Source organism: Phocoena sinus, chromosome 20, assembly GCF_008692025.1.
Source record: "Phocoena sinus isolate mPhoSin1 chromosome 20, mPhoSin1.pri, whole genome shotgun sequence".
Lineage (NCBI taxonomy): Eukaryota > Metazoa > Chordata > Mammalia > Artiodactyla > Phocoenidae > Phocoena > Phocoena sinus.
In genome coordinates this window covers 46294705-46432638 of record NC_045782.1, presented here as the reverse complement: position 1 = coordinate 46432638, position 137934 = coordinate 46294705, and the positions used below count along the sequence as shown (strand labels likewise).

Below are 137934 nucleotides of genomic sequence, written 5' to 3'. Positions count from 1 at the left end.
GAACTTCCAGCCTCCAGATCTGTGAGAAAACAAACTTCTGTTGTTTAAGCCTCCCAGCCTTCAGTGCTTTGTTATGGTATCCCTAGCAGACAAATATAGCTAGAAAGGCAAGAAGTGCTCAAAAACAAAACAACAACCCACAACAAAGGGGTTCTGTTAAAGGGACACAAAGTAAAAGAGTTCCCAAGGCTAAGGCTGGAATAACTTGAGCAACAAAGTATTAGATTAAAACACAAAGTATAAAAGTAGGTATCCATGAGCCCATACTGATATAAAAACGATTAAATAAATACATGAACGGGGAGAAGAGACAAATCTGTGTGGAAGCATTCCAAGTCATATATATAGATGGCTGTGTTCTCCGGGAGGGAGACCAAACCCCCCCTTAAGTGTGGGCTGCACGTGGGTGACGTCCCTGCAGAGAGAACAGGATGGAAAGGGGAGAGAGAGGAACTCCCCAGCAGTGACACCTGACAGACACACCTCAGCCAGGTGACCAAGGGCACAGCCACAGTGAGGAGTCGTGTTGAGAGCACAGACACTGACAGGATATAATGGGAAGGACACTTTCCCTCTGTGGTCTCCCTCCCCCAAGCCCAGAGTAATAATGAGAAAAAATCAGGCAAACCAGCAGAGGGACAGTCTGCACATCCCTGCCCAGCCCTCCTCCAAACCATTGGGGTCGTTCAAACCAGGAAAGTCTGAGAGACCCTCCCGGCCAAGAGCAGCCGGAGGAGACGTGATGACTAAATGTCATGTGGGGTCCTGGACGGTTCTGGAGCAGCAGGAGGGCATGAGGTTAAAACTGCAGAAACCTGAATAGCGTGGACCTTAGTTAAAAAAAAAAAACAAAAAAAACCCCGTATCAATAGTGGCTCATGAATTGTGAGAAACACATCACAGTCATGTAAGATGTTAACAATAGGTGAAAACTGGTTGTGGGGTATATGGGAACTCTGTACTATTTTCACAGCTTTTCTATAAGCATACATGTGTACTAAAATAAAAAGTTTAGGGAGTTCCCTGGTGGCCTAGTGGTTAGGATTCCAGTCTTTCACTGCTGTGGCCTGATCCTGCAAGCCACACAGTGTGGCCACATAAAAGAAGTTTATTTAAAAGTTAAAAAAAAAAAAAAAGGTATTTGCTGTAGGCTCCTGATTGTTACCATAGCAAGTTAAAGATCTTCCCCATTATTCCTAGCTTGCTAATAATTGTAGTAAGAATTAGTATTTAAATCTATTATCTCGAGATTAAAAAAATACATGCACACATAACACATCTGAAGGGCCGCCTATGGGGTCAGGCAAATGAGAGCAGAGAATGAATGAGTAAAATATAAATAGATGAAAGAAGAGAGGGCCTTGCACTGAGGAAACACTATCATATTCCATGACCTGAGGTATGTGATGAACTTGACCCTCAGAGGAAGAAGGAAACTGGCTGTGAAATTGGAAGGCTAGCCTGCAAGCTGCAGAGCCTCCTTTACTTTCTGGTGAGCTTGGTGAGGCCTCCCAGCCTCAGTTTACTCTGCTGTGAAGGGGGGCAGGGATGGGAGGCACCAGCCACAGTCCCCACCAGCAGGGACTTCCAGGTGAAAGGAAGGGTCACTGAGCTGCAGAGAGACCAATGTTGCATGGCAAAATTGTGGGAAATGGTCAAAAACAACAACAAAATTGAAACGTGATTTAAGAAGCACACAACCAGGACTATTTTTAAATATAGGGAGAACTAGAAAATATGGAAGGAGGGTCATTGCAATAAAAATATATTCATGAAAGACCTTTAGGGCCTGTGAGACCTGAAATCACCCGCACTAACTGTTCCTCTCCATGAGCCCCTGTATCTTCTATGCAGGGTGTACCAGGGATAGCCCCAGAGGACCCATGCAGAGCCAGGGATTGGCTTGATGTCTGCCTGCTTCTTTGGAGTTCCATTTTCTTGGAAACCATACTCTGTGGAAGTATGTCCTATGGGCAGGGCCTCTCCAGTCAGTGCCTTGGTCCCCCTCCTCAGGTGAGGGTGCTTGAATACTCCCCCCTTTGGGGGCCAAATTTAGCAAACAAAAATACAAGACACCCAGTTAAACTTGTACTTCAGATGAACAAGGAATTAATTCTTTAGTATGTGCAATATAGGTAAATCTATATGGACCAAAACTAGATGAGTGGTTACCTAGGGCTGGAGGGACTGGGACGGAAAATGACTGCTAGACGGGTACAGGGTTTCCATCTGGGGTGATGTAAATGGAAATTCGATAGAGGGGACGATTGCACAACTCTGAACATACTGACAACTACTGAACCTCGCACTTTAAATAAGTGAATTTTACCGTAAGTGTACTCAATAAAGGCCCGGCATTTAATCCGGAGCCCCCTGTGCTCCTTCCAGCGGCGCGTCCTTCTCACGTTGTGGGGACTCCAGCGCGGTGGGCCTGCGGAAGAGGCCTGACGTCCACACCGCCTGTTTATGGGCGGGTCCCCTGGGCCAGGCTTTCGGAGCTGGCGAGTCAGGACCTCAGAACCACATGTGACCAAGACGAAGACCCCGCTCCGGTCCCGACCCCGGGAGACTCATCCCACGTCGCCCTTCTGGGAGATGCAGCAGGAGGCCCCGTCGTCCAAGCGGTCGCCTCTCGCGTCTCGGCAGCTCTCTAAGGTCGCCGGCGACCCTCTCCAAGCGCCCCCAACAGCCGTAGCCACACATAACTGCTCTGCAACCGCCAGGGGGCCGAGCTGAAAGAACGAGGACTGCTCCGTCTTAAAGAGACATCCTTGGACTCTGATTGGTCACTTAGGATCATGTGCCCACCCCTGGCCCAATCATAGAGGCCACGGCTCGTTGTACTGTGATTGGTCGGGCCCGGTCATGTGCCGGGGAGGCGGTGTTGGGCTGTGGCTGGTAGTCGCGTCTACGACGCCGGGAGGGCCAGGCCGGCGGGACCGTTAGGGGGACGGGGGTTACGGGGCTGGGGTCTCGGGGGCGGGGTTCCCAGCAGTTTCCGGAGACTTAGTCCTGCAGGGCAGCTCCGACCGCTCGAAGCACAGCCCCCCGGGCCCCTCTCCCCAGGCAAAGTGCTCGTCCAGGGTGGACATCCCAAAGATGAGACCGTTGCCTCACGCCAACCTGCACTTCAGGGTTTTGTTCAATGGATAATTTGAAACTCAGCAAAGTCTATTTTCCAGTGAACACCACCCAAATTCTGCCATTAGCATTTATATCCAGCAGTCCGTCTACTGTTAGGCATATAAACGTGTTAAAAGCACGTAAAACATAATAGCATACAAACGTTGGAGGGAACCCTTTAAAGCAAGAAAATGCTAAATATCTTGAGGAGAGTGAAGGGGAGAAGCACACAAATAGATAGATGCAAGTTACTGGAAATGCTCTAGTTTTGGTGCTGGAGGTAGATTTGCAAGTGCTCGTTATGTTATTAAACCATTATAGTAAAAACTATATAATATTATTAGATTGCAAATATAAGCACAATTCCCCCCACATACTGCAGCGCGCATACCATTAACATGTAGTATTTGTTTATAGATTTTTAACGTTAAATTTACAATGAAGTACATAAATCCTAATCATACGTTTGCTGAGCTTTGGCAAATACACACCACTGTGTGAGCCAAGATGCTATCCAGAGACAAACACAACATGCCCATCACTCCCAGAAAGTTCCCTCCGGCCTTTCCCATTCCATGTCCTCCCCTACTGTGCAGAGGCACCCATGATTCTGATTTTTTCCACCGCAGTTTTGCCTGTTCAAAGAATCATATAAACGAAGCACAGAGTACACACTCTTGTGTAAGGCTCCTTCACTTAGCATAATGTTTTTGAGATCCATCCATGTCGTTTCGTGCATTGATCATTTGTCATTTTGATTGCTGAGTAGTGCCCCATTGTAAACATCCTGTTGATGGACACTTGGGCTGGCTCCAGTTTTTGGCTATTGTGAATAAAGCTGCTGCAAACATTCTTTTTGCAGTCTTCTCATGGACATATGTTTCTATTTCTCTGGGAAGATACCCAGGACTGGGTCAAAGGATAGGAGTTTGTTTATTTTCACCAGAAGTTGACAGATCTTCTTCCATCCTGGCTTTCAATTTGCACGCCACTAACAGGGTTCCAATTTCTCTACATCCTCATCAGCACTTTTAAAAAAACTGTAGCCATTCTAATAGATCTGAAATGGTATCTCAGTGTGTTTTTTTTTGTTGTTGTTGTTTTAAATATTTATTTAGCTTTGGCTGCATTGGGTCTTCGTTGCTGTGCGCGGGCTTTCTCTAGTTGCAGCGAGTGGGGGCTACTCTTTGTTGCGGTGTGCAGGCTTCTCATTGCGGTGGCTTCTGTTGTTGCGGAGCACGGGCTCTAGGCGTGCGGGCTCTAGTAGTTGTGGTATGAGGGCTCAGTAGTTGTGGCGCACGGGCTTAGTTGCTCCGTGGCATGTGGGATCTCCCCAGACTAGGGCTCAAACCCGTGTTCCCTGCATTGGCAAGAGGATTTTTAACCACTGCACCACCAGGGAAGCCCCTCAGTGTGGTTTTAATTTGCATTGTTCTGATGATGAATGACACTACGCACTTTTTTCTTCTTTTGAGAAGAACAAATCTTTTGTCCATTTATTTTAAAAAATTGGGTTGTTTAACTTTAAAAAATTTGTTTTCCAACAGTGGCATTTTATTAGAAATGTACTATCACAGGTAACTTCCAGGAGGGCATTTAAAAGGGATTATTATACAGAAAAGGAATTTTCAAACACCCCTCCCTGTGTTTAGCCCCCTGTTTAAGATAGCAAAAGTGTAGTTCATGGGACCACTTAAACTTCTGTGTTGCAAAAGAGGACTTTCAGGCCTCTGGTAATTCTGGGCAGGCACACCTCATTCTGCCAGCTTCAGTCACATTGCAGGGAGGGTATTTGATAACTGAAGAGTCACAAGGTTAGTGTACATTTTATTTAACTTTCTATCATGTAGGCAGTTAAATTGTTACATCTGAAAAAGCACATATTCCAATTTCTGCCTGTGATATAATACATTAACTTACATCTGGGCACTTTTGTTTTGTGTCCTTGAGTTAATGGCAGCTCCCAATTTACTTTCTTGGGCTGGTTGGCTCTCTTCCTCAAGGTGCAATGGAAATAAACCCCAAACCATGGACTTGATTCCATAAAAGATAATTGTATTCATGTCCACTCTTTGGCTGGCCCTTTTTCAAATGTGGTCAAAAAAGCAAAAGTGAGATAGGATGGAGTTTTCCAAGTGGGTTGTTTGACTTTGTATTTGGAGCAGTGGGAATTCTTTATATAGTCTGGAGACCAGTCTTTGTCAGGTATTAGTTTTGCAAATATTTTCTCCCATCCTCTGGATTGTTGATTGTCTTAGCAGTGTCTTTTCAAGAACAGACATTTCGAATTTCAATGAAGTCGAATTTCTCTATCTATTTTCTTAGAACTAAGAAGTCCTTGCCTGTCCCTAGGTCAGAAGACATTTTCCTTTGTTTTCCTCTAAGACTTCACGGCTTCAGCTTTCACATTTAAATCTACGGGGCACTGTAAATTACTTTTCGTACATGATGTAACGTAGGATTCATTTTTGCCACGTGGGTGTCTGGTTATTAGAGCATCATTTGTTGAAAAGACTTTCCTTTGTTGAGTTGCTTTGGCAACTTTGTAAAAAGATGGCATATAAAGTGCGTAGTTGACTTGTGCCTCTCTCGGAGAAAGCAGGGTTGGCGCACACCCTCGGTGGGGGTTTGGCATTGGGCCGTGCAAGGAGCCCCTTCACCCCAGGACTGACTCCGGGGCTCAGGCCCACCAAGGCGGGGCTGCGCCGAGGCCCGGCACCCCTGGGGCTTCGCATTCAGACGAAGACATGGAGGGCCGCCGGCCGGGGGTCTCCCTCCGCCCAGGTATCCTTAGCTGCCAGGGTCGCTGTCCACCTGAGGCCGCGCTGACAAACCCGGCCGGAGGATCTGGCCTGGTCCCTAGCCGGCCTCCTGGCCCTCCCGCGATCCTCAGGGGTCCCCGAGGCGCGGAGCGGAAGCCCTCAGCTCAGCAGGCTCCCCCACTTCAGGGGCACCCCCAGAACCCTCCGGTCCGGAGTGGCCCTGGCACTTGGCCCTCCCCACCGCCTCCGTCCCCTGAGCATCCGCAGGTGGGCGGGTGTTGGGCTCCGAGCCTGCGCCCCTCCCCCTCCCTCTCCCGCCCCCACCCTTCCCTTCCCGTACTCTTCCCTGCCTTGCCCCTTCCCCCTCCCCGCGTCTAGCGACCCCCGTCTCCCCTTCCTGCACCCTCTCCCTGCCCCTCCAGGCCGCGCCCCGACGGACCGCTGCTGCACCTTCCCGGACCGGGGCCAGCTTCGGTCTCGGTTGCCTCTTAAGCACCCCAGGTAGTGGGCAGTTCTAACTCTTGTGAGACTTTAATTTTTACAGGTCTTCAAAGCACAAAGGGAACACAAGGTTACTTTTGTTTCTAAATAGAGCAAAGCGCCTCCTGGCTTGCACTTAACCACTGTGGCCCACTGATCCCTGTCTTGTTTTTCCGGTATCTTGAGACATTTTGCTACTTCATCATTCTAGGAATGTTACCCAACCAAACTTGGGTCCGCTGGTAGGCTCCCAGTAAAGACAACCTACTGACACCCGGTGGTGAAGGAAAGTGCAGCATTTATTGTCAAGCGCCATACAAGGAGTCTGGGACAGCTAGTGCTGAAAGAGCCCGAACTCCCAGTGGGCTTCAGGGAAGCCTTTTTAGAGGCCAGGTGAGGGAGGGGAGTCCCAGGGTGTGTGATCAGCTCATGCACAGTTCTCTGATTGGTTGATGGTGAGGTAACAGGGTGGTGTCACAGGCGTTAACAGTATCCTTAGGCTCCAGGGGTCCTGGGGCTCATGGTCAGCAAGTAGTTAACGTCGGCCTTTTGGTGGGGGATTTAGCATCTGTAAGACTACTCTGGAAATGTGTGCCAGATACTGTTATCTAGGTACTTCAGAGAGGAGCTAAAGCAGAGGATATGGGAGAAGGCACCATAGGGTCCTGCTTGGTTACAGGAATTATTTCGTCATGACTCATCAACTATTACCAACTATGCCCACAATGACTAAACTAGTAAGAAAACGGAAGAATGATGGCATCACCTGGAAGGATGACGCTGCTTCTTCAGTTTCCCACGGGGCCTCAGAAGTATCAGCCTCTTTCTGCAGACACCACTCTGTGGCTGCAGTTTGCTCTACTTAACACAGCGGAGGGTCTCCGGAATCTCCCATTTGCTGCCCTCAGTGCAAAGAGAAGAAACAGGGGAAGCAAGCGCATCAGAAGATGAAAAGGAGCAGAGCAGTCCTGGGCCCCAGCGATGGTGGGAGGAATGGTCATCAGGTGACCACATCCCAGTATTTTGCCACCAGCACCTGGACCATCTCACATGACTGAAAGGACCCAGGACAGTACTGTTTCATCTTCAGTGATGTCTGTGCCTTTAAAAAAAAAAAAAAAAAAATTTATTTATTTTGGCTGCGCTGGGTCTTAGCTGTGGCACGCAGGGACTTCATTGTGGCGTGTGAACTCTTAGTTGAGGCATGCATGCGGGATCTAGTTCCCCAACCAGGGATCAAACCTGAGCCACCTGCATTGGAAGTGCAGTCTTTCCCACCGGACTGCCAGGGAAGTTCTGATGTCTGTGCTTTAAAACCGCTTGATAAAAGTACAAAGAGGTTTTCTATGTTTAAATTCCTATTAAAATTTCTAAAAAAGAATTTTATTATCCTTTTATTTTTACTTTTGTGAATTATCTGTGTTGACTAAAAAATTATTCACAACCTAAAAGTTGAGAGTTATGTTTTATTCTATGGGAATTTTTAGGACTTCAAACCCGGAGGCAGCATCTCAAGTAACCCTGAGAGAATTGCTCCGAAGAGGCAAGGAGGGCAGCCAGGTTATATAGAAGTTTTGCAACCAAGGGCAGGTAGTAGGAACAAAAGATTACTATTAATTAAAGAAAACTAGATACCTCAAGTTTAGGAATTTAGCGCTTTTCTATGTATGGGAAGATGCAAGAGTCTGGGCTCACTGAAATCATTTCTTTGATATGCATCTTAGCTATGGGGGCCAGTATCCTGTGTTTTCACAACGTGGGTTTCCTTAGGCCTCACCGGCTAACGTTGGAGGGCTGCAACTGCTGACTGTGACATCCTTTGTTTACTGATATGACAGGTAATATTCCATTTATTATTTGTAATCTGAATTAAAATACAAAAAGTAAAAGGGGACCGTTCTCTATTTCCTGTCATACTGGGGTGAGGACTGCCCTCAGCTCCCAGGGCTGTGCTGGGTGGGTGGAATCCCAGCCCTGCAGGCCCTTTCCCTCTGGGACCATGGGGTGGGAAATGGAGGTGGGGGACGGGAGGATGAGAGAGTGGTGAGAAGGACGGAGAGGAGGTGTTTGCCTGAAAAAGCTGAGAGGGGTGAGGTTGGGGGGAAGAGTCCAGGGCTGGGGTGGGGGGGCATCATAGAAGGGGGACCAGGTGCACGTGTGTAGCAGGTGTATGTGGGGGAGGAGCACACTGTGCGTTTTTGTTTGGGGGCAGACTGGGCAGGCGTCCCTGGGCCTGAGACCGTTCCAGGAACCAGCATGTGTGCTGGGATGTGGGGCTCCTGCCTCTATGAGAGCTTCCCTTCCTATATTTCCAGTGTGTTCTGAATCATCATCCCAGGCTGCTTATTTTGACAAGTAGCTTCCCATGAAATACCTGACTCAGCGGATCTGTGTTCGTGAGCCAGGCCAGCATCCACCAGGAAGGTGGGGTGGGGAGCGTCTCTGAGTGTGCCCCAGCTGTTATCCCCAGATAACAGGGCACTGTGCACCCCCCAGGGCAGGGAGCAGTGTGTAGACTGGTCTGGGGGCAGGAGTGAAGGGCGTGGAATGAGAGGTACCTTTGAGGCCCTGTGAGCGTGGCAGAGGCTCCTGGATGCTGGTCAAAGTGGTGGAAAAAGATCTGATTCTGTAACTCTTCCAGTAGGGAAGGAGCTGAGCTCCATTCCAGATCTGTGCAGAGATGATGGGATGTTTTAAAGGGAAAATGAGGAAGTAGGGAGGGGGATGGCTCAGTAGAGTCAGAGAAGTGGAAAATTGCAAAAGTGGGAAGGGGCTTGGTCCCTGTGAAGCCTATCTGGGCTTCCTAACTGGTGCTTATCAGAGCTAGACTCCTGCCCTCCCACAGACGCTGGGAGATGGGGCTCTGTCTTAAGGTGTTGGCCAGAGGCCCCCTCCACGGTCAGCTGAGGAGGAGAGGTCAAAGGCAAGGGTCTGGTGCCCTGGAGCAGGATGTCTGGGAAGGAACAGTGAAAAGCCCATTCTACAGAATACCTGCTGCAGTCACCGTGGGGAAAGGTCTTTATTTCACTCATGAATGTGATGGGCCTAGAGGTCTGGGAGTTGGCACTGAAAGAGAGAGGCCTCCCCACGCTGTTGTAAGACCCTTGACATTGTGACAGGCCTTAGCTCAGGACTTCACAATTATAGAAGTTTTCATGCCTAGACCCGTCCCCAGGGCAAGGAAGCCCTGGGCAACCTCAGACCCTTTCAACTTCGGGGACATTAAAATCCCCAAATGCCATTCAAGGAACCAAGCTGAGGGCAAAAGCTGAGGGGTGGTTCAGAGGAGCAGATGCTCCAGGAGGAGGCAGTTAGAGGTTTAGAGGAAAGGAGGGGCCCAAAGGGCAGGCTGGCAGAAGGGCAGGTAGAGGTCAAGGGGGCAGGAACAGCTGGATTCCATGAGAGCAGCCTCTAGCCTGGATGAAGTAGGTGTCCTGGGAAGGAAGCAGACACCCCTCATCGTGGAGCCAAACACACCTTGCCGGTCCCTCCTTTCAGGCTGGTCTGGGGGCCACCAGTCGGCAAAGCTGCAGTCACAAATTGTGGCGCCGTCCCTGAGCCTGGAGCCCGGAGCCCAGTCCAGGCTGGGCTCGGGCCCCTGCAGAGATTTTGGTGAAACGAACAAACAGTGTTGCCCATGCCCCACACCTCCAGACCTCGACATCGGCTGCGGTTGGGGTGAGGGGTGAGGTGCCCTCCACCTGGCTGGCTGCGTCCTCACGCCTCTCCTGGTAGGCGGTGGTGGCCACATGTCCTGTGCTGACGGCCACGGGTCTCGGCTGCTGGGAGCTGTGGTCCCCCTTGCCTGTTTTTCTTGCTGAGTTCATCTCTGTAAACAAAATGTCGAGTGTGAGGGGTCTGATCTGCACAGCATTGCCAACCCTGTATTACAGATTTCTGAGACTTGCCAAGTCTCAGGTGAAACTTGATAGCTGCCCTTTGCTTTTCTTTAATTGTGGGTGAGCGTCTTCATGTGCGTCTACGTCAGCTGTTACCTTGTTTGCGGCCTGCCTGCTCCTTCCTCTCGTTCTTACCCATTTCCGGAGAGCTCTTTCCCACGAAGAAAATTGGCTCCGTGCCCTCTGTCCCTCTAGCTCCCCAAATCATTGACTTGGGGTGTGAACCCTGCTGGTCCGGATAACCCCAGCCTTTCAGGTTGATTGTTAAAGTTCCTAAACCCTAGACTCCCAAGCCATCAGGAACATTGTGGGGATGCTCATTTCTTGGGGACAGGGGGACAGTCTGGTGAGAACAGACTGGTTCGTGACCAGTGCCTAGCCCACTAGGGAAGTCGTCTTGAGGCTGGGGGGGCTCCATCTCTTGTCAAAGGCCCCTGCCACCTCTGGGTCTCAGTTTCCCCATCTGTCAATGAGGAGCTGAACTCTAGGAACTTGGTGCTCCCTTCCAGGTCTGGTGTGTCAAGCCAGGAACACTAGCTGGGCTGGCTCCCTGCCCTGTCCCCGTCCTGCCGCCAGAGGGCAGGAGGCTCTGCTCTCTGCATCGCTCTGAGGGGTGGCAGCTGACGGTGCTTGGACCCAGATCGGTTAGGGCTCCACGGGCTCCACAGTGCCCACAGGGGCTGGGGACCCCGCTTAGAACCTGCCTGACCACCATGCTGTGCCAGGCTGGGTGCTAGGACATCATCTGGGAGCTCGTCACCTGCAGGCAGTAAAGGCCCTTGAAGGCAGCCAGGGGCCAGCTCTGAGGATTCCAGCAGACAGCAAAGAGGGTGGGTCACAGGCAGGCCAGGGGCCGGTGAAGGTGTGGGTGTGTGTGCAGGATGTACCATGGACACAGCAGCTCCTCAGGGCCCCACTCCTTGCTCAGACCCTGCCTTTGGCTCCAGAGGAAGTGGATGGAGAAGCCTTAGGTCTCACAGAACCAGCAAGGGGTTCTGGGGGCAATGGGAGGATAGCCAGCTGAGATGATGGGAAGGGAGGGGCCAGGACATGCAGGCCCAGCTGGACCTCCCAGCTACAGGCACACAGAATGGACTGGGTGGGGCCATCAGGGTTCGGCTCAGACACCAGGGGGCAGAAATGGGGAATCTTGGGGACAGATCTGAGCTCAGAGCAGGCTCTCTGGGTGAAGAGGGAGGAGGTGACAGCAGCAGGGAACCAGAAGAGAAATGGACGAGTTGGGAGGGGCAGTGCAAGCTGGCGGGTCTTGGAGCCCTGGCGCTGGAACGGACAAAGGGGTCCAGGCAGGGGTCCAGCATACTTGAAGTCGACCTGGGAGACATACAATGTCCTGGGAGGGGATGAGAGAGGCAGCCCCCCTTCTAAGTGGCCCGGCTACAGACAAGAATATGTGACCGACCATGTCACAAGAGAGCCCTCCCAAGCTCAGTGACCAGGACCAGATGTTCTTTCTGATGATGCTGATGAGGTCCGAGTGAGGGGCATCAGTGAGTCGCCAGGACACCATGGCTAGAGGATCATAGGAACACAGCCAATTTTGGGGGGCTGACCACTGTTCTCCAGCCCTGTAGCTTGGCAAGTGACAGCCCCTTGGCAGGGACCCAAGGAGATGGGAGACTGGGCAGGGGATCTTCCCAGCCTCTGCCTGGTCTCCCAGGAGACCCCCCACCTCTGGTGTGTGAAGACCAAAGCCTCAAGCCCAGGTGAAGAGAGACCCACTTGGGCAGAAGGTGTGTGTGTGGGGGGAAGGCAGGTAGAAGACTCTGAGGTCAAGGTAGTCGTTCTCTGGACGTGCTGAGAATAGCCTGGAACTTCTTGCTATGATGACCAGACTGCAGCCATGAAAGAAGCTGCTCCAACTTGAGCAGTACTGAATCTATGGCTAGCACAATTCCAAGAACTGGCCTCAAGAGAATGGGATTCATATTATTGCTCATAATAATCTATATCTTTGAGGGTATCAAAATACTTATAGCTTGCTCTGCCCATATATGTAAGCGGGCAATTAAAATGATCAGTAAGGAGATACTACAGGCCCACGTTGACATCTTCCACTCTAAGAATATAGTGCCTTATACCAGCACGAAGAAGTTACGGAAGACGAACCTTCACCCATGATCTCATAGAAATGGAATGATGCTTGACGGTGGGGAATTGAAAGCAGCTCTTTTGCCCCTTTCCTGTTTGCCCATTTCTGTTCCCCTCCAACCTTAAAAGAACCTAATTATAGGAACGAGATCACTAGGCAATTTAATCAAACTCCTGACTTATGCTCTCCTGAATGCACACCATGGCTTGCCTAATCTGTTGATTTGTTTCCTAGATAAAAAGAATGAAGAATTGAGCAGTTAGGGACTTCCCTGGTGGTCCAGTGGTAAAGAATCTGCCTTACAATGCAGGAGGCATGGGTTCTATCCCTGGTCAGGGAACTAAGATACCACATGCCGTGGGGCAACTAAGCCTGTGCGCCACAACTGCTGAGCTCATGTGTCTCGACTGGAGAGTCCGTGTGCCACAAACTATAGAGCCCATGCACCCTGGAGCCTCCCTGCCATAACTAGAGAGGAGCCCGTGCGCCGCAGCGAAATATCCCACATGCCTCAACAAAGATCCCACGTGCCACGACTAAGACCCAATGCAGCCAAAAATAAAATAAAATAAATAAATAAATCTTAAGCGGGGGAAAAAAAGAATTGAGCAGTTAAAAAATGACTAGCTCTCTACCTGCAACAGTCCCCTTAGCTATCCTATAAGCAGACCACGCAGGCAGGATAATGTCTGAAGCGTGCACACGATGGAGGATGATGCAGAACCCAACATCCTCCCTCAATGGTTCACTGAGATTCTTTCCCTTTTTTCCCCTTTAAAAACTGTCATGGCTGAGCAGAATCTTCAGAGTTGGTCTTGGGACATGAATCCACTTCTCCCCAGATTGCTGGCTTTTGTGATTAACGCAACTTTCCTTTCTATTGATACTTGCCTCTTGAATTATTGGCTTTTGAGCTGCGAGCAGCTGAACCTGCGTTCGGTAATAACCTGAAGGGAGCCCTCCTTCCTGGGCCATCCATCAGGGTGGGGGCTGAGGTGGGGGCCATCACCCACCCTGGCTTGGTTTTGTCCCCGGGGGGTGGGGCAGGGCATGGCCTTGTGAGGACTGAATGCCTGAAGCCCAGGGCTTGAATCTGAGAGAGGCAGATGCCATGCATGTGTCGGGGGCCAGGTCCAAGGAACTGTGGGAGCTCCAGGCTGAGGAGACAGGCCACCTGCTCATGGCTGTCCATCCCCAGAGAGACCAGGGAGGCTCAGGAGGCCCTGAACACCATCCACTAGAGGGCAGAATGGTCAGTCTGCAAAGGGATGACATCCCTCAGCCAGAGGACTGAGAAGGGGGAGGAGGAAGAGGGGAGGGGGAGGGGACCCAAGAGGGGGAGGGGGAGAGGGGGACTGGGAAGGGTAGGAGGCAGAGGGGAGGGCAGGAGGGTGGAAGGAGCCTCCAGGAGCTGGGGACAGGTGGGGAGGGCTGGCCAAGGGCTCCAGAGGAGGTGGGAGCAGTGCCCAGCTTGGGGGGGGGCCTGGACCCACCAGGACTGTGGCTGCCCCGGTGGCTGGGTGGGGGCAGGGGTTCAGGGCAAGGTGCACAAGCATCCTTGGCCCATGTTGGGGCTGTGGGTTTTCATTTGCCAAGGTGATGATGGGGGGACATTTTATTAGCTGCTGGTTCCCTGGTTTAGGTATGAAAGACCATTGCCTGGATACAGGCACCACTTGTGCTATTGCCCTTGTGGGTGTTGGGGGCTGGGGAGGATGGGGGGCTGCAGGACTGAGCAGGGCTGGGGGCGGATGTGAGGCCGGCGGGGGAGCGAGAATTTGGTGGGGGGCACCGCAGGCCTCGCCTCTCCTTCCTGCACCCAGACAGCAGCTCCCGTCGCGGCAACCACAGCCTCTGCTAGCCAGGCTGACAGGTGCCTGTGAGCAGACTGACATTTCTGTGGCTGCTCACCTCTGCGCCTGTGGGGGAGGTTCTCCTCGTGTTTACCCTTCCCCCTCGCCCAGGCCTGCAGACCTGAGAGTCCTCCATAGGGGCAGTGAGGGCAGCAGATAGACTCATCTACAGCCCTGACCCTCGGCGTGGTGTCAGGCTGAGGCCCTCCCCTGGTGTCCCCACGCTGGCACCATGGAGCATTGCCGCCCTCCCCTGCCCCTGGCTCCCCACATCCCCCTCGTGCAGTATTTCTCACCAGCACCAAGGTGCCTCTTTCCAGATCTCTCTCCTGCCACCTAGGAGTGCTGGCTCCTTGGGGGAAGGGCCCCTAGTTTGTTTACCGCTGTACCCACAGCACCTAGACCTGTGCTTTGCGCAGAATGGCCACTCGGTCAGTATTTGTTGGATGGACATAGAAGTTGTTCATTTAGAAGAACAAGAACTGCCCCTGGCTCCACCTTTGGACCCCAACCTGGTTGGGGACAACGGACATCACATGGACATCTATAGGGCACAGCCGGCGTGTTCTTCAGGGGCTGAGCACCCACTGCCCCTTAATTGGGTGTCCCCTACTTGGGGAGCCAAGAGCTGACCCCACTGCAATGTGGTGTATGGCAGGGCTGGAGAGTTCCTCAGTGGGGGAGGGGCTTGGGGTGGCCTCAGGCCCGATGGTCCAAGAGGCCCACAGAAGACCCTCAGGGAAGCTTCAGGATGTGGGGCTGAGTCGGGTCTGCAACCTGGGATTGGTGCTGCCCCTCAAGTACCTGGGCCCCATCTCGCCTGCTGTACAGAAATGACCACCCACTCTGTGGCATCTAGAAGCTGTGTGTAGGTGGCTTGAGCTGGAGCTCAGGGTGGACGTATCTCCCAGAACCACCCTGGCTGGTGGGCCCAGGCGGGTTTGCTATGTGGTTCTGACACCCAGGCCTCAGCCTCTCCCAAGGCCTGGAGGGTCAGGTGTGATGTAAAACTTGGTAAAGGTGTGTAACCACGGTGGTTCAGACCCCTGTCTCCTTCCAGTGTGCTTGTGTGTCAGGTGGCCTCAGGCTGGCCCAGAGCATCTCTGGGGCCTGGCTAAGAGGAAGTTGGGCTGGGGATACATTTAGTTGGTTAGTGGGTCTACTTATGGGTGTGCAGTGGCTGCAAGATCTATGAAGATTTTGCTATGTATCTGGGAGAGGGATGGTGCACTGAGGGTGAATGGTACTCCCCAAAATTCATGTCCACCCAGGACCTGTGAATGGGACCTTATTTGGAGACAGGGTCTTTGCAGATGTAGTCAAGTTAAAAGGAGACCATCCTGAATGGCCTTAATCCCGTTATGACTGGTGTCCTTATAAGAAGAGAGAAATTTGGATACAGGGAGAAGGCCATGTGGTAATGATCTTGGAGAGGCAGCAGTGAGAGGTGGCTTGAAGCGAGATCTTAGTTCCCTGCCCAGGAATTGAACCTGGATAACCTGTATGAAAACCCTAGCCACCATACCACCAGGGGCTAGAGGCTAAGAAGCAAAACTCCCCTGGCCCTTGCCCCCATTGAGAGAATGCATTTCTCAAGGAGGCAAAAACTATAAAAACAGGTACAAAGTTTACTATTAAAGACAGTACAACAAGTGGGAAAGCACCCAGAGAAGCAGTTTGTTTAGTTAAGACAGAAGCAAGGCAGAGATACACACGCAGAGAAAAAGGGTGTGGGCACCTCCCCTAATGAAGGGAGCACAGTAAAGAGGCGGTTAAATCATTTATACAGGGCAGTTCTTCCCGGGCTTTGTTTACCTTTGACCAATCATCTGGTTGCCTTTTCCACACCTGACGCCCTAGGATTCTCCCCAACATAAGTGTGCAACATTTTTCCAAGATGGATTCCAGACCAGAGGCCTATGGGGGGCCTTGGCATCACCTATTCTGGGGTGCTGCCCCCTCCTTTTTGACCCCAAGGAGCCTTTCTGCACATATGCAATGTCTCCCTTGCCCCAAGGATGGGAAATATATGACCTCTTGATCTTTTACTTAAACAGGGTTTAGCCCCTCTCTGTTCCTGCCGTGACTTTGATATTAAACTGTTGTGGCTTATTTACCCTGTTTCTGCTGTTACTTCTATTTTTTTTTTTTTTTTTGCGGTACACGGACCTCTCACTGTCGTGGCCTCTTCTGTTGCGGAGCACAGGCTCCGGACGCGCAGGCTTAGTGGCCATGGCTCACGGGCCCAGCCGCTCCGCAGCATGTGGGATCTTCCCGGACTGAGGCACGAACCCATATCCCCTGCATCGGCAGGTGGACTCTCAACCACTGCACCACCAGGGAAGCCCCCATGGTGCCCTTTTAATGTCTGCTGCATGTGCAAACCGTAATCGATATAGCGGTTCTCTTATTTGGACATTTAGGTAATTTCTCAGCTGTTGATTTTTGTATTGAAAGCAACACTGCCATGGATATCACTGCAATCTTGTTTCTATGCCCAAAGATCATTTCCCAAAGATATAATTCCAGCTAAAACGAACATCATTCGCTAATGACACTTTAATCTTTGCAAACCCCGTGGATGAAGGGTTATCTCATCTCAGTTGGTGGGCAGCATGGTCTGCGGTTTCTTGGCCCTGAGTCCAGGAGGACACAGCCACGGTTCACATCCACTCTGGGCACGCCTGTTTCCCCAAGGTCGGTTCCCCAAGGTCCCATCACACCCCAACATGAGCGCACACCGGGAGTGGCCCTCTATTAAGACCCCCAGACCACTGCTGCTAGCTCCCCTTCCTCCATCCCACGTCACCCCATGGTGGAGGCTAGTGAGGCCAGGAGGACTCTGGTTGATTTGCTCCTTCTCCAGCCTGAACAGGGGCTGGAGTGAGTGTGTGTCCCCTTGCCCCTCCCTCCTTCCTGAAAGTCTCACACATAGTCCCTTAGGCTGTCAAAGTCCTTGGAGACTCTAGGGAGGGTGTCAGGCAAGCCTCCCCTCCTTGACTCTAAGCTGGCTGAGAAATAGATACTGGAGTTGGAAAGGGGAGAAGAGAAGCCCTTTATTTCTGGCAAGCCTGGGCTGGGGTCAGCGCTCAGTCCCCAGCCTCCGCAGCACCCCACCCCCCGCAGCTGCCCGCTGCCCCAGGCCCAAGTCCCTCCTTCAGAGCAGCCTCTTCTGCCATGGAAGGGTCAGGGCAGCAGGACGACAGAAAAGCTTCCTTCCCGGTGGCTCCAAGGTGCCAGGAGCAGCCTCAAGCGTGGGAGACAGGCAAGGAGGGCTGCCTGGAGGAGGCAGCAGGAGCCTGACTGCTGTGGGGAGCTGCCTGTGTGTCCACGCTGGGTTGGATGGTCTGCCCAGTGCTCTGATAGACAGAGGGAGGCTGGGGTCCTGCCAGGCTCACTGGTAGTGGTTGGGGATGGACATGGTGTTACAGCGGTTGTGGGACATGTCCTCGTAGACCACGCACACCGAGTTCTTTTCCTTTGCACAGCAAAGTTTCTGGATCTGAAAGAAAGCCTGTCATCTACCACTGGGGGCAGCTCCCTCAGGGGCACCCTCTATCTTCAAGGCACCTCCCTTCAGGAAGCTTTTAGATTTGGGGGACTGCATGAACCCTTTTTAGGAGGGTCCTCGGCCAGACCCTCAGTTCTCCAGAGCTTCCCAGGCCTGGGCAAGGGTGGGCGAGGCAGGGCCATTGGGCAGCGGCAGGGAGGTGGAGGTGGAAGTGACCTTGCTCCCTGGCCTTGGACAGGGAGGGGTCTGGCTGTTGCAGGGGACATGGGATTGGAGGCGCTAGGTGAAGGTGGGGGCAAAAGCTGATGGACCAGGGACAAGTTGACCACTTCCTGGCCCCTGTCTCTGTTGCCCCCTCCCCTCCTGCCTCCAGCCCATGATCGCACATGGATTTCACACACCCACAGGCCTGACACTCGCATATGCACACCCATGCACGCGTGCGCACACGCGTGCACACTCTCACAGTCACGCGCGGCATCCCCATGCTCTCCGAAAGGGTCTCTCTGGACCCTCCTCTCACTCTCCCGTAAACGTCTGACCAGGACGTGTCTTCCTGGCCCCACACCCGTCCTCGCTGGGGGCTCCAGTTCTTGGGTTTCCTCCCACCTTGGACCTTGCCGTCCAAACCCTCTGAGCTCCAGGAGACCCTGACGGAGGGAGTGGGTGGGTGCTGAGGTTTCCCATGTGGCCAACTCCCTGGGGCTTAACCACTCTCCTTCCCTCCCTTCTCTCTGAGAGAAGCGGGCTTATAGGGACGCAGATGACATCTGAGGGTCCACACTGACCTGTGTCCTTCTCAGCACACACACTGCTCCCAGCCCTAGTCCGACGAGGAAGAAGCCCATAGCCAGGGCCGTGGGGAGGGCAAAGTGTATCAGCTGAGTCTCCTGGCACGTGTTCACTGTTTGGGGCAGTTTTTCTGGGAAGAAGGAACAGAGACAGGCATTTGGCAGGTAGGTGAGGGAGTCCACGAGGGCCTCTGGGGTTCAGGGCAAGGGCGGGGCTTTGGAGTGTGTGTGCATGTGGGAATCCAGGAGGCTTCCTGGAGGAGGTGGGCTCATGGTAACTCAAGCAAGGGTAGAGGGAAGATCCTCAGACAGGGGGCAGACGGAGCCTGGGCTGGCCAGCAGGCAGGTGGAGTGGTCCCTGGGGTGGCACACTCCTTACCTGTCACCACGACCAACGTCCCAGGGCCCCAGACCTCGTCATTTGTGATGGCCTGGCAGGCATAGTCACCGGTGTCGGCCAGCTGCAGGTGGTGCATGCTGATGGTCAGGTTGTACTGCAGCCCTGAGAAGGTGATGCGGCCCTGGAACCGCTGGTCCACGGTGGGCTCCTTCCCGTTTTCATAGTAAATCACGTTGTTGCAGTTCGGCCACCTTTGCTTCAGGTAGAGGCCAAGCAGGGGCCCCCGGCTGGAGCAGGTGATGTTGACAGAGTCCCCCTCTAAAGCGATCATGTAGGTGGGGGACTGCCACACCTCTGCAAGGAGGACCTGCCACTGTCACCACCAGCCTGGCCAGAGGGGCAGGGACCCACCTCTCTGCCGGGGATGGTGGCAGGGCAGAGGTGCCCTGGGTAAGCCCGCTGGGTTTTTTCTGTTTTTATTTTATTTTGTTTTTGTTTTTGAATTTAAAGAAGGCTTTAATTTCTTTTTTTTTTTTTTTTTTTTTTTGGCCACACCACATGGCATACAGAGTCTTAGTTCCACTGCAGGGGGCAGGATCGAACCCCTGCCCCCTGCAGTGGAAGCGTGGATTCTTAATCACTGGACCACCAAGGAAGTCCTGGACAGCCGGCTGTTGTCAAGGACGAGGCAAGTTTCGGAAGCCTTGAAGCAGCTCATGGCGCCAGCATCCTGGGCTATACTCAAGTTCCAAAGGGGCCCCAGGGGGCTGGGCAGCCTGTGACCTCTCCCCATCCTGAGGGTCGGGGGAAGTCAGAGCTGGGGCCTCTCCCTTCCAAAGCGGCAGGCCGTCCGCTGAGACCTCCAACCACTCTCCCAGGCTCTACACCTTCTCCCTCTCTTACATGACAGTTCCCGAGAGAGCTGGGGGCACTGTCCTGTCTCCCTGTCTCTTTCCAATGCCTACTGCCTCAGTTTCTCCACCATTTCCAGGCACCTGAAGCCAGTGGCTCCATGGGGTGGGCATATCCTGGCTTGTCTGTGGGACACCCAGAAAGTTCCCTCATCTGCCCAGCAAGGCCCAGCAGGACCCACTTCTAGGTGCAAACATAATCCAAATACCAGCTCTCCACAAACTAAATTCTGCAGCTGTTTTTGAGAGAGAGAACACAAGAATTTCACCTGCCGGGTCCCCCATCCCACCTTGTGGAACTAATCTCTCCTTCTTACTGCAGAACTTCACGCAAAAGGTAAACCAAAGGACAATGTTCTCTCAGGACAAAGGCAGCCTTGCTGGTTGTAGGAGGGAAAGTCCCCAGACATTCAGGTAAAGAGAAAGAAGAGATTCAACCATAGTGATTCTGCACCCAGATATCAGCATCTTGGTGCCCATTGTTTTTTGTCTAAGTGTCCAAAGCTGGACCTTACCCTCTGGAGGGGCTAACAAGGCTTCAAGGGAAGGTCACACTCAGCATCCCTGGGAAGGGGGAGCACCCCCTTCCCAGAAGGAGAGTCCGAGGCGGGGAGGGGAGGGCTGCAAGGGTGGCTGGGTGGGAGCGCTGAGCCCGCTGATGGGTGCAGTGGGGGACGGGGGGACGGATGGTTGGGAAGTGCTTACCTTGGGCAGCCAGGTTGCAGGGGAGCACGAGGAGCATGGGGAGCAGCTGGAGCCCCAGGAGCCCAGCCATGCTCACTGCAGTGGGGGAAGAACAGGGCCCCGCTTACAGGGCTGTCGAGACTTCCTGTCTGCAGCACCCAACTGTGTGCCACCACCTCACAGACTGCCACTTCCAGGGGCAGTCGGGGCAGGATGGAGCAGGAGGTAGGCAGGGGGACAGCACACAGTGACTGTAGGTTGGGCACTCCAGGAGGGCTTCCTGGAGGCGGTGCCTTGAGTGAGGGGAGGCGCTGTGGGCGAGGCTAGGAGGGACGGCCCTCATCCCCCCCCGCCCCCCCCGCCTCTAAACTGCTGAGTGCCCCCAGGTAGACCCATGGTCCTGGTCCTCTGCCCCTGCTTCACAACAGGGAGAGGAGAAAGGAGGGTGAGGCAGGGTCAGGCCCAGGAGAAAGATAAGGGGGTCCCCACGTGGGGACCTGATTTATGCCCAGAAACTTGAAGCATTATGTCAGTCACATCTGCAGCGTGGAGGCTTGGTGTGGCTGTAGGGACCGGGCCAGGGCATGTGCCCAAGGCTACGGCTGCCCTGGTGGCTTGCGATTCTGCTTCCTGTGGGTGCGGGGGCTGGAGGCATCTCAGCTGGACTAGCATCCTGTGTTGGTGCACCAGGCCCTGGAGATCAGCCCTCAGGGCAGAGGGAGACCCATGCCTGGCCCCTGACCCCGAGGACACGGAGGCAGCCTCTAGGCAACCAGGAGGTCATTTTTCTGTGGTCCACGGGCCAGATGGCCAAACCTCAAGTGTTGGGCCCAAAGCCACACGTGCAAGTACACAGGTGTGTGCACATGGCTCACATGTGGTCTGAAAGCCTTAAGCTGTTTCCTCCCTGGAAGCCCCCTCCACTGGCCAGATGCTCCTGTCTGTTGATGGCTCAGGGTCCTAAGTGGGGTTTGGGGGTGGGGCAGATTAAGTCCGCTGGGCTGACCCACAGACTCCCCTTGCACGAGGGGTATCTATTTCGGGGACAGAATCTTGCCAAAGGCCCCTAGGAACCTAGCAGGTTGTTTGCAGGAGGTCATGAAAGCATAGGGCTTGGCAAAACAAGACCCTTCCTAATCTCATTCTGCCTTTGTTTATCACCAACACTCACTGGGCACCCGTACGTGCCAGTGCCTGCCAAGAGCAGAGGGCAAAATGGACAAGAGGCCTGTGGCCTGGAGCTGACCTCCAGGGATGGACAAGCAGACCTACAGCAGGACACACAACCTGTGTCGGGAGAGGGGGGCCAAACCTCAAGGGGTCATAGGAGTAGAGGACTGAGGAGATGAGGGAGGGTCATGTGGTGCCTGGGAACAGCATTCCAAGCAGAAGGATCAGTAGGTGTATGACCCCTGAGGCCAGAACGTGCCTGGTGTGTCTGAGGGTCTGCAAGAGGGCCAGTGTGGCTACAGAGGGGGAAGGGGAATCAGGAGGAAGGGCTTCTAGGGTATTGCAAGGACTCAGAACTAAACTTCCTATAGAGAAATCCTTGAAAATACAGACAAGCAACAAGTAGAAAATGAAAATTAGTCAAAGACCCAGATGCAGTATTTCCTTCTAGGTTTCCTGCCTTGGGTGTGCAGGGGCTGAATGACTTACGTGAGCCCTTCCCACCATAATACCAATGTTAAAATAACCTTTGAATTACTTCAAATGCATCAACACTTTTTGTCTGTTTCAGGCAAAACGGAACAGATTTCTATGGCCCCCAAAGCATGGAGGTCCCAGGTGCCGTGCACACTGTGTCCCATGGGCTTGGCCCTGTGGTGGCACAAACCCAGTATTTCTCGTGTGAACCTTACTTTAACCTGAGAGATGCAAATGCAGCCCATTCTAGACCTGGACTCTGGGCGCCAGCAAAGCTGCTCTGGGGTCATCACCCTCCTGGGAGGCCACGGTCGTCAGGCACCGCGCAGGGTCTCCAGTTTTGGATTCTTCATGGTGAGTGAGGACTCCCAGATGTCCGGTCATTTGGATGCCTTGGGACTTTTTAGTTTTTAAGACTCAAAGCAGCTTGTTTCAGATTTTTATTTTCTCCACTTAAAAATGTGTTTCTCAGCTCATTTGATGGTTTGCTATTTGGTTTAGTTTATTCATCTTGAGGGTTAGCAATACGGATGTTTCGCAAAGCACTGAATGCAGTACTTCTAGAAAAACCTTCTTTTATCACCTTATATGTACCTTTTAAGAATACACTAGGGCTTCCCTGGTGGCGCAGTGGTTGGGAGTCTGCCTGCCGATGCAGGGGACGCGGGTTCGTGCCCCGGTCCGGGAGGATCCCACGTGCCGCGGAGCGGCTGGATCCGTGAGCCATGGCTGCTGAGCCTGCGTGTCCGGAGCCTGTGCTCTGCAAGGGAGAGGCCACGGCAGTGAGAGGCCCGCGTACCGCAAAAAAAAAGAATACACTAAACGCACCACCAAACCAGCTCTACAACATATACTAAAGGAACTTCTCTAGGCAGAAAAGAAAAAGCCACAACTAGAAATAAGAAAATTATGAAACGGGAAAGGTCACCAGTGAAGGCAAACACACAGTAAAGGTAGCAAACCACCCACACACAAATATGATATCAAGACCAGTCATCACGAGAGGAGGAGAGAACAAATGCACGATGTTTGAAATGCATTTGAAATTAAGAGATCAGCAACTTAAAACAATCATGCATATGTATAGACTGCTATATCAAAACCTCATGGTAACCACAAGCCAAAAATCTATAATAGATATACACACAAAAAAGAAAAAGGAATTCAGACACAACACTAAAGACAGTCATCAAATCATGAGAAGAGAACGAAAGAGGAAAGGAAGAAAAAAGACCTACCCCCCGCCGCCAAAAAAGAACACACTCAGTGGAGTTACACAGTTTTGATCATGAAGACATCTGGCATAAATGGGTTTGGGACCTAGAAGAGCCAGCAGGTGGGGCAGATGTGGGGGAGGGGAGCCCTAGGGCTAGAGGAGACCAGGGGGTTGGACACAGGTCCCCAGCAGCCACCTGTCCCACTTCCCTTCCAGAGGGGCTGCTCTACCCCCTGGTGGTGGAGGAGGGGCCCACATGCCATCTCAGGCCCCTGATCCCCGCATCCTGGCGCCACAACTGCTGGCAGGAGGGTCCCCAAAACTTGTCCTTGTTCATAGTCCAAAGACAGGAGGGTGTCCACGATCAACACAGGACCCCAGACTGGGGTGTCTCCGAGGTGACAGCAGCATGGGCCTCCTGCCCCAGGGGGGCAGGCCTGGATGGAGCAGAGGAGGGGGAGGGTCCTGCTGGGTCAAGTGCTTTGGAACTTGAGACTTTTGCACTTTGGGCCACAGGAGCTGCTGAAGAGCCCTCCCTGGCTTGCGTGTCAGCGAGAGGCCAGGATGCTGCCAGGCTTCCTTGTCCTTGGCCTGCCCCTCCCCTCACTTTCCCTTTGTGTAGTGCAGTGCGTGGTACACAGAACTCCCCACTCTGGCTCAGAGACTCCTTATCTGTGGAGAGAGGGAGGGAGGGATGAGAGCCATCGGCAGACACCTGTGCTTACCGGCACACCTGAGGACACACCAACTGCCCACACATCGTAGGTCTCCTGGAAGGAGCAGGAAGTCCAGCTCCCCCCATGCCATCCTCCAGGGTGTCCTGGGGACAGTGGGGACCTGGTGGTCTGGCTGGGAGTGCGGCATCTGTGTTCTGGGCCTGGAACTGCCACAGTGGGCTGGGGTCCTCTGGGGGAGGGGTACCAGCTCTCTGGGACCCTGCACGCTCCCCACTCTCCCACTAGCCCCAGTGGGTGCAAGGCTATGGGGCCAAGTGTCCATGCTGAGTCTCAGAAGACCCCGTCCAAGACCCCCTGCCCGGCCCACAGACCAGGCACAGAGGCCCATACCTGCTGGAGCTTGGAGAACTTCAGGGAGCCAGACCTTCTGCATCAGGTCAGCATGCAGACCAGCAGGACGGAGAGGGCGACCAGGGCGAGGATGGGGAGGACCACCTGGGCCTGGCTCCTGTCTTCAGGGTCAGGCCTGAGACTGGGAAGCAACATCTCCGGGCCTGTGGGGAGTGGGCTGGACCTCCATCTTTCGTTCACTGGTGCAGGCTAGGCTGGGGGTGCCTGCCTTGGGGGCACCCTCGAGGGGGACATCACCTCCAGCCAGGAAGCCCATAGGTGGGAGAGTGGCAGGGAGATGGGGTGCATGGGATGGGCAGGGTGCCAGGCACAGAGGGTGGGGGTGTCTGATGGGGGGAGACCCCAGGGGGCTTCCTTGAGGCTCCCCTCCTGTACCCCAGGATGAAGATAGAAATACCTACCCCAGGAAGGTGTGAAGAGTGTGTCTTGGGGCTCTGCCAAAGAGAGATCCCAGGTAGGTTGGTGGGGACCTGCCCAGGGCCAGCCCTTATGCAGCCCCTCCACCCCAGGTATCAGATGAGCTCTGGATACAGGAGTCCATGAGGGCCTCACTGGCTTCCCCTCCCAGGGCCCGGCTAGGCTGGGGGTGCCGTTCTTAGCCCCTCCCACTGTACCTGGTTGGGGGCGAAGCTGAACCCCTGCTCCCTGTCCCCAGAGCTCGGGGTGACCGTGACTACACTACAACCAAGTGTGGGGGGATGACACTGAGGGGTGGTGACTTGGGGAGTTTTGCAGCAAAGGAAGTGGGGGGCAGGAGGTTTTTAGGGAGGGAAGGGACCAGCTCCCTGCGCAGACAGGGGATGGTGCCCAGGGCATGCGTGCACGGGCTGCCCTGGGGAGAAGCTCGGAGGGGTCACAGATGTGGGGTGGGTGGAGCAGATGGAAGCCCTCTTTAGGCCCCATCCCTGTGGCTCTGGGCACCTCAGCTGGGCAGGAATTGCTCCTCCCTGGTTGCTGCCCCTCCCAAACAGGCAAGCACCTGGGGGTCAAGGTGCTCCTCCCCTCACCTGAGACGTTCAGGGTGGTGGTTTTGAAGTTTCTCTGGAGCCCGACAAGACTCCACCTGTACTGCCCTGCCTGGGTGTCCTGGGCTTTTTCAATCACCAGGTGCGCCTCGCCCCCTTGAACCCAGAGCTGCCATCCATCCTGACGGAAGTTTCCTGGGGCCTTTACACTGAAGATGAGCTGCCAGCTCTCCCCGTGGTAGGTTCGCAGGGAGATGTTGATGTGGGAGAAGAGGTTGGTGATGCTACAGGCCATCACGGCTGGCTTGCCCCTGAACACAGAAACCACGTCCTCGGTGCAGCTGGGGCTGTCCCAGTCTGTGTGGGGATACAGTCCAACACATGGGTCACGGCTGGGCCTCAGGACTTCCACTGATTGCCCTCCCTGGGGTCACTGACGCTACCTGGGGCCTGGGCCCTCCTGGCCTGACCTAGGTCTCTCCTTCCACCCCTGTCTCACCCCCGGGGGGGCCCCCCTAGCAGAGTGGGACCACGAAGTTTACCTCTACTCTGAGCATTCCCAGAGGTGGCCAAGAGCAGGAGGGGCCAGAGCATCCTGGGAGTGGGGAGGGGAGATGCCGAGGTCAACATGGCCGGCAGGATGGGGAGCAGGCCTCAGGGGTCCCTCGTCTTCCTTAGTGGTTTTTGGGATACTCCCTGGAGGAAGAAAAGCCAATGAGTCAGAGCCCCCCTGGCCTCCTTCAGAAGCCGGTGGGAGCGGCCACAGCCTGGCCAGGGCAGGTGGGGGTCCCCAAGCTCCCCTCTGACCACTGTGCCTCGACCCTTCTCTGTACCTTTATGATGTGTGCAGTGGGGCCACTGTCAGACAGATGAGAAACATGGATGAGACAGGAAACAAGTCCCTGGGAGACAACCCCATTTACATCGCAGGGGTTACCCTTCAATTTTATATAAAACATACAAAACTGCCTGAGCCGTGTGTCCTGTAGAGACGGGTCGTGACACACAGAATCTCGTGTAGCCGCTTGAACCTGACACCAACCTAAGACCACCTTGGAAGCCCCCAGCCCCTCTCCCGCTCTTGCATTCCACAGCTGGGCATTTGGGGACATTTGGCCCGCTTGCCAGATTTATTAACAAAAAGAGTCTTCCTGTGGAACTTGTGAGTTCTGATCTGGAAAACTGAACTTTCACTGCGTCTGAAACAAGTGTCCATCTCAGGCTTCAGCCTCCAGTAAAAGTGACATTTATCCTGATTACTTTAAGCTATTTAAACTATTGACCCTTTGATTAAAATAATAATAATAGACTTTTTGGTTTTGTGTTTGAGCAGCTTTAGGCTTACACAGAAATTGGGCAGGAAGTGCAGACAATTCCCACATCCTCCATTGCTGGCATCTCCAGTCAGTGGGGCGTTCATTACATCTGATGAGCCTATAGTGGCATCTCCAGTCAGTGGGGCGTTCATTACATCTGATGAGCCTATAGTGGTTTGTTCTCACTGACTGAAGTCTACGCTTTCCATCAGGGTTCACTCTTGGTGTTGGACATTTAATGGGTTTGGACAAATGTATAATTACATGCATCCACCTTTAGGTACCACACAGAGTAGTTTCGCTGTCCTAAACATCCTCTGTGCTCCATCTATCCGTCCCTCCTTCCCCCCAACTCTTGGCAACCACTGATCTTTTTACTGTGTCCAGTTTTGCCTTTCCCAGAACGTCATAGAGTTGGGACCCTTCCATTTTGAATTCAGCCTTTCTGATTTTTTTCCACTTTGGGGGGAATTGGGCAGAAGGGCCAGGAGCAAAGGGAACTGTGAACGCAACCGCTTCCAGGAGCTTGGGGCCGTCGGTGAACAGGCTCGGTCCTGACCTCAGGAGGCTCTGGGCCAAGCAAGGAGAATGACATTGGGAGGGACAATCTCAGTCCCCCCAACACACACACTGTGGCCACATCGCACCCCCATTCCAAGCACTGCATGTGTGGAAACTCGTCAAATCCACGGGACTTTGACCAGGTGGGGCCTGTGGTCCTCCCTGTTGTCCCATCTCCCCATTCCGCCCCAACCCTCACTGGGGTCCTGCCTCAGAGCGGAGCTGACAGCTGACTGCCTGTAGTCTTGCCTCCTCTACCTGCCTTGCCCCTGGGACTCCTGTTGGACCAGCAGGTCCTGGCCAGTGTACTGGTGGCCCTGGGAGTTCCTGGTGGGAGTGGGACAGGGTGCCAGCCCTGCTGATCTGGGGGCCTCGGAGCAGCAGGAGAAGGAGGCCCACTCTACCCTGGAAGGAAAATGGCGATATCCAGCTTTTGAAATAAATATCTAATTTGAGTCAGGAAGGGTTTCAAGAACGTAAAATACAAACCAACGCATGCTCTCCTGTCCTCCTCCTGAATGGCTGGGTCTGCAGGGGCTCTGGGTTGGCGGCCACACTCTTGGGGAGGGCAGGGGTGGACCCTAGCATGGTTGCACCCATGGGCGCAGGGCTGGTCCCAGCCAGCTCACCCTCCAGGGGGATGGACCAGGCAGAGCAGACAGACAGATGGCCAGGCTGATGGATGGGTGGTGCTTTCTTTCTCACTCAATCCACATGGGATTCTGGAGTCCCGGGGTAGGGTGTGTACAAGGTATGGTGTACCGGTGACAACGCATCCCCCTGCCCTTAGGTGCCTTGGTGCTCTGGTCTCTCGTAGATGGTGCTGACCCTGGGTGCATCCTGGATGAGACCCCATGGCAAACCCAGAATGGACTCTCCGTGGTATGTGCCTATTCTCCTAAGGACAGGGACCCTGAATCTCCCTGAGGTTTGATTAATCGCTGCATGTGCCCAGGCATCTGACGACAGTGCTAGCAGCACTGCTCCTAAACTTCATAAATCAGAGGCAGTTGCTCTACCCTGGATGCCAGTTTTCCATCTATGCATGGATGCCCGTTTAATCGAAGAGCACACGTGGCCCAGAGCTGCGTTACTGTGATTCCTGGTGTGTGTCTTCCCACCACTGGTCCAGTTCATTCATTCATTCACTCGCAATAATCAGCACCCATGAGTCCACCTCCCACATCAGGCTCTGGCTGACCTTGCCCCTAACCTGCACCCACCAGGCGGCCCTGCTGGCCCAGCCACTGCCTCCCCCTCCCAACCCTCCACATCACTCTCTTGCTTTTTTATGCATTGTTTTTCGCCTTTGCATTCCTAAAAAATAGAGAAGCTTTCTTTTAGCTGTCTTTAATAGTATGATAGGCTACTGGCCAGTTTCCGCTGGGGAGCCTCCTTTTGCCATCCTTCCAGGCTTAGCTGGTAGACCCGGTTGCCAGGAGGCAGTGGCAGGTCCTGAGGCAGCGGAGGTGTAGGCCACCCTGGAAGCTGAGTCGCCAGGCCCCACCAGGTGTGGTCCCTTCCAGCGGTTCTGAGCTTCGTGGGGTCGGGGTCGGGTTCCAGAGTGGTCAGTGGGCCAGAGTCTGAACTCGTGTGACCGGTGCTGCTGTATCCCGGCTTCCTTTGTTTGACTTTCTAAACTTGTTTCTATTCCTAATTCACCATCAGAAGGACAGCCTTCTTTTCTCATATATGTACCATATCTGTAGCTGAGGAAGAAAGCAGCACTGAAAGATGTCAACTGAGAGACACGTATTCTTGTACACACACACGCGAGTAATTTTACATATGTGGAATCATATTAGACGAGCTTCATCAGAGATGCCCACTGCCCGTCCTCTCTCCTTTCTCCCTTCATACTGTATGTAGTGGGGTGAATGGTGACTCCCAAAACACATGTCCATCCAGAACCTGTGAAGGTGGCCTCCCTTGGAAATAGGGCCTTTGCAGCTATAATTAAAGATGAGGTCCGGGACTACAGGGGGCAGACCGGCTCATCCTGTTTTTGGCCCTTTGGGTTTCTGCATTGCCACTGCCTTTGCAAACCCTTTGCCCATTTTCCTGGGATTGTCTGTCTTCTCCTTACAGGTTTATAAGACTTTCACGCCTTACAGAAACAAACCACCATCCACGGCAAGTGCCTCCCCATCATCATTTCTCCCCTGATTGTTTCTGGAATAAAGACTCCACATGTTTATGTCGTCCTGTCTGTCTTTTCCTTGATAGTTTCAAGATTTCGTTTTAAAGTGGTTTTTGTTTGTTTAAAGTATCTTTTTAAAAAGGCCTCCCAGGACTTCCCTGGTGGCACAGTGGTTAAGAATCCACCTGCCGGGCTTCCCTGGTGGCGCAGTGGTTGGGAGTCCACCTACCGATGCAGGGGACGCGTGTTCGTGCCCCGGTCCAGGAGGATCCCACATGACGCGGAGTGGCTGGGCTCGTGGGCCGTGGCCGCTGAGCCTGCGCATCCGGAGCCTGTGCTCCGCAGCGGAAGGGGCCGCAGCAGTGAGAGGCCTGCGTACTGCAAAAAAAAAAAAAAAAAAAAGAATCCACCTGCCAATGCAGGGGACACAGGTTTGAGCCCTGGTCCAGGAAGATCCCACATGCTGCGGAGCAACTAAGCCCGTGCACCACAACTACTGAGCCCATGCTCTAGAGCCTGTGCTCTGCAACAAGAGAAGCCACCATGATGAGAAGCCCGCACACCGCAATGAAGAGTAGACCCCGCTCGCCGCAACTAGTGAAAGCCCACGTGCGCAGCAATGAAGACCCAACGCAGCCAAAAATAAAATAAATAAATTTAAAAGAAAATAAAAATAAAATGGCCTCCCAGACCGTTGAGAATCCATCATGGCCAAATTTTGTCTATTTTTATGTTCAAATCTTAAATCCACCTCAAGGTCTTTTTGCGAGTGGCATGTGACAGGGTCTAATTTTGCTTCCTTGCAGGAGGGCAAGTGGTGCCCGAGGCACTGAAGAGTGAAGCACCCTGTCCCCTCTGGCCGAGGGACCCCCACCAAGCGGGGCCACTCAGAGCCTGCCAAGCCATGCGGTCCAAGCCGCTGTTGTCCATCGTGTGTTTTCACCCCTGGGATGGCAGGCTCTCTCTACTGCTGTTTATCTTTCCTTGGACTTTTGTGTTCCATGAGAACATTAACATAATTTTAATCATTTATTTTTTTTTAGAACCAAGTGGAGAGGGGCCTTTGTCCCGATCCTGCCCGAACCTGCTCAGCATAACACAAAAGAGGCTGAGATTTCACAGTTGGACACAATCCAGTGGCTACCTTTCTGATTTTATTGCCAGTCAGCAATTGCCAGGATGGGTATAAATAGCTCATCACCATTACATGTTGCTGAGAGCCTTATGTGATAGAAGGTTCTAGAAAGAGGTTTTGCAACTTTCTCTGCTGGGGCGTTTCCTGGCACCTCAGATAAGATCTGCTCAGTCCTTTTCTTGAGTATTTTTGCAAAACAAGTTTTCTTAAATTGGAATACACAAAATGGTGCCGAGCAACACATGGGGCCCAAAGGCATCCTTGCTGGTGGTACACAGTGACGCCTGGCCCCCTGGCCAGAGCCCTCAGGGCTACCTGGAGGGAGACCCCTGCACAGGTGTGTCCTACCCCGAGCCTGGCTGAGCAGACAGGAAACTCATCTTGTGTGGTCATCTCTGGCCACTGGCCCTCCCTAGAGGAAGCCTTGGGCAGGACCCCCAGCATTTCCAGTCTCCTCAAGGTCTCCCCCCGACCCCTGCTGCTCTGCTGCCTCCACCAACCTCAGAAAGTCTTTGGTCCCCACACTTCCCCGGCCATCCGACGTGGGTCTGGGTGCCCCATCGACGGGGAGGCAGGCCAAGTCTCCCCAGGCAGGAGATGCGGGAGGACACGCTCCCAGGGAGGCTTGCCCGCTGACCCCCAAGGCTGGAGCAGGCAGGTGTCCTCACGGCCACGTGAAGGATTCACCCCCAGGGGACCAAAACATAAAACGCCACCTAAGCCCATGCTCTGGGAGCCTGGCCCTTCAGGGGCATGAGTGGTGGAGCCCCCTGCTGGTGGCCTGGCGTATCCACCGAATGCTCAGTGCACAGACTTGACACCCGGAGTCCTCTGAACGCGAATTTATTTCTACCACGTTCCTTCTGTGCAACCTCGAGACTTAGCAGGCGTGTTCTTTCTGGGAGGGAGATACCCAGGGGTCTGTAGTATCCAGAAGGAAACCCTCCCCTTCAAAACCTTTCCTCATCACATGTTTTCCTGACTGTTGTCCGGCGTTTATCTTTCGATAAATTTAAGAGTCGTGTTGCAAGTTCCAAGTACACTTTCTGGGATGTTGATTGAGAATAAATGAATGGGTGGGTTAGTTCACAATCCTGGACCGTGCAGGGCCTCAACAGCCGGGAGAAACTGCCTCCTCTTCAGAGGCTTCCTTGATCCTACTCCCACTCCCTGCGAGGCCCACCCCTCTACGTGCAAGTAAGCACACAGGGCACACACACACACACACTGCTGCGGGGAGGGCCCCTCAGCGCCTCCCACTTGCTCTGCATACAGTAGGTGCTCAATCCCTGCACACCTGCTCAGCCTCCCCTGCAGGGCTGCTCCCATGAAGGGTGCAGTTAGTCCCCCATGGTGGGCCCTGGGCAGTGACCTCAGCTGAGCTGGGAGGGTAAAGGTCAGCCTTTGTTCGCACCTGGATCAGGTGACATGGAGAGGGGGTGACCTCAGCAAAAGTGTGTTTACATAACAGAGGCTGACCTGCCTGGCTGGACTTTGGGAGGGAGCATGTATGTTACCAAGTAAAAGGAAAGCAAAAGGAAGCAGCAGGCTGAGGTCCAGAGGCTGGCTGGGAGGACAACGGGGGACCTCCAGCAATGAGGACGTGGCCCTCTGAGAGAGGTGTGCGGGGGTTCCCCGAGCCTGAGTCAGGTCTGCCAGGCCACCCTTTGCTCTCAGTATTGGTATGTCCTACTTCACCTGCCTGCCAGGGAAACACCCTAGTGCGGCCAGCCCACGAGTCTCTGGATCCCACCAGCCTCCCGCCCCAACCTCTGTGGTTTTCCCCACACTACATACCGCAGTATCCTAACAATTATTTTATTTATTTTTTTATACGTCTTCATTGGTGTATAATTGCTTCACAATGCTGTGCTAGTTTCTGTTGTATAACAAAGTGAATCAGCCATAAGCATACATACATCCCCATATCCCCTCCCCCTTGAGCCTCCTTCCCACCTTCCCTATCCCACCCCTCTAGGTGGTCACAAAGCACCAAGCCGATCTCCCCGTGCTATGCGGCTGCTTCCCACTAGCTAACTATTTTACATTTGGTAGTGTATATATGTCGATGCCACTCTTACTTCACCCCAGCTTCCCCTTTCCCCACCCCCCGTGTCCTCAAGTCCATTCTCTATGTCTGTGTCTTTGTTCCTGCTCTGCCACTAGGTTCATCAGTACCATTTTTTTTACATTGACTCATCTTTTAAACATTAGTATCTATCTTAGCCTCACCTTAAGAAACACCCATCTGTAGTCATTAGATGTGCTATTTATAGGTATGTTGTCACACACAATGAAATGACCAGAAGACTATTAAACCAGGAAGTGTCACAGACCTCCTACCACCACCTGGTGTCCTCCTGAGGGGGAATGACCTGTGTACAGGTGACCCCTGGCCATGCTCTGTCATGTTGTCTGAGGGAAGCCAGAGGCTGCTGAAGGTGTGGGCTCCCAGACAGGCCCTGGCTGGGACTCCAGGCTCCTTTTCCCCTGCCCAAAGCCTCCAGTCTCCTCTGAGCCTTCCTCAGGCCATGCGGGGGGCTCTGTCCTCACACACAGGAAACCTCTCAGTCAAACCTCATGTGCTCCCTGAGGTTCTCCTCACCAGGAAAGCCCCTGGATGGTTCCAGAATCCAGATAAGAAAACACCTGGGTCGCACCCATCTCTGCCCCCAAAGCACAGCCACCTTGGGCCTGGCTCCTCACCATCAGAGGATACAGCCTAAGAGCTGGGCAGACCTCCAGCTCGGGGCAGACCCCCAAAACTGTGGACAAGTCTTAACTCAACTGAACAAGATCTATAAAATGGAAAACTATAAATCTATAAAACTTCCACCTTATAGAGCACAGAAGGGCTGTCTGCAAAGAGCTATACTGGAGATGGAGGAGCTGGACTGGGCATGGAGGGAGACCCCCATGTCCTCAGGGACGTTCTGCTGCCTCGATCTGTCTGGGGCTCCACTGCTGTCTTATTTTTAAACCTAGGTATATTCTATGCAACATTTGTGACATACGTGTATTTCAAAGCGATTCATTATCTGAAATTCAGATGGGTTTTTAAGTTTGGCAGCTCCACTCCTGTGCTTGAGTCTCCCCTCTTTTCTCCAATGCTGCAAAGGACAGACAAATGGGAGAGAGGGAGGCCAGGGCACAACAGGGAAAGCGAGGGGTGAGAAGGCAGAGGCTCAGGTGTGGTACAGGAAAACTGCATGCATGGGGCAAGGACTGGAGGGGCCCCAAGACTTCTGGGATTGGGAAAAGCGAGGCAACAATTCAGATTTCTCTCAAATCATGGACACAGGTGCTGGCATCTGCACATATCAAGATGGGGCAACACAGCTGGGATTTGTGCAGTCACTTGGGAGCTGTTCACATTTGGGAGTCAGTGAAACACCTTGGGAAGTGCATGCCATTGCCAGCACCTTGTCCTGCCACAGGATCTTGGGGAAACTGAGGCAGCAGGTTTGTGGAATCAAGGGTGTCGGCTGGCCAGGTGCACAGGGGTCCTCAGTCAGCGGGGATCTCCATTCCCACAGCACCTGAGAGCAGCTGGAACAGCTTTCCCGCCTACCGCAGAGGCTCCGGTAACACCCACTTGTATGTACGTGGATGTTTACATGGGAAGGTGAGCGCAATGCTGCCCCGGCCGGCTTTGCACCAACACTGTGGAGGGAGGCGACCAACCACCTCCAGGAGATAGCGGAAAAGGCGCAGAGCCCCAATCCTGGCTCAGACGGAGGAAATGCCCCAGTCCAGGGTGCCACTGCCCATGTCCTGTCCCTGCTGCAGTGGCCTGGAGGGAATCCCCACTGGGCATGAAAGTCCTCCAGGCCTAGGGGCCAAGCCTGAAAACCCTTCCCGCCTCAGCCTCGGCACATGCCTTCCCTTCTGCCTTTCTGCCTGGCTCCTTCTCACTCTCGTTCACAAGGTATTTCCTGGGGACTTCCCTGGTGCTCCAGTAGGTAAGACTCTGTGCTCCCACTGCAGGGGACCTGGGTTCTATCTCTGGTTGGGGAACTAGAACCCACATGCATGCCGCAACTAAGGATCCTGCATGCCGCAACTAAAGACACGGTGTGAGCCAAAAATAAATAATAAACAAATCAATATTTTAAATAAACAAACAAATACATTTGGATATCCCATAAGACTTTATAAAATAATAATTAAATAAAACCACAAGGCACTTCCTCTGAGAACCCTCCTCCCCCAGCACCTGCTGGTCGTACCCTCCTGGGACCTCGGCGCCTCCCCACCACCTTCACTATCACTATCACTAGGTTCCTGGGGATGAAGGCCTCCCAGGGGCTCTGGCACCACAGGCGTGGAAAGTGGTTTTCAAACTGCAGCTCATTAATCAGTTGTGGGTGGTGAATTGCATTTAGTGATTGCTGCTGCAGTTAAACCAGAAAGGAAGGGAAGCGTGGAAAGGGGCAGTCGAGCACCCCACGCCACCTTAGGGGAAGCCTCTGGGGGGTTTCATTCTGTTTTACGAGTGTTTGTGAGTGAATGAGCTGAGCGTGAGAGTCCACGAGTGTGCGTGTGCGCCCCTGGGAGTGCACACAAGTGTGAATGTGTGCACGAAAGTGAGTGTGTGTGCGCGAGTGGGAGAGCCGCCGTGCTGGGCCCGGACGTGAATGTGTTTCGCCACAGACGTGGTCGGGGGCAGGAGGGTCTCTGTCCGGATGGGTGGACGCCTGGGAGCCCGAGATGCCACCTCTCTGCCCCTCCAAGAGCCGAACCTGGGGACGCCCTGCAGAGACGCAGTTCCCCACCTCGACGCGAAGTCCCTGTCCCCTCCCTCGGCGTGCAACCTGCGCCCCCGGTCGCTGGCTCGCGGACCCCGGCCCGGCGCTCTGGGAGCATCTCTGTGGCAAGAGGCGGCAGGCGTGAGCGAAGATAGGGAGCTCCGCGCCCCGCCGTCTTCATCCCAGCGCGTGCCTGAGTGCACCAAGCTGTCCGACACCCGGAGCCCCGCCCCCGCCCCTCTGGGCCTCCCCTCCCGGCCCGCGAGCCCGTCACCTGAGTCCAGGATCCCGGTGCGCCCGGCTCCTCCACGTCCGCACTGCAGCTCGTCAGTGCGCTGTGGGCCGGATAAAACTGAGCGATCCCGGGGCGGAGCCAGGCTGGGAGGCGGCGGGAAGGAGGATCCAGGATCCGCTTGAGGTTGGGCACCCAGGTCCTATATTCAGGAAGGAAACCCAAGTAATGGGAAGTCACTCGAGTTTCAGGAACTGCCCTGAAACTCAACGGGAAAAGTTGATGATTTTCTTGGTAATGATTTCCTACACTGCATTAGATGATCATTCTAAAGATAACAGCAGGTGGTTGTTTTCCTGGAGAGCCAATCCCTGGAGTTCTCCATCCTCAAGCTTCCTCAGAACAGATGCTTCTTTGGGGAGCTGGGTGGGTTCACTGCCCTTCGTGGATCAGGGGACCTGCTGGTCCCCTCCTGTGTGCACCACCCGCACACACAGGCTCGCACCCGAGGGGCAGGGCGCTGCCTATTGAGACTCCTCAGAGCCTGATTCCAACTTGTCAGAAATGCAAGTTGGGTCCACTTGGAAGTAGGACTGGGGGTGCAGACAGGGATAAGGAACCACAATAAATAGGCGCAGTGGCAAAGAGTTAAAAGGTTAGACTGCCCTTTATTAGCCCTTAAGCAGAAGGAGCTCCTCCTCCCAGCTCCCTCCACACTGAGGGTCATACCCAGGGTGGGCGTGGAGACACATCATGGGCAAACGAAGGTGACCTAGGGGGCGTACCTGTGTGAAATCGTTCCCAGAGGGTGGAGGCTGATAGGTGCTGACCTTGGAGAAACATTGGAAGCTAGGGGTTCATTACAGGAGTTTGTACGTTTCTCATGTACAGATGGTTTTGGTGCTTATTATGAAAATCACTAAGCTAAAAGTTTCTCTTTGAGACTCTGAAAGTGGGGAATAAGGGCAATATGTGAGCGTTACATGGGTGGGGAAGGGCGGACGTGTTTGAGTCATTCTTTGTTCACTCTAGGCTCCATTTTTCAAATTGCTGGAGGGAAGCAGGTGTTGTGGACTTGAATCCAGAGTCCTTGGTCCATGTCCAGCTTTGCCAGCTTTCGGGGGCTCGTCAGCAAGGCCCAGCTTTACTGCAGACCAGGAGGCAGCTGCTGACCCTTCATTCACTCGTTGTCACTCCCCACTGACCAACCTGCTTAAACTCACCAAGCTTCATCTTCCTTGTGACAGAGGGGCAGGTGTAAAGATGCAGCTGCAGGCAGTCTGTGTCCTGTGAACTTACACCTGGGGCAGCGGAGTCATGAGTCAATGGCTATGAGAAATAAGGGTGCGTGTGCAGGGCTGTGTCAGGGGATGGGGGCAGGAGAAGGGGTTTGTCTCTATCCAGAGTGGGACATCCCTCATCAGACCTGAGCTTCCAAAAGCCCCCCGGAAGGCAGGGGTGGGGTGGAGGCAGCGAGTCTGGAGGTGCTTGCAGTGGTTCCATGGGGGTGGGGAAGGCTCGGAGGTGTATGGAGAAGGGAGAGCCCACAGATATTGGTGGTTTGGAGGTGGGGTGAGGAAGCCTGGAAGTCCCCAGTGCCAGTTGGGTGGCACGTGGACTGCCCCCTTCCACTAGAACCCAAGGTGACCTGCTGGCAGGGTTGAGTAAGGGGCAAAGACGTGTTTCTAGGCCACCAGGGGAGAGGTCCCACAGGCTGTGGACCCATGGGTGGGAAAGTCCTTGTCAGGCAGGCAGTGAGAGGTGCCGGAGTAGGTGATGCCCTGCTTTCCTGAAAAGAGAGGAGGATGCAGAGCTGAGTTCTGGGGGACCCTTGAATTTTGTGGGTGGCAGAGGAGGGGCCCAGACTGGACAGGACAGAACATTCCAGCTGTCCCACAGGTGGAGCATCTCGGCCTTCAAGGATGTCAGAGGGCAAAAGGACCACCTCTTCAGCTGGACTTGGGCCTGAAGGTTGACCAACAACCTGGCATCTGAGCTAGGCAGAACAGGACAAAGTCCTGGATGTGCCAAAGGAGTAACCTTTGTCTAGCGGGCAGATAAACCTCAAAGCCAGTCGTTCTCACGGGAAGGTGGCACCAAGGTCTGTGTGAAATTCAGCCCCCCCACAGAGGGGCACCGAGATTGGGGTCCCCAGCCCCATCCCGAGGGCCAACGAGGCACTAGAGAAAGGCCTCACAAATAACCTGGCCTGGGGACCAAAGTGCCACATGCCATCCCCTTGCCCATCATGCCCACCTGGGTTGGAAGGACCTCCCAAGTCAGTCCTTCCTTCCCCTCCCATCCAGCCCTGCCTAGGGTCTCTCAGCTCAACAGGGGGTGTTGGGCAGGGGCTGTTCGAGCAGGGGGGAAGAAGGGTCCTACACACTGAGGGGCCTTGAGCATCAGCTGAGGGCTTAGTCTCGTCCCTGTGAAATGAGATCCACTGGAGCTTTGATGAACATGGGTGTCCTGATAAAGCATGGGTGTCCTGATAAAGCATTTACACTTTTGAAATGAAACTAGTTTGTTTGTATTGAAAGTAAACCAGTCATATGTCATAAGAAGATAAGCTAAAACAAACTGTGCTGTATCTCGCTGGGACTCCTGTTTACTTCCCAGAGGTAACACTTGTGTACACTTCCTCATATAACTTTCTAGAAGTTTTCTGTGTCTGTACAAACACACATGCTTGTTGTCCAAGGTGTGCATCTTTCACGTTTTTAGACAATCCTGGGACCCCGTCTTTGGAGGGCACTGGGCTCCCTCATTGTCTTCCCTTCTCTTCTCTCAGAAGTTTCACACTAGAATCTCAGCCTCTGCTTAAAGGTGGAGTTCCATTTTCCCTCAGTTCTAGGAATTCGTAGATTTCAGTTCTGATTTCCTATCTGACTAAAAAAAAACCATTCAGCAGCAGGTTCTTCATATCCCAGAAATGCTATGATGTTTATCTTTTTGTTGCCAATTTGTAACTTCGTTCTAACTTCAGTCCTCATTCTCTGGGCTCCCTCACTTTGACACCTTGCCATTTTGTGCCTCAGTTGACACACACACACACACACACGCACACACACACACACACGCACACACACACAAACACACGTCGTTATAAATGCCTCGGGGTCCTTGAGACATCCTTGTATCCTCTGTGGTCCCTCCCGTCAAGGTGATCGGTGGGGTAGTACAGGTCTTTTATATACTTGTCGAATTTTATCATCTTGAGCTGATTTGTCAATGATTGGGAGAGGTGGGTTGGAATCGCTCCAGTTTCCCTTAGAGGCACATACTTCTATAGGGACATTAAATTTTGAATGCCATGATAAATCTGAAGAAATAGCAAGAATCTTGGATTTCCATTCTCATATCATTTGCACCTAAGCGTGTGAGAGTCATTTTCATCTGTTTCCCTCTTACCATTAGAATTTTATAGAATCAAAGAGTTCAGCTGCTTCCGTTCTCCTTCTGTCCTGACTGGTCTTTATCCACATCCAGTCACAGCCCCATCATCCTTTCTGCCTCCAGCTGCCACCAATTAGAGGTCTGACCTCAAAGGATACCTTCCCCCAACAGGCCTTTTGCCTTTTCCAGTCTCCAGGCAGCACAAGCTTCGGGGGCTTCCTGGGGGGATAACATATTGCAGATTGCGCCTCCTTACGCAGGGCTTGCCACGTGTCACACTGCAGGGACATGCCCAGTGCATGGCCACACTCTCCACGACATCGCCCCGGACTTCTACCATCTGAAATTAAGGTGTTTCTCTGCTGAGGACATTGTTGTTAGCTCCTCCTCACTAAAATGGAGCCTGCAGAGCAAGAAATGGCACGGTTTTTTTTACCCCCTGAATTCCTCAACCCAGGACAGGCCCTTGGCAGGCATCTGTCCCACGGGTGGGCGGGTGGGCTGTCAGTCCCAGCAGCAGGAGTCCCAGTGGGCTCCAGAATCCAGCTGCACTATGTCACTGCAGCTGGACCTCCATGTAGGGGGAGACACGCCCAGCCCTCCATACCAAGTTGACCTGCCAGACTCAGATTTGGGGCTGAAAGTTCTGTGTTTTACCAGAATGAGGTAAATGATATCGTCAAACGATACTAACAGGCCATGTCTTATAGCAGGAACTTGGGCTGCAGGGTTTCCAGGGAAGGGCCGCCGTGGACACAGTGGGGCCACTGCGGGAGTTGATGCTACGATCCCAGCTAGGAAGAGGGCACGTGCGGGAGGGGAATGCTCGTGGGAGACTCAACATCCCGGGCAGAAGCGGGAAATCCGTTTTAATCTTCCTTCTCTCTTCTGCTGCTGCTTCTCACAGCAAATGTGCATTTCGAGTCTCTGTGGCACCAACCATCTGTAACTGGATGAATTCATTTTCTTCTCAAGGGTTGTAGGAATGCCCTTTAGAAACATGGATGGTTTGTGCAGAGATTTCATTTTGGGAACATCTGGGCAGCAGAACCCTCTTCATATCTGACACTGAAGGGAGATTTTTTTTAATCATTGTTTTAAGGTTGTTCTGTCAGGTGTGGGGCATGAAAAAGGCCAGAACAAGAGGGAAAGGAGGTGTGTGCTCCGAGAGCCTGGCTTTTCTCAGCCCCTTGGGAAGATGCTTGTGACAAGCTGTCCCAGAACTCGGAGCAGAGGGTGGCCTTGAGCCTCCACTTCTGACTCACATGAGCTTCTAGTTCGGCCCCGTACAAGAAGTCGGCTTCTGAGAGCCAGGGCACTTCCCACGTGTCCTGAGAGGAGAGATGTTTCCAGAGTTCCAGAGCTAGGCAGGAACAACTGAGAGCACAGGATGGCTGAGCAACATCCCCCCAAATGTCCACTAATCCTGGGACCTGTGAGTACGTCACCGCACACAGCAGAGGCTTTGCAGGTATGGTTAAGTTAGGGACCTTGACATGCGGTGGGGGTGGGGGTGGCGTGGACGCCAGTAGGACCAATGGCATCACCAGCATCCTTACAAGGGGAGGGGCAGGGGGGCAGAGTCAGAGAGAGAAGGCATGAGGACGGAAGAAGGGGTCACAGATAACGCTGCGCTGCTGACCTGGAGACGGAAGAAGGGGCCGTGAGCCAAGAAGTATGGCTCCTCTAGAAGCTGGGACAGGGGAGGGAGGGCTTCTCCCCTGGAGCCTCTAGAAAGAACCAGCCCTGGACCCACTGAAGACATCAGACCTACAGACTCTAAGAGAAGAAATTGTGTGGCTTTAAGCCACTGAGTTGTGGCAGCCACCACAAACTCACAGGATGAACGTGCTTCTGCCTGGATTGTTCTGGGGGGCTCTGGAGTGGGGGACATTGAGATGTCCCATGTCCAATGTGCTCCCTGAGGTCAAGGCAGCCATGTCGAGGGTGGCGTCCAGAGCAGGGATGGGTGCCTCCCAGCAGAGTGTGACCAGAGCTAGGCTGAGTGGCTGGTCACTGCATGTGGGGACATGGGCAACAGGTGATGATCACTTGCTGGGGGATGTTCACCCTGAATCTGGCTCTTCTCACGGCTGCTGCAGCTGCTGGAGCCTCCCCTGCCTGGAAGCAACCGTGGCAACAGCACGGCTGATGGATGTGTGTACAGCCGCTCAAGGTCTGAGTGCCTGTGGAGGCTGTGGCACGGGGGAGCTACAGACACTCACAAGGGTTGACATGAAAGAACCTGAGGGTGGTTCCAGGGGCTCCGGAGTCATCCCCACAAGGGCTCTGGGCAGCAGAAGACCCTGGGAAGGAGGTCCAGCCCTGCCATGGTCTCACGGGACAGCACTCACCCTGCCATCCTATCCATTCACCGAGCGCCAGCCCCTGGCTGGAGTCTGGAGGTGTGAGGGTCCACAGTCCATGGCAGCCTAACAGGCAGGTGCTGGAGGGCGGCTGGGGGAGGTGAGCAGTGGGGAGAGCCGTGCTCAGGACTCCAGCCAGGAGGGGCTGGTCTAGACCCCACCACCACACACAAAGCACTTCCAAGGGCTTTCAGTGGCTTCCAGAGGTGTGGTCATAGCACATATTTATTCTAGAAAATTAGGTGAATATGGAAATCTATGAAGAAAATTCAATAACTCACAATACCACCACCCAGAGGTAATCATGCTGATATCGTGTTTCCATTCTTTATACGCTTGCAGACATGTGATACCCAACATGTGTGCACAGGGCACAGACGTGCCCAGACGCATGGCACTTATGTGTCCACACGGGCAGGAATCCACCTGCACGTATCACACCTGACATTTGCACATGTGGCCGCAGATTTTTTTCTTCTACAAAATCAAGGCAATACTATGTACACACATAGGGACTTCCCTGGTCGTCCAGTGGTTAAGACTTCGCCTTCCAATGCAGGGGGTGTGGGTTCGATCCCTGGTTGGGGAGCTAAGATCCCACATGCCCCTCGGCCAAAAAAAACAAAACATAAAAACAGGAGCGATATTGTCACAAGTTCAATAAAGACCTTAAAAATAGACCACATTTAAAAAATAATATGTATACAACTTACAACCTGCTCTTTTCTTTTCACTGGACAGATGCTGATCACTTCACAGTAGATCTTCTTTGAAGCTTGTTGTCTGTGGCTGTGTGTGTTCCATGGTGTGGCCGTATCCTGTGCATTCCTACCCGTGGACACTGATATTGTTTCCCAATTTCCACTCCTCACGTCGTTCCAAAATGGACCTCCAGTTTTGCAGTTTTAAACTTATTCCTGTAAATATCAGCATCTTTGCTGACCCCTCGCGGGAAGGGGCTGCAATCTTCCTGTCGTGCAGGATCATTCCCTTCCGTCTCTCTCATGATGTTCATTATTGTCTTCGTCCTTGGCCACTGCCTTTGGTTTCTGAAGAGACCTGCGGGGAGAATCCACGGGTCTGAGGCTCCCCAGGCTGTCCTAAGTTCTAGATCGTTCCTTCCGTGGACCCACCCGAGCATTCTGAAGGGTGCGTGGATGTTGGGAAGCCTGTGCCCATGTCTCCATGACACGGAGAACAAGTCGCTGTCCCTCCCAGCTCGGGAACCGCTCCAGAAGCCTTGCCGGCCCCCAGTGTGGGAAACTGCTCCCAGCACCTCGCTCATGTCGTCCTGGCACTGTGCCGGCCGTTTGTTCGGGCCTGTCTTTGGACAATGGTGCGTCCTGCGAGGACAAGCGCTCAGCACAGGGCAGGGGCAGTTGGAGCCTGTTGAACAGATGTGTGGATGGATCAATGAAAAACCAATGACCAGAATTTTACAGATGTAAAAATAAAAACAAATAATCTAAAAAATGACATTTAAAAATCTAGTCCTCATAAAGAGAGATCTTAGTTAATCATGTCTGAATTCACTGAAGAAAAACTGATTGAAATATTGAGGATATTGTTTCTCTTGAGTAACCCTGACTCTGTCGTCAGGAATGATAAGATTTTTATAACAAAACATATTTAAATTTTTATTGAATTCACACGCAAGTTTAATCATTTTCATCTAAGAAGTGATTATTCTTTGAAGAAGTTATAATATTAAAGCACTGGGTTTAATATATGAACACATGATTAACCTTTTTACAATTTTGAAAAAAAAAAAATCAAGGACCAGATCCACAGGAAGCGAGACTGTCCTCTAATCCTCCGTGCTGATCTGTAGTGGATCCGGAGTGGATCCCTAATGCCAGGAGTGGGAGGGAATGGGAGGATGGGGGCTGCCCCCGGCAGGTGTCTAAGTGCCTTCACTCCCCTAGGTCACACACACACACACACACACACACACACACACACACACAGCCAGGAGAGCCAAAGTGGGCAGCCCATTCCCACCCAGGCTCAGGGTCCACGAGCCAAGACTGTCACCTTGCATGCTGGAGTCCATGAGAGCTCACGGCTGAGGGTAGTCCCCTCGATGGTGAGCCCCAGTGTCGGGTGGCAGGAGAAGGTTCGACAGGCCCGGGTTCAGATGCCCACTCTTGGCCTCCTTGCTGTGGGGGCATCGCCCCCCAGGCCTCAGCACTGCTCATCTGCTGGAGGGGACAGCTGGGGTCAGGTAAGGGGTTGGGGGCACAGGCTCTGCCCCAGAGATGTCCTGGGTAGAATCAAAGCCTGACAACCCTGGGCATTGAGAAGGGAATGGGGGAATATCTCTCCAAATGATCACGTTTTATGTTCCTCTCTGAATACAAATACAAATGATCACGTTTTATGTTTCCTCTCTGAATACAAATACAGAGACCCGAGTCAAAGTCAGTCCTCTGCTCTGGGTGCTCGGCCCAGAGGTGGTGATAAAGGCACGTATAGAGGACAGATTAATGCTGGGGAGGCAATGGCTTGCCAGGCTCAGCAGACAAGTGAGAAGTCACCAGGAGGGTCACTGCTATTTGTTAGTGTCCCAGCCCTGGGAGGGGCCAGAGAGGGGGCACCTCGTGTCCCTGCAGGTCACAGAATGTCCCTCCACCTCCAAGTCCACAGCTCTTCCAAACCACCCGAGGCAGCCACCTGTCCCTCACAGTCCCTGCCCAGCAGGCGAGGGCCAGGGGCCCCAGAGCTCCAGCCTCTAGCCAGTCACAGCACAGAGCTTTCCTTCCTTAAGACCATGGGAGAGGAAGTGCGCGTCTGCACATGTACATGCGTATGTGTGTACATGTATATAAAGATATAAACATTTGATAGTGTATAGAAAATACTGTGTAATATATAATATATGCAATAACGTACATATATATAAAATAATGTAATCAAGAGGGCGACATCCATCACCTTGTCACTTTTGTTGGTTAGAAGCAACTCACATTTTCCCCTCCAATCATGAGAAGGGCATGACTGCCTGGGGGTCATCTCAGGGTGTCTGCCACATGCTGTGCCATGGGATTTTTCGAACTCCTAAGACAATTTTAACATGCAGCAAAACTGGGGAACCACTGATCCAAGGAACTTTACTGTCATCTAATTCCAGAGTCAGGTGGTCTTCTCCTGCAGACCCAGATGCTGACCAGGAGCCTAGATGCAAACTTGTTCACTTGGGAATACTCGTCAGATGTCCTTGGGGAGATGTGGCAGGTGCAGTTGGATGCACTGGTTGGAAATTTGCAAGGAAGGACTGAATGATGTGATTAATTTAGCAAATTATTTAAAAAGCCATCTACAGGTGTTCCCCACTATCCATCCAAATAGAGCCTACCTATGAAATCTTTCATAAGCCGAAATGGCATAAAGCAATGAAACAATCACCTTTTTTGTAAAAGCAAAAATCCTCTTGGGATTTCTTTTGGCTAGCGAAAACAGGTATTAATGTAGGTCTTTCATAAAAAAGAAGTGGCGTAAAAAGAACTTTTGAAAAGCGAGGGATACCTGTACCTATTCTCTTGTATTACATTCTTTTTTTTTTTTTTTTACAAAAGCAACTTACATTTAAATTAAAAATTAAGCAAAAGAAACAAAAAAATGTGAAAGAATTATATGAAGATATAAGAAACTAACATTGTGGTCTTGGAGAACTGAAGATGTTCTTTACAAAGACCAAAAAAATATTTTCTCGAAAAAGAGATTGATACATTTGACCATACCTACAGACTTTAAACAGAGTGAAAAGGTGAAACACAAAAGTGTAAAATGTGGTTAAAATGTATTTTCAAAAAAGTGAAAGAGGCTTAAAGGCTCATTTAAAGAGGCTTTATTTTAAAAGTGAGAAGAGGGCTTCCCTGGTGGCGCAGTGGTTGAGAGTCCGCCTGCCGATGCAGGGGACACAGGTTCGTGCCCTGGTCTGGGAAGATCCCACATGCCGCGGAGTGGCTGGGCCCGTGAGCCATGGCCGCTGAGCCTGCGCCCCTGGAGCCTGTGCTCCGCAACGGGAGAGGCCGGCGTACCGCAAAAAAACAAAACAAAAAACAAAATAAAAGTGAGACGAGCCAAAGAGACAGAAATGTGCTTAAAATGTAAATAATTGGCAATCGATCGGTTTCTGAAATTCATAAAGAAACTTTAACCAAGAGGTACAAAGAAGGAATCTATTATAATCACAGAAGGCTAGGACCCTTGACCAAGCAGGTCACCCAGGGAACCCAGGGATAGAACAATGACCATAAGAGAGACGCTTGCCCACAGAATTTCAGAAACCTGCAGATTGAAAGATGGATGGAAACAGTCTTCTCAGCCCTCAGAGGAGCAAATATCACGGGCACAATCACCCTGTGGACAGTGTTGGGGAAACTGCCCTGCCCTCCATGGGGGCTGCACAGGCTCTCCGGGGCGGGGCAGGGCGGGGCAGGGCGGGGCAGGGCAGGGCAGGGCAGGGCAGGGCAGGGCAGGGCAGGGCGGGGTGGGGCGGGGCGGGGCGGGGTTGAGGGGGGGGAGGGGTTGAGGGGGGAGGGGAGGAGAGGAATGACTCAGCAGTTTCATTTCCTGGTGGGCTGAGGCTCATGGGAGATATGCAGATGAGCCCAGAGCACCATGGGAAATGACCCTTTATATACCCAGGTGGGCTGTGTCCCCTCCTTTCCCCCCAGGTGCCCACAGGAGGGAGGTGCCAGGCCAGGAGAGAGCCCCTCAGACTGAGGAGAGGGTCTGGGGCCTGTGGGCTGCTGGAGTGTGGGGCTTGGAGGCTGAAGAGTTCACGTGGTCCAGCGTGGCCTCAGGCCAGACGGGCTAGCTCAGGTAGGGGTGGTTCTGTCAGGCTTCTTCAGGTTCTGTCAGGTTCTGTTAGATTTGGTCAGGCTCTGACTGGTTCTGACAGATTCTCTCAGGTTCTGTGAGGATCCCTCAGGTTCCATCAGTTTCTGACAGGTTCAGTAAGGTTCCGTCAAGTTCTTGCAGGTACACTCCGGTTCTGTCAGATTCTCACCGGTTCCCTCAGGTCCAGTCACGTTCTGACAGCTTTCCTTAGGTTCTGACAGATTCTCTCAGGTTCTGACAGGTTCCCTCAGTTTCTGGCAGTTTCTCTCAGGTTCTGTCATGTTCTGACAGGTTTCTTCAGGTTCCCAGGTTCAGTCAGGTTCCAACAGCTTCTCTCAGATTCAGTCAGGTTCTGTCAAATTCAGTCAGATTTGGTCAGGTTCGGTCAGATTTGGTCAGGTTCTGACAGGCTCCCTCAGGTTCTGATAGCTTGCATCAGGTTCCAACAGTTTCCCTCATGTTAAGTCAGGTTCCCTCGGGTTGTGACAGGTTGCCTCGGTTTCCTTCAGTTCCATCAGGCAAGGCGGACTGGGTTTTGGGATCCCTGAGGTGGGAGGGTAGGGAGTCGGATGGGGGAGAGGCTGTGTGGCCCACTGGCCCCAGATCAGCTGAACTGAGCGGAGGCAGAGCGGAAGGGCTGGGTCTGACCCCAAAGGTCCTTGCACCCAGCTCGTCCCTGCGTGACCTGCTCCCGCCTGCCTGCTGGGGGGCCCTAACCTCACTGCTTTCCTTTGCAGTTCCCAGAGGACAGAACACTTGCATCAGCTGAAGATAATTCCAGAAGTTTGTCCCTCCCAACCTCTGCAGGTCCCTGTTGGATTAGGACCCAGTTCATCCCCCACCCCAAATCCCCACACAGGAAACACCTTTGTCCTCCTCCTGATCCTCCCCGTCCTCCTCCTCGTTCTCACGCCCCCTCCTCCCTGCCCCCCAGCACTTCACTGTGCCCCCCACCTGTGGGCCAGACCCCCTAAGATCCCAGCAAGTCCTGTAGGCGGCGTGGCCATGTGCCCCCCAGTCAGCATGCGGTGTGAGGCGGAGGGCTTGTCCTACCTGTACACGTCCTGGATGTATCAGCTTCAACATGGCAGCCAGCTAAGGGTCTGCTTCGCTTGCTTCAAGGCTGCCTTTCTGGACCTCGGACAGTTGCTGGATTTGGAAGACTGGGAAGATGAAGATTGGGACTCTGAGCTGATGGACCACACTGAGGCAGGGTCTGAGCAGGGGTCATCCCCGGGGATGGGACCAAGCTGGGGGCTGGGCCATGGGCAGCTTGCACAGGGTGGGTTTGTGGACTGGGGGTGGGGCACCCTGGCGTCAGGCCTCGTGGGGTCCGAAGAGGAGGGCCTGGACGAGGACTCTGTGCCCACGGAGCTGGAGCCTCAGGATGCCACGCCCCTGGGCCTGGGCGCTGAGGATGCTGACTGGACCCAAAGCCTTCCCTGGAGATTTGGGGGACTCCCTACCTGCTCACACTGGCCAAGCCCTTCTCCATGGCAGGAGTTTTTCAAAGTGGACCTGCCCCCGGCAGGAGCCCATGGTATCGGAGCTGGGCACCACCCGGGCCACGGGCCCTGTTGAGGCCAAGGCCTCGTTACTGGACCTGCAGGTCACCTTTATGGTGGGCTGCTATGATGCCATCTACTTCCGGAAGATGAAGCCAGGATGGGCCCTGAGGACCCCAGACCGGTGTTGGAAACTGCTGCTGGAGCCTGATGAGGTGAGAGTGGTGAGACTCCAAGATGCACCCCAGAAGCACCGGTAGAGGCTAAGCATTCTGGAATCCTCTCCTCCAGGGCAGAATGAAGAGCTGGTCCCTGCGGACTCAGCCCTGCTTAAAAGGGGATTCACCATCCTCTCTTATTCACCCTGGACCAAGAGGGAGGCAGAGGAGGGGGACTCGGCCTCTAGGCCACAGTCCTCCACCCAAGGATGGGATCCCAGCACCAGTGGGCCCAGAGGGCCTGGGGAGAGCCTGGCTGTCATGGGAGCCTCAGCCCTGGGGGAGCTGCCATGTTTCCAGACCCTCAGCCCAGGGCCCCTGAACTGAGGAACTGAGGCCCAAGTGGTCACCATTGTCCTGGCTTCCCCAGGACACCAGAAGCTGGGAAGGACTGACCCCTCCACAACAGCCAGGATTGTTATTAGCAATTAGCATTTAGCAAAAGTTGGAGACTTGGGCTTGGGGAAGAAGAATGGTGAGTGGCCCAGAGACAGAAATGGGACCCACCACAGCCTAAGGGGGAAGCAACACAAATACCAGTATTGGGGAGGGAAGTTTTTACCTGTCAACTGTCATGGAGTTAGGGACATGACACTGACAAGGATGTGCTGGTGTGAACAACTGCTATAGAGTGTGGCGTGGAGAGCAGGGTGCAGTGCCATGCCCCAGCCCTGCCCTGGACTTGTGGAGAGACGTTATGGGTGAGATACTTCCAGGCACACTCAGGAGTCTGGGGTGACAGGACCACCAGACGGTCTCGGGGGCTCCACAGGACCCTGTCAGCAGCACTGCACACTCGTCTGTAGCAGGAGAAGACCTGGTTTCAAATGTTGGCCATTTAATGCATTTGACAGTTTAGTTCCCATTTCTTTGTTTTTTTAATTAAATAATGCAATAAAAGTTTTATATCAAGCCCCTGTGCTGACGATCCTCAACTAGTCCCTGTGGATTGGCCTCATTGTCTCGGTGTCTGGGTGGAGTCACTGTTACATGTTTAAATCCCCTGGGAGCAGGGAACAGAGTGGGGAGCAGCACAGGCCAGATGAGGGTTCTGGTCAGTTTTTCGGCTCATGGTGTTCACAGGTATTTATCACATTATAAAGAACAACACATACACACATGCCTAAAATAAGAAAGGGAATGCTTTGAACTACAGTGAGAGTGTGTCACCAAATAGATTTTAATGAATCTAAATCTGTGCCCTTGATATTAAAACAAAAACAACTCGAGGCAGAACCATGTGCAAAGATTGCTCATAATGTTCATGACACCAGGGGTAGGGGGCAGTATGCACCAGCCTGCCCATTCTCTGCAGACTCACTGGAGAAGGACGCTCTGGAGGTCTTGTCACCAGGGTGCTCTGGGCCAGGAAAAAGCTCTTCATTGGCAGCTTCTCTTTCTTATAAACGAGCAATCTGGAGGTTTCTACAATCCTCCGTTGCGGGTCTCAGCTGGCATAGCCTCCAATGATCCAAGGATGGGCTGTATCCCTTTCAGTGAAAGATGCAGATCTAAGGGTCCACTCTGGGGGTGTGGGGGTGAGGGGGTGCTGCTGTGTTAGGTATTAACAGTAGCAGTGAGATCCTTTCATCGAACTTTGGGGGCAGTCTTTTTCTCTCTTATCTTTCAGAAGTAAGTCTCCAGGTCTTAAATCATGAAGACTTCCGATGCTAATTAGAAGGCATTAATGCAGCAGCCATTCGAAACACTTCATTTCAACACGATCTCATAATTCTGTGGGCATTTATCGACTCGGAATCTGTATTTTAACGTGCACCTGACTCTTCTTCCAAATAAACTCAGCACGGTCTTGCCTTCGTTCCCTCCTCTCTCTGTCCCTCCAGGTTAAACAGTCCGTTTATTCATCACTCCAACAAACCCTTGTTTTGGGCAAACTCTTTTTTTAATGACCCATCTGCTTTGCAGTATTGTGGGATGCGGAGGTAAGGAGAAGGCAGCCCTGCAGCAGGATCCAAGCAAGAGCCCCAGCTCTTTGCCAAGAGGCTACAGCTGGTTCCTCAGCTCTTCTCCTCTGAAAATGGGGGCGGGGGGGAAACATCAACTCACAAGGTTATGGTGAAGACGAAATAAGATCCAATGTATCCTAAAAAAATTAAACATATAATTACCATACGACCCATTGATTCTATTCCTAGCTATATACCCAAATAATTTAAAAACATACACACACATGCTCATAGCAGCATTATTCACAATAGCCAAAAGGTGGAAACAACCCAAAAGTCCATCAACTGACGAACGGGTAAACAGTGATCTAGCCATACAAAGGGGTATTATTCAACCATGAAAAGGAGTGAAGTTCTGATGCTGCAAGGTGGATAAATCTTAAAAACAGTGTGATAAGTAAATGAAGTCTGTCACAAAAGACCATATATTGTATGATTTCATTTATATGAAATGTCCGGAACAGGCAAATCCATAGAAACAGTAGCAGATGAGTGGTTGACAGAGACTGAGGGAAAGGGGGAGGGGGAAATAATTGCTTAATGGATGTAGGGTCTCCTTCTGAGGTAATGAAAATGTTCTGGAACTAGACAGAGGCAATAACTTGCACAATTTTATGAATGCACTACATGCCACTGAATAGTTGATTTTATGTTGCGTGAATTTCACCTCAATTAAAAAAAATCAAATGTAAAAGTTGTAGCACATTGGCCCAGAGTAGGGATAACTGTCCGTTCTCTTTCCAGAGGACCTGTGAAGAACAGCCCCCAGTGTCCTCCCAGCCCCCACCCGCTGGCAATGCCGTTCCAATGCGAATTAATTCACTCTTTCCATTAAAACAGCGGCAGTGGCTTCCCTGGTGGCACAGTGGTTAAGAATCCACCTGCCAGGGCTTCTCTGGTGGCACAGTGGTTGAGAGTCCACCTGCCAATGCAGGGGACACGGGTTCGTGCCCCGGTCCGGGAAGATCCCACATGCCGCAGAGCGGCTGGGCCCGTGAGCCATGGCCGCTGAGCCTGCGCGTCCGGAGCCTGTGCTCCACAACGGGAGAGGCCACAACAGTGAGAGGCCCGCGTACCGCAAAAAAAAAAAAAAAGATATAAAGGAAGAAATATGATCCATAAAAGGAACAGGAAATTGTGAATCAAAATAGCACTAGTCACCATCACCAAAAGAGGAAAACAACCCAAGAGTCCATCACAGATGAAGGGATAAATAAATGTGGTGTGTAAACGACGGAATAGTATTCAGCCTTGAAAAGGAAGGAAGCTCTGACACTTGCTACAACATGGAGGAACCTCTTAGACATCATAGTAAGTGAAAGAAGCCAGACACTAAACAACAAAAACTGTATGATCCCACTCGCAGGAGGTGGGTTCCTGGAGTAGTCAAGTAAAAAATGGAGACAGAAGGAGAATAGTGGTTGTTAGGGCCTGGCGGGGTGGGATGCAGAGTTGTTTAATGGGGACAGTTTCTGTTTGGGTTGATAAAAGGTTTTGGAAGTAGTGACGAGTGCACATTATGAATGTCATTAATGCCACTGGGTCGCGGCCCCGCCTCGGTGTCTCAGAACTCCCCCCCCACTGTGTCCCCACCAGGTGCACGGGAGGGTCCAGGGCTTCACTGACAACCGCTCAGCGCCTGGGAAACTGAGGGGTGGGGTGCAGAGGGCGAAGGGAAGCAGAGACGCCCCGCACAAGGGCTGCAACCTGCCTGGACTCGGCTTCACCCCACGGCCGAGGAGTGACCTGCCCCCTTCCCTACGCGCCCCCCCGCTCCCGCGCCGGCTGCCCTCCCCTCCCCCCGCGCCTCCCCAGCCGCCCCAGCGCATCCCCGCCCCCCCTTCCCGCGCCCCCCCCCCCCCCCCGGGGTTATTAATGCCCAGGCCGGGCGCAGGGCCCCGGCGCATTCCCAGCTGGCGGCCGGGCAGGTGGCGGCGGCGACAGGGGTCTGGGCGCGGAGAGAGGCTCTCCCGGCGGGACCGGCGGGCGGGCTCCCCTCCACCACGCGCCGCTGGGAGCCCGCACGCCCCTCCGCGCTCCCGTCCGGAGCGCTCTTCAACCCTCGGGAAGGTTCCCGGCGACGCGTGGCGGCGAGGAGGACGTCCCGAGCGCGACCCCGGGGCTCGGCGCACAGACCTGATGGTCCGGTGACTGAGGTGGGCATGAGCGCTGAGAGGGTGCGGGGAGGGGGCCGGGACCTGGTGCGCGGGGCGCCCTCCCCGCCGGCCCGCACTGTGCCAGGTAGGATCACAGGGCCACTGAGCCCTCCTCGCGCCTCGGGGAGGGTGTGCAGCGCTTCGGGTGGCGAGCGATGAGGTGCGCGCCGCGGTCTCGGCGAGGGCTTCGAGTCCCTCCCAGGGGCGCCCTCGGCTCGGTTCGCTGCAGCCCCTGGGGCAGGGCTCCGGAACCCGGACCCCCGGGGGGCGTTGGCCGGGGAGGGAGCCTCCGGCCAGTAGGAAGGCCCCCAGCTGTCCTCGCCAGACTCGAGGCTGGGCCGGGTCCCGCGGAGAGGGGTCTGGGGCGGCATCTCTGCACCCAGGTTCCCTTCTGCACGGAGGGCTCAGACCACGTCGGGTGGACGCCCCGAGTTTATCTGTGTTAGTGTGAACGCTGGACCTGTAGAGGGAAAAAACCTGGAGCCAGTATTTTCCCTGGATGTGGGGAGATGGGGCGACAGAGGGGCCTCTCCTCTCAGTTCAAGTATTTCCAGTTTTAGGTCTTTTTTTCTTATGACGGCAATTTTCACACAGCAAGGGTCATAGGCGTGCAACTCCGTTAGTTTTTACACGTGTCTACACCTGTGTAACCACCACCACTTGAGGACACAGCACAAGTCCATCTCTCAGAGTGCTCTCCAGCGCCCCCTACCAGTTGACACCCCGGCAACAGCTATCATAGAGATTTTGCCTGCTCCAGAACTTCAGGTAAATGGAATCACAGTGTACTCTTTGTGTCTGTTTTTTTGTTTTGTTTTGTTTTTCTCAACATAGCATATTTGAGTTTCATCAAGTTGTTGACTGTAGGGTAATTCCATCTTCTTCATCATCTCAGAGCATTTTTATGGAGGGGTCACAGTTTCTTTACCCACACTACTATTCATGGACAGTTGGGTGGTTTCCAGCTCCTGCCTGCTGTGAACATTCTCACTCTTGCTTTTTGTGGACATTTGCACTCATTTCTCTTGGACACAAACCTAAGAGTGGAACTGCTGGATGAGAGGACATGCATGTGTCCAACTTTACTTTTTTTTTTTGATGGTGCCAGATTGTTTTCCACAGGGGCTGCACCATTCTATGGCCCCTCCAGCAGTTCAGGAGTCTGGTTCCTCCACATCCTCCCAGCACTTGGGATCTGCCTTTTTGATTCCAGCCATCCTGGTGAGGGTGCAGAGGTTTTTACCCTAATCTCCTGGATGACTAATGATGTTGAGCATCCTTTCATGTGCTTCTTGGCCATTTGGACATCCTCTTTTGAGAATTTCCTATTCAAATCTTGTCTTTTTTTTTTTTCCAAATGAGTCATTAGTCTTTATTGATTTGTAGTTCTTTCATATATTTTGATTACTAGTTCTTTGTCTGATATATGTCTTCTTTTTTTTTTTTGCGGTACGCGGGCATCTCACTGTTGTGGCCTTTCCCGTTGCGGAGCACAGGCTCCGGACACGCAGGCTCAGCGGCCATGGCTCACGGGCCCAGCCGCTCTGCGGCATGTGGGATCTTCCCGGACCGGGGCACGAACCTGTGTCCCCTGCATCGGCAGGCGGACTCTCAACCACTGTGCTACCAGGGAAGCCCTGATATATGTCTTCTGATAATCTTTTCCTAGTCCATGGTTTACATTTTTTACTCTCTCAGTGAAGTTCTTAATTTTAATGAAATCCACTTGATGGGTCTTTTACTGCAAGTATTTCTTGCTCTTTTTTTTTTTTTTTTGAGAAATCTTTGCCTACCCAAGGTCATGCAGATATTCTCCTTTCTTCCAGAACTTGATTAATTAATTGATTTACTCTGTTACATACAGGTGCTGAGTCCATCTTGAATTATTTTCACGTGTGGTGGGAGGTAGGCATTAAGGCTCATTTTCCCCATGTAGATAAAGAGAGATTACAAGAGCTTTCCCCTCTTTACCAAACATATTTTCCTATTTGAACTTTAAAGTCAGCAGATACTACTCTTGCAATCTGAACAAAATTTTTTTTTTTAAAACATACAGGAGAAATAAATTGGGAGAAAGGACGCAGGGGTCAGCACGGTCACCCTGCCCTTCACAGATGAGGAAGTGAGGAGGCCTAGGGAGGACTCCTGGTTCCATCCACTGCTGACCCCACCCCTGCAGTCTGCCTGCTGCGCTCTGGTTTTCAGAAAAGTCCAGCCAGCCCAGAGGCCTTTGGACTTGCATTGAGGCCCAGGGTGGGGGTGCTGCCGGGGCATGCACGGGGAGCAGCTGGTCTAGGTGGTCCCCCTACATAGCTGGGGAAACGAGGCACAGTGTTAGAGTTTTGAATGAAGAGTCCCCAAGGGGGTGTTGCAGCTGGCGAACCCCATCCCTCTGCAGGCCTCCCTAGCCCAGTGGGAACTGTGTCCTCTCACGGCCTCCTGGGAGTGGGAGGGGGTGCCTGACCTGCATCTTTAATGGGCATCCTCTCCCGCAGGACAAGCTTGTCATCCACAGATGCCCCTTCTCTGCCTAAAGGAGCAGCAGGCCCCAGCCCCAAGCCCAGTGTGAGGCAGCAGAGACGGCGCTGAGTCCAGAGCCGTTGAGCAGGTTCCCTGTGCTGGCTACGACAGGCAGCACCATGCCCGAGCCGCCCGGCGCCCCCAATGCCTCTCTCAACAGCTCGTGGGCCAGCCCAGCGGAGCCCAGCTCCCTGGAGGACCTGGTGGCCACGGGCACCATTGGGGTGGTGCTCTCGGCCATGGGCGTGGTTGGCGTGGTGGGCAACTTGTACACGCTGGCTGTCATGTGCCGCTTCCTGCACACCTCGGCCTCCATGTACGTCTACGTCATCAACCTGGCGCTGGCGGACTTGCTCTACCTGCTCAGCATCCCCTTCATCGTGGCCACCTACGTCACCAAGGCGTGGCACTTCGGCGACGTGGGCTGCCGTGTCCTCTTCAGCCTGGACTTCCTGACCATGCACGCCAGCATCTTCACCCTGACCCTCATGAGCAGTGAGCGCTACACCGCCGTGGTGAGGCCACTGGACATGGTGCAGCGTTCCAAGGGCTACCGCAAGGTCCTGGCGCTGGGCACGTGGCTGCTGGCGCTGTTTCTGGCACTGCCCATGATGCTGGCCATCCGGCTGGTCCGCAGGGGCCACAAGAGCCTCTGCCTGCCGGCCTGGGGCCAGCGCGCCCACCGCACCTACCTGACACTGCTCTTCGGGACCAGCATCGTGGGGCCCGGCGTGGTCATCGGGCTGCTCTACGTCCGCCTGGCCCGGGCCTACTGGCAGTCGCAGCGGGCTTCCTTCACGCAGACACGGCGGCTACCCAACCCCAGGGTGCTCTACCTCATCCTGGGCATCGTGCTGCTCTTCTGGGCCTGCTTCCTGCCCTTCTGGCTGTGGCAGCTCCTCACCCAGTACCGCGGGACCCCGCCGCTCACGCCCCGCTCCGCCCGCATCGTCAACTACCTGACCACCTGCCTCACCTACAGCAACAGTTGCGTAAACCCCTTCCTCTACACGCTGCTCACTAAGAACTACCGCGACTACCGCCAGCGCTCGCTCCAAGGCAGGGGCGCCCACCGGCCCGGGGGTACCCACAGCTTCCCGCAGGCCCGCACTGGCTGCCAGCGCAGCTCAGGCCACTCACTGTCCTCCAGCAGCCAGCAGGCCAGCGAGACCATCGCGCTGTCCCAGGCTGCTCCTAGGGGGCTCTGCACCTGAGCGTCCCCAGCCTCCACGTGGGCGCTGGAGTGGGGGTGGGAGTGGCCCCCAGAGCCCAGGTCACTCCTGGACTCCCGCACTGCCTGCCTCCCTTCCTCAGTCCTCTTCCAGAAAGTTCCCTGCTCTCCCTCCCCCATCACTCACTTCAGCTCCATCAGCCCAGCCACCTTCCTGTAATGCCCCCCTGCCCCGTCCATCTGTGAGGGTCTGTAGGAGGCTCAGGCCCAGGACCAGCTTCTGAAGATGGTGGTGAGTGGAGTCTTCACTGCCCCCAGCAGACGTGAGCGCCTACATGACACGTGGCAGGGCACACACTGGCAGGCGACAGCGTGTAGGCACACAGGCTGCCTGCATGGGACCCTCCTCCTGGCTGGTGCATGGCCCTCTCCCCATCCCTCCCGGCTCCCATGTGGCTCCATCCCTCACAGCTTCAGCACCTGGAACAATAAACTCTGAGCTCTTCGAGCCTTGTCCTGCCGCAGCAGTGTGGGTGGGATGTCAACGGAGGTAGGACCCCTAGGACGTCCCCCCGCACTTGGATGAGCCTGTCCACCTGGCTGGGGAGGAGACACGTCCAGCCATTCAGCCTTCCTGACGCGGTGGGCGGGTGCCATCAGGCCTGAGCTGGGCCCTGGATGTGGGGCCTGAGACCCTGGGGCGGGGCAGGGAGCCATCAGCCTCAACCTGCTCAGGGAGGAGGGGCAGCTGGGGCATCACTCCAGGGCAGGAACTCGGCACCTAAACTGAAACCATGAGCCAGAATTCCTCTCCCTTCAGCAGCTCACCTGCCTCTCCCTCCCCAGACCTGGGGGGGTGTGGGTCAGGTGGGGGGTGGATCATACAACACACGTAGGGGTTTATCTCATGCCTCCTGTGTGCAGCATCCGAGCTGGGCCTCCTGTAGACATCAAGACCACCGGACCCTGCCTGCAGAAAGCCCGCCCACAGGGAGAGATTTTGGACCTCTCCCCACCCCTACCCAACCGTCCAGCGGCCTGTACACTCCACATGTGGCCCCAGCTCACATCCCACAGCTGGGCCTCAGCCTTGGCTGTACATTAGACTCACTACCGGCCAGGCCCTCCTGGACCCCTTTCAAGACCCTGACAGGATCCTAACGTGTGGGCAGGTGGAGATCTACACCTCCCTCCCCGCTGGCCCCTAAGTATGGGGTCCAAGGCCACCAGTGCAACTTGGGACCCCAAATGTTTTTGGAAGTAAACAGCCCAAAGTTTGTACCTTGACCAAGACCCTGGGTCTCTGCTTCCCAAATCCTGATTCCGGGATGTGTTAAGAAGCCCCCAAACTTAGAAAACTGAGACCCCCAGAAATGGCCCTGCAGCCCCCATTCATCTGTATGTGTGAAGGTGCTCTGTGCGCTGTTTCTCGGAGTGATGCTGGCTTCAAACTTAAGACCTGAGTACCCTGGTTAATGCTCCCAGGTGGGCCGGGCGAGCCTCCACCACCAGGCCTGGGACAGCCGCAGGGGCTGTCCTCCCATCTTCTGCTTGGAAGTACCCAGCCTCTGGGCAGCCTCATGAGGACACCCTGAGCGTTTCAGGGTGTTTAAAAGTGTTACACAGGCTCTCATGCCTGTGTACCCACACACACAGCCACAAGGAGACTCCTGCTGGCCTGCTGTGGCTTGGCCGACCTCCCCGGATCCACCACCCACAGCCTCTCCCTCTCCCCTCACCCCGGGCCCCCAGGACCAACCAGTCAGGGACGGGTGATTTATGGAGGCCTAGTCTGGCTCAAGACCCGCAGTTATCAGCCCATCAGGAATGGTGCCCAGCCCTTGGCAAGCTGGACAGCAGAGGGTCCTGGGGTGAGGGGCCAACCGGGGCATGTCTAGAACCGGCTCTAGCAGGTGAGGGCTCCTGTTCAAATGCTACAGCTTTACTGGGGACCGTCTCACACCATAAAACTCACCCGCTTAAAGTGCAAGTCATGATTTTCAGTGACAAGACAGAGCTGTGCAACCATCATCACAATCCAGCCTCAAGACATCTGTCAGGCAGGGAGCTCCAGAGAAACTGACCAATAAGGACAGACATAAATAATGGAAGGTTCTACGAAGGAATTGGTTCAGCGATTAAGGGGCTGGCATGTCTGAGGTCCACCGATGGGGTGGTGGGCTGGGAACTCAGGCAGGAGAAGACGCTGCAGTCTTGGGGTAGAATTCTTTCTTTCCCAGAAAACTCCAGTTTTGCTGGAAGGCCTCCAACCGCATGGAGGAGCCTCACCCACCACATTCCGGGAACAGACGCCCAGCTGCACAGCTTGGGCAGAGCTGAATGTGCCCCGTTGGATGAACACGTGTCGGTTTTGGGCATTTGAGCTGCTGCCACATTTTCTCCAAACGAACAGGGCCGCCGTGGACGCCCGTGTGCGCGTCTGTGTGGAGGCGTTGCTGCTCTGGAACCTCTGGACTGTTCCCGGAGGACTGTACATCTGCCGCTCCTTCCAGCTGCCCTGCGTGAGGGCTCCTGTCCTCATGTCCTCCTGGCCTCTCCGTCCTGCCCACGCTGCCCTCCCTCGGGGCAGGCACTGTTTTATGACGAAAGAGCAGCTGTTCTGGGTAAACTCGGATTAAGAACGGGCAGCTCCGATGGTGACCGTCTCTCAGAGTCACGTGCCTGTGGGGCCAGGGCCATAGGCCTTGCTCAGATGGGCAGGGGCGGGGAGGGCAGTGCTGCCCGCAGGCTGTGGGGGGCAGGGCATCCCCCTTCCCATCCTCATCACCTTGGCCTCCAACGGGAGTGAGTGCAGGCTTCCTCACCTCCAGTTCTGTCCCAGCCACCTGGGGCTTCCCCACCTGGCAACATGTACTGAGGGAGGGGCAGCCAGCAGGGCCCCTCGAGAGAAAGGGACATCCTCACAGCCATGTTCATTATGGATCGTCTTGCTTCTATAGGTCATCAGAACCCTTTCGGCCAGCTTCCCCTGTCCCCAGAAAGGCACTGACCAGGTCACCACCACCCCCTGTGACCTGGGGAAGGCACCGACCAGGTCTTCCGTCCCCTGTCTCCAGGAAGGCACTGACCAGGCGTGTCCACAGGTCTGGCTGCTCTCACATCCTGCTGGGAGGCTGGGGCTGCTCCGCATGCCGACTCTTTTCCAACAGTTCAAAGGCAGGGAGGAGGGCTCAGAACCCGGGGTTCACTCTGCAGATTCCCTCATGGTGTCCGACGCTTAAGGCCACAGGGCTTTGCTGGAGATCTGGCAGTGTGGACGCCGTGGGGGGGCAGGTCATCGGGAACAGAGCCAGGGAAGCCCCGGGTGGATGTTCACCCCCGGGCGCTGGGGCCCTTTGACCTTAACTCCCACACTCCCCAACCACAGTTGGAGCCTGAGATGCTCTTGGGCCTGTGGTGAGGGGCCTGGTCCTGCAGGGCCCCCCTGGGGTGGGCACAGGTGCTGTCGGCACCAGCGTGGGCTGCTCCGCAGCCTGCATCCCGTCCCTTCCCTGCCTGCCCCAGAATCTCAGGCCCCCACAGGTGCCAGTGTGGGCGTGGGCCTCTGCCTGGGCGTCCTTCTCCCATTGTCAGGGCCCCCAGTCCCCCAACAGCCTGCACTGGACGCCCTGGATGATAGCATCTGCTCATCCTGAGCAGGGGACCACCAGAGCTGTGCACAGAGCTACTTTACACATAACCAGGGAGGGAGGGGGACACTGGCCACCACTCGAGAAAATCGTGACAGTGTCCCTGTCCACTCTGCAAGCATCAGATCCAGACCAAGCTCCTGAAACCTGGAGGCCTCACCTGGGGCTACTGCCTTCCTGGCCTGAGGAGCCAGTCGGGGGAGTGGAGAAGGGAGGAGGAAGGAGAAAAGGGGAGGGATGGGGGGAGAAAGGAGGGGGAGGGGTGGGAAATGACGGGAGGACCAGGGAGAGCAGCCGGCACTCCTGCTACAGCCCTGGATGCCAGGAGCTGAGTGCGCCTTCTGTCTGAGTCCAGCCCTGGCCTCCAGGGCAGTGGTGGCCATTAGTGGGGACGGGAGGGCTGTCGGCTGTCTGACGGATGAGCACTTGGGCTGAGGGTCACTCAGGGTGATGGACGAGGTCTCGACATTTCAATGCCATCCACCCAACACCCAGACTTGCAGGTGAAGAGGCAAAATGCCAAGGCCAGGCTCAGCCCACGGTGCTCCTTACGGCTTTCTTTTGAGGCACTGTTGCCCTCACTTCAGTCCCGACCACTGCCCCAGGGCCACCCCCACTCTGCACTGGGGGAACGAATTTCTTTTCATAGACGGCTACCGGGATCCCTTTGTGAGACACTGTGCTCAGATGGAAGGTTTTGTGAATTTGGACTTGGTTCCGGCGGGGGGGGCTCCCTTGAAGCTGGGTTAATGGAGTGCGGGCTGGGCAGGGAGGCCTTTGCTGGGGGTGGTGCGTGAAGCTCCTCTGGAAGACCTTGGGCACAGAGCCATGGGGACTGGGTGCCCAGCTGCATCGGGAGGGAGCCGTGTGCCAGGCCTGGGGCATGTCCCCGGCCCCACCCCCACCCCCTGCACCCTCTTCCCTGAGTTTCTCCAGCCCACTCCCTTCGGTTCCTATAGCAAAAACAAGGAGTGGGGACAGGGGTCATGCAGGCTGTGGGGCCTGTGACCAGGACAGTGGCGGCCAGCACCCAGTGGGGAATGAATGGACAAACTGTCCCTCCACCAGGGACCCGCTGACCCCTCTTATTCTGTCTACCGTCTTCCTGGAGGTGGTGGAGGGGGTTGGTGGAAGGTGGGGAAGGAGCCAGAGGCGGGTGAGTTCACAGCCGAGTTCACAGCCAAGCTCACAGAAGGCGCAGGGATCCAGGAGCCTAGTGGCGGAGGATCGGATGATGGATGATGGATTTACCAGGTGCAGCACATTCCTGCTTCGCAGGCCGCTCAGTTTCCAAGAGGCTCAGGCTTGGCCGGGATTTGGCTGCTGACCTGTGGGTTTTTACAGGCCCAGGAGAGTGGCCTGGCCCAGGCCACAGACCTGTGCCTTGAACCCCTCCCTGCCACCTTCTGTGGGTCCCCAGGGGTGGAGGCAGGGAGAGCCCAGCTCCACAAGGAGATGCACCAGCGCGCAGAGTGCATGTCACCAGGCTGCATGCCCAGGGCTGCTGCACTTTGTGTAAATTACTCATCAACAAAGATACACACACAGTCCAAAGTTTCGTCTACTCCTAGTTTTTCCAGGAAGTCATTCTTTGGGAATTGAGTTGCACCTACAACCAGTAGACACATCACTTTTACCTGCCTAGGGAGCTCTCTGCTCTTGTAGACTGTCCTCGCCAAATGGAGCTCTGGGGGGCAGTGCCTAGGGCCATGGGTGACACAGTGACAGTGGCCGTGCCTGGTAGGGTGGCCTAGTTCAGGGGTGCAGAGACCTGAACTCTTACCTGGTTCCACACCTGACACGCCCAGCTGACTGGTCTTCCTGATCCAGGTCACCTGGAGAGCCAGCCTTCTTGCTCTGGAGAAAGCCCTCAGCTCATCGGCACCTTCACTCACACACCCAGCATGCAAGAGAAAGGAGGGGGCTCAGCCAGCAGAAGGTGGGAGCCCCCCATCCCAGGCAGGGGGTGGGGATGACCAGAATCTAGCCTGGGTCCCATACATCTGCAAACCACCAAACCAGGAATCTGAGAGCCACAGGGCCCACTTGCAAGAGCAGGGTTTTTTCCATTGGAATTCCAGACAGATGACGCTCTGAGCAGGAAGCCCGAGAGGCTGCCAATGGCCAGCAGCCAGGCGCTCCAGACTCCTGCCTTTTCCAGGCCGGCCGAGGGCCCAGCCCCACACAGGGGGTGGGGGCCAGTTCTCCTGGGACCCCGTGAGGGCCCAGAGGAGAGCCCCATCCCCTGAGCTGCCCAGAGCGGGCCCCCAGGCTGGACGGCTCTGTCCTGCCACCTTTCCCCTCCTGGAGCTGTGGAGACCAAGGCCTGGCAGGCCTGAGTGGTGAGCAGGGTCAGAGCCAGGAGGCAGCTGGGGCGGTAGGCGGCCTGGGGACTCCGGTCCAGTGTTCCAGCCCCTCTCTGCCCTTCTTCCATGTGCAAATTCCCTGGCCCTCAGGTGGCCCCCTTGGCGAGCTCACCACTGGGTCATCTTTTATACAAAATTCTCTTATTCCTGTTTCACAGCTGAGGAACCAGGCCACATGGGACCCGGGACCCGCAGGAGCTGGGAGCATCCACCTGCCTTTGCCCTTTGTGGCTCGAGGTACCCCGCAGCGTGATTGAAAGCCCAGAGCCTGGTCTCACCCCAAAACTATGTGTCAGTGTGAAATACCGAGGCTGCCCGGGTTCAGTGTTGGCTGCCCTGCACTAAGATTACTCCCCAGGGCCGGGGCGAGTCAGGGCTGGGACTGGGGTCTGATGGGGCGGGGGGGACCTCCATTTCTGCCCTCAGCCTCCCAGCGCCCCCCACCCCTCTCCTCATCCTGCCCCCTCCCCCCAGCCCATGGTGGCTGGGCAGAGCTGGGATGGACCCTGTGTGCCCCACAATGCGCCAGGCTGGGCAGCAGGCAGCTGGAAGCCAGGAGCCTTCTCCACCAGAGATGTAGCCGGGAGGTGGTCCTGGTGCACGAGTGATTATAGGGATGGGGGCAGGTGTGAAGGATCAACGTGAGCCCACATGCCCACCTGTGATGGATGCAGGACGGCTGCCTGACCTGGCAGCGAGGTTGGGGTGCTAGCTGGGGTCTCGTGGGCAGGTCCTGACCTGGCTGAGGGGTCTGGATTCCCCCTCTGAGGGGTGTGTGCCTGATGCCATGTCCCAGGAGGCAAGACCCACACACCCTGGATGTGAGGTCTCAGTGAGGGCTCCAAGGGGCCAGTGGGGCGTGGAGGGCAGGGGTCCCCAGGGAACAGCAACTCCACCCCCGCCTTGCATTGGCCTCATAGAGACACGGGCACAGGAGAGCACCCACTGCGTGGCCCCCACCTCACTGCCACGTCCACCTCACCCCACAAGCCCTGCTAAACCCCTTGCAGCCCCTACAGGTAAGGGCAGGGGGAGGGGGAGATTTGGCTACATGGGGTGGGCAGGGAGAGCTTGTCGGGGGCTGGGGACTCTGGGAGGGGGCAGCAGGTGTAAGCACGTGGCCCACTTTTTCCTGGGGAGGACGTCTTGGTCCAGGACCCACCCTGGGTGTGCAGAGAACCTAGACGGTGCCCACCCACCTCCCCCTTTCTCTCCCCTCCCTCCTCCTCTCACCGGAATTTTCCAGGAATGGGGCCTTTCCTAAGAGACCCTCCCCAGCTGTCTGTTCTTTAACAAGGGGCATGGGAGGAGACAGGTGAATGCCCCCAGGCCTGGGAAACCCAGGGACGACTGGTGGGGGCAGGGGGCTCAAGCTGGGCACCTGGCCAGGTGTGTGGCTGCAGCAAGATTCCAAGCCTCCACCTTGTGTGTTCACCAGAATGGGGGGTGGTAGCCATGACCCACATGCCGCAGGGTGGGAGAGGTGCCCTGCATTGGGGCAGGCAAGGCCCAGCCCTCCCAGAGCCCCCACTGGCCTTCTCGGGAATGGGGGCTCACCTGCACCCCCAGCTCCATTGGGATCTGCTTGGCCTCAAAGGTGCTGAGATGGAAGGAACATAGAGGTGATGCCAAGAATCCTGGCTCTCTGGGCACTGATGCTGAAAAGAAATACGGAGACAGAGTTTTGGAGGAACGGGAAAGATAGCTTTTCTTATTCTTTGCCTGGCAAAGGGGGAACACAGCAGGCTAGCGCCTTGAGAACTGTGCCCCCCTTTTCCTGGGAATGGAGAGAGTTTTATATTCCAGGGCTCATGGTCTATGGGTAGGTGATAAGTCTCAAAGCAATGAAGGTCTTGTATTTTTTTTTTTTTCTTCTGCAAATTTTCAGCCAAAAGCTGGCGTCAGGCAGCTCAGCGACCCAGCCTGGTGTCCCCGAAGTTGTTGCTGTGACCTTCCTTTTGAGATGCAGAATCCTACAAGGAAGTGTGGGGGGAGAAGGATGCCAGGTGCAGAGTATAATTCCTATGGAACCAGAAAGTAATTAGCTTTGTGAAGGACAAGTCTAGCTACAAGTGGTAGTAGTAACAGCTAAAGAATAACTGAGATTGCTTAACTCTTTCAGGCCTGTTTGGCTGGTATGTGCCTAAGGCCGTTTACTCATTTCTATTTTTTTATTTTTATTTTTTGCTGCAACAAAGGTGGGGCCTCAGATCTGCAGGGGACAGAGCACAGCCATCAGTGCTGGTCCAGAGCCTCCCCTGCCACTCTGCAGAGCATGGTGTGCTGGCCAGCAGGGGAGGTTCAGGCCCCCGAGGGTGAACAGGGGTACAGAGGGGCTACTAGGGGCTGAGTTAGTAGACAGGAGCCTGCAGGGCCCATTCCTGGGGTGGAATGGGGGCCTTAAACTCAAGATCAAGATAAGAAACTGGTATTAATGTGTCAGTGCATCCAAGGAGACCCCGAGATGGGCTGGATGTGGACTTAGGATGTTTCCCTCTTCCCTGGGGCCACCGGGAGCCTCAGGCCTGAAGTTCGATTGACATCTGGGTCACTGGTGTTCTCCCCTGCTTGGCCGCAATCTGCTATGTCATTTCATCTGTCTTAGTGCTTTGTACTTTGTCAACACTTCTCAGATTGTACACACACTGGGGGATAAACTCTTGCTGCTCCCACCTGCCCCCACCTGCCTCCCCCCGACACACCCCGGCCCCTGCCTTCCAGGCTGAGCACTGCCAGGGCCCTGAGTTTGGTGTGACTGGCTTGGTTTCTGGAATACGCTGCATCATTCAGGACTCACATTGCTGGGGTCTCGGGTCCTCAGCCCCCAGTCTCAGGCAGAAGTGTCCCCAAACTCTTCCTCCCTGTGAAAACCTCTAGAAGGTGTGGGAGGCTCTGAGACGCTGTGACTTCAGAAGGCAAATGAGCCAGTACCCGGCGACCGGGGCAGAGATGCCGCCAATTAGGGGTCTGGTGGCTGGGACCACTTCCCTGGACTGCATGAGAAATACCTGCGCCCGAGGCCCCACAGCACAAGCCCAAGAGATGCCCGGGAGTCAGTGCTGCCTGGGGGCTGAGGGCTGGTGGGGACTGGGGCAGCTCGGTCCCCAGTTCTCCTGTGAAGACCATGTTGGAGGAGAGAACACGGAAGCGAAGTGGCTCCAGGATTAGAAGATCAGGACTGAGAACCAGCATGGATCCCGAGACCATTCGAGGTGGTTCCAGTTGTAACTCAAAGGGGAACAAACAGGCTGGTGTTTTGCTCTGGGGCCAGCCCTGAGACAGGCTGGGCAGCTGCGGAGATTTCTATAAACAGCAACCCCCATGCCGTCCCACCAGCGGCATCTCTGTGGCCCCTGCGACAACCACCCGAAGCCACGGCGCCCTGCTCTGCGGCCCCTGCCCACCGGCCCCGCCCTAATCACGGGGATGCCACAGCCACATCCTTCCCGCCTGCCCACGCTCACGCCCGGTCCCGCTGTCTGTCGCTGCCGAGCACCTTCCGAGCCTCCCGGAACCCCAAGGCAAGGCGAGAGGTCAGCCGCACCTGCCCACCTGGTGAGAAAGCAGAGGCCCTGCACAGCGGAGGTGCCCAGCCTCAAGGTGGACACAAGGGACCCCACCCTCCCTGCACTGGCCGAGCCCAACTCCCACACAAATGGTGGGGCACACCTGCCCTGCATGCCCTCCCTGGACGCCCTCCCTGGCACGTTGTGGTCTTCTGCCATTTTCTCCTGCGCGGGGCAGGTGAGGTAACTCGCAGCTGGCTCGGACCCCGTCCCACTGGGTCAGCTCCTGACCTGATGTTTCAGCTTCCGCTCTCACGGAGGCTCAGCCGTGCTCAGGCCTGGCCCTGGCGGCCAGCTCGCCAGGAGAGACGGAGCGGCAACCCCTTCTTTCCAGCAGTGAGACCAATGCTCATGTTCTCTTATTTAGACTAAATACTTTTATTAGGAAATAAATCACTCAGCAGAGGACGTGCCAGGAACGTCCTCTTCTCCCTGGAACACACCACATCTGCTCTCAGTCAGGACCATCGCGTAGGACGGAGATGCCCACGCGGCCCCAGGTGAGCGCTTCTGGAGGTCACCGGCATGGGCTACGCATCTTCTCATTTTAAAAGAAGGACATTTTTTTTTTTTTTTTTTTGCCACGCAGAGTGACTTGTGGGATCTTAGTTCCCCGACCAGGGATTGAACCCATGCCCTCAGCAGTGAAAGTGCAGAATCCTAACCACTGGACCGCCAGGGAATTTCTGAAAAGAAGGACATTCTTGCTTTTGCCCAAATCTCTTTATTTCTTTGTCCAAGTACCTCTGTGATGATTATGAACAGGGTAAGTAGCAAAGAATGTCAATTAAAACCAATAACTTACTTATTTCCAAAGCACTTCAACAACAACTAAACCATCAGAACCCCCCTCCTTAGATGTAGTGAGTGGCCACGTGGGCTGTGGAATACCCGAGAACGTCTGCCCATCCTCACACCGAGGGTAAGGTGTCATTCAGATAACATGAAGGTTACAGAACAAAGTGAGGCCTGCACGGGGCTTTCCTGTCGGAATTCGCATCTCAACCTGACACCAGAGCAACAAACCTTTGAAAAGCCAAGACAAGAGAAGCCAGAGGACAACCTGGACAGGAGGGGGTAGCTTTTCCTGCACAGGACTGAGGCCGGCTGGTCCAGCCTAGAGACAGTGTCCCCAAAGCATCGCCAACCCTAAGGTCAGCCCTGCCCGCCACCCAGAGCGTGGGCTTCATCCTTCCCAGATCTGCCCAAAGTCCTTTAAAAACAGGAACCACGATCCAGGCCATCATGTGGGTGGTGGCCCTCCCTTTCTGGAAACTGCAACCATGACCCAGAAGGGAGCAGATCCCAAGCCACTGTCTGCACGTGGAAGCTCGGCCCCTACAGCCCTGAGACACGCATATCATCACCACGGTGCAGAAGGGACACCCGGCAAACCAAGGGGTGGACCCAGGGGTCCTGGCTTCCAGACCCTCATGGAGCCTCCTCAGGTGCCACGCAAATGGCTCATCCCAGGGTCCAGGAAGGCTGCCCCTTTCTGTGTGAGCCCAAGCAGCCCTGTGACTGCAGAGTGTGGGGAACACGTGGGGCTGCAGTGGCCGCGTCCACAGGTCCATGCTGGGTGGGCGAAGGGGAAAGTGTTGAGGCTCCTCCTGGGTCAGGGTGGCCGGGAGAGTCCTGCTCCCAGAGCCATTTCTGGGGATCCCTTTGCACTCACAGCGGGTGATCGGCTGTTCTCCCAGAAGATGCCCAAACCCCAGGCCAGTTGCTTTGTGGGGCGGCCCTGGGACCTTGCCCAACCCTGGCAGAAGCCAACTGATGGACATGCTGCCCTTATCCTGGGGCCGTGCTACCCAGGCTTCCCCCATGACCAGTTTATTTACGATTCCTGGCTCCCCTGACTGTTACTTTTATGTAAAAGGCACGGACAGCTCCAGGCTGAGAAGAGGGCTGCTAAGACCTGAACCTGAGCAGACGGACCCTCAGCTTGGCAGAAGGCCCCAGGCGAGCTGCGGACGGCCACGCTGGGAACACCCTCGGACCTTGTGTCAGGGACCCTGTCCGGTGATGGGGCAGAGCCCAGCCTGGCATGAACATGGTGCCAGGGTGACTCTCAGTGGCCAGCAGTGTTGGGGGCTCTGCCCAGAGTCGCCAGAACATCAGATGTTCGCATCCACCCAGAATCCAGCAGTATCAGCCCTCCAGCTGCTGCTCCCAGAGCCGCCTGCCCCCAGAACCTTCTCCAAGGTGCCATAATGCTGATTCTGGTTCCCCGAGTGGAGGCTGCTGGCCCCACTCAGCTTCATCCACACTTAAGTCAGTCTCCAGTGGCCGGGTAATGACCCTCTGTCTGCTGATAAACAGGGATTCCACCCCGGGCACGGGATCCCTTCCTGAGAAAAGGAGGGCATGTTGGCCCTGCCAGCTCCGGGGCCCCACATCAGCATAGCAAAGCCAACGCTGATGCTTGTGAGGGGAAACTGGTTCCCTCCATTTACTCACAGTTGAAAAATGATCAAATGTTAGCAAATCAAAATTCAGGATGATTCGTAAGGCACCTTGTTCAGTGGAAATGGGCTGAGCGAGAGGGAAGGGGTGTGTGTCCAGCGTGGCCGCTTCCCTGCAGGGCTGCTGGACAGGCCTCCCGGGGCTACGTGAACGTTGGGTCCGCGATGCCATGGTCGGGGTCGCAGGTGAAGGCGATGGTGATGGCGTAGCGGGTGCCCCAGTGAACCTTCTCCACCCGGTGCAGGTTCTCGGACCCCGAGGTGAAGAAGGACACCCGACCTGGGAGAGAGGAGAGCAGAGCATGACTTCAAGGCCACATGCGTGGCCGGGCCTCAGAGGACCTGTGTTTAGGCCAACGCAGCAACACGACCAACCGGGCAGGCTGGAGAAACAGCTGATGCAGGAAGGCGGGGGTTAGAGACAAACCAGCAGGAGAGCCCTCGCACAGGACGAAGGGCACCCCAAGCACCCAGCCCAGCCTCCGTGGACTCTTTGTGGGGCAACCTGGACTTGGGGTGAGGCCCTGCTGCCACCCCCAGGGGCCTCTACAAGCCATCTGACCTCCTCGGGCCCACTTTATGATCTTCTTTCTTTTTTTTTTTTTTTTATGATCTTATTTCTAATCACACATGAAACAAAACCAAACCCTGCAAGGTGATGACAATGTTTTGGCAACGGATCAGGAAAGACGTGTCGAGACAGACACCCAGCGCCTGTAGCTCCCTCCAGGGCAGCTAAAGACAGGACTCGGGAGGCTGCTTCCGAGCGTCCTGGAGCGGGGGTCCTCCACCCACCTGTGCTCAGAGAACCCCGTGTTTATGGGCTTCCATATTTAACTGGCCTCATACACCCACCATAGATTTTTTAGGACAAACGAGTTGACCGTTACAGAATCGTGTGGGAGGAGCCCCGGGATCCTGCAGTTGCCGCGTCACCGCCACACGGCCCTGCCCCAAGTGTCCCATGACAACTTCATTTCTCTTCAAAAGGTCACTGCCAGGAACTCAACTGCTAAATCTTCGAGAGAGGAGAAAAGTCTACCCCAGAGTCTGCTGCTTTCTGGTAGTAAACAGAGAACCGTGCTCTGCCCGGAAACAAGGGAGCAAAAGAAATCATGTGACACAAGGAAACCTCTGCATGGGGGCTTGGGGACACCAGGAACTCAGACCCTCCTCTGGACCAGCCAGGCCGCCCCTGACCTGAAAGAAACACTCTTTCCCAGAGCAATCTGGAGTCACGCCACTTTCTGAGGCTCACGTTGCTAAAGGACGTTTTGTCCTCAGTCTTTCCACTTTTAGTCACACCTGAGACCTCAGACACGTAGCCAGGCCCGTCTGCCCATCCACGCCATCTGTACACGCCCCTGCCATCACCCCACTGCAGACACAGTTATCAAATGTCACTGACTTACAGCAAGAGTGGGGGTCTCTGGGCGCCCCCCCCCACACCCCAGCATTTCTGCGCACTTTGCAAACAGAGGCACCAAAGAACAGAGAAGAAAAGGACTGAGGAAAAGTGAAGCTCCTCGTGGCCTGTGGGACAACAGGAAACCGTCCACCATTCATGTTGGAGCCTCGGAGAGAGGAGGGGTTCATACTGGGGCAGGAAAAGGCGATTTGAAGAAATAATGACCAACACTTTCCCTAATGTGACGAAAACTTTGACTTTTAATCCAATAAGCTTAGCAGGATAAATACTCCAAGTGGGATAAATACAAACAACTCCACACTGAGGCACATCATAGTCAAACTGATGAAACCAGAGATTAGAGAACATCCTGGAGGTGGCAGAGCAAAGAGGCAGCTACTATGGGGCAGTGACAGTGGTGACAGCAACAGGGGAGCCAGAGGAAAGGGACGATGCTTTTAAAGAAAAAGGAAAAAAACCCACCAATCCAGAATTTCACATCCAGTGAAAATATCTTTTAGAAAAAAAGGTGAAATAAGGACATTTTCAGAAAAACCATCACCAGCAGACCTGCACTCCAAGAAATGCTGAGGCGGAAGGGGAATGTACCTGTTGGAAACCTGGATGCACAGGAGGGGACGGAGGGCTCTGGAAAGTAAGTGGGAAAACTGAAAACATTAAGCATATTTTCCTGTTAATTTCCATAAGAGAAAATGAACTCTTCTAGGGAAAATGATAACCCCTTTGGCACAGCCTGTCAGAGCAGCTGCATCACGCTCCCCGCCAAACGCCAGGCTCCCGGTGACGTCTGTGCGGATGGGACAGAGTTAGTGACTCTTGTCCTGTTGACCCGGAACAGGAATCTGCTGACCCAGCCCAACGTCAACGTGATAGCTTGTTGAGGAAAGGCCCACAAGGGCTCACAATCTTGCCTAAGACCTTCTTTCCTTTTTATTGCACCAGTAGTTAAGCCCCACACCTATTCTGACAGCTCCCAAGTCCAGAGTGATCAAGACAATGACGGGCACGACACAAACACCAGGAAAAACCCGAGGGCAGGCCGCCCGTCATCAGAACCAGGAGGAAACTGTTGGCATGAAATCCCCACCCGCGCAGTGACCAGCAGGCCGGCGCTGGTAACTCACCCTACAAGGCATAACACTCACACGGAGGCGACGGCCCACCCAACCCCAGAAACGTGAAACTTTCGGCATTCATGAACGGTGCTTTCTGGCTTTTTATTTTCTTCAGTAAACAGCTATTAGATTATCACCCACTTCTTTAAAGAGGGATTTAGCTCGGCAACTTAGTAACCAAAAATACAGTCATCTCAGTTTTTGGAACCCACCTGTATTTCTTCTCTTAGTCCACAAGCATTCCTGGACACCTCCCAGAAGCACGTGACCTGTGACCCCCAGCCTTAGCACCAGCAGCTTCTCTGGCTCTTGGTCCATTAAAGCCTTGGAGCTGCAGAGTGTTCTGAGCCCCTCCTGCCCGCTGACCTGCGCCTGGGTCTGCCCCGCTCCAGCACTCACCCCCTGAGGGAAGAGAGCCAGTCCTGAGCTGTTTAACTTCCTTTCTACACCTTCTGATGTCCAAGCCACTTCTGCGTGGATTCAGCGCTACTGCAAGGAGCATTTGGACTCAGTGGCTTGCAGGACTGCCTCATGGCTAACGGGAACGTTCTAAACCAACACAGGTGGACAGCCTCATTGGTTTGAGCTGCCTGCTGCCAGGTGGAAGCGGACACAGCCACATACCCAGTAAGCAGGGTGACGCAGTGGGGTCGGGTGAGCCACGGCAGCGGGTGAATGGTGCTGCACAGTTGAGGTGCCCAGGCCACAGCCAAATGGCCTGGCTCTGTCTCTGAGTCTCATCTGGGGCTGGGCCGGGGCCTGGGCTGCCCCTCAGGAAGCCCCTGGGGGATCCCCGCCCCTCCCCACCCCAAAACCTGGGGAGGAGAGGGGATAATTCCTCGCTCCACGCATGCTCACTGAGCAGCACTGAGTGTCCGAGCTGGGCTGGGGGCAGCGGGAGCTCTGGGACCATCAGGTCGGGTGTGGTTTACCGACATTAGGTGAGGATCACTGCCTCATCCGTCTTAAGCTTCTGAGTCACTACAGGGGATGGAGCGGGGGCTGGCTCTGGGAACTCACTCTGCAGTGACTCAGTGACCATGGCCACGCCCACCTCCTCCTCTGACGAATGTGCTCCACAGACACACTGGACACACCCTAAACACAGCATCCCGGGAAAGGCCCGCCCGTGAGTCCTACCTGCTCTCGGCTCCACCGTCTTGTTGGCCCCCTCCTCCATGAACACAAACCGCCCGCCACCGAAGTCATCCAGGTAGTCGGAGAGGTACAGCAGCGATGTGTAGTCGAAGGAGCCGTAGGTCACCTGCGGGCAGAGTGTGAGGGCGTGTCACCGTCTGCTTGTGGGAGGACACGCTCCTCAGGGAGGGACAGACCCAGGCCTCGCTCTGCCTCCCAACTACAGAAAACCCTCTGCTGAGCACAGGCGTGCGGTCCTGCCTGGTTCCCGCACAGTCAGAGGCGCAGCCCACGCCAAGAAGCCCACACGCGTGACCCCCAGGGCCGCCACGCCACCCACCCACCCACCAACAGGACCCTCCCGCGTCAGCACAGGGAGCAGCCCACGCCAAGAAGCCCACACGCGTGACCCCCAGGGCCGCCACGCCACCCACCCACCCACCAACAGGACCCTCCCGCGTCAGCACAGGGAGCAAAGGTGGTGCTTCCGCTCCTTCTCCAGATGTGGGCACCCCAAGCTTTCTTTTAAATTGTGGTAGAATACACAAACCATACAATTTACCACTTTACCCATCGTTGAGTGCACAGCTCAGGGGCACTAAGCACATTCACTGCTGTGCACCCACCCCCGCCGACCATCGCCAGAACTCTTCAACCTCCCAAACTGAAACTCTGTTCCCAGTAAACACTAACTCCCCCCCACCACCACCCAGTGCCCACGCTACACTGTCTGTCCTTTCCTGTCTGGTCCTCTTTGCGTGGACATTCTTTTGGAAGACGGCATGGGCGGTGGAAAGCAGGGGATGGGGGGTGAAATCTGTGCTCTGGGCTCATAGGAGCGTGGACCCTCTGGGCCTGGATATAATGTAAACAGGAGGCACTATCATTTGTTTCCCAAGGACCCCTTGAAGTCCAGGATGGGAGGTGGCCAGATAGTTGTCCCACCTGTGGATCTTCAGGACTTATGATAGGTAAGGATTTCAATGTGAGATAGAGGAGTTTGCTGTCTGTAATATGTGAAGTAGGTGTTGTTTCCAAGGACATAAGAACTCACACAAATTAGCACCTACTTATTAGAGGGAATCAGTGAGATAGGCTATTTTTTTTTCCACGCAAAGATAGTGACTTGCATGTACAAGGAATTTTAATCACATGATAACAGCTCCCAGCCTGAGGAATAATTCAATTAGCAAGACTGGGGTAAGAAATAAGGAAGAATGAAAGAGTCCAAGGATAGCAGCCCAAAGTCATCCTACCAGTGCCCTATCGCACAGCCCAAGGCTCCTGTGTTTAGGAATAGATTCTTAAATGATTTTACTGACACCTGTAGGCACCATGGGAGCAGTACACAGAAGCCCCAGATCAATATCCAAAACACATTTGATCAAGGCTCAAAAAGTCCAAAAGCCCCGCTCCCCCTGCAACCAGCTAGACCACCATCACCATGACAGTGGTCATCTCCTGAGAGAGGGTGGGCTGACCAGGAGGGAGAGGCAGCAAGCCTGCCAAGGTGACTGAGTCCCCGTCACCTTCTCATGAACTCAGTACCATGCCATCTGTGGGACTGGACTTTCTACACAGACCTGAGCTCCCTCCACCTCCCCCACCAAGACCCCATTTAGGGGCGCCTTATCCAGCATCAGGGCATCAAACAAACATCAAAGTGACCTAAACCTGAGAACAGCCCAGGGCAGTGCTTCTGAATCACTTCAGCTGTGAACCTCATGTCCACTACCTGCATAAAACATAAAAGAGACCTGGAGGCGGGAGGTGTCCAGGAGCCTGACCCTCTCCTACCCACCCAGCTCAGATTCTGCAAAGGAACCACCCCAAACCCACATGAACACAGTGACCTGGGAAGGAGGCAGGTAATGGCAGGTGATGGGATGGCAGAGGCCGGCAGGGCCTGAGCTGTCCTGAGCTAGAGGCTGAAGAGCTTCAAGGGAAGGAGCAGATGCATGGGGTCCTCTTGTGCGAGTATGTCTTTTTGCTGTGTCCATGCGTGAGTGACCCCTTGGCTGTTATAGCCACCCTGGTCCTGTAGACCCTGTCCCGAGGTCTCCTGGCTCTGAGATGTCTGAGGCTACCCCACTTGTCACTGTTGACTCGTTTTCTCTGCCTGAAGAATTTCTTCCTTATCTTTCTTCCTTTGAAGCTGGATCACCAAACCAGGCTACATTCAGTGTTGTCTTTCCTGAACCCACACTTCCCGGTACATGGAGGGCTGCTCTTCCTTCGTTGCAGGGAAATTCTCTGGACTCCGTCCCACGCGTGAGGCTCCTTGCTGTGCGAACCTGTCTGTCCTCCACACACGTCGTCTTTGCCCTCAACCCCATAAAACCCTGTTTTTCCCTCTGCAATATCTACGATGATCTTATACTGAAGGTCTCGGTCCTGGTCCCCTAATGAAATAATGCACCCGGGCAATGGTTATCAATGGGTCAATGGCTGCTAGAGCCATGAAGTGAGGGTGGACAGGAGGCTTGATCGTGGATGGATCAGACGGAACGCACTGATCAACCTTAAGCCCATGGGAAGAGAACAAGCAGACACTGTACTCCCCCTTAGGGTGAAGCCCACACTTCCAACCCGAGTTCCATCGAGCCCTCTGAGCTGCACTGGCTCAGACAAGCCACTGGCCACGTAAAGCTACTTCAATTTAAGTTAATTTAGTTAAATACTGGGTTCCTCAATCTCACTAACCACATTTACGTCCTCCCCTCCTCCACTGAGCTCAGACAGTCGAGATGAAATAAACACATGCGTATCTGACTGAACTTCAGGCAGAAGCCCAATCTGCGAGCTTCTGCCCAAACCCTCTGCTTACTTTTCACTTCGCTTCCTGTGTTCCAGGGTCAAGCGACACAGAGATTATCTGGGTCACCTGAGCACACCCGCGGCTGGGGTGACCGCCAACAGCCCTCAGACGTTTCCGTGGCCAACTGTCCCCTGGCGCCACGCTGCGTGTGCTGGCTGAGCGGGGGCAGGGCAGTGGCTGCAATGCAGGCGGGAGAGGGCTTCAGTTGTGGCTGACCAGGACCACAGATTGATTAGGCGCCACTGTGTCTAGGGAACAGCAAGAGATGAAGAAAGGGGAATCTGCAGAATCTGGAGTGGTCCAGAAATTTTCCCAAGAAAAGGTGAAAAGTAGGAAGAAGGGGGCCTCCTGGGCAGGGTGTGGGACGCAGGACCGAGGAGAGACCACAAGACAGAAAGACCAGGGTAATCAAGGCCCGGTCAGGTTACATCCGACGAAGCTCACAGCTCAGGTGGAGACAGCTCTGCGTGTGGGAACAAGTAGCAAAGGATGGTCCCCATCAGGCCCTCACTGTTCTGTAATGTGCTTTTCACAGTCTTCTGTCACCTCATCACATGAGAAACAAATCTTATCTCCTCGACCACATCAGTGAGAGAGGAAACTTCTAAAACCCTGACCACGTGAACAGACAGCACCCAGCTTGGGCCGTGGTGGACAAGCCCCAGGTTCGCTCACCTTGTCCACGTGCGCGTGCCAGTACTCGTCATGAGCCGTGCGGGCCGCCGTGCTGTTGATGCGGGAGAAGAAGGTGGGCTTCGTCAGGTGCAGCAGGGACGCGCTGATGCCAAATGCCTGGGCGATTGCCAGCTGGACCTTCTGCCGCAGGTCCCTGCCGAGAGGACACAGGTGTCAGCCACACAGGAAAGAATTCTCCCCGGGCCCATAGGGCCCGCACCATGTGACACTGAAACGGAGCAGGACCCTCTGGTCCTTGCCCCCGACCCCCATGTTCTCAGCCTGCCTTTTGTCTGTGGAAACACTTTAGCCAAAGAATAAGTTTAATCAGAGAAGTGAGAAAATGCAGAAACAAAGGAAAATAGTCAAATGAGACCAAATAATAATAGTTTAGTCATTAAGCAAAGTCAAGGACCTTTAGTTCCTCCTTAAGGGCTATAGATAATATTCTGAGCCATATCCTGTGAGCTGTTTTGCAGCTACTGAAGCCCCCACCAGGTGGAGGAGGATGACTACATGATGACCAAATTGAAGCCACGACATAAGCTGCTCCACTCCACACAATTCCGAGAACTGGCCTCAGAGAAATGGGAAAAAACTCTGGAACTAAAGATTAACTGTACTTAAGACGACCAAGATGACGCTGATCAGACCGCATTACTGGTTTCAAGCTGACTGTCAGAACTGACTATGCTGTTCTGCTCCCTCTCTCTGCCTATATAATCCTGAAACTCCCCTTTAAAAGCCCCTGTCCCCTGAGCAGCAATCAGGAGTTGGTTCTCAGACAGGAGTCCACCCTCTCCCCCGGTTGCTGGCCCCTGAAATAAAGCAACCTTTCCTTCCCCACCAACACTTGTCTCTCAAGAATTGGCTTTCGAGCAGCAAGCAGCTGGACCTGGGTTCGGTAACACTGCAGAAAGACAAGGGCTGGCAAAGGTGAAAGGTGAACAGATGCACACACAGGTCCGCACACGTGGGACAGGGTATCACGTGCACACCCAGGGACCTGAGGGCCAGTTCTCTGCAGGACTGACCCCAGCACTCCCAGCCCCGCCGCCACCTGCCCCCTTCCTGACCTGGGCATTCCTTCCCTCACCGGTACAACTGGAAGTCCTCTTCTGAGAAGATACTTTGTATTTTATCCCCGAAGTATCTGTGAAAAAATGAGTATTGACAAATGTGATGTTTTATTAATGTTTCCTTATTTCCTTTAAATTCAGCCTTTCCTCCAGTTAACCAGCAAGTCCCTGAAAACCAGCTGGTCCTTATTATCCTGGAGCTGCTCCTTCTACAGTGATAACTGTGTGATAAAAGGGAGGAGGGTGGGAGGGAGGGACCTGGCAGGTGGGGTGACATTTATCAAGGTTGGGGGAATCTCTTGCTTCTCCTGGCCCTTGGGGAGGATCAAAGCTTCTCAGGAGGCAGCTCTCAGGAGCCTGGCCTGCCACTCACCTCTCCCACCTCTCCCTCCAACCCCGCCCCTTTGTCCATTCCTAACTAAGCTGTTCCCTGAAGCTAGCTGGCAAGGATCCCACCCTTCGGAAGAGCTGCACCTTCCGGTCCTCATCTGGCCTCGGCCCGATGGCAAACGTCGCAGTTTACCCAAGACTTGAACCCGCTCTGATCCATACACGCAAGCCTCACTCAGGTGTCTCCAGCTAAGAAACGAGCAGAGACCCCACCCCCACCCCCGACCCCGGGGTTCTCACCTGTACAGGTTCACAAAGTGCTTCCCGACAGACAAGGCGCCCGAGTGCAGGTCCAGGATAGACGCCTGGAAAAGACGTTGGCAGGGCGGCATGAGGGCTGCCTGGCAGGTGACTGAGCTCTAAAAGCCACCAACGTTAAACACGTGTTCCTGAGACCCATCTTTGGACACCCGGGTCAGGGCGACGATGCACACGGGCTGGGTGTCAAGACGTTTAGACAAAGGTGTGTGACGGCAGATATTTCTCTCCTGCCCTAAGAATGGAGACTCTCTGGTCTAAAATTCTGAAAACAGTCGACAGATACAGTTCCTCCATGGGTCTAAGAACAAGCCCTTCCCCCGGCTTTGCTGTGGTATAACCAACACACAACGACCTGCTCCTGGTTAAAGTGTCCAGTTTGGTAAGTTTTGATGCTGGCATGCACCAGCGAAACCACCATCACTACCAGGATAGGAAACACATCCATCACCCCAAATTTCCTTGCACCCTTTGCAACCCCTCCCTCCTGCCCCTCCCCAGGTGCCTTCTGCCACAGCAGCTGGTTACTTTCTAGAACCTGAGGCCCTGGAGTCACGAAGGTGCACTCGCTCTTGGCCTGGCTCCTTTCACTCAGCATTGCCTCCCTGTGACTCCCTCACGTCGGTGCAGTACCCGCCGCCCACTGTCTCATGGCCAAGGGGCACCCATCCTTTGGGGAGGAGTCACTTGTTGGTCCATTCACCTGGAGATGGACACATGGGCTGTTTCCAGCTTAGGGCTGTTGTAAATGAAGTGGCTGTGACACTGGGACAGCATTTCATCGTGGGAGATGCTCTTGTTCTCCTGGGTAAATGCCCAGGAGCGGAATCGCTGGGTCATAACTCTTTAATGAACAGCCAGTGTTTCCCACCCCTGCCCACCCTGCCTTCCCACGTCTTGAGAGGGGAGTGGGCACCAGCACGGACTACCTCTACCCTGTCTGGGTGTCTTTTCTCATGGATGCAGCGATCAGCCCAGGGGTTCGTCTGAACACAATTTGGGCTTTAAAAACGTTAACTGCACTTAAAGGTATCAAACCTGGATGATTCATTGCAAGACAACTTCCCGAGTAAATGCTGAGCACCGGGCAAAAGATGAGTCCACGCACGAATAGGTTTTTAATAAATATTCCCCTGAACTGAACCAAAATAAAAGGAGAAGCTTAATTTTCAGATCTCAAGAGGAAAGAGTCTGCAGAATAAAAGACTCATGAAGATAATCACCAAACCATGCAGAGCAGAGTGGGTCTTCCTACGGGCCCACACGCCAGGCGGGGAGAGCCCCATTTGGGACCACACGAGAACTCCGGCCAACATAAGGTGCTCGCAGGGGTGGACTCCTAAGCCTGCCCAGGAAGCGGACGAGATGCAGAGCTGCATTGGCCTGTCTGAGCTCCCCATGGTCGCCGTAAACAGTAGGCTTAAGACAGCAGGAATTCATCCTCTCAAGCTCCGGAGGCCAGAAGGCCGAGATCAAGGTGTCGACAGGGCCCCGCTCCTTCCAGAGGCGCCAGGGGAGGATCCTTCCTTGAATCTTTGGACTTCTGGTGGTCCCAGGGGTCCCTTGGTTTGTGCCACATCACCCCACCTCTGCCTCCATCTTCACACGGCCTCCTCTTCAATCTCAAATCTCCCTCTGCCTTACTCTTACAAGGACTCTTGTCATTGGATTTAGGGTCCATCCTGATAATCCAGGAAGATCTCATCTTGAGACCCGTAACTTAATGACATCTGCAAAGACCCTTTTCCCAGGTAAGGTCCCATTTACAGTTCTGGGTGGATGCATCTTACAGGGGCCACTGTTAGACGCCTTGCAGTCTCACCTGGTGGATGACAGTCCCCACGCAGCACCTGTGGGAGCCTCGTCCACCTTGCATGGTCCTCACCGTTTCCCACCAGCTCCTCCTGCGTGTGCTGGCTCTCCCATTCCCAGGGCCGTCACCCTCCTCAGTGGGCCCCTGCTCGTCACCCACTCTGTTCACTCACTGCCTACGACCTCCCCCCAACTGCCCCCAGCCAGGGTGCCTGACACAAAGATGTGATCCGAGGCAGCCCTCCTGTGAAGGGAGGGGGCACTTCATTCCCAGGAGCAGGACCTGCACACCCGGTGCCCTCGCCTTCCCCTCGGAGGGAGAGCAAAGTTAAAGGGGTAAAAAGAAAACTGAAGCAGGAACGGCACACAACTCACCCCTCCGTCCGATCCTCCCAGGGACAGCCCCTTCTCAGCTATGCTGTGGGGAAGACCGTCTTAAATCAGAATTCAGTTAACAGCATCATCTGTGATACATCTAGACACATATCAATCAGCACAACTAACACAACGTTAACAGACTGCTTAATGTTTATGACAAAATCACGTTTGGACCAAAGGACTTGACTTTCAAGCTTAGTGAGTAAATGTTAATATTTTGTCACCATCTCCTTAACCACGTATGACACAGCTTGGGGACAAGTGGGCTTAGTTTCCATCTTTAGCTCAGAGACCTGGTGCTGAGTTGAATGGGTTCCTCTGGACTGGAAGGTCCCTCTCCTGTCATCACAGGCCCAGCTCAGGAGGCAGAGGCCACATGGTGGCCTGTGCTGGAGCTCACAGGACCACCCACGTCACCAAAGATGCAGGGGCTTCTGGTGCCTTTGACAGATGCTTCATGGACACCCGGGAAACTGACTGGGGGCTGGATCCATCCCTCACTCCAGGGACCCTCCCCACCCAACCAGCCTCTACTATGTTATCTAGAGACAGGAGGAACATCTCCCCTCAAGACACAGCTCGGCATGCGGACCAGATGCTGCTCCACTGGGCACATGCTTGGGTCTGAACTCCTTGTTGGAAAATCAGAGCTTCAAGATCTTGTTTTTAAAAGACAATAAGGAAGAATCCAGTGCCAACTACTTCTGAGTAAGACTTCCTGCCCTGTCATGAGTCACAGCTAGGAGGCAGAAGGGCTATCCCAACCAGTTTTGGAGAGGAGACGAACATAGTCTAGTGACCGCCTGGGGCTGCTGGGTGAACACACTGTCTTTACACAGGCACCTGCTGGGCCCCTCAATGGCTGACGGGACAGCATTCCCCCCAACCTCCCCACTGGGCCAGAACTGCTGCCTCTGGAGAGGGCCCAGGCCTCTGGAAGGTTCCGTCAGCAACCACATCACTGATGACAACAGCCTCTCCTCCTGGAAATCAGAAAAGCCCCTCTTTGCCTTGGAAGTGCAAAGGGGAATTGTTAGGGAATTCTAGTGAATTTCTTTAAATCATCCTTTTAGTAGTAATTCCCTGTGCTTCACCCACAGCCCCACACTCCTGCTCGTTCAGGACAGAAACTCAGAGACACGTGTACCTGCGAATCCTCCGGGCTTCGTCCCTGGTGATGATGGCATCGCTGACGCCCCGGCCACACTTCCTCGGGGAGCAGCCTGGAGAGAGTTGAGCTGGGATGAGACGCCAACCCCGCTGAACCCCGATTAAAGAGCTGCCCGCTGCTGTCAAGGACTCACCTGTGGGCGGCCCTCCCCAGGGACAACGGAACTTTGTGGGATGGGGCCTTGCCTTCCCTGGGATTAGGGGGGCAGGTTTGACAAATAAAATATAGGCCACTCGGTCAGATGTGAATTTCAGAGAAGCAATGGTGACTTTCCAGCACAAGCAGACCCCCTGCAGCGCACACATCTCACTGGAAGGGGGTGGGTCCTGGCAGCGCCACACCAGGTGGGTCACTCCTAAAGCAGCTGACACTCTGCCCACCCTTGAGAAAACAGCCCAGAGGCGGCATCCACGGTATTCTAGAACCATCACTGACCACAGATCCAGACCCGTTGGCTAGTGCCTCCTGGATGACCAAAGCTGTGCTTGCAACTGTAGTCACTGTCCTTCTGCAGGGCCTGGCAAAGCTGCCCCAAGGTGCTCACCACACACTCCACCCTGCTTCCTCCTGCCTCTGCACCCAGGACTGAGCTGCTTAGAGGGAGGAGGATGGGGGAGCTTGGATGGGGCCAGGGTCGGGGTGAAAGTGGCCAGGGTCGGGAGCACAGGGTCAGGGTGGACAGGACCAGGGTTAAAGTGGCCAGGGTTGCCACTGGGTTGGGGTGGACAAGGCCAGGGTCAGGGTGGAAAGGGCCAGGATCAGGTAGATGGGGCCAGGATGAGGCAGAGCACCAGAGATGGACAAGCTTAGCAAGCCCCTGGTATCCTGGCACCAAGGGCAGGCTGGCTGCCTTGCACTGGGTGGGCCCTAGGATATGTCCTGGCCGATGAGACACTCTCATGGCCACCCCATGGCCTTGGGACACTCTCAGGACACACTGGGCTGGCTGACCTTTAGCTTTCATCCTCCTTTCTCTCTTCCTGCCTGGAACATGCCTGGAGGTGGAGCGATTGTCCTGGGACCATGTGAGCCACATGCTGAGTGGGAGAGCTGGGGCGCTCGGCCTGGGGCGCTTACAGGGAGCCAGGCTGGCCTGGGGTGCCTTTTTCTGGGTCTCATCATGTGGGAAAAATAAACTTCTATGTGGGGGTCATTAGGGGAGGGGTGCCTCAGTTCCACAGAGCTAAATACAATCTATTAATATAGGTGTTTTTATTAATACACAAAAATGCTTTTTATAAAGGTTGAAGGTAAAGGCAAAAACAACGATAACCAAAAGACAGCTTGGGGAGCGACATCATATCAACAAATACATTTTAACACAAAAGAATTATGAGAGGGGAAAAGACTGATAACAGGAACAGTTTCACCAGGAAGATGCAGGGGCAACAAAAGCACCAAGTGACATCGCCTCAAACACCTCTGGTGGCGAAGCGGCCACCAGACCCAGAGTCTCAGTGGGGACCCTGCCTCGCGGCTCCCAGTAACTGTGGACGGCGAGACAGAAGTTCAAGAAGACAATCCAGCAGCGACACAATAGGCTCAATGTGAATGAGCATGAAAAGCATAATTTGGTGAGAAAGTGAGTTGTGAGTGGCTGACGATGTCAGTGCACATACACAAGTGCACACGCTGCAAACACGCACACACACCACCCAGACACACAGGCCCAGGGCAGGTGGAGCCCCTGTCAGCTACAGGAGGAGAGAGGGGCGAGGGAGGGGGAGTCCAGAGGCTTTAATGCACACTCTACCCTTTTTTTTTTCTTTTGGTAAAATATATATAACCCCAAATTTACCATTTTAACCATTTTAAAGTGTACAGTTCAGAGGCGTTAACTACGATCACGTTGTTGTACAACCATCCCCATCATCATCTCCAGGACATTCTCATCTTCCCAACTGAAAACCCACACCTGTCTCCACCAACTCCCCCTCCACCTCATTCCAACTGTTTTTAATGTTGATAAATTATTAAATGGGTAGGAAAAATACGTTCTCAAAAGCTGTGACTTTAGAGTGAAAAAGCTGACCAAGACAGAGAGAGCATGCCCACAACAGAACCTATCCACTTTCCTGACCCCTGAGGGGAAAGGCAGCCCCCATTCCCTGGGCGCATCTTTGCCCCCCTTCCTCTAAACCCAGCTTGTGTGCATCACAATGGCGCCCCTTGGTGGAAGGATTTAGCAATATTTTCTTGGTTCAAGTCCAAAGCATTGCTCTCAAGAGAAAAATAAACTGAATTTTGTCTTTAAAACCCAGTCACTCTGGTTAGGTTTTGAAAACTGCTGCCCTCGAGCAGAGGAGGCAGGCTCTGGGATGGGGCACACGACATGGGGGAAGGGCCTCTGGTATCTACGTTCCCTGTTGCAACGTCTTCTGCAGCTACAACACCCTAAGACCGAAAATGCCTTTTCTGGGCTCCACTTGCTCATTACTGTCATCCCAGTTCTGTTACATCCTTCCAGGCAAACCGCCTCTTCCATCAGATGGCACCCACAGTGTGAGGGACCTCAGTGAAACACTGGCCACGGCCTGGGCAGTGACCAGTGGGCCTGCCCCTGCACAGGCAGGGCCTGAAACACCCACACTTCCGGGTCTATGTGTGGGCTAACCAACCGGGGGCGGGGGACGGGGGGGCAGCAGAGGGGGGTGAGGAAGGTCACCTGCCCAACGCCACCCCCACACTACTTTCAACCTGATTCCCATCAATTCATTGTAGCAAAAAAAGACGCATTTTGAACACACTGAATTCCATGTTAACATGCTGCTCTTTCCCGGATCACCTCGGCATCGTGTACCTTCAAACCTTCGGTGACTGTCATAGTCCTCGGAGCAGGGCACCTCAATGAACCTGCCTGGCAGGACCTCACTTCGATGAGCTAGGACCTCAGTGATGCTGTCATCACCCCGCAGACTGCCCCAGAGCAGGAGCGCAACGAACGTGGTGCAGGCCCCCAGGACGGCAACCCTCAGCCACTTCTTCCACACATCCCGAGGCGCCCGGACACTCTTGGTGCTGAGAACAGAAAACAGCTGTGGTCACCCAAATGCACCTGCATGTGCTGAAAACGCAGACCACAATGACCAGAGACCACAATGACCAGAGACCACACCCACCCTTAGTTACAGCCTTAAACTGTTCCCGTGCTGGCTGCTGTCAGAGCTACTCTCAATCAATCCAGAGGCACTCGCCAGCATGGGAGGATGTGGTGGGGAACGTGCCCCTCACCCCATATGACCAGACAGGGCTCACTTGCTTCCAAGGGCAACAAGATGAACTGCCTGTTGGTGTTCCTCCCAGCCTGGCCAGGCCCATGGAGAACCTGTCTGAGAGGTCCTGGCAGAGTCTGTGGCACTGATCACGTTGCCTGCATCCAAAAATGACTGCCACAACCCCATGCATATGGTCCCAGTGCACATGTGTGTGCATGTGTGCGTGCACACACACACACAATGTGAAGTAAGTTAAGCATGAGTCAAGCCCACTTCACTAAAACCACCAGCCAGCCACAAAGAGAATACAAGTACAACAGAAATGATTCACCAGTAAGACACTTTCTGTACCACCCGGGTTAACTGTGGGATTCACACTGCCTGTGCAGAAGTTGTAGGCATGTTTGTGTGTGTGTGCACATGTGTGTCTATGTGTGTTTGGGTGGTATATAACCATGCATATGTGTGTCTGTGTACATGCACGTGTGTTTTCACGTGTGTGTAACTGCGTAGCCGTGCACTCTGTTATCTAAGAAAAATGTGAAGGGCTTGAAGCACTGGCAGAAATGAGAAAAGAGATCCAGGCATCCTTTCAGGAGATGCACCTCATGTCTTCAAGTATATGATTAAAAGCAGAGAGCCTGCCTTCTATTTTTCTATGTCTCTCCACACTGCAAATTGCTATATATATAACACACAAATTCCGATTAAATAAATCCTAAGGTGGGCACAGCTCACTCAGACTAGGTTGGGTGAATACATGATCATTTTAAACAGGGAGCATAGTTGCCCAGAACACAAAGACCCCCACCCCCACTCCTAGAACTGCTGTCTAGCCTCCAGCCCACCTGGCCTCCTCTAATTAGACCAGGGTGGACACCTCACTCCGGTGGCCCTATCATTTCTCTTCCCCAATTCCGAATGGGGCAGGGAGACTGACCGCCCATCTCAGCAGCAGGGGCTGGAACCCTAACTGAAGGTGCAAAGCTGTGGGTGACACCTTCGCCTGGAACAGCCCGGCTGCTGAGACAGAAAGGGACAGAGAGGAAGGTACAGAGACAAGAGGGGAAAAAATAGCCTCCTGGGCCAGATTCAGATGCAACACTCCCCTGGAGGTCTCCTCAAAATAAGCACCCCTGTTCAGGGTAAGCTCGCTCAAGCTGCACCCCTAGAATCTTGCCAAAACAGAAGGGGATTTGGAGCAAGGTCCATGGCCCATGGGGCAAGCACGAGGACAAGGTAATATATCCTGGAATGATTAAAATACACCCCTGGCTCTTAAAGCTTCAGGCAGAATCCCCTCGAAGGCTACGTGATGAGATCACTTTTTCATTCATCGGGCCCCCCTGGTACACATGGGTGAGAGGTCAGAAAAGATTCCCGACGGTCTGCCCCCTACTGGGCCGCCCCCAACCCAGCCCCTACCCTCCTGGAGCGGGCCTCGCGGGATTCTTCAGGCCACGCCCTCCAGACAGACCACACCCCTCTAGAGCCCGATTCGCCCAAGCATATACCACGCCCCTCGAGGCCAGGCCACACCCACACTGCAGACCCGTCCCGGGAAAGGCCCCGCCCACGCTAGGTCCAGCCTTTCCTGGCCGGGCCACGCCCCCAGCCCCGCCACACCACGCCCCCGCCCCTCCAGACCAGGCCCCTCCCCCTAGACCAGGCCCCGCCCACGCCGCCGTCCGCGCGCTCCCGGAGCTGCCCAGTACCTGCTCGGGCGCCGGCGGTCAGCTGCCCGGTTGCCCTCGGGCGCCTTGGGAGCGCCCCTCCTTTGAGGTGCCATTGGCCAGGCCGCCGCGGAGCCGGGTCGAACGCGGGATCCGCCGCGAGCCCGGGACGAGCGCCGCGAGAGTTAGCGCGAGACCAGCGCGGCCGGGGACGCGGAGCGACGCGTTCCGCCGTCGACCTCCGGTCTGGTGGCCAGGCCTGAGCAATCGGAGGCCGAGCGCCGAGCGGGACCGAACGGGGACCTGAGGGCATCCGCGGCGCACCCGCCGTTGCCTGCCCTCTCCTCCTCCCCTGCCCTCCGCGGAACCCGACGAGTCTCCAAGTCTTCGTCTGAAGTGTGTCCTCGCCCAGCCGTGCGTGCTCTCCCGGCGTCTCCAAGCCCACCTCCCGGGGGTATCCAAGTCCTCCTCCCGGGGCTCTCCAAGCCCTTTTCCCGCCCGGGGTCTCCAAGCCCTCCTCCCAGGGACTTCGCACCCTCTTCTGTGGGGTTTCCATGCCCCTCTCCCCCGGCCCATGCCACACTGGAGGGCACTGGGTCCAGTTGGTGCTCAGTACACATGTATCCGTTAGGCCCTGCTGCTTTGTTTACGACATTCAATTTCCCTAGAGAACCTTACGTCCAGTGGGCAAGAAGTAAGATCTTAACCAGCCCTGTGGAGATACCTGATTCTGAAAGAGTGGAATTAGCAGTGAGGTTCATTCATGAGGATTAAGTCTGAAGAAGGTGAGTAATTTACTGATACAGGGGGAAAAGAAAACCTACTTAGACTCATTGAACAAGAAAAGAGATCTGCCCAACAGTCCCGAAACTGGGGAAATCAGATGCCATTTCCTGGTAACTTACCTGGAAGCCCGAGGAACTGGGACAATTGCAGACCTGCCAGGTTGTCTGGTAACAATGACAGTTGACCCAAGTCTTTGAAATAATCACATTTCTATAGACTTCATGCAGGAGGGAATCAAAGCAAAGAACTAGAGACTCACAAGATGGATTACTGAATTCTTCCTCTCCTTTTCCTTTAGATTTTGCAGCAACTTACATTGGTAAACAACTCTGAATGTGTCTGATGCAGGTAAGATGTTTGTGTTCATTCCTGCCCTAGGACTACAAGAATAATTGGAGAATTTCTCTCTGAACACGAGGAGGCACACACAGGACCAATGCAGACTTCTCAGCTCAAAATTTTTTCTTTTGGGACTTCCCTGGTGGTCCAGTGGTTAAGGCTCTGCACTTCCAATGCATGGGGCGCAGGTTCGATCCTTGGTCGGGGAACTAAGATCCCACATGCCGCACGGCGCAGCCAGGAAAATATTTTAAAAAAAATTTTTTTTTTCTTTTAATTCTATTCCCAGGGAAATAGATTTGGGTGTTTTTTTGGGGGCGGGTTTAAATGTAAAACAATTCAACTTTAAAACATTGCAGTTTTTCAGAATGCTTTGTCTTAAACTCATCCACTTATCAGTGGTAATTTAGGTAATTGCTTTAAGAACTTTTTCATTGAGACTGTCTTGAATATAGTTTATTCTTAAAAAAATCAAACTGATTGGTTTCTGTGTGCATTATTATTTCCTATTATGGATTCCTTAAGGTCAGGGATTTATGAATCCTTGCACAGAATGAGTAGTTTGAATTACTGAGCTGAACATATGACCAATGTACAAAGATTTTCTTTCGTTTTCCAATCTAATCCTTTGTGTTTTATGATAGAAGAAATAAGATTTCACTGCTTCCCAGCTGGTTCAGTATCATCCAGATACTTTCTCTAGTTTAACAAAAACTAGCCAGCACTGATAAACTGTGGCTTACTTGTTTTTTAAATTATCAATGGCCTGTTTTAAATCATAGGTAGTTTTCTCTGACCTAGAATAAAATTTTAGAGCTTCTTCCTCTGTACAACCAAGCTGACTCGAACTCTAGAAACATAATTGTTTTTAACGCTATTCAAAGAAGAATAAAATTGAGGACAAATTTTCTACAAAAACATCATATTGTGGGGCCTGAAAAGTGTTTGAGATATTTGCCTGTTTTCACAGGCATAGTATACATAGGATAAGAGGGTCTTTAAAACAAGAAATTATTTTGCAGTCATTTGTGTTATTACAGATTATAGCCATTTTATAAGGAAACAGTGCTATTCTATTTTAGAGACAAATCACAACTAAATGGCAAGGGTCCCTATGTTTGAACATGGAGACAGACATCCTTTTTTTTTGATTTGGCTGCGCTGTATGGCATGTGGAATCTTAATTCCCCGGCCAGGGATCAAACCCATGCCCCTTGTAGTGGAAGCATGGAGTCTTTTTATTTATTTATTTATTTAGTTAGTTAGTTAGTTATTTTGGCTGCGTTGGGTCTTTGTTGCCGTGCACGGGCTTTCCTTCTAGTTGTGGCGAGCAGGGGCTACTCTTTGTTGCAGTGCGCAGGGTTCTCATTGCGATGGCTTCTCTTGTTGTGGAGCACAGGCTCTAGGTGCACGGGCTTCAGTAGTTGTGGCACACAGGCTCAGTAGCTGTGGCTCGTGGGCTCTAGAGCGCAGGCTCAATAGTTGGGACGCACGGGCTTAGCTGCTCCGCGGCATGTGGAATCTTCCTGGACCAGGGCTCGAACCCGTGTCCCCTGCATTGGCAGGTGGATTCTTAACCACTGCACCACCAGGGAAGTCTGAAGCATGGAGTCTTAACCACTGGACCGCCAGGGAAGTCCCAAGACAGACATTTTGATTCGATTTCATGTCGGTGAAATGAGTTCCCTCCCAGTTCATGTCAGAATTGAAACAGACATTGGAAGGACCAGGCCAGTTGAGCCTCTGGAGTCTATAACCCTGAATTTCTCCACTAGGAAGAAGTGTCCAGACAAGAGGTTTTTTTGTCACATGATTTCACAAAAAATAGTACGATGTCGGGTTGCTCACCATTTAAGATGCGACTAGTTCATCTGGACCTGAAAGGAGCCCCACCGAGGGTCTGCTACCTCTCGGAGGTGAGAGCTCCCTTTCTCCTCTAGAGAATCACTTTGCCTTGGGTTTGGTTATGAAGTTGTGAACAATCGATGTTCTGTAGACGGGTGCTTGGAACACAACTGTGGGTTCTGTGTTGGGGCACGGTGGTGGCAACAGCATAGATTTTGAATTTCCCCCAAATCCCCTCACAAAGCAGACAGCAACCAGGATAGCAAAAGGAAAAACAGAAAGGACAAAAGACACACACAACCTCTTCATTGTGAGCTGAATCGTGCTTCCCAAAAAGATATGTTTAAATCCTAACCCATCGGACCTTGGAATGTGACCCGATTTAAAGACACAGTCTTTGCAGATGTCGTTGACATAAGATGAAGTCATATGGAAATAGGGTGAGCCCTAATCCAATAAGTGGTGGCTTTATAAGGAGAGGAGAATTTAAACACAGAGACATACACAGAGGGAAGATGATGTGAGGACACAGGGAAGGTACCACATGAGGAGAGAGGCAGAGATTAGAATCGATGCGTCCACAAGCCCAGGAGGACCAAGGGTGCTGGAAACTCCCAGAAGCTGGAAGAGGCAGGAAGGATTCCCCTTACAGCCTCAGAGGGGGAGCATGGCCCTGCTGACACCCTAGATTTGGGACTTCTGCCTCCAGAACTATGAGAGAATAAATTCTGACTGTTTCAAGCCACCCAGTTTGTGGTGACTTCTTATGGCAGCCACAGGAAACGTATGTACTCTAAATCAAAAGTAGGCATGAGGGTATCCCCGTGAATTCCAAAATACAAGGGGTGGGGCCAAACCACCTATAGCACAACACCCACGTGGGGTTAGCAGCCAGGCAGGGGGTGGTAGAGGAAAGAGAAAAGAGAATTCAGACGATGTCAAGACCAGAGGACCCAGAAAAGAGCCCAGCTAGTAAAGGTCTGTCAGAAACTGGGCGAGTTGTCCCTGGCTCCAGGTTGAGGGTGAGTGCCCAAGGCCTCAAAGCACTCCAGAATACCTTCCAGAACCTTCTTCCAGAAGGACAGAGCCCACACTAAGGACACAGTGTTGGGGGAAAAATCCACATTGAGCTGGGCAGGAGCATTGAGGGTGAAGTGGAGAGAAGTTTCAAATACTGGGGGGATGGGATCCAGAGGGAGTGGAGACCACGTGCTGTGGCAGTAGCTGCACAAAGTCCATAACCGCTAATCCTTTATGTAACAGCAGCAGAGGGAGCCCTGGGCTGGCCCAGCTCCATCCCAAACAGAAGAACCTGCTCTCAAAAACACAAGAAAACACATCTCATTTAAAAATGAGCAACAGAAAAGGAGTGTAGTTGTGCCACACAAAGACACTAAGAAAAAAGAGGACGATGATCTGAGTAACAGTGAAGGTGCACCAGGAACGTGTGACCACAAAGCAGATGACATAGTTCCGCAGTATTTCAGAAAGAGAGCAGAGATACTAGGAAAGTGATAGAACAGTGTAAGTCAGAAATAGAAAAGCCCAGAAATGTGACAGCCAGACAGAATGAGGTTGTGAAAAGATTGCCTCCAGACTCGGGAATGAATTAGAAAGAAAAAGGAAAAAAAAAAATGTCAGAAACGGAGACCAAACTAGAAAAAGAACAAAAGTGAATAGACGCCATGGGAAACAGTATCGGGAAATAAATGGCAGAGAAGAAAAAGTCAAGTGTGAAGAGATAAAAGCATGGTGACAAATGGATAGATGTGGAAGACAGGCAGAGAAGATCCAGCTTATGTGTAGCTGGAGCCACCATTTCATTACCTGCTGCTGCTGACAGAGTCAGAGGTTTAGACAACAATTTCTTATTCCTCCTGTTTCCACAAGTTGGCTGGGTGGCACCCTTAGGCTGAGCTTAGCAGCCCCTTAGCCACCAACAGCACCAAGGCTCCCTACCACCCCCAATAGAAGTGCCAAAGAGGCCACCCAGTGGTCAGATGGCCAAAAGGCTACAAGGGAAACCAGGAGCAAAAACGCCGAGGAAAATACAAAAATGCCGTAACCATTATGTTCCATTTGTGTAAGTGACTGACCTGGGTTAGTTTGACTCCTTTCCACAATCTGCCTCTTCTTGTAATTTGCAGTCAATTATTGATTACCCGTTTTACAATTATCCCAGCTAATTCTTAGTCCCAAGCTGATTTCCTCTTTCCATCCAGCATGCTTCAGAACATCCCCATATTCTTGGGGAAAGAAAACTTCTGACAGCAACATCAACAAGAATGCTACAAATCACATAAAACTCACAGTGGCCCTTGTCTGGAGGTGGGTTACTATTCTGAGTTTCTGCAGGAGCCCCCTCCCTTAACACCCACCCCTGGCCGTGATGCCAGGCTAGAAGAAAATCTCAGTCCTGTGTACAGTAGACACAGTCCTAAAAGTACTGGAGGATAGGGATCCATGTTCTTTGAGATAAAGGTAGAGAAAGAAGTGGGGGAGAACCAGGGGAGGGACCCCATGAGCACAGCGGGACAGCCTCTTTCCTCCTTCATCTCCCTCCTCTAGGCTCCTTCCAGGTGCTCCAGTAACCCTCCAGAGCCCTGTAGGCTCCCCTTACCCCAGCACCCCCCAATTCCGCCCCCTTGTATCAAATGAACATATCACTACATTAGAATTTGATTTGGCGTCACACGGAGTACGTGGGAAGAATACAAAGATCAACTACAATCCATGTCCATCAGCTGGAAGAATGAGTCCATGTGACACATGTGTCACTTTCTGTTCAAATAGTCATTTCTTCCTCACATCCCCCTCTCCCCCAGATTTTCCCCCTGTTCCGTGCCCTGGGTGCCAACGGCCTCCTCATCGAGTATGAAGACATGTTTCCCTACGAGGGCCACCTGAGGCTGCTGAGGGCCAAGCACGCATACAGGTACCCGAGCCGCCAAGCAAGCCGATGCCTCTGCAGAGAAAACGGGGTGTGTGGGGTGGCAACCTGGAAGGGAGTGGAGGGCAGGCGAGAATTGAACGACAGCAGGACAGTCCTCTTCTGTCTTGTTAAATGCATGTCTTTAATCATAAAAATAAAGCATGTTCACCGAAGAGAATTTAGAAACGTTTAAAAGAAAATAAGCATCAGCTGCGATCCCCCACAAGGAAGTGCTGTGATCTGTTTCAGTCTTGTCTGGGTGTGAAGTGTGTGGAGGACACTTTGACAGGTGTCCATGCAGGGGAGGGAGGGCTGCTCTTTAAGGCGGGATCTTCACCAGGAAAGTGAGGATTAAAGGGGAGAGAATCAGAATCAGTGAAGTCGGATAGTGTGGTCATGGGTGCACCCCACTTGGCTTTAAAATTATGGGTATCCATGTAAATCGGTAATAAATAGCCCAAAAGAAAATGGGCAAAGAACATTCTGATCCCCCAAAAAGAGAGAAAAATAGCCAATAAGTATATGATAGTAATAAAATAACAGTGAAATGCCATTTTGGCTACCAAATTGGTGACGCTTTTAAAAAAATGCGAATGCTCTGTGTCCACGGGGGTGAGCCGGAGCAAGCCTCCCACTGGTGGGCTGGGAAGCAGCTTGGCTCCATGTGGTAGAACTCCCAGCACGTACGTGTGGGCAGGAAACAAGAAAGGCATGAACCAGAGCATTAATGTGGTGAGATGGCGGAGGTATTCGTGTTTATTCCTACAATGAACACGTTTTCTTCCTTTGTTTTTGAAAGTGAAAAAGGTGCCAGGGTTCCGGTGAAGCTTGAAAAAGGTATATTTACAGACAGAACTTTATATAATCAATTCATCTATAGAACTGGTTAACTTCAGAGATGGTTCAAACACATACAGAAGTTGAGATAAATTCACAAATGACAACTCATGGTGGAGCAGGCAGTGGGCCCTTCCAGGATGGCGTCCTCAGTGGCCTCAGCGACGAAATGCTGGCCTGAAGGGACACTCCCACCTGAATCTTGAAACTCTTCGTTTTTCTTTCCTCTATTAAAGGGATCACCAGCCTTTTGTACGAAGGGCCAGACAGTAGATATTTTAGGTTGTGCAGCCCATCTGATCTTTGTTACAACTAATAGTGGGGCAGAAGCAGCCACAAGTGATAATAATGAGTGGGCGTGGCTGTGTCCCAATAAAACCCTATTTGTGGACACTGAAGGATGAATTCCATACGATTTTCACATGTCACAAAATATTCTTCTCTTGAGTTTTCTCAACAATTTTAAAACATAGAAACCATTCTTAGGTCACAGGCTGTACAGAAACAGGTGGTGTGTTTGTTCTCAGGCCCATCTTTCCACCTTTGCTCTAAAATATGATTGCTTGTGTGGCCTAGTTTCTTGTAAAATGACTTTAGCCTCTTGTTGAGTTTGGGTCAGAATAGCTGGTACTATTCTTTCAAGAAGTAAACTGTTACTTGACATAACAGCATTGTTTTCCTAAACTCTAGCGTGGGAGTCTTCTCTGAAAACTTAAGAATATCCGTTGGGCTTTTCAGAGTTAGCACCCCTGCTAGTTTCCGCGGTAGACTCCCCCAGGAACCTGACGAGGGGGGTTGGGGGGAGCCTGAATGGAAGCCTGTGTGAACCTCTCTGGGTGGTCTTGGTCTCTCTAGCCCCTCCGAAATCAAAGAGATCCTGCATCAGGCCACACTGAATGAGCTGGAGGTCATTCCCTTGGTGCAGACATTTGGGCACATGGAGGTAAGTGGGAGGAAGGAAAGTTACCTGGTACCCAGGTGTGGGGTTCAGGGGTGTGCGGACGGGGCCAGACACAGGCAGGGAGCAGCTCAGCACTGTACAGAGAAGCTCTGTGAACGGCTGAGGAGCTCGGAGCTCTAGGTGGGAGCACCCTCTGTCCAAGGAGGGGAGGGGAAGAGCTGGATGGGGGGCCTGATTCCCACAGAGCCCTGCAGACTGGGTTGTTTTCCTTTTTAACGTATATTCATCAAAGTATTATTGTGCAAGGTGAAATACAACATTAAGAAAATGTACTTTCTAGGACTTCCCTGGTGGTCCAGTGGGTAGGGCTCCGCACTCCCGATGCAGGGAGCCCTGGTTCGATTGTGCTGCCAATGCGGGGGGCCCGGGTTTGATCCCTGGTTGGGGAACTAGATCCCACATGCATGCTGTGCCTAAGAAGTCCGCATGCCACAACTAAAAACAGATCCTGCATGCCATAACTAAAGATCCCGCATGCCGCAGCTAAGGATCCCATGTGCCGCAACTAAGACCTGGCACAGCCAAAATAATAAATATTTTTTAAAAAATACTTTATTAAAAAAAAAGAAAACGTGCTTTCTGTGGTCTCCTTTTTCACTTAATTTTGAAAGTATTCTCCCAAGCTCCTATGTGATCTTCAAAAATACTTTTCACGTCTGCCTCAGATAAGGGGAAGCAAATTAAACATAATACTGATTTAATGGCTCTCAGGCTCCGTTTAGATCTATCAGCAGTCCTTCCCCCACATCTTCACTTTCCCTTCCAGTGATGGCGCTTTCCTTCCTGTTCAGGGATTCTCTCCCACCATCTGCCCTCCAGCTCTCCTGGTGGACTCTCCCTGCTGTGCTCTCTGGGCTCCGGTCCTGACACACTCGTTACCCACAAGCCCCTCCTCCTAAACCCTATGGCCTCCTGGTCCCCGGCTCTGGCTGTGCCCAACATCTTCTCCGTGTGCTGTCCTGTAGCTGCACTGGACTTGGCTGTCCCCATGGCACCTCTCGAGGGCCCTCTACTCACTTCACACTCCTTCTCTGGATAAAGCCATTTCCCCTCCTGCTTCCCTTTCCTGTCCTCGGTGACTCCCAGGACTCCCATCTCTCGTGCAGACCCTGAGTTCTAGTCTACAGTTGTCTGCTTGGTGTCTCTGTTGTGAGGCCTCTTCCAGCCTCAGGGAGGGGCTGTACCATCCCCAACCCCCCCACTCCAGCTGCATTTCCCGTCTACTGTCAGGTCCTACACTTTGCTCCTCTGCCTCCTGAGTCAGCGTTCCCTCCGTCCCACTGTCACCATCCTTGTCTAAGCTACTGCCGGACCGGCTGTAAAGTCCTCCAGTGGGTCTCCCAGCATCACTCCGCCCATCCCCACCCCGCGCCCTGCTCCCCACCACAGCTGGTCTGAGCGCTTCAACTACAGCTCCATTGTACCACGCCCTCCTGCTCCTTAATTGGCCTTGCTCTGCTCTTACGGTGGATTCGTCTCCTGGGGCTACCATAGCAAAGGACCACAAACCAGGCGGCTTAAACTACAGACATTTGTTCTCACTGTCTGGAGGACAGCGGTCCGAAGTCAAGTGTCAGCAGGGTTGGCAAAGACTCTACGTCTGGTCACTTGCATCAGAATACCCTCTTCAGCTGTGAAGCACAGTTCAAGGATTTTGCGCATTTCACTTTCTGAGCTGTTGAGTTTTTAAAATTCTTTGTGTATTCTGGACAAAGTCTTTTGTTAGATACGTGATTTACAAACATTTTCTTCCAATCTGCAGTTTGTCCTTTCATTCTCTTAACAGTGTATTTCAAAGAGCAAAAGTCTTTAACTTTGGTGAAGTCCAGTTTATCAGTTTTTCTCTTTGATGCATCATGCTTTTGACGTCATTTCTAAGAACTCTGCCAGTCACCAGGTGATGAAGATTTTTCCTGTTTTCCTCTGAAGTCTTACACTTGAACATTTTCCATTTAGACTTATGATCGATTTGGGGTTAGTTTTTGTGTGAGGTGTGAGGTGGAGGTTCATTTTTCTTGCATGTAGTATGGCACTCCTTGACCAATGGTGCCAACACCATTTGTCAAAAAGACTGCTTTCTTTGAAATTTGGTATTGCCTTTGCACCTTTGTCAAAAATCAATTGACCACATTTATGAGAATCTATTTCTAGACCCTGTTCTGTTCCATTGATCCATGTGTTATCCCTTTGTCTATACCACATTATCTTGATTGTTATAGCTTTATTGTAAGTCTTAAAATCAGGTAGTGAGATTCCTCCAACTTTATTCTTTTTCAGAATTATTCTGGCTATTCTAGTTCCTTTGCCTCTTCATATGTATTTTAGATTCAGTTTCTCTGTGTATCTACTAGAAACCTTGCTGGGATTTTGATTGGGATTGTGTTAAATCTGTAAATCAGTTTTGGCAGAAAATTACCTCTTTACTGTGTTGAGTTTTCCAAACCAGAACGTGGTATGTCAGCCATTAATTGTGTTATTCCCCTAAATGTGCCTTTTAGGTTATGATGTGTCCAGGTTTGGGTTTCTTTGCCTTTATCTTCCTTGGAGTTTGATGAGCTTCTTCACTTTTGTGAAGTCTGGGGCCATTTCTTCATGTTTTTTTCTGTCCCCTTCTCTTCTTTTGGGACTCCTTTGCTCATGCGTTGGTAGCTCGATGTTGCCCTGTGGTCTCTGAGGCTCTGTTCATTTTCTTGCACCTTTCCTCGGTTACTCAGCTTGAATTTCTGTTGATCTTTTGTTCCAATCACTGACTCTCTCTTCTGACATTTCAAATCTGCTGCTGGGCCCATTGAATGTATTTTTTTTTTTTTCCACACTGCGTGGCTTGCAAGATCTTAGTTCCTTGACCGTATATTCATCAAAGTATTACTGTGCAAGGTGAAATACGACATTAAGAAAATGTGCTTTCTAGCACATTGAACCTGGGCCCTCAGCAGTGAAAGCGCAGAGTCCTAACCACTGGACAACCAGGGAATTCCCCCTGAATGGAGTTTTAATTTCCCTTACTGTAAATAATTTCCTTTAATTCTTTTTTTTTTAATTTTTAAAAAATTAATTAATTCATTTTGGCGTGTTGGGTCTTTGTTGCTGCACGCGGGCTTTCTCTAGTTGTGGTGAGCGGGGGCTACTCTTCATTGCGGTGTGGGGGCTTCTCATTGCGGTGCCTTCTTGTTGCAGAGCATGGGCTCTAGAGCACAGGCTCAGTAGTTGTGGCACATGGGCTTAGTTGCTCTGCAGCATGTGGGATCTTCCCGGACCAGGGCTCGAACCCGTGTCCCCCTGCATTGGCAGGCGGATTCTTAACCACAGCACCACCAGGGAAGCCCCTCCTTTAATTCTTGGAACATATTCATAATAGTTTCTTTGAAATAATTGTCTGATAAATCCAACATCTAGGCCCACTCAGCATCAGTTTCCATAGAATTGTTTTTTCTTTGAGTCTGGGTCCCACTTTCCAGTTATTTGCATGTCTCAATTTTTGGTTGAAAACTGGACATTTCAGATCATATGTTATAGCAAGTCTGACTTTTCCCCCCATGGGTAGTTGTAAGTTGCCTGGATTTAATGTCTCCCCAGCTGTGTGTGGCCACAGATGCCTCTGTTTTTGTATTCTTGTTTTCGGGTTTTGCCCTAGGGGTCACTCTTCAGTCTTCACAGCTGATGATTCCGCAGGGTTTGGGTGGTGGTTGTGTCCGAGCCCATAAGGCCCCACCTTGTGGCACAGGGGTTGGGAGGCCACACTCAGGGTTCAGGCAGCTCTCAGTCTGCCGCGGCTTCTGCTTTCCACCCAGCCTGCTCGGGCCCCCTGGTGGGTGTGGCCCCAGCCAGCCGGTGCGTACGGAGAACATGTGTCACCTCTGTAGCCCTGTGGGGACCGCAGAATTCAGAACAGTTTGCCACTTTTACTGACAGGTCCCCAAAGGCCAGGTTTACCCACAGCCAGCCATTGTGGGGGGTGGGAGCACCTAGGCAGAAGCTGCAGAATCTGTTTTTACCCAAAGTTATGGCAGCCTTTCATGAACACGCATTTCCCAATTTGTTGTTCACCTTTGGTTGGTTTCTGGAGCCCTGAAACGGTCGTTTTGGACAAATCATTCCTCTTTGTACTTGTTTTGGGGAGAGGATTTGCCAGCCTCTTCACTTGAGCAAGAAGGCCACCCGTGTGTAATTCTGTTGTGAAGGGAAGCTATCTCTTCCGTTTTCTCATTCAGCCCAGTTAGAGTTGGAAGGGAGAAGGACTGTTGACCAAGCAGCCAGGTTACTCAGAGACCCGCCCACTTGGCACCCTGGCTCTGGTCCGCAGTGCAGCCCCGCCGGCCCCTCCGAGGACTCTAATAGACGCGAGGTCATCAGGACGCAGAGGCAGGAGCCGGACTTCGGGGAGCTCGGGGACAAGCTCCTCCCCAGGGTCACCAGCTTTCCTGTTGTCTCCCCACAGTTTGTGCTGAAGCACGAGGCTCTCGCTCACCTCCGGGAAGTGGCCCTTTTCCCCAACACCCTGAATCCCCACAAGGCGGAGTCCCTGGCACTGGTTGGAGCCATGATTGACCAGGTGATGGCGCTGCACCCGGGCGCCCGGTGGCTCCACATCGGCTGTGACGAGGTGGGTGCCTTGCCTTACCAGCAGGCGGCTCCCCCAGCTCTGCAGCAGCCCCTTTTCTTCACCTCACGGTCACCTTCTCCCACCTCGTGGGTTCTTCTCTTAAATAGAAAAGTAGTTCCGAGGATAAAGAAGTGCTGGCCGAGGAGATGTCCCTAGTGAGGGCCTTGGTCCCACCTGACAGGTGATCTCGCGCCGGCAAACCTGCCGAGCCAAGCAGGGTGCAATGGGGTGCAGGCATCCACGGGACAGCAGCAGAGCAGCCCCTGGTTATGGCACATTCATGTCCTCGGGGTCAGTGTGGCCATGAGTTTGAGCCGGTTACTTTCTTCCAATTGAAGAAGTACAGTTTTGGACTGTGGGAGAAAGGAAATTACCACTTTAGGGCCGTGGAGCACTGGCTGGAAAGGTGGTTCCCGGGGGTGCCCTCCTTGTCCTTGAGAAACACAGTGGCCAGGATGATACCAAGCCACCGAGCACAGTGACCCAAAGGCCTCTGCTCATCTGAGCTTAGGCATCTGAGCTGGGACGGTGGTTTGCAGACATCTTACCTCAGAGCTTGATCCTCTTCTTCAAAAAAAATCTCTTTTTTGTAGTAAAATACACATAACATAAAATTTATCACTATAACCACTTTAAAGTGAATGATCCAGTAACTTTTAAGTCATTCTCAGTGTTGTGCAGCCCTCCCCCCGGCTACTGCAGGACCTCTCATCTCCCTGCCCCCCTGTCCTCCGCCCCTGCATCCATCAGTCTCCTTTCCATTTCTGCGTTGCCCTCCCAGCACCCCATAAATGGAGTCCTGCCCCGTGCGTGGGCTTTTCTCACTGGGCACCTTCTCCAGCGTGGCTGAGTGATGTTCCAGCATGTGGATGGGCCATGCTCTGTTTATCCATCTTGTGTTATTGGACATCTGGTTATTTCCACCTTCTGGCTGCTGTGGGGCTCCAGACTCAAGACTCCCTTGCCCAGCCTCAAGGGAGTCTTGAGTCGAGGTTCAGGTCTCGGTGCAGAAGGAAAGGGCACCCTTCACTGTCTTCTCCCCGTGGGCAGCAGCTGCCCCAGGAGTCCCCCAGCGTGAACCCGCGGGTGAGGATGGGTGGTCCTGGGGCAAACCCACCTGTGTCTCCTCCCAGGTCTACTACCTCGGAGAGGGTGAGGACTCAAGACAGTGGCTGCAGCAGGAGCCCAACACCAGAGCAGAGCTGTGTCTGTCCTACATGGAGGCGGTGGCCAGCCATGTGCAGGCTCAGCACCCCACCACGACGCCCCTGGTGTGGGACGACATGCTGCGGGACATCCCCGAGGACCAGCTCTCAGGTCGGCCAGGCATGGCCCTGGGGGGCCGGCCACGCTCCGCAGGGGGCTTCCTGGTGCCGTGAGGGGAAGAAGCCGAGCTACTCTGAGCCCCCGACTGTCAAGGAGAGACCGTGTAGTAGATCCGTACCAAAGCTAACTCTAGGCCATCCTGTTAGGACCGTTTCTCACATGAAAATGCCATTCCCCTAAAAGGCCTCCTGGAGTCTTTCCAGGAGTACTGTTATGAGAGATCTGACCCAGAGAGCAGCACGAGGCCCCGAGGGGCGCTGGCCCTAAAAAGCTGGGGGTGCGGGTGCGGGGGGGGCAAGCGCCCCTGGTGGCACTTGAGAGCTTCCAGTGCTTCTAGGGGCCTCAGCCCCACACATCTGCACAGCCAGCCCTGCAGGGGCCTCTACTGAGGTTCACACTGGCTGGTGGAGGGAAGCAGTGGCCCCCCAGCCCTCCGGGGCCCAGCCTGCCTGAGGCTCTGGGGTGAGACAGGGAGGTCGTGGCCCATGCTTCCGCAAGGCCCACCCAGGTGTCCCTGCTGCAGCCTCTACCACATGTGGCCACTTGGGTTTTAATTAATTATAATTAAGTCCACTTAGCGGTATGTTCCTGTTGCACCTGGGCCGGCCCCGCGTGCAGACAGTGTGTCCCCCTTGAGGGAGCTCTGGGACCGCTGGCCTGGGACTCACCCCTGGCAGCTCCAGCAGTGTCCAGTCACTTCCAAAGCCAGCTGGCCTTGTGGCTGCGGCATTTACAGCCCAAATCATAGCATAGTATTGAGTCTGTACTAAAATCCATTTTAACGCAGTAAGGGAGAGTTAGAAGGACGCACCCTCACAGCCTCTCTCCACCCCCAGCATCGAGGGTGCCGCAGCTGGTGGAGCCTGTGCTCTGGGACTACGGGGCCGACCTGGACGTCCACAGCAAGGGTCAGTACCAGAGCAGAGCCCGGTGGTCATGGGCTCCTCCCGGTTTTCCACCCGGACAAGTGTGTGTTTCGGGCTTCCCGGCTGCACCTCCTCAGGGTCTGCCACTCACACCTCTCACTTGCTCACCCAGCACTCCTCATGGAGAAGTACCGGAAGAGCGGCTTCTCCTGGCTCTGGGCCGCCAGTGCCTTCAAGGGAGCCACGGGGGCAAGCCAGGCCCTGACCCCCATCGAGCACCACCTCAGAAACCACATGCAGTGGCTGCAGGTGGCGGGCAGTGTGCCAGCGGACACGCTGCAGGGCATCGTCCTGACTGGCTGGCAGAGGTGAGGCCATGCAGTCCCCAGGGACGTCCTCGGGGCTGGCCTTTCCCGGGAGGGTCCAAGCGGCTCCCGTCACCTAGGACACACTGCCCTCCTTGGCCCATCCAGTCTGGGCCTCAGTCCTTCCCGCCATTTGGTCAAGGGGAAGCAGCCGGCCCTCTGAGGAGGGTGTGGAAGGACCAGCTGCACAAAACAAGCCACTTGGGGTCAAGCCCCTCGCACCACCCTCTGCAGAGGGGACGCTGCTTGGGGTGTTAAGGGCCCTAGGGCACTGGCCCTCCTGGCCCATGCCCTGTCCGAACTACCCGTCTCTGCCTGTTCACCCCGTCCTGCGCCCCACCCGAGGTCATGTTGGGAGAAGCATGAGGTCAGACTTTGGCTTGTTTAGGATTTCACACCATTTGAAAAGTAGAGCTACAGTTAAACCCCTGGTCCCAGGCAAGTCCTGCCCTTAGGTCCCATCCCGAGGGGGAGGCCAGGTGGCCCTGACACCAAGAGCAGGAGGCCCTGAACCCACAGGAGGGAGCAGGAGGCAGGGCTGACCCACTGGACCTCAGCCCTCACTCATAAAGCTGAGTCAAAGGTTAACTTAGGGATTTCAGGGTGGCAACCACAGAGCATTAAGCCCAGGCAGGTCACTCTGGGTGGGGTTCCTGCAAAGCCATGGAACCTTCTGGAAGCAGCAACCGCTCTGCAGAAGCTTCTAGATCCCTGTCCTGTCTTGTGGTGACTCGTGTTTGAGCATCTGCTTTGCTGAGCGCCCCTCTCCGATGGACTTAGGTATGACCACTTCTCTGTGCTGTGCGAGCTGCTGCCCGTGGGAATCCCGTCCCTGGCTGTCTGTCTGCAGGTGCTTCTACATGGTATGGTCCCCTCTCCCAGGAAGCCTAGTGCCCCGGGCCCCCAACTGCCACCTCCTCGGGGCTGGACTGTGGTCTTCCAACCAGTGCGGGGGAGGGGAACGCACCCATGGCCCCGGCTCAGCCACCCACCCACCCCACTGCAGCCCGGGTCTTCGAGCCTAAACCCAAGACACAGACCAGGAAGTTAGGGGGACATGCCTCGCAGGCACAGTGAACCCACAAGGAAATTCATCATGGATAGGGTGCAGGAGAGGGCCCGCCTTTGCTGCATAAATATCCTGAATGCCCAGTGCTGGTGGGTGTGGCCCCAGAGAGGCAGCTCCCTCACCTCTGGTTCTCGAGGGAGCAGCCAGGTGTGGGCATAGATGCTTAGAGACAGAGGAGACCAGCAGGCAAGGTTGGTGACGAGGCCCTGGTTACATAAACTGCATGTTATACGGGACCAGGTAGGAATTTAAGTAGCAACGTATGTGGTGTTGGCACAGAAAAACATCGAGGTGGTTGAGGAAAGTGAGGACTGAAAAATAAACACACTTGGTATTGTGCTGAGCTACAGGGAGGTGGAAGGACAGATACTGGGACTCTGGCTTATCCTTTTTTGAAGTGTCAGTTCTGAACTCTTTGGGGAAAGGTACAGACAACAGAGCAGATGCCTGTGCTAATAGGAGCACATTGGCCTTGGCACCCCTTCCCCACGAGGCAGGCAGCACAGAGCCTCCAGCGTGTTCTCACCTCCCCACCAGGCTGCAGTAGCCTTGGGCTAACCCATCCCTGAGGTCAGCATGTGCCCAGCTGGGCCTGGCCGGCGGTCCTTCTCAGTTGCTTTGCCCACCACCCATGCCTGAGGGCCAGGAGGTCCAGCCAGCACGGAGTCCAGGCCACCTCCTCCTCCAGAGGCCCCTCCAACCTCCGTCTGTGGTTGGTTTTAGGAGGCTTTGCCGAAAACGTTAAAGCAAGAGTGGAGAACTTTCTTGGGACTTCGAGCTTGGAAGCAACGGATTTTAGGAGGTAACACCCTCACCCCCAGCCCTGCCTGTCCCCTCATATTTGGATGCATCCTCAGCACAGTGGCTCCCTGTGCAGTGAGAGGGCCGGCTCCTTCCCTGGTAGCGACATCTTGAACCTCATCACACAAGTCAGCCTCCATCTGTGCAGCTCCGTGGATGCGCTGCTGGAGAGGGACAGGTGAGTGGGCAGGGGAGTGACCCCCCACCCGGCAGGGTGAGGGCCAGCCAATCCTGCAAGAAGACTTTCTGGGCAGAAAACAACTTTTTAAAATTTCTACCAGATTTTCAAAGGTCTTATTTTACAACCACTGAGCCTTACGAGCCACGGTGTGCCTACCTGTGTGTGTGGATTTGCCCCCAGGTATGTGACCGGCTGGTTCAGCCCCTACCATCGCAGGCGGAAGTTCATCCACCCCGTCATGATCCAGCACATCCAGCCCCAGGCGCACAGGTAGCCCATGCCCCTCCCAGCTGTGCCCATCCCCGAGGCTGCCCACCCTCTACTGCATGCTGGCAGCTTTCTGGACAAGCTTTCTAGGTATTGCAGCCGTGGATTCCTAGGTGACTCAACTGCATCAGCTGTGCCTTTAGGCTTTAGAGAAGCTGGGGCGTTCCTGCCTGAGAGGGTGAGGGTCACCAGATGCCCTGAGCAGGGTCCAGGGCTCACCATAGAACCAGACTGCCTAGGGCTGATCCTGGCCCTGCGGCTGCATGTGTCACCATGGGGACAGGGTCCCAGCCAGCCTTCCCCAGTGCTCTCCTGGCTCTGAGAGAAGCCAACACAGACTGTCCCCGCTGAGTATAAGATGCAGTCAACTGTCAACAGGTTCATGCACCAAGAAAAACCCTTCCAGCCAGTTGTGAAGTGCCTTCTAGTTTCAGAGGTCAAACTGTGACAGTCATTCACTTATTCCCAACAACCCTATGAGGCTGGTGCTAACGGCCCTGTTCTATGGATGAGTAAACTGAGGTATGGGATGTACTGACCCGTGGGGTTCTGGAGGCCATGAGGTATGCCCCAGGGCCCTCGCCAGGCAGGCTCACTGCCTCGTGGTCCTCAGTCTCCTGGCCAGGTGGAGTGTTCTCGTGGGGGAGCTGGAGGCTGCCCTGCAGCGTGTCTTCTACCCAGACGCAGTGGAGGAGTGGCTGGAGGAGAACGTGCGCCCCAGCCTGCGGCGGCTGCAGGCCCTGCTGCAGGATCTGGGTGAGGCAGCCGGCCCCAGGCCCGACTCGGGCCAGGACCCCTGAGGGGAGGGGGCCAAGCTCAGGCTGTCGGCCTCCCTGCACCCTCATCCAGCTGCACCCGGCCCCACGCGCGCCTCCTGAGCCCTGGGCAGCCGTGCCAGCAGACAGCGCCCACAGAAACAAGAGTAAACATGGAAGGAAAAGACACTCTGGGCCTATACAGTGATCAGCATTAGAACTTTAATTCTTTCAAAATAAAAAGGAGAGTGGAAGCCAGAAATCTCAAAGACTTAGTTACTGGCCCTCACGATGGTCTGGAGACCCTCCTCGCCCAACCCAGCCCTGGGAGAGGGGAGCTGGCCAAACACCCTCCCTCCTCCAGCCCAGCGGCAAACACACAAGAAACCAACCATAGCTGTTTCACACCTTTTAAGAAAAAAAGTATTTCAGGTTTAACCATTTAGAAACCTAACTTTGGCATGTTTAAATGACTGTGTGTCCAAATTAAGGGCTGGCTGGTGGCCACCACTGGTAAGGGCGAGGATCTCATTTCTCTGGAGTTTCCTGGAAGTTGCTGTCTCTCACCCAGGCAGCCTCAGAACCCCTGGTCCATGCAGCCGTTCCCAGGTGCACAGCCTCCTGGGTCCCTCACTCAGAGGTGCTCTGGGCACGTGCTGTACCTCGGAGGAGCCTAGGTTCAGAGAAAGCAGGAGGAAACTAATAGTGCAGTTGAGGGTCAGTGTGGCTGGCACCCAGACTCCACGAGGGTGGCTGCAGCTAGCTGCTCAGGCGCTGCTGAGGGGCAGCCATGAGCCCAGCGATTCTGGCCCCAAACACACAGGCCCAGCACCAGAGTTCAAGAGAAGCTGGGAATCTGGGTTCTGAGGGATGGGTCCAGGTTTTTAAGTGCTGCACAATGCTAGAAGAGGGAACTTCTGCCTACACTGGGGGCAGGGGCGGGAGGTTATCCTCTCTGTGAGAGCCCAGCTGCAATCCTGGTTGGACTCGAGATGAGCCACCTGAGTGGACAGCGGTCTGGGGGCTGTGGAAGCCTCAGGAGTGGCTGCAGCACACCAACCAGGCGTGCCCCTTAGCGTCCACCCTGAGCCCCGGCAGCTCCGCAGGCGAACACCTCACTTCTGACCACTGAGGACATCTGGCTGCGGGGAGGGATGGGCATGGGGAGCAGGGCAGGAGATGGGATTCCTGGGGATGACGTGTGGCAGCAGCATCCTCAGATCCTCGCCCAGCCGCTGGCCCTGCTGGAGCCTCACCGCAGCCCTCAGGACCTGGTCCTGGAGAACCTCTCGACCCAAAGAACTCAGCCCTGGCCCTCACACCCTGGGACCCTGGGTGTTCTTCCATCCCATTTCAGAGGTCTTGAGCCCCACACAGCTAGCATGTCTGACCTGTCCACACCAGGCCGCTGTCCCAGTGGGCTGTCTGATTCCAGGAAGAGACAGATCTGAGGCCTGTGCCCTCTTTGGACCGCTCGGAGCCTGCAGAGAAGGTCCCACTGTGGTTTTGCTCAGAGGACAGAAGCAAGCAGCAGGAACGGCTGCCCCGGGGCTTCCAGGGACACAGCGGGGAGCTGAGGAGGAGGACTTGTAGGTGGCCCATCAGTCCTGCTGGGGCCCCACCAGAACCAAGGCAGGGGTTCCGTGGAGGTCAGCTCTGGTCCCCAGGGCCATCGACCTCACTGTCACTGCTCTGAGACAGCTCCATGGGACTTTCAAGGCAGTGCAGCTCCAGGAAAGTAGTGATGAGCTTGGCGATGGCTTCCACGTCACTGGTCCAGACGGGCACAGGGAGGAAGGGTGGGTTATTGTGACAGGTACTGGCCACCCCGCAGCAGCCACAAGACCATACCTGTCTCACCCCAGGTATCTGCCTCCGGTAACCCACTAGGACCCAGCGCCTTCAGTCCTGATCCCCATCCCCACCGGACCCTAGCCCAGTCCTCTGTGCCCACCGGGGACCCCTGACATCCCCATCCCCTCTCTGTCCCTGTGGGGACCCCTGACCTCCCCCTAGTGGGTGGTGGCAGGCCTGCCCCCCTGGCCTCACCTCCTCCCCAACGTTCCTGAGGCCTCTCTCCATGCCCTGCCGTGCTGGGCAGTTCCTGGGAAGGACCACCTGACTGGGGGTGAGGGGCAGCCCTGGCCAATCAAGTCACCCATCCTCAGCTTACCTGCGGTGGCCCATGACAGCACTCTGCGTGAGGGGGTGGGAGAAGCCCGTGGCAAACCGAAGCACCACCACATAGCCCTTCCCGAAGTACCGGACCTTCTCCTCCTCCACGTTCACGTCCCGGATGTCACTGAGCAGGACCACCACTGTGGGCAGGGCCCTGTCAGTGGCTGTGTCCCCCACTCGCCCTGCCCCTCCCACCTGGGTGCTGGCTCAGTTGCTTCGGGGCCACGATGCAGAGGATCACATGACACTTGTCATGAAGCAGAGAGCACGTGTCACTCCATGTCTGAGGCTGGGCTCATGCCGAGACCCTGACCCTAGATGTCACAGGTCAGTGACCACAGTGCAGGGTTGTGTGGCTGCTGGTTAACGTCCAGTCTGGGTGAGAAGGAATGTCCAGCAGGCCCACTATTGTCTTGAAAAGCCCACCCCTTCTCTCAGTCTAACACGTCAGGGGGCGGCTAAGCACAGTGCTGCCCAGCTTTCTGCTTCATTTTCCCCAACTGTGGGAAAATGCCGTCCTGGTTTCTAGTGGCCAGTCACTGAGCTGGGGGCTGCCCAGCAATTTCCTTTGGGCCAGGGCACGTCCGGGGTACACAGCGTCCACGAGGCAGAACACAACCCTGGTCACTGAGCGGCCAGCTTGGACCCAGCCCGTTTCCAGGCCTCAAGCCTGCTCCCTGCCATCACACACAGACGCTCGCCGCCCTCTGTCCATCCCAGAGTAACCTGCGTCCTGTTCACTCCCCACACCTCACCTTGATCATGGCCTGCTCTGCAGAGAGTCAGCAGCTTCCTATACAAGCTGAACGTCTTCAGCACGACCTTCCCGGTGCTCTTATTGAAGGTTGCTTCCTAGAACGCCAGCCACAAGGCAGTCACCTGGCTGCTAGCCTGTGAGCCAGCCCAACACACACAGACTTGCCGACTGCGTCCCCACCCTCACCAGAGCAGACACTCAAGGAGGCGGCCCCTCTTCCTAACCATCCCAGTCAGAACCCCAAACCCCTGCAGCCTGATCCCTCCAGGGGCTGGGGTGTGAAAAGGAGGAGCCTCTCCGCACTCGAGAAGCGAGCACAGCGGACGAGGTCATCAAACAAGGGAATGGAGATCGGCAGTCAGCAATACTGGGGCCAGGCGACCCAAAGGACACGTGAAGAGGGACAAAAGGGAGGTGAGGGAAGTGGCCTTGCCCTTCTGTTCTAGGAGAACTTCTGGGAGAACAACAGCCTTAGAGGATTCCTTCGCCTAGGGATGGTCACAGACAGGCAATGTCCAGAAGCCAAGTCCAGCTATCCAGAAACCACTAAGCTCAAGTTTCAGGATGGGGGGGCATTAGGCCCCTGGAGCCTTTCTTCCTGCTTTGATTCGCACTGCAGGGAAGCCCAGGAGCCCAAAAGCCTGGGCACCCTTCCTGTGCTGGCCTCACCTCCCAGTCCTCCAGGTTCTGCACGGCCACGAATAGACAGCCCGTGACATAGAAGAGCTTCCAGCCCAGACTATCTGGGGAGCAAACACAGGAGACAATCAGGCGAGGGAAGGCAGCAGAGGGGCGAAGGCCAACGTGCCCAGAGACGGTGCCCCCTCCCCAGCACAGGTGCTTCCCAGACCGAGGGCAGGAGTGGCACCTGGGGGCCTGGCTTGCTGCCCATGCCTGCAAGGACACCCAACCCTCGCCATGGCCACCTAGCACTGCGGGCCCTGTCACTTGGGATAGGACGTGCTCCCCCAGTTCTGCCCTCACTCTCCCCTGGATGTCTACTCGTGATGACAATCACGGCACAGTGAGTAAGAGCAGAAAGGTGGGAACGCTTACAGGGAGCTGCTGAAAGCACGGATCATCCCTGCAACAGAACATGAGGCAGACACGAGAGTGCCTTTCTGAAAAATATTTTATGATATATATTTTATGATATATTTTATGAAAATGCTGAAGATGTAAATGAAAAACATAAGCTGCGGGGGACACACCAGCACGTGGAAGTGGGCCGCATCCGCAAACAATTTAGAGGCAGAGGCAGTCCCCAAAGCCATGCCCTGGCAGATTACAAATGATGGGCTTTCCTTTTTTCCCTCTTCCAATCAGCTGAGGAAGTTCCTGGGGGGCAGGTGATGCATCTCACCTCCACTGTAGTAGGCAGCAGCCAGGCCAATCGACAAGATTCCTGCGAGGAGAAAGCAGGTACCTTCCCATTGGGCCACCACCAGCCCAGAGCCCAACTCCTCCCAGGACCCACAGACCCAGGTAAGCAGCCCCTTCCCATTGCCTGGGATGGCTGAGGGCAGGGAGCAGGGGGCAAGAAGACCACCAGGCTCAGAAGTGGGGGAAACAACTGGGAAGTCTGTTCAGAAGAATGTTCTACACCAGTCACAGTATTCACTGGACACATGTCTATGTGAGGTTGCAGAGCTGACGGGGGAACCAGAAAGAGGAACCTGATGTGGGTTTTACCCACTGACAACACATTGTGTGGAATGAAGACAAGACTGAAGGTAAAGAATCACAACTCGGCACATGAGACAAATCAGGCAAAGTCCTGGGAAAGAAGGCCCAGAGCCAGGCCGCTGAAGGCACAGCAGCTTCTCCCCACACACCTAGGTTCCAATTAGCATGGTGCAGCTGCCCAGGGAGTGCAGGGCCCTCCAATGGGTACTGACAGGGATGGAGGCCAGGGCCTCCTCCGCCTTACTCCTCACTGTCTCCATCACGTGGGCCCTGACATAAATCAGATACCTGGGTCTGGGTGTATGACAACAAGCAAAAGGGGAAGTACGGGGACCTCAGAAGAGCATGCAGAGTATTAACGAAAGGATGTTAAATGGTGAAAAAAGACAAGACAGACACACATCATCTGTGAAAGCACGCGCAGAGGATACAAGATGGAAGGCACAATAGTTGCCATATCTTGGGGTAGCAGAACCACGGAAAAATTTAGTTTAATTTTCATCCTTTTTTAAAGTTAGATTTTTAACTTGAGGAGAAATATGAACATCCTTACCAACCAGCAGGGACCAGGACCTGATGCCTGGAGCCCTCTTCAGATGGAGGCAGGAACTGGTGCGTGTCTCCACCTGCATATACATCCCTGGAACGTGCTGCCACAGCTTTCAACAGGAGACTGGGGGGCTGGGGAAGGGCAGACAGACAGCTGGAGCCCCCGAGCCATTGCCACAGACAAGAACCCAGCTCCTCTCCAGAACAGGAAGCCAGGCTGCCCACTAGCAAGGCCCACACAGGCTCAGGAACCAGTCAGCCCGCGCTGACTGCAGTCTCTGCGGTCAGGCAAATCACTTAATCCCCCAGAGACCTGTAAGGAAGTTTCTTCTCTGCTCTGTTGTAATGGTTGCCCTGGGGCTTTGTCCCCTGCTCCGACTCACAAAGCATCAACAAGCACTTGATCATCACCTCCTCCCTTCCTACCTGGAAACCTCAGTCTCTTGGAAACCGTTAGCCCCCAGAAGGCTTCAAACTTCCGGCACCCTACCGGAACCTACCAGAACACCCTCATTTCCCCGTGCTGGCCTCTGAAAAAGGGAACTGAAAGTCTCATCATGGTTTGAGTCTGTACTGGCACTGACCGAAAAAGCCAGCTCTGCGGTCTCCTACAGCTGCCGAGAAGGACAGTCTGCACCCAGTGGAGGGAGCGGAGGGTCCGGAGGGTCCAGAGCACTGGTTTAATGAACGAGTCAGCAAAGGGGATTGCTCTTCCACACGTGGAGAATTCTGCCCTGCACGCTGCAATACGCTCGAAATGCTGGCTCCAGGGACCCCGTTCTGGGTAGCTTTTCAGATATTCCCTGTGAAGTCAAGTCAAATTTCTGACAACAAATAGTGAATTCAGTTCACACAAACGAAGCCAGGATCCTGGGACATCACCGGCTCCCTCCCCTGACATGCTCATCTGTCTCCACGCGCGACTCAGCCGCCCGCGGGGCGAGATCACGCCTGTCACCGGCACAAGCCACCCTGGACACGCCCCGCTGATCGCTGCGGCCACACCGGGCGCCCCGCCCGGCTCGCGCGCCGCCAGGCCTCCGGGGCATTGAGCCGGGCCGGGTCCCGAGACCGCGCTCCCAGCAGGACCCCGGCTGCGGGAGCCGCCCCCCAGCCCACCCCGCACCTCCCACCCGCGAGGGCAGCATGGCCCGTCCACCACGGACACTAACCTGCAGGCGCGGACGCGGGGAAAGGCCGGACCGGAGGCTTCAGGACCCGCCGGCCTCCGACTTCCGGAGCTGGGGGCTAAGCCGGCTGACTTCCGGACCCGCAGGGGCTGATGGGACAGCTGACTTCCGGACCGGCGGTGGAGCGGGCGAGCGTTGACTTCTGAGGCCTCCATTCAGCCCTCGAGGTGGGAGAACGGGCGGGGCTACAGCGGGAGGTCGCCTACGTAGCCCTAGAGGCGGCCGCGTGGTGTGGTGTGCGCGCCAGGGCGCTGAGCACAAAGCGTTTGGGGTCACAACCCTTAGAAAGTCCGCAGAGGAAGGTGGGGTGGGTTGTACCACGAAACATCCACTTAGGATGGTGAGAAAACGTGAAGTACGTAGTCAACCTCACAACAGATACGTACGAACATTATGGTAGGTTTTGTAAAAACTTTAATAAGAAATATTAAAGTAGAACTAAGATATTTGTTCATGGACTGGAAAATTATTGTAAAAATGTAAATTCTCCCAACGTGATCTGCAGATTCAATTGCGAACCCAGTAAGAATATCAGCAGGTTAAAAAACTAAATCTGAACAATGCTGCAAGGCACAGTGGGGGAGGGTAGGGGAAAACCAGAGATCCTTGACCCCCAAAAAACTCAGTGTAGCTGGGGAAACTGAACGTTCACATGTTCGTGATGGCAGTTTTTCTGCTACTCAGAAACTTGCCCCAGTGTCTGGGAAGGAGGATTGTAGTAGGAGAGACAGTTTTCTCCAGGAAAATCTTGAATGGCCGCTTCGGTGGCCTCCCTGCTCCACTCTCCACCAAAACACTCAGCACCTGTCCCCACAGCCCCCAGATGAGGCCCCAAGCAGGACCCTGACTTGCCTATTTTCCACCAGATGGAGAAGGACCCTACCTGGAACAGGAGAGCCTCCACAACACGGCCACTGCCTGCTTCAGTGACCTCCCAACTGGGATGGTCAAGATGATCTGTGGAGTGCTAGAAAAACATACTAGAGCTTGTATTCCTACTTATTTTATGTTTTTATATCTATTGTCATGTGTCTTATAATTTACATAAGATTAATACACAGTGCATATTACCTTATAAAGAAATAGACATACATAGATATGTATAACCCTAGATGTTTTATCAATATAGGCACAATGTCAAATATTTGGAGATGTCTTTTCTATTTTACCAGTCTCCATATACTCTCCGCCTGTGGTTCAGAATCACCTGGCAGGTTTGTTGAAACACAGACTGTTGGACCTGTTCCCAGCAGTGGATGGGGCCTGAAATGTACATGTGCTGCTGCTCTGGGAACCACACTCAGAGAACTTATGCGCTAAGCTGGAACAGAAGAAGGTTCTGCCTGAATGCGGCAGGTTTCCTCACCTGATGCCTCAGCTCACATTCTATCTTCTTGAAATGCCTTCTCTGGTAAGATCCCACACCATCCTGAAGGTCCATTTGAATTGGTTAGCACCTCCTTTAAGTCCCTCTTGCTTGGTGCAGCTGAAAGTGATCTTAATTCCTTAGGACTTAGGGAGAACTGAGTTGATACCCAGAAAATTCTACTTCGCATTACAGTTATTTTCATAATTTCACCTTTTGTACTAGAGTACAAGCCATTTAAAAATGAAGCCTAGACTAGTTTTCTACTAATGTTAAATGAGTGAACAAATGATGTCTGATTTGGTTAAAATCCTGCTGAATATTGATAAGAGCAAAAGTCTGGAAATAAATACAAAATCCATAAATAGGGGACTGAGTAAAATCTGCATATTTTGCCAGTTATCAATGCATTATATTTCTCTTCTAAATTCAGACTTCATTGCCTGTTCTATAAAAATGCATCTGAGCCCTTATTTTGTTCTGTGCTCTCTGGCATGATATTAAGCTTTGTCTATAATAGAGTGTGCTGGAGACACTTGGAGGAAGAGTTTCCTTTCCTGGTTCTGGTTCTGTTGTGCTGGATCCACAGGCTTCTGCAGTACACTGGGCTTTTCCAGTGTCCAGCTTTTACAATACACACTTGCCAACTGCACCCAGCATCCACCACCTTCCCCAGCAAGCCCTAAGTGGTTTTGTAGCAGAGTGCCTCCAGTGAGACTGATGTCAGGTCTGAAGTAAGAAATGTACAAGGAAATGTATTAAAAAGCAAAGAGACTGGGCTTCCCTGGTGGCACAGTGGTTAGGAATCTGCCTGCTAATTCAGGGGACACGGGTTCAATCCCTGGTCCTGGAGGATCCCACATGCTGCAGAGCAGCTAAGCCTGTGCGCCTCAACTGCAGAGCCTGCGCTCTACAGCCCGTGCTGTGCAGCAAGAGTAGCCACCGCAAGGAGAAGCCCACGCACCACAATGAAGAGCAGCCCCCGCTTGCCGCAACTAGAGAAAGCCCACGCACAGCAACGAAGACCCAACGCAGCCAAAAATAAATAAGTAAAATAAATTTATTTTTAAAAAATGCAAAGAGACTATTAATGTCTTGTCAGAAGAATTCAACAGAATAATCAAATAGTGGATAAGAGGAATTTCTCATTATGGAAGTCCTGCTAATAAGTGAAGAAGAAATGATAGGAGTAAAACGTCACCCTGATGAGGCTTCCGTGATGCGCAGTGGTTAAGAATACGCCTGCCAATGCAGGGGACACGGGTTCGAGCCCTGGTCCAGGAAGATTCCATATGCCGTGGAGTTAAGCCCATGCGCCACAACTGCTGAGCCTGCGCTCTAGAGCTCGTGTGAAACTACTGAAGCCCGCGCACCCTAGAGCCCGTGCTCCACAACGAGAGAAGCCCGCGCAACGCAACAAAGAGTAGCCCCTGCTCACAGCAGGTAGAGAAAGCCCGCACGCAGCAATGAAGACCCAACACAGCCAATAAATAACTTTTAAAACATCACCCTAATGAATCTAGGCAATCTCATCAATGGCTGCTAATTAACATCACAAGAAGGACAGACAATAGAACCCCCTGAAGGGATTTTACAACACTATCTATGTAGTCTTGACAAAAATTTTTTACCTGTGATCAAGCCACTAGAGTGTTTTAACTACCCTTTGCTGAAAATTCAGAATAAGGGTATGCTAAAGAACTCCACATGGATGCAGTCAGCGATTGCTGAAAACCCTGCAGTCAACCTGATTTCTTTATGATATGCAAGGAGAGAGGGGGGTATGTGGATGGAACCTACAGATTTAAAAAACAAACCAAAAAAACTCCCAAAACCTTAAAACTGGGAACCCTCTGTACTATATTTGTTAACTTCTAAGTGAGCCTTATTTTTTTTTCTAGAAACAAAGATTTCTAAGAGAGACAAACACAAACCAATTGAAATATAGACTAATAAAACATTGAACCTTATTTAGATCCTGATTGAAACTAGAAAAATGATGAGACCATTGGGGAAACCTGGACAGAAACCTGGACACTAACTACACATTTGCTGAAACTAATTGTAACTTGCTTTTTTCACACATGATGATACTGTTTATGTTTTTAAAACATTAACGAAATATATACAAATAACAACCTAAAATTATTCTTTTCTTCGAGCTGATAATTGAAGATGTTTTCTGAGAGGTGCTGACATAGATTTGAGTAATACAATGGGTTAATCTGGCAGCCAGTTAGGACCTCCTGAATTTAACTCATGGCGTTTGTAAAAAAAAAAGTGGTACGAGCCAAAAACTATTAAAAAAGGTTTTAATGGGGAAAATTTTAAGATCCTGGTGAGGTTCTGGGACATGGAATATACTTGAATGTTTTGCTGACCTCTGTGACCGTCCCCCGTACCCCAAGGTTAGGAGGAAGGGTCCATTCCTGAGATTCCTGTGAACTGCTGGTGTTTGATAGAGACACCCTCATGCTTTTCTTCCAGGTGTATTTCTCATTTCCGATGGTACGATCACCATGCACAGACTTAATAAAATGTTCACAGTGGACAGAGTTCAGCATCTCCACTTAGCCCTGTATCCCCCACCACCACCCCCGGTTTGCTAGAGGCAGCGGAAAGACGCGGGTCCAGCACCACCGCTCCACAGGTGCCTCGCGCTCCCGACGGCGACACGTGCTTCCGACCCGCCGCGCGTGCGCACTGCCGCCCCGCCGGGCCTACGTGACACCTCTCGGGGCGAAAATGGCGGCGGGGCGGCGCCGTCTCGGCCGGCCCGGAGCGGAGCGCGCGTCTGGCGCCAAGCTGACGCGCCCGAGCACTTTGGGAACGATCTCGGGCCGTCCCTTCGGGACGGTGAGCTAGCTCGCCCAGAGCCGCCGTCAGACCCGCACGCCGCAGAAACCCACCGGGGAACCGGCAGCGGTCTCCGCGGGGGTCCCGCCCGCTCCGCCCCGCGTGCTCCTATTGGCTCCAGGGCCTGACCCGCCCCTTTCCCGCGGTCTCATTGGCCTAGGCAGAGCCCTGAAGCGTGGAGCCGCACCGCCCTCTACGCGTTCCTGTTGGTTCAGGCTTGTGGCTCGCTCGCTCCCGGAGCTTTCATTGGTCGAGCGGAGCGGCGAGGGGTGGGGCCGCGTCGGAGCGAAGACAACAAAGGGTGGCGGGCAGCGGGCGGCGGGTGGCGGTGACCGCGTCTCCTGGTGCTCCGGTCAGGCCGCGCACCCGGACCTGCCAGCCCCGCTCCAGATGAAGTGTGAGCACTGCACGCGGAAGGTGGGCTCCGCGCGCTCGGGCCGGGGCGGGGTCCGGGTCAGGGGCCGGGGCCGGGAGGAGCCTACGCTCGCAGAGCCTGGGGCCTCGGGGGCGTCAGGAGCCTGGCAGCTCCGAGCGCCTCTGCCTCCGCGTTGTCGCTGACAGAACCTCCGGGCGCCGACCCGCAGCTCCCGTTCTCGGGGGTGGAGGCCGCTGAGGGTGGGCCACCCGCGCGTCCGGTTCCCGCTCCCGTTTCCCGGAGGCGGCGTGACGTCGGGGCGCATGTCTATCCTTCCAAAGTACCTTCGAAGCCAAAAACCACCAGAAAAACCGACCAACCTTTGCTACCAGTCAGGGCACTCACAGCAGACACCATCCTTGGTGTGAATTAGCGATACGGTGATTAACAGTGTTTTTAGGGGGCTTTATGCTACCTAAAAACTTTAGTGCTTACAGTAACGAAAACGACACAGAAGTGCAGGAAGGAAACACGGGCTGGGCCTTCTCCTACCTGGGTAACCACGGTAACTGTGATAGCGTTACCCACTTCTAGGCTGTGATGCACAGGGGGGTTTCTGTTTGTTTTTTCAAAATTGGATCGTATCATAAATATTATTCCATCACTTGCTCTTTCTTTCACTCAACGTTATATAGGAGATACCTTTTCATAGCATTACACACAACCTTAGTTTGTTGTATTCCACGTATACACATGTCCAGGTAGTCTGGCATTAATTTACCTGTCATGAGAGGCCACATTGCTTCTAGTCTTCATTTGCTGCAAACAATGCAGGTATAAAGGTGTGTATGGGTGTGTTTGTATGTCCACAATTATAAGTGCTTCTATTTCTGTAGAAAAGATTTTGAGACATGCGATGAATTCATCAGCAAGTATGTATGTTTTTTTACATTCACAGAGTCAGATTAAAAGTTGTTCTTTCATATGTTCCTTTGCCTTTTCAAGGAATGTAGTAAAAAAACAAAAACCGATGACCAAGAGAATGCATCAGTCGATGTACCAAGTCCAGCCCACGAGAATGGAGAGGCAAGTAGATTTTTCAGTTTTGTATCAGCCTGTAGTAAACAGCTGCTGCTGTCTCCTCTTTGGGGGTTCACATCACCAGGTACATCATTGCTGTAAGAAAGAAAGAAGCAAGAAATGCAGGGGCTAAACATGCAGGTCAGTCAGTTGGAGGCACACGATCTTCAGGGTAAGAGCACGAAACAGTGTCTCTTCACAGAATACACCAAGCCAAGACATACCATGTTAGGGACAAAGAAAAATGTTGTCCTTGGCTGTTTATTAGAAATAGAGATGTAATGTTTAAGCCTTCTTTTTTTTTTTTTTTTTTTTTTTTTTTTAGTGAAAAGTTCTATTCTGTAAGATGGGATTTTAGGTAGGTAATTTATAAAATAATTCAGATTTCCTGATTCTGTAAGTTTATTTTTCTAATGGTTTCTTCTCTCAGTTCTTGAGTTTTTAGGTTTTCCTTAACCAGTAGTGACAGTTTACAATTACTGGGTGCATACCCTGAGCTGGGCGCTAGAGAAAGTGCTTTATACATGTGATCTCATTTCGTGCTCAGAATGAGCATTTCAAGTAAGCCCTACTGTTGTCCCCATTTTACAGAGAGGAGGATGCGGTACAGGGAGGTACCCATCCTCCCTTCCCTTAAAAAGTACTGGTACTGGTTTTAGAAATGGAAAATTGGCAACATGGAAGAAGCAAGCAGCAGGTTTCCTCTTTAGTTTAGGAGTCCTAATACAACATTGAGTTAGACAGGCTTTGATCTGGTTCTGTCATGTACCAGTGCTGCTGTGTACTCTGGTGACTGTAGGGCATAGTGAGCAGCAGGGGATGAGACAAGTACCCAGGGCACTGAGGCAGAAGAGAGGCAGGGAGCACCTGCGGCCCTCCAGCCCCAGAGCATCTGGCCTGGGGCCTCCCACACCCACCCTCTGGCTACATCACCTTGGACAGACATCTAACCCTGGGAGCCCCAGTTTCCTTATCAGTGACATGGGGAGTTGGGTTACTTCTCTCCCAGGGCTGTGGTAGCTGGGAGATAATGTGTGTACACGGCTTAAGTGGGCGCCCTGCCAGCACAGTGGGCGGACCCCCTGATGGGAAGAGCCAGTCAGGAAAGTGGCTACTGGAGTGGGCCCTGAGGGGTGGTGAGAACTGAGGTTGGGGGATATAGGGATGGGGTCAAAGCTCATCAGGCACAGGGAAGGTGTTAAGGGCAGGGAGATAGATTGGATGCATGTTTTAAGGCAGGTGGCTTAAGCTGACTAGAGTAGGGGAAGAATAGAAGGAAACTACTTGGGAGGCTGAGGGTGGTGAGGCCTGGGTGGGCCAGCCAGAGTGGCAGAAGCAGGAAAGGGGGCGCAGCACAGGGAGCTGAGCGCAGTTTGAGCTGCATGGACACTGAGCTTTGCAGGATGGGAGGGAGAGAGCTCCCTGGAGGCCGAGATTGGAGAGGTTGAGTAGGGGCCTGACGCTGCTCTGGGAAGTGAGGCTGATTGGAGAGCAGGGCCAATGGATAGGCTTCTGCAGAGAATGCCTGTGTTTAAGAGGCAGCAGGAGAAAGAGGAAGGACCGCAACAGGTGGGAAGGAACCAGGCCTGGCCCTTGAAAGCCTGCAGAAGGATGAGGATGACGGGGTGGCGTGTGGCTCATAGGCCGGGAGGGAGCCCTGCTGCCCGCGGAGGCTCAGAGTGTGGTCCTAGGCGCCTCTGCAGGGGCAGTGGAGGCAGAACTCTCAGTGCCGCTCAACAGTACCTATTAGGCACCAGCTGTGTGCCAAGCCATGTGCTCCAGACCCTTGGAGCAGCAGCTCTGGCCCCACCTCGGGGCTTGTTAGAAGTGCAAACCCTTGGGTCCTGTCCACACCTCCTGAATGAGCATCTGCAACATAGCAGGGTCCCGGAGTGAGCGCTGCACAGTGACACCGGGGCGCGGGGGGGAGGGAGGTGACAGTGTGCACTCCTGTTCAGAGCCGCTATGGACGGGAGGGCCACACCACCTCCACCGCGAGCCCCACCGCGAGCCCCACCGCGAGCCCTCTCTCACCAAATGTTTGAAAGAAGAACCAATGTACAACCATCAGGGGCTGTTGAAATGGCTCTAGTAGGCTTCAGAATATTCATATGTTCATCCACCAAATATTTGTTGAGTGCCTTCTGTATACAGGAGATGTCAGAGAACAGAAGGGAATGAGACAAGGTTGCTCCCTCAGAGCTTGCATTTCAGGGAAAAGAGGCAACACATAGATGCCAGGGGGTGCTGTTCTGGCAGGTGTCTGCGAGGGTCCGAGGGATGAGCCAGGCTCTCAGCGAGCATTTCCCTCAGGGAGACCCAGAGCAGGAAGGGCCAGAGTGGCTAGAGGTGAGAGCTGGGAGGAGTGACAGGGATGAGGGCCTCCATCGGAGGTGTGGCTTGTGTTCTGGTGGACCTCTGCCTAGGGAGGGAGCCGCAGGGAGCAAGTGGGCGCAGGTGCAGCCAGGAGAAGACGAAGCAGCCAAGGGTTATTGTCTTGGTGTCTAAGGGAGCAGAGTCACTGATGTGTGAGTTTGAGCGTCACAGCTCTGTGACGTGAGGGCCCTGTTGCCCACGGGTCAGCAGTGAAATACGTTAGTGCTAAGCCTCTCAGGGAGGCCAGTCTGCGGGCTTCCATGGGAAGCTTCTGTGGGGAGCCGTGGGACCGGGCAAGCTCAACGGGGAGTGCAGAGCAGGCCAAGCCAGGAGCCCCCAGTGGCAGCAGGGAGAGGCGTGGGGGCAGGAGAAGCCCAGAAGTGTAGCTCTCCTCCTGCCGCATTTGACGGTGCTGGCCCGCTCTCCGCATATTGCCATCCGTGGGACCCTGGTACCATGGTGACTGCAGCACCTGGAGCTCCAGGCCTGGCCTGGATGTCTCAGGGGTTTTGCACCAGTTTTCTGTATTCTGCTTGCACTGTTACTTTTTCAAAAGAAGCAAGTATTAAAGAGTTTTTGTTGAAGAATCAGGCCAGAGCATCATCTTTCTTTCGTAGAAAGGAGAATTCCATAAATTGGCTGATGCCAAGATATTTCTGAGTGACTGCCTGGCCTGTGACAGCTGTGTTTCTGCAGAGGAAGGAGTCCAGGTTTCCCAGCAGAACGCCAAGGACTTCTTCCGAGTTCTGAACCTTAACAAGGTACGGCATCCCAGGCGCTTTCTGGCGCCAGAGGTGGGTGGAGGTCAAGGTGAGGCATGAAGCCTCTGCTCGGGCTTGGGGAGTGCATCTTGGCCCTGGCCCTGTGTCCCTTGCTGTAGTTGACCCTCTCCATAGCCCTGTCAGAACAAAACCGCACCCACAGTCACACTCCCTCATTGATGTGGGCAGCAACTATGGCCGGCACCGCCAACCAGGCTCCCCTGGCTTGGGGGAGGCCTCTGAGTGCTTGGTCACGGGATGGTGTGGTGGCTCAGCTGCTGCCGCTCTCCCTCTGGGGCATTCTCAGAGGCAGGGCTTCTGTCCTCACAGGCTCTGTGTCCTGGGGCAGGGCTGTGCTCCTTCAGTTCATCCCTGCAGACTCCCTGTACAGACGGAACTACTCAATGTCACTTGTATTCCAGTAGTGACAGGAAGACAGGTGAAGGGGAAAGACAGGAAAGGCGGAGGCAGATGAGGCTGTAAAGCACATCTCTCTTCGCCCTCACTCTGGCCTGGGGTGTTTCTGTGCTCTCACAGCTGCTTCCCAGGAAGTGTGTGTACCGGCTCTACACACCGTGCTAGGCACTTTGGCCCACGTGAGGCCCAGGTTTTTTTCTAGGTGTACTGACTGCAGGTAACAAATTTTTTCTTTTCCAGTCTTTGTATATCTTATTTCTTCTTCTTATGGTATTGTCTAGGACCTTTAAATCAACCTGAAATAGCAGTAGTGATAAAAATAGTACTAATGTCAGGACTTCGCTGGCGGTCCAGTGGTTGAGGCTCCACTCTCCCAATGCAGGGATCGCAGGTTCGATCCCTGGTCGGGGAACTAAGATCCCACATGCCACGTGTGGCGTGGCCAATTAAAAAAATAATAATAATTAAATTAAATTTAAAAAAATAGTACTAATGTCTTGTTTCAGACTTTAGTGGAAATGCTGGTAAAGTTTTACTATTAAATAGATGTTTGCAGAATCTTTTACTATTAAAGAGATGTAGATACTCACACCAATCAGCGTTTTGGCTATAGAAAATGGATACCCAAGTCAGACTAGCACAAAAAGGAAATGCTTAGTTATTTCATGAAACTGAAAGCTTAGAAGTGGGAGAGGTTTTGGGTTTGGCTGAGTCAGTCAGTCAGGGCTGTCATCAGGAAAAAGCAGTTTCTATTTCCCTGCTGCCCTCGGCTCTGGGCTCAGGCTGATCCCCTCTTGGTCATAAATCGGCTCCCTCAGAGGAGGTGATATTTGAGTGAGAATGAAGTGAGGAGTGCGCCCTCGCAATTCCCTGGGCAGGGTGTCAGACAGAGGGGCAGGAAGTGCCGAGTCTGGCTCCTGAAGCTGGGGACAGACCGCCCTCTGCTCTTCCTCCTCCAGTAGCATTTGAAACTTGCGCCCCTTGTTCCTGCCTCCGAATTTATATTACCACAGAAACCATGCCTGGCTGGCTCGGGCATCGTAGGAGTTTGTGAGGGGGCTGGAGGTCGGTGTGTGCCAACTTGGTGCCCTGATGGATTTGATGGGTGTGGGTTTCCCAGGCGTCACATGAAAGTGAAATCCCACCCAGAGGAGACAGGCAGCCTCAGCATTGTCTCGCCTGAGCTTCGAGGCAGGGGCATGGGGACAGGACCAGACTGTCCTGTGACCAGCCCACAGGTAGACTGTGGTGGAAGGTGACCACTGAACACCTCTCTCCAGGTTTCTGTTTTTCCTCATTTGCAGGCAGTGTCTGACCTTAACGGTCTGTCATGATAATCCTGCATCTTCTCTCCTCTAATCCCAGGTCAAGGGGTCCCACTGCTGACGTCCTCATGCCCGACGTGCTTGCTCCTGCTGCTCCCCTGGGCTACATCCTGCGTGTCCGTGATGAGCCAGCACTCTTCTAAACTCAAACTGTTCATATTTTTCTAGGGATTTCTTGAACTGCCAGCATCTGGTTTTGGATTCAGGGTGTGATAGCCTGGTTTCACGCTTGTTTGTTTGGTATTTATTAAAGACTTCTTAGAAAATGAGGATCATCTACTACTTAAAATTTTGCTAAAATTTGCCACTAAGTGACCTGGGCTTGAGGGGGCAGACCTCAGGGCCCCATTTTCACGTATTTTCATTGTTATGGGTCATTTCAGTTATTTACAGTCCAATATTGTACATAACTTTTATTTTTCCTTTAAATTTATCCATTTTCTCCAGATGTTTGCATTTATGTATAATATCGATGTATATATTTCTGATTTAATATTGTTCTTAAAATTGATAAAATCTCTTGGAATGTCTCATTCTTTTCATTCTCGTTTTTTTCTCCTATTTCTTTGTGCTTGCCAGTGTCTTGTATATTTTATTAGTTTTTCCATAGGGCATCTGTTACGTTCTGTTTGTTCTAGACTTTTCACGAAGGTGTCTTACTTTCACTCCCTGTGTAATCACCACATGTACAATGTTCTTCTCTATTTCTCCTAGAAATGTGATACCTCAAAGCACAAGGTGCTGGCAGTGTCGGTATGTCCTCAGTCTCTGCCTTATTTTGCTGCTAAATTCAGCCTCAGTGTGACTGATGCATCCAGAAGACTCTGTGGCTTCCTCAAAAGTCTTGGTGAGGTGCCTTTTGATATTATTTATAGCAAATAAATTGGATTTAATTTGAATTTATAACTTGAGTTTTTAACTGCCCTTTTAATCTCTAAAGTTCAATTTTCAAGGGCACAAGATAGGTAAGAACTTCCATGAAAGTTTTGTGGAACATAAGAGGTCCGTCTCTCTGACCCATGCATGGTAGGCTGGTGTCACTTACCCTCTTGCCATGCAGATGGGTGTTGTGTTACGGCCGGGCTGGCCCCTCCGGGAACAGCAAATGACCATCTTAGGGCACATAGCTGGGGACACCTGGGACCCACGCTTGCCCAGCAGTGTCGAGTCGCCTGGCTCATAGTGGTTACAGAGGGCGTTTATTCGATGGAGAATCACGTCTACGATGACTGGCATCTGGTTTCCCAGGAAGCTCTCTGAAGATCAGAGCAGGAAGGGAATGGGCTATGTCCTTTGTGTGAAGAATGAACGGTCAGTACATGAGGACTCAAATGTGAATGAATACTAGAGTAATACTGCCTCAAACAGCAATAAGAGTGCTTCTGTCTTGTCTGTCATGTCAGACTAGAACTTCCCCTCCAACCCAGAGTGTCCTACAGGTGGGCTCAGAAGAGGAGAACTTGAGCCATTTGCCAAAAAAGAGTTTTTACTGTTCCTCAATGGATTTTTAAAGATGTAAACGCATTGGGATTACTAATAAAATAAGATGACACGTAGACTAAATGTCCTCGCACTGGTCTGCCTGCCTCACTGCTCCGTGTTGCTTTCCACGTGGAGCTGTTTCTCGGTGCACTGCCTGCCACAATCAAAACTAAGGCTGCAGCTACCACCGTGGACTCCTTAAGTCATCCTTTATGCTTTTAATCTTAAAAAGCCTAAGGTTAGCTTAGTTTTACCAGAGATCGAAGTTATTAGATGCTCTGTCTTCTCATAGTGAAAGGCCCTATTTTTAGGGGGGGGATTTTTAAAAAATAAATAATTGGGCACTATGTGTTAATATTAATAAAGAAAATATATCCACAGTGAAACTGATATTTTTAAGGTAACTCTTTAAGGTGACACAATAGTTATAATATTTCTTTTTTTAAATTATTTTTTATAAATTTATTTTTGTTTTTGGCTGCATTGGGTCTTTGTTGCTGCGGGTGGTCCTTCTCTGGTTGCGGCGAGCGGGGCTACTCTTCGTTGCACTGCGCGGGCTTCTCATTGCAGTGGCTTCTCTTGTTGCAGAGCACGGGCTCTAGGCACACGGGCTTCATTAGTTGTGGCACGTGGGCTCAGTAGTGTGGCTCATGGGCTCTAGAGCGCAGGCTCAGTAGTTGTGGCACACAGGCTTCGTTGCTTCTCGGCATGTGGGATCTTCCTTGACCAGGGATCGAACCTGTGTCCCCTGCATTGGCAGGCAGATTCTTAACCACTGCTCCACCAGGGAAGTCCCCATAATATGTCTTTTTTTTTTTTTTTTTTTTTTTTTTTTTGCGGTATGCGGGCCTCTCACCACTGTGGCCTCTCCCGTTGCGGAGCACAGGTTCCGAACGTGCAGGTTCAGTGGCCATGGCTCACGGGCCCAGCCGCTCCGCGGCATGTGGGATCCTCCCGGACTGGGGCACGAACCCGCGTCCCCTGCATCGGCAGGCGGACTCTCAACCACTGCACCACCAGGGAAGCCCCATAATATTTCTTTTTAAGAATAACTGGCTGCTTTTAAGGTTTAGACCAGCTGCAGATATTAAAATTATTTGCTTGCTTTATTTTATTGTAATTATTGAGAGCACATTCTTTTGTCTTAGGTTTATTTTCCAATATTAAGAACTTATTTGCAGTAACGTGGATGGACTTGGAGGGTATTATGCTAAGTGAATTAAGTCAGACAGAGAAAGACAAATACTGTGTGATATTTCTTATACGTGGAATCTAAAAAAATATAATAAGCTAGTGAATATAACAAAACAGAAGCAGGCTCACAGATAGAGAACAAACTAGTGATTACCAGTGAGGAGAGGGAAGAGGGGGAGGGACACTATAAGGGTGGGGGATAAAGAGGTACAAATTATTAGGTATAAAATAAGCCACAAGGATATATTGTACAACACAGGGAATATAGCAAAAAAAATTTGTTTTTTGGCCACAGCACGCGGCTTGCAGGATCTTAGTTCCCTGACCAGGGTTTGAACCTGGGCCATGGCAGTGAGAGTGCTGAGTCCTAACCACTGGACCGCCAGGGAATTCCCTATAGCGAATATTTTATAATAACTATAAGTGGAGCATAACCTTTAAAATATGTGAACCACTATATCATACACCTGTAACTTATATAATACTGTATATCAACTATACTTCAGTTTTAAAAAAAGAAAAATATTTATTAAGAAAAATCTAGTTAAAAATCAACATAATAAAGGTGTGCTCAGCCAGTTTACTCATTTTGTTTATTTTTTTTTATTTTTTTTTTTTTTTGCGGTACGCGGGCCTCTCACTGTTGTGGCCTCTCCTGTTGCGGAGCACAGGCTCCGGACACGCAGGCTCAGCGGCCATGGCTTACGGGCCTAGCCGCTCCGCGGCATGTGGGATCTTCCCGGACGGGGCACGAACCCGTGTCCCCTGCATCGGCAGGCAGACTCTCAACCACTGCGCCACCAGGGAAGCCCTCATTTTGTTTATTTTAAAGATATCAAAGAGCATTACAGACTGGAATTTAATTTAGCCAGTGAATTGGAAGAGAATACTGCTGGTACCTTGTAATATTCCATTAATTTGCATATGGAGTACGGTAAGGTGTTTGTGTACACGTAGAGGGGAAAAGAGGAAGCAGGAGAGAGAATATATATGTTTTATTGTGAAAAATGATACGTGCTGTTGTTTGAAAGAGTAAAGGGCACAGTCTCCTACTTCGGCAGCTATCGATGCTTGTGGAGTCTGCCCTTTCAGTTTGTCCCTGACACTCCAGACCCTGAGAATAGATCCCACATTCTGTGATGTGGAGCCGAATGCGCCTCTCTTCCCTGCAGGGGTGCATTATGTCTTCAATACAACAATCGCTGCAGATTTCAGCATCCTGGAGAGTCAAAAAGAATTCGTGCGTCGATTCCGCCAGCACAATGAGGAAGAGCCCACGTTACCCATGCTGACCTCTGCCTGTCCTGGTGAGCACAGGGCCTGCGGCTGGGCCTCTGGGTGCCTGAAGCACCTTTTCACATCAGTCTACATTTGGGGGCAGGCCTAGGCAGTGGATGAGGTCAGGGGGTCAGTGGGTCTTGGGGAGTAGTTTCAGCCTTGAGTAGTTTTACATCGACCAACATATTTATTAAAAGTATGACATATTTCAAATGTCCAAACAATTATAGATAATATGAACACCCATGGATCTTTTGCCAGCTTAAATAGAAGTTACATAATAAAAAATATTTCTTTACATTAATAGTAGATTCCATCCTGGAGCGCTTTTTAAACCAGTCTTTAATTAGTTTTATTATATAGAGCTTGGTGCCTGAGGTAGAGAAATTTTATCACAGGTTTTTTAATTCTGGAAAAATAGAAAGTTTTGGAATAAGAAAATGTTTAAAGATGATGCATAAGGGAAGGGAGGAAGTGCTGTGCTGGTAAGTGACATTTAGTGAAAAAATTATTTCTAAATAAATCAGGTCTGTGAGAGCCCAGTTATGGTCTACATAATCTTAGGTTTTTGTTCACGTTTCTGTTTTCAGTTTACCTCTCCTCCCCCACCACGGTTCCAAATTTTTCTAGCATTTTACATGTCGCCCATCAATCATTAGGATTACGATTTAATAAAGTTGAACGTTGACATTATGGTTGCTTAGAATTTGGAAATACTTTCCACCCAGTCGTAAAACCATGGAAAGGAAATTTGCCATCTGTCCAAGAGGCCCATGGGTTGATTCATTAACTGAGCGATGTTGTTCAGCGGCCCACGGGCCGGTGAGAGGTGATCAGCATCAGGTGGGGCTTATTTCCGGTGTGTAGGTTGTCCTCCTGGAAAGATGACCCCCCACGTGGATGCTCCCAGCTCTCCAGGCGTGTCAGGCAGTTTCTGTATCCAGAGTCTGTGTATAAACTGACTCTAAATGCACACTTTGCTGGACCGTGGTGTCCACTTCTGCGTTTACGTCCTTGTAGGTGTTTTCGCAGCTGCTTAGGAGTAGATATGCACAGCTGAGGTCTCAGGGAACCACCTGGCTCTCCAAGGACACTGCAGAGGTGCCCCTGCCCCTGGGATCCCAGCACCGGCTCCTTGTGGGGCCCTCACTCGATGCCGCACAGCCATTCACTGTGGCTCATTCCCACCCATCCAAGGAAGAGGCAGTATAAAATGACCCGAGCTCGGCCTGTGCCCCCAGGGCGGTGGTTCCAGACTTCCCATTCCACGTTCCTGTTGGCAGGATCACAGGAATTCCTGTGCTGTCCTGACACCAAACCTTCTGATAGCGATGGATTCCTTATGTGGGAGGCCCTGTTGGGATGGAGCCTGGGACAGAAGCCTCCACTCCTGGCAGGAACTAGCCCTGCTGACCTGGGTAGTAAGCAGGTGGTTGATTCCTGCAGAAAGCAATGGGCCCTCTGTCCTTGGAGTGAGCGCAGCACTGGTGGAGACCTGGGCTGTCTGCTGTTGCTGCAGACCAGCCACTCCCCCTCCTCCAGCTTGGTGTTTGCTGCATTTGGTGGTCTCTCTGAGCTGCTCAGGGCTGTTTACTCGTGGGTTTGGAGCTTCTCCGAGTTTTTTTCCTAGATAATGATGCATTTTCCTTCGGGAGCTCTTCGCAGCTAAGCCAGTTAAAACTGCAACTGTTGTTCATGTTTATGCCACCTCTCAAATTCAGGGAGATGAGGTGAGATCTGGTTCGGACCTAACCCTTTTCTAGAATTTGGTGCTGACGTTTTGCTTCCCCGTGACAACTTAGGGAAATTAAAACAACACCAAGTCGGATGATTTGACCTGGTGCGCAGAATCAGGCTATATAGGTGGTCCTGGACTGACTTGCCAGGCTTCTGCACACAGGGTCCCTATGTCCCAGTCATGCTTCCTCAGCCTGGAGGGCAGCACGTCCAGGCCGGGATAGGGACATCTGGGCAGGCCCTTGCTGCCCACAAGCCAATGGAGCACCACCTTGCCGACGTACCTTTGCCCAGCGGGGATGGGTGGGAGAGGGGGTATTGAGCTGCTCAGCTCTGGACATGCTCACGGGCCTTGGGCTGTGTGATATCCCGCCAAGAGCACTCACTGAGCTGAAGTGTGGGAAATAATCTCTCCAACCCAGCAGAGTGTCTGGAGAGCGGGAACCTTGTGCCAGGCACTTCTCTGAGCAGGTTCCCTTTCTGCCTTCAGAGAGGGTCACTGTGAAGAGGTGGGTAGTCTGACAGGGTGGGATTTGGATGCCCTACCCACACCCATGCTGCCACCAAGTTGGGGGGCCAGCGGGGCTTACCAAGCCCCACGCCGGTGCTGGTGGCAAGTTCTGATCAGGGGTGCCCGTGAGAAAGTGCTAGCCTGTCTAGTGTCTGTGCCAGGTGCTGCGGACCCTGTGACCTGGTTCCTCCTCCTCATGCCTGTTTGGTCCTCTTCCCCGCCCTGGCCAGGAGGTTCTCCGGGGCCCTGGCTCCTGCCGCCTGGTGTTCTGCCTGATGTTGTGTGAGGCCTTCACAGCACATAGCACATCACCCACAGCATGGAGCTGGGGTCTGCCTGAGAGCCGAGTCTGCATGTGTGGGCACTGGCGCTGAGGCCAGGGTGCACAGGGGCCTTACAAAGCCAGACCTGTGGTGGGAGTGCCCTTGAGCCCACAGATGCTCAACGACCTTTGATAGTTTTTCTTTTTTCTTTTTACTTATTTATTTATTGGCCACGCCATGCAGCTTGTGGGATCCTAGTTCCCCAACTAGGGATTGAACCTGGGGCCCCGGCAGTGAAAGCGCTAAGTACTAACCACTGGACCACCAGGGAGTTCCCTAGTTTTCTTTTTTAATGTGAACCATTCCGTGTACACGTGCAGAGGCTGGGAACGAGGGGAGCCATCCTCCAGCAGCATTTCTCTTAGGGGCTTATGCTGGTGACCATGGACATTGCCTGAGTATGCTCAGGCCTGCAAGCAGGTGATGGCTGTGGTTTGAGTTTGTTCAGATGGGATTGGCTGGTGCTTGCTGTACCTCCTTCCGGGAGTGGGCATGGGGAGGCGGCTGCCCCAGGGTTCCGGTGGGCAGCTTGTCTCCAGGCTTCCTCACCCCCGCTCCCCCCACCCGACACCCCCTTCATGGTGCTGTGGTGTGCACACCAGACACTGCTGTAGGATCAGCAGTGTCACCAGACGCTCTCCTCACCAGGTCGTGCCCAGTGGGAGAAGGGAGCAGGCTGTTGCTCCTGCAGGTTGAGCTGCTGGCTGTTTGGTCCGCTGACCTTTCTGACCTGCAGTCCACCCCGGAATCTGTGGCAGCGGTGGTGCACTCACAAGGCATTGTGGGAGTCAGTGACTCAGGGGAGATGCTAAGGGCCCTGCTGGGCATGCCGTGGGCACGCTGCAGGTTGTGCTGCTTGGGGTGTGGGTTTCACATATTGCATTGTCCTAACAGTGGGCAATTACTGGGCTGTTAATTTCCAATAGGTGAGTGAAGCTGGGTAGGCCTGGTGGCCATTGGCTCCTGTCTGAACTGTGGCCGCCCATCCTGGCTATGAGAACAACTTTGCAGCTGGCAAGGTGGAGCTGGAACCAAGCCGCCCAGGACGCCACCTCATAGCTGCTCCTTCAAGCTTGTTCTCAATTTGGGGAGACCTGCTGCCCCAGCTCTTACCTTCCTCTTGCTCTGTTCTCTCTGGTCTGGGGCCGAGGGAGGCGCGCATTCCCGGCACCCTCCAGTCTTGTGGCAGACGCACCTGGGATTCCCGTGGCCGAGCCGCTGAGGAGAGGTGGCCTGGTCAGAGGGAGCCTGTCACGCACTCCTGAAAGAAGACATGTCCTGCTCTACTCCGGGTGAGGCAGCCACGAGGAGCTGACACGGGGCCCTTTCCTCCTCAGGCTGGGTCCGATATGCTGAGCGGGTGCTAGGTCACCCTGTCACCCCCCACCTCTGCACTGCCAAGTCTCCCCAGCAGATTATGGGATCCCTGGTGAAGGACTACTTTGCCAGACGGCAGGTAAGCCGGCCTCTTCCTGAAGGGCAGTATGCAGGTCAGGCAACGAGCTTCCATGTGAGGACAGGTGCTGATGGGAACTCAGGGCAAGCGAGGGAGGGCAGGGGAGGTTCCACCGGGCGTGCAAGGTGGTCTCAGCCCCAGGCCTTGCTGATTGAGGGGGCATCCAGACACCTGGTCACTCAAGCTTCCAGCTTCTGGCATTGCCACCAATTCCTGCTCAGCCAGGGGCACGGAGAGGGGCGGCCTGGTGTCTTGGGAAGCATCTGGAAAGTCTGCAGGGAAAACGGCTGGGCGTTCATTTACAGTCCAGTAGCGGCTTGTTGTCACGATGTTTGGTCACCACGTGCATAGTTCAGGGGAAACAGGCCAGCTTCTGGCTTCTCCCTGTGAGTGTCCAGGCAGCAGCAGGTCTTGAGTGAGGTGGCGCCGTGGGTGGGCTTGGGGGTGCTGCGGCTCAGGAACTTGGTCTGTGGGAGCCGGGTCTTGGACCCCGAGAAAGCACCAGGCCTGCTCCCTTGCGGCATGTTCTGGCTCCAGCGCATTAAGCTGCCCCCTCCCTTCTGCATGGCCCCCAACGTGGATTTGCTTTTCCTGCACAGAACCTGTCCCCAGACAAGATTTTCCATGTCATCGTGGCCCCTTGCTATGACAAGAAGCTGGAGGCCCTTCAGGAAGATGTTCTCACGGCTTCGAGGGGTTCCCGGGGCACTGACTGCGTGCTAACCTCAGGTGAGGGTGGGGCCTCGGGAAAGGCAGCAGGGGGAGGCCAGCCCCGCGGCCAGTGCGTGTCCGCGGTGAGGGCCTGACACACAACCACACTGGGGACACTGAAGCTTCCTCCTTCAGAGCAAAGCAGAAAGCACATGTGTGACTGGGGACATTGCTGGGGGACTCCTCGTGGAGGCCCTGCCCCTGGACTTGTGCAGAGAGCCCACAGCACCTTCTCAGTGTTGGGATGGGAGTGATTCCCGGGAATCCTCAAGAGCCATTCAGAATGCTGCCATCAGTTGAGAGATAGATTAAGTCTTTGCTGAAGCCCAGGTGGGTGTACTTTAAATGGCCTTGAAAACAGGTCCCTACGGCATGGAGGCAGAGTGGCTGGCTCTCTGGCAACCTCCGAGGACAGTGGGTCCCCTGACCAGAAACTCCCCACATGGAAGCCTGTGGAAAGGTCCCCACTGCACAGGCTCCTATGGCGGTGATGGGGGTGAGTGGGGTGGGAGAGCCTCAGCCACAGCCCTCTGCTCACCTTAGATGATGGGTTTTCCTAAGAAGCACACTCGGGCATCTTTTCTTTGAATACAGTAGATTTTTACTCTTTTTCACAGATGTTCAGTCTTCTCACACACACCTGACACCACAGCAGTTGATTCAGGATACACCCTTAGTGTTAAGGGTTTCTTCAGGATCCCTTGTGCAAAGGGAGATACAAAAGTGGTCCTGATTTTCGATCGGTCTTGTTGCAGATAACTGTCATCCTATCCACATGAAAGCTTTCCACTCAGGAAACAAAAACACCGGGAGACGTTTGTAGAAGCCCCCGTTTCAGGGGCAGAAGGAGGAATTAGACTCTTCCCTGGCATTTCATCAGTGTTACTTTGCATCTGTTGCCTGTGACAGGCGTGATGACCAAGGTCATTGTAACCTAGAATGTCCTCCGGGGGAAGGAGGTGACACCGGGAGCAGCTCCTGAGGAAATGTGGGCCATGTCCTGTCACGGCATCTTATGTCGCTTCTTTGTAGGTGAAATCACTCAGATGATGGAACAAAGTGACCTCTCGGTGAGAGACGCTGCTCTGGACACTCTGTAAGTGGCTTTGCAGGGAGAGGCACCCTTGCACCTTGGGGGCCTCCTGTGTGACCTTGAGACCTCTGCCAGGCGCATGTCCCAAGGCCTCCCTCCTTTACAGTGAGGCCACGTGCCACACTGAGGCATGGGTGCGGTGAGGCCCCTGGCCTCGGGGGCCACTCCCTTTGTTGCCCCACTACGTACGACCCTTGGCTCTGCATAGAGCAAGCGCAGCACCATGGAGTGGACAGCAGCACCCCCCACTCCTGAACTTCACATGTTCCTGACGTTACACCTGGACCTACTGGGGGACGGGGGGGGCACCTTCAGACACAGAGTGGCTCCCTCAGGTCCCTTTGCCCAAGAGCAGCAGACTGGGTTTCTGCCATCAGTGGTGACCTCAACCACTGACCGTAGTCCTGCTGCATCCTGTTCCCCAGAGTGTACACAGACTGCAAGAGCACACGAGGGCCACAGGGCACACACGGGCTGCGCAGCAGATCCTTCCGGCAGTGACGTCAGGCCCATGTGTGGCCCTGGTGTGGAAGGCGGACTGTAAGCATAGGATGTAAGCGACTGGTGTGCCTGTGGCCAGAGCCTGTGCTTGGGCCCAGGCTGACCCAGAGGCCTCGTCCTGGCCGGGCACAGATGGTGTGCCCTCTCAAGTGGCCCTCAGATGCCTAGTTCTCGTGCCCCGAGTTGTGAGGTTCTAAGGGTCGTACCCTTGACACACGTGCAGCCAGAGGAAAGGAGTCATTTGGGCAGTGGTGGGCGCGCCTGCACCTGCAGGCTTCATGTCAGCCAGTGAAACCCAACACAGATGAGGTTTTTGCCCAAAGTCTAAATACTTGTAAAGGTTTTCGCGACCTTGGATCATAAAACTTAGGGAGTTGGATTTAATTCTTGCTGTCATTTTTCCTGCCTGGTGAGGTTTGGAGACATGAAGGAAGAGGAGATTAGACGCCATGACGGAGCCAGCTCCGACGGATACCTGGCGCACATCTTCAGACATGCGGCCAAGGAGCTGTTCAACGAGGACGTGGGGGAGGTCACCTACCGCGCCCTGAGGTGTGTGGGGCTGGGGTAGCCTCTGTCTGTCTTCCTGTGTGGTCAATGCTGCCTATCAGGTGTAAATTCTATAAGTAGGACCCCCGCCCTGCAAAGCCAGCTGCAGGTCCGGGAGGGAGGTCCTATTTATAGAATTTACACCAGTCAAGATCGAAAGGCCTTTTATGTGTTATTCACAGACTTTTAAATTTTGCTGACCCTCCAAACTTAGACTGGAAATAATCCTCAAACCACAGAGGAAGGACCCTACAGATCAAAGTCTGTGCTGTTGATTTTATAGGAACAAAGACTTCCAGGAGGTCACCCTCGAGAAGAGCGGGGAGGTTCTCTTGCGCTTTGCTGCTGCTTATGGCTTTCGAAACATCCAGAACGTGGTCCTAAAGCTGAAGAAGGGCAAGTTCCCGTACCACTTTGTGGAGGTCCTCGCCTGTGCCGGGGGTAAGACTCAGGGGCCCAGGCTGAGCTGGGCACCTCCGAGCCCTGTAGGAAACGGGCCCTATTGGCCACCCCCAGCCTCACTCAGCTCCAAGGGCTTTGTGGGAGTGTGGATGCTGCCCTGGTGGTTGTGGCGTGATGGTCCCTCTCACACCCACATATTGGAAAATGCAGGCTGGGAGATGTCACCTTGGTAAACCTCTTGGGGACATGGTCCCAGAGAAGAGTTGCTTGGGTGACACCAGCTGAGAGCCGGGTCGTGTGGCAGCTGGTGTCGAGAACACTGAGACTGCCTGGTAGCTTGAATGGCCCCTACCTCCTCCAGCCAGGTTTGTCAGTGAGTGATGGGAGAGACCAGTGTGATGGATGGAGGCCGATGAGAGGGGGTAGGGGGTCCCGCAAGAGGACTTGCTGGTGGAGTCGGGCAGGAGGGAAGTGTGCGGCCCCCATGGCCCATCAGGCCCCTTGGTGGTGATAGAGCCAACTCAGGGGGTCAGGGATGTCTGTACCATTCTGGGGTGGGGGGTGCCCACAAGATACGCAGGTGGAAATACCTGGGTGGGGGGGACGCGGATCCAGGTGCGAGACGGGCTCAGGGCGAGGAGGCCCCATTGCGGGTGGCTGAGGGCAGAGAGGCGAGCGCTGGCCATGGGGGATGGGCAGCCTTGGGGACCTCGCTCCAGGGACCAGGACACGGAGGGCAGATCCCATGGTCTGAGCGGAGGAGTGGACAGGAGATGAGGACGAGGAGGCAGCGGGGGAGCTGTGGGCTTGAGGGGTCCGTGCAGGCCCTCCAGGAGAGGCAGCCCATACCTGCATGCCGATCAGGGTAGAGGCTCAGCAGGACTCACTTGTGCCCTGTAGTCAGAGCATCAGCTGGGGGAGCAGGAGCTGGGATCTGAGGAGAGAGAAGCAGCCCCTGGGCAAGTGAGATGTGAGGTCCAGAGGGCAGCTGTTGGGTGCAGCCAAGGGATAAGTGGAGGGAGGTTTGGAAATTTGCTGCAGCTTCTTTTTTTTTTATTTTCATGTTTTTATTTATTTATTTGGCTGTGCCGGGTCTTAGTTGCGGCATGCAGGATCTTTGTTGCTGCATGTGGATCTTTTAGTTGCGGCATGCTGGATCTTTAGTTGCAGGCATGTGGGATCTTTAGTTGCGGCATGCGAACTCTTAGTTGTGGCATGTGGGATCTAATTCCCTGACCAGGAATCAAACCCAGGCCCCCTGTATTGGGAGCGCAGAGTCTTAACCACTGGACCACCAGGGAAGTCCTGCTGCAAGTTCGCTTAAATGAATTTTTATCTTACAAGTCATGACATCATCTAACACGTTTGAAAATAAGTAGCGCCAATACATAGGAGGCATATTCTTTATTCAGGCCGAGGTGTTAGGGTGTTGGGCTCATGGGTCTCCATCCATCGTCCCCCTCCCCTGTGCAGCCCAGATGTGGATGCACACATTATGTAGACACCAGTGATTTAGTTTTTCATTAGTAATTTCTATGTTCTCCTGGTTTTGATAAATTTCAAGAGAAACTGGAAATCCAGATTTGCATACATAGCCACTCACTTCTAAAAGGTTGGCAAGTTATTTCGGCTTTAGATAAAAACATTTCATGGGTAATGTAAATAGGAGGGACTGTGAGCCTGTGACCGGGGTCTTGGGGCCCAAGGTCCAGCTCCAGGCTCTGGCCACGAGACATTGCACACTGCTGTCATTCCTCTCTTCCAGAACCATTGTCCCTTTAAGATGAAAGGTGGGGGACTTCCCTGGTGGTCCAACAGTTAAGCCTCCGTGCTTCCACTGCTAGGGGCGAGGGTTCGATCCCTGGCCAGGAAACTAAGATCCCACATGCCATGTAGTGCGGCCAAAAAAAAAGGTGAAAGGAGGGAAAGAGTAAGCTCCCTTTGTTTTTCAGGGTGCCTTAACGGCAGAGGCCAAGCCCAGACAGAGGATGGGTGCGTGGACAAGGCCCTGCTGCAGAAGATGAAAGGCATCTACACTGACATCCCCGTGCGGCTCCCGGAGACCAGTTCCCATGTGCAGGAGCTGTACCAGGAGTGGCTGGATGGCACCGACTCCCCCCGAGTCCAGGAAGCCCTGCATACCGCATACCAGGGCCCAGGGCATCCTGCTAACAGCCGAGACATCAAGTGGTGAAGGTCGAGGAGGCTGGGAGGCAGGCCTGTCTGCTGCCTGAGGATGGAGGAGCTGCCACGTGTGGGTATCAGAGACACTGGAAGAAGACAGCTCAGCTTTTCTCTTACTGCTTTGGTTTTTCAGAATTCTTTGCTACCCCCATTTGTCAATTTGTCAGCAGCCCCCTCCCTCAGTTCGATGAGGTGCTATCTTCGTAATATGTATGTGATTGGAATATTTTAACGTGAGAGAAGGGTGCCCCAATTTGAGTTTCCTTTAAGACTGAAAAATTCCAAAGAACAAGAATGGAGTCAGAGTACTGTCTTCTGGGCTTAGTGAAAATCCAGAAAGTGTCCTGTGAACGGCTAAGACCCCAGAAATTCTGATTCACATGCCTCAGAGAGATTTGATGTGGAAATGACAGGAAGCGGGCAGGCTGCGGGGGTCTATGGTCTGCCCAGCTGGCTCTTATTTTTATCCACTTATTTTATTCTTAAAAATGTTTTTGCCAGAATGTGAATAAACTGCATCCTTTAGGAATCAGGGGGCTCATAAATATGAATCTGGATTTTCAGCTTTTCTGGAGAAAAAGTTCTGGCAACAGTGGGCCACATTCCTTACTGCTGTGGTGTCCAGAGTGCTGTGTAACAGCCGCCTCCTGGGACCAGACCCTCTAACTGTGGCCCTGCAGGCTCTGCAGCTTATGTCCCAAATTCACGCTTTCACATTCACATTCTTTAAGTGAACTCACCTTGAGGCAGAGGGAGGCCTGCGAAGGGTGATGGGTGTTAACAGATGGAAGAAGGATGGAGAGGCAGCTGCCCTGCTCAGGCTAGGCTGTGTGGTCGGCAGTCAGCCTCCTCCATCCTTCCCTGGGTGGGGTCAGGCAGGTGACAGCTCTTCTGACCCTGAACTTGGGTGAGGCAGCTTCCTGATGGTCCAGCCTCTCCTTGTTCTCCTCCCCGGTGTCCTTCCCACACTCCGTGGGCCTGGCTCGTCCACAGGGCTCGGTGAAGCCTCCGTGGCTCCTGACGGGACTCCCCCACCTGGCATGTAGTGCTCATGTGAGCTCACCTTAAAGAAAGGTGGAAGAGAGCAGCTTACCCACAAACAGAAAGGGCTAGCAAAGAATTGGAAATTATGGAATCATGTCAGGGAAATTATGGAATCATGTCAGGGCTCATCCTGTGAAACAAGGACTTCTGTGGATAGGCCTCCAGTTGGTTGTTCAAAGCACTTGAATTTTGTTATCATGGGTGGTGACGTTCTTCTTGGATCCCTCAGTGCTGTAAGCCTGAGCTGTTAGATTTCCTTCATTTACTCTATGTTGTATTGTACCTGTATACCTATCTGGGTTGACAACTGGATATAATGTGTGAAATTGTATATTTTTTCCTTTCAACCTATATACAATTGAGTTTCTATCCTCTACAGTAACTGATTATGGAATAAACACTTGAAGAGTGTCTGAGTGTGGAGAGTGCGTGAACCAGATGCTGACTCCCCAGCCAGGGGCCTGCGTGTGCCCTCCCTCACCAGCCCCACCCAGGCTACTCCCTCGTGCTTTGGGAGCCAGCACCACCCTGGAGCAGGGGAGCGTCTTTGCCCGAAGCCCTCTGTGGGCCAGGGATGCCAGGAGTCCGGTGGGGCTGCTCTTCTTGCTTCAAAAGCCACCTCTTCCAGCTACAACAAAAACACGCCCCCCCCCAGGCTGGGGGACGGGGCGTTCACACATGCGGCGTCAGGTCCTACCCACAGCTGACCTTTGGTTACAGCCGCATGAGAGGAAAGTGGAATGAGGATTGGTTTTACTTCGTTATAACTCAAGTGATATGAGCAGTCACAGTGAGGGGTGGCACCACGATCCGGCAGGGGGTGTCTGCTAGTGAGCAGTGCTATCCTGGCATGAGGAGGGGAACAGAATAGGTCCAGATTCGTGTCACACCCAGCAGCTACCCTACAGGAGTGCTGTTGTCTGAGTCCTGGTGCCACTGATACCTCCAGTGGACCGTGATCATGTCGTGTAGGTGTGTGTATGTCGGTCATCCTGGTGAATAGCTGTTCTCTAGTGCCCTTGCTCTGGACCATATCTGAGCCCAGATTTCTCAATTCCATTTCCTCCAGGCCTGTCCGCTTGGTCCAGTTCCAGCCAGTGTAGATACTGGTGCTTCCTCCTCAGCTTTGCTGGAGTAAGGATTGGAGTTCATGCACCGCCCACACATCAGTTTGATGCTGGCCTAGGGTGTGAGGCAAGGGCACTGCCTGTTATAGGCTCTTAAGTTCTGCCACTGACTTAAAAGGGAAGCCCACTGAGAACACTGAGAAAAAGTGTCTTCTTTTCCGTGTCCCTGTAAAAAGTGTTCCATGTTAGTTTTACATGGATGTTTCCAAAAGCTTGATGAAAGAACTCAAGCACAGCGTTCTAAGAGTGAAGGGTAGTTAACACTCAGTGAGTCATGCAAGTAGTGAATTGTATGAGACATAAAGCACTAGCATTTCTAAGGCTACATTGAAGCTGCCAAAAGCCTAGATTTCTTGAAGGAAAAACTGTCTTTCTTACCGTCTCCTTGTCAAGACTTCCTTTTAAATTAAATTTATAGGGCTTCCCCGGTGGTGCAGTGGTTGAGTCCGCCTGCTGATGCAGGGGACATGGGTTCATACCCCGGTCCAGGAGGATCCCACATGCCACGGAGCAGCTGGGCCTGTGAGCCATGGCCGCTGAGCCTGCCTGTCCGGAGCCTGTGCTCCGCAATGGGAGAGGCCGCAACAGTGAGAGGCCCACGTACCGCAAAAAAAAAAAAAAAATTAAATTTATATAGACTTTTCTTACAAGCTTCATGAAAACTTTTAGGCACAATGTTCTTTGAGTGAAAGGTAATTATTTTCAAGCCGTACGTTTTAAAGACAAGGAGAGCAGGTACCAGAACGGAAGTCTGATTTTTAAATTGAAATCAAATTGCACATACACATACATGCACGTGTGCACACATGTATATGTGTACGTGCGTGCATATATACACGTGCATATACACACGTGCACATACAGTGCATACACATACACGGACATATGCGCGCACGCATACATACGGGTATGTGTGTATGCGCATACACGTGCATGTGTGCACATATACGCTGACGTGTGTGCTGTATGTGTGCACATATATACACAGGCATATGTCCGTGCACACGCACATATACATGTGTACACAGACATGCACATGTAAGCATATAAGCACATATACATATATACACATACACACATAAGCATATACTTGGGCACACGACCTATGAAGTATTGGTATCTATGAGAAGAGCAGGTGCACTTGTGGGCAGTGTCACTCTCAAGAGCCTTTCCTATGACAGTAGCCACCCAGGGGCCCAATGGGCAGTACCTGAATGGACCCTTTTCTGCATTTGCATGAAGAGTAAACAGTCCCCACTGAAGCTCATCAGTGGAGAAGATTAAGTAATTGTCTGTCCTGACATGGGATTCTAGAGTTTAAATGTGCATGATGGGACATCTCAGAATTAGCGTATGAGCCCCTTTGGTCTCCTTTTTAAACTTTGTTTTTTATTTTAATTTTCTTTGTCTGTGCTGTGCGGCTTGTGGGATCCTAGTTCCCTGACCAAGGAATCAAACCAGGGCTCTCGCCAGTGAAAGCTTGGAGTCCCAACCACTGGACCGCCAGGGAATACCCCTAGTCTCCTTTTTTTAAAGCCAAACTGGGGGGGCAGGACGGGAGGAAGGACATTAAAAAGAACAAGGAGATCAGGAAATCCCTAACGTGGCTCCCTCTGGGGTGGGAGGGAGGGGAACATTGGTGATCAGGTGGACTGCCAGGGTCTCAGAGTTACCACCTATCCTGTGCCAGACTATGTCCCTGTGTCCCACTGCTCGGGACGCAAGAGAGGGAGACAAAATGGTCCCAGGCAAAGCAGGTTCTACCGAGATTTGAACTTGAATCTCTGGATTCAAAGTCCAGAAACCTAACCACTACGCCTTAGAACCATATGCCACTGTATCCCTTTGCTGGCCACCCTTGGTCTAAGTGCCCCTGGGAAGGGACATAAAGGGTCCACAGGTCCCACTGAGATTTCAACTCAGATCCCTGGACTCAGAGTCCAGAGTGCTAACCGTTACATCATAGAACTAGCTGCCACCCCCAGACACCAGGGTCCACAGGCGGACCTTGCCCCACAGCTGGGGACGCAAAAGCCAGATATGGCAGGCAAAAGTGTAAGCTCATAGCAGAGGATGGTTTCGATCCATCGACCTCTGGGTTATGGGCCCAGCACGCTCCCGCTGCGCCACTCTGCTGTACTGTCCTTTCCTCTGAGCCTGCCTGTAACAAGCCCTACAGCCTCCCTGGGGTACAGCCCAGAAGACAAAAGAAAAGCGGGGGGAGGGAGTCTCCTGCAAGTGCCCTTTTAAGAATAATGTGGATTTTTGCTCTCCCTCCCTCAACTTCTTACCCAGAGAAATCTCTGAATTCACGTCCTTTTCGGCTGTTTAAAAAAAGTCAAGAAACACAAGCTTCAGCCCAGAGTGTCTTTGGACAATGGTGGCAGGTTCTGTATTGCAGCGATGCTGGCTGGATTTCGGAAAAGAACAAAAGCAACGTTTCTCCCCATCATTTGAAAAAGACTCCTAATTTGTCCCAATTATCAATAAACTATCCTTTTAATTCGGCTTCTTCTCTTGACCTACTTCTTCCCCATGGCCAAGAAAGCCGTTTTTTCCATACAAAACTGCTTATTAAAGTGTTATGAAATCTTGCTGTTCAGCTTTATAATTTGAAGAAAAAAATAAAAATAACTTTGCATTTCAAAGAAGTAGAAACT

General features: G+C 53.3%; 8 protein-coding genes, 1 long non-coding RNA gene and 1 other non-coding gene across 20 annotated transcripts; 4 read left to right on the top strand and 6 right to left on the bottom strand.

Moving 5' to 3' along the window:
* Positions 1–6656: 6656 nt before the first annotated feature.
* Positions 6657–10522, bottom strand: LOC116744954. Its single transcript, XR_004347225.1, has 3 exons — positions 9843–10522; positions 8924–9035; positions 6657–7467 (listed from the first exon to the last, which is right to left on the bottom strand). It is a non-coding gene; the product is annotated as an uncharacterized LOC116744954 (long non-coding RNA).
* A 6757-nt stretch (positions 10523–17279) lies between these two features.
* CD7 (CD7 molecule) lies at positions 17280–20657 on the bottom strand. The gene is made up of 4 exons (XM_032616944.1): positions 20486–20657; positions 18909–19223; positions 18527–18660; positions 17280–17729 (listed from the first exon to the last, which is right to left on the bottom strand). Exons 1-4 carry the CDS (start codon positions 20553–20555, stop codon positions 17622–17624), a joined length of 627 nt encoding a protein of 208 aa, XP_032472835.1. The 5' UTR covers positions 20556–20657; the 3' UTR covers positions 17280–17621.
* A 3098-nt stretch (positions 20658–23755) lies between these two features.
* SECTM1 (secreted and transmembrane 1) lies at positions 23756–26010 on the bottom strand. Its single transcript, XM_032616946.1, has 5 exons — positions 25923–26010; positions 25423–25737; positions 24817–24849; positions 24395–24558; positions 23756–23999 (listed from the first exon to the last, which is right to left on the bottom strand). The coding sequence occupies exons 1-4, from the start codon at positions 26008–26010 to the stop codon at positions 24437–24439; spliced, it is 558 nt and encodes a 185-aa protein (XP_032472837.1). The 3' UTR covers positions 23756–23999; positions 24395–24436.
* Positions 26011–47124: 21114 nt separating this feature from the next.
* On the top strand, positions 47125–47884 carry TEX19 (testis expressed 19). Its single transcript, XM_032617498.1, has 2 exons — positions 47125–47646; positions 47729–47884. Exons 1-2 carry the CDS (start codon positions 47125–47127, stop codon positions 47882–47884), a joined length of 678 nt encoding a protein of 225 aa, XP_032473389.1.
* A 6579-nt stretch (positions 47885–54463) lies between these two features.
* Positions 54464–56055, top strand: UTS2R (urotensin 2 receptor). Its single transcript, XM_032615508.1, has one exon. It carries the CDS (start codon positions 54605–54607, stop codon positions 55697–55699), a length of 1095 nt encoding a protein of 364 aa, XP_032471399.1. The 5' UTR covers positions 54464–54604; the 3' UTR covers positions 55700–56055.
* A 9887-nt stretch (positions 56056–65942) lies between these two features.
* OGFOD3 (2-oxoglutarate and iron dependent oxygenase domain containing 3) lies at positions 65943–85095 on the bottom strand. Its single transcript, XM_032615509.1, has 9 exons — positions 84896–85095; positions 82766–82983; positions 79942–80017; positions 78792–78834; positions 76587–76651; positions 75974–76030; positions 74878–75031; positions 71388–71511; positions 65943–67983 (listed from the first exon to the last, which is right to left on the bottom strand). Exons 1-9 carry the CDS (start codon positions 84967–84969, stop codon positions 67847–67849), a joined length of 948 nt encoding a protein of 315 aa, XP_032471400.1. The 5' UTR covers positions 84970–85095; the 3' UTR covers positions 65943–67846.
* HEXD (hexosaminidase D) lies at positions 84855–103048 on the top strand. Of its 5 annotated transcripts, none has more exons than XM_032615506.1 (15): positions 84855–85249; positions 85522–85638; positions 85938–85987; positions 87754–87894; positions 90649–90758; positions 92448–92535; positions 96992–97156; positions 98290–98473; positions 99319–99390; positions 99521–99716; positions 100494–100576; positions 101506–101584; positions 101660–101761; positions 101945–102034; positions 102713–103048. In XM_032615506.1, exons 3-15 carry the CDS (start codon positions 85973–85975, stop codon positions 102789–102791), a joined length of 1404 nt encoding a protein of 467 aa, XP_032471397.1. In that variant the 5' UTR covers positions 84855–85249; positions 85522–85638; positions 85938–85972; the 3' UTR covers positions 102792–103048. The 5 variants fall into 5 exon arrangements, 4 of the variants coding, with proteins under 4 accessions (XP_032471397.1, XP_032471395.1, XP_032471398.1 ...); XR_004347261.1 differs by lacking the exon at positions 84855–85249 and adding an exon at positions 102410–102553 and having other exon boundaries at positions 102645–102786; XM_032615504.1 differs by having other exon boundaries at positions 85087–85638; positions 102645–103048.
* On the bottom strand, positions 102989–109383 carry LOC116745099 (cytochrome b-245 chaperone 1). 7 transcript variants are annotated; one of them, XR_004347264.1, is made up of 9 exons: positions 109129–109321; positions 108541–108759; positions 107961–108088; positions 107085–107126; positions 106391–106464; positions 105720–105816; positions 104960–105104; positions 104178–104557; positions 102989–103459 (listed from the first exon to the last, which is right to left on the bottom strand). XR_004347264.1 is itself a non-coding variant. In XM_032615511.1 (8 exons), exons 3-8 carry the CDS (start codon positions 108043–108045, stop codon positions 104437–104439), a joined length of 564 nt encoding a protein of 187 aa, XP_032471402.1. In that variant the 5' UTR covers positions 108046–108088; positions 108541–108780; positions 109129–109321; the 3' UTR covers positions 102989–104436. The 7 variants fall into 7 exon arrangements, 5 of the variants coding, with proteins under 5 accessions (XP_032471402.1, XP_032471401.1, XP_032471403.1 ...); XR_004347265.1 differs by having other exon boundaries at positions 109083–109134; XM_032615511.1 differs by having other exon boundaries at positions 102989–104557; positions 108541–108780.
* A 3855-nt stretch (positions 109384–113238) lies between these two features.
* NARF (nuclear prelamin A recognition factor) lies at positions 113239–134558 on the top strand. The gene is made up of 11 exons (XM_032616889.1): positions 113239–113785; positions 114729–114809; positions 117797–117940; positions 120397–120529; positions 123531–123665; positions 127545–127663; positions 128263–128392; positions 129407–129470; positions 130383–130520; positions 130801–130958; positions 132872–134558. The coding sequence occupies exons 1-11, from the start codon at positions 113759–113761 to the stop codon at positions 133111–133113; spliced, it is 1371 nt and encodes a 456-aa protein (XP_032472780.1). The 5' UTR covers positions 113239–113758; the 3' UTR covers positions 133114–134558.
* A 2780-nt stretch (positions 134559–137338) lies between these two features.
* On the bottom strand, positions 137339–137410 carry TRNAM-CAU. The gene has a single exon. It is a non-coding gene; the product is annotated as a tRNA-Met (tRNA).
* Positions 137411–137934: the final 524 nt, after the last annotated feature.

Coding starts and splice junctions, on each gene's coding strand:
- UTS2R (XM_032615508.1), top strand. CDS start 54,605: ATGCCCGAGCCGCCCGGCGCCCCCAATGCCTCTCTCAACAGCTCGTGG.
- CD7 (XM_032616944.1), bottom strand. CDS start 20,555: ATGGCTGGGCTCCTGGGGCTCCAGCTGCTCCCCATGCTCCTCGTGCTC. Junction 18,661..18,908: donor GACGTTGGTCGTGGTGACAG/GTAAGGAGTGTG, acceptor CCTTCTTCCCAG/AAAAACTGCCCCAAACAGTG. Junction 17,730..18,526: donor GTGTGCTGAGAAGGACACAG/GTCAGTGTGGAC, acceptor GCTTTCTTTCAG/ATCCAGAAACTTTGCTGTGC.
- OGFOD3 (XM_032615509.1), bottom strand. CDS start 84,969: ATGGCACCTCAAAGGAGGGGCGCTCCCAAGGCGCCCGAGGGCAACCGG. Junction 76,652..78,791: donor TGGGAGGATCGGACGGAGGG/GTGAGTTGTGTG, acceptor CGTCTTTTCCAG/GCGTCTATCCTGGACCTGCA. Junction 76,031..76,586: donor CACTTTGTGAACCTGTACAG/GTGAGAACCCCG, acceptor ATTTTTTCACAG/ATACTTCGGGGATAAAATAC.
- TEX19 (XM_032617498.1), top strand. CDS start 47,125: ATGTGCCCCCCAGTCAGCATGCGGTGTGAGGCGGAGGGCTTGTCCTAC. Junction 47,647..47,728: donor TCAAAGTGGACCTGCCCCCG/GCAGGAGCCCAT, acceptor CTGGACCTGCAG/GTCACCTTTATGGTGGGCTG.
- NARF (XM_032616889.1), top strand. CDS start 113,759: ATGAAGTGTGAGCACTGCACGCGGAAG. Junction 114,810..117,796: donor CAGCCCACGAGAATGGAGAG/GCAAGTAGATTT, acceptor TTTCTTTCGTAG/AAAGGAGAATTCCATAAATT. Junction 127,664..128,262: donor ACTACTTTGCCAGACGGCAG/GTAAGCCGGCCT, acceptor TTTCCTGCACAG/AACCTGTCCCCAGACAAGAT.
- HEXD (XM_032615504.1), top strand. Junction 100,577..101,505: donor TCTGCAGGTGCTTCTACATG/GTATGGTCCCCT, acceptor GGTTGGTTTTAG/GAGGCTTTGCCGAAAACGTT. Junction 101,585..101,659: donor GAAGCAACGGATTTTAGGAG/GTAACACCCTCA, acceptor CTCCCTGTGCAG/TGAGAGGGCCGGCTCCTTCC.
- SECTM1 (XM_032616946.1), bottom strand. CDS start 26,010: ATGTTGACCTCGGCATCTCCCCTCCCCACTCCCAGGATGCTCTGGCCC. Junction 25,738..25,922: donor TGGGAATGCTCAGAGTAGAG/GTAAACTTCGTG, acceptor ATCCCCACACAG/ACTGGGACAGCCCCAGCTGC. Junction 24,559..24,816: donor ACTCTTCACACCTTCCTGGG/GTAGGTATTTCT, acceptor CACTCCCCACAG/GCCCGGAGATGTTGCTTCCC.
- LOC116745099 (XM_032615512.1), bottom strand. CDS start 108,045: ATGTATATGCAGGTGGAGACACGCACCAGTTCCTGCCTCCATCTGAAG. Junction 107,127..107,960: donor GTCCTGGTCCCTGCTGGTTG/GTAAGGATGTTC, acceptor TTCTCCTCGCAG/GAATCTTGTCGATTGGCCTG. Junction 104,558..104,959: donor GCTGTCATGGGCCACCGCAG/GTAAGCTGAGGA, acceptor CGTCTGGACCAG/TGACGTGGAAGCCATCGCCA.